The sequence below is a fragment of the Rhodamnia argentea genome, chromosome 5 (genome assembly GCF_020921035.1).
Source record: "Rhodamnia argentea isolate NSW1041297 chromosome 5, ASM2092103v1, whole genome shotgun sequence".
Lineage (NCBI taxonomy): Eukaryota > Viridiplantae > Streptophyta > Magnoliopsida > Myrtales > Myrtaceae > Rhodamnia > Rhodamnia argentea.
In genome coordinates this window covers 28947578-29091756 of record NC_063154.1, presented here as the reverse complement: position 1 = coordinate 29091756, position 144179 = coordinate 28947578, and the positions used below count along the sequence as shown (strand labels likewise).

Sequence of the window (144179 nt, the reverse complement as noted above, 5' to 3'; positions counted from 1 at the left end):
CCAAGTCGAGCTGCCCGGAACCTTGAGTAGCACCAAGCTTGAGAGATCCTTTCCATATCTTCCCAAGAATTTTTTCGGAATTCCCTATTAAGGAAAACTCAAAAGTCATAGGTCCGGGACTCGAATTCAGCAAAATTAGATAAAAAATGCAAGGGAGAAAAGGTAGAGCACTGAGCAAATTTTAAGTTCTGCAACACGGTGATGAAAGATCGGTTTCACCGGGCAACTAAGGATTGAATTCCAGTTATAGTTGCTTCATGAACGAGTGTAAAGCTAGAGAGACCCAACACCTTTGTCCACACTATCCTTAGTCAACCAATCCTCAATTCCAAGTTAAAGAACTCATTTTTCATCTAGAATAATTCAAAATTGAACACTTTTTTCTTCAGGGTTTTTGTTCTTTCTTTCTTTTCGCAAGAATCAAGATGTTGATACAAAGCCAAATGCATAGCAAGATCTCCAGATTGTATGTACACAGCACGAGGGCGAAGGTTCTAAACCAAGACAGAAACTCTCGAGACATTGGAGCTGAATCATAAGAAACAGACTGTTTGGAAACGTGGGACTTACGAGCTTCCCAGATTGAAGGGTGTCGGAGAGAATGAACTTGAAGAAGTGAGGACTATCAAGACGAGGTCCAGTCGCGACATCTAGCTTGGCACCCCCATTTTCCCTCGGCCGCTGGCTACCGCAAGCCATGTACGGTAGTGTCACGGGGCTCACTGAAGGAGGAGGAGGAGGTGGTTGGTGGTGGTTTGTGCGATTTGCCTTTGTTCTTGAGGCGACCTTCTCACAAAAGAACCTTACCGAGATTGATGATGTTATTGTCGCCAAATGATAAAACCATATAATATTAATTCCCTGAAAAGGCACAAATTGGTTACTCCAAACAGAAAATTCCAAACATCAATCCAGTCCGCGGTAAGGAGGCACATGAAGTTATTGTTTAGTCAAATATAGCCTCCATTACTCTATTTCCATAAATCGGGAATTCTCTACAGAAAATCATTACTTGCCCAAGTGTCGTGTAGAGTTATCTTATCGGATTAAACGCCACATCCTCGATCTGGCTTCATTCCCTAAGAAATTCAAAACTTTAGTTATAATCTCAAATCTATCTCTAATTTTTTTTTTTATCTCGAAATATATCCTCAACTTTCACTTGATTCTCAAATCTATAATGGTCGTCCAAGTCACCATTACTTATTCAAGGTGATGGTATTGCCACATCAGACAACATAAATTATAAGGGAAAGAAAAACTAAGAGACAAAAAGAGAAAAATAATTTTTTTGGGTCAAACAAAGAGAAAAAGAATTGCAAAAACACAAAACTAGGTCCATTTATGTAACAAAAAAACAACTTTTAGGAAAATCTTTTTTGAACTTTTGGCGTTTAATTCACAAAAATAAAGTAGTCAAGAAAAACATTTTCAATCAATAAAAAAACACATTCAAAGAGGAAAATATTCCCACTCCCCTTCTCTTCCCCATGTTACTCTGCCCCAGCCCCTACGGCTACGTCCGATTGCTGCCTCTTCAAGAAGACTCCGCAACCCCGCCTTGTCCCATCAATCTCCAACTCAAATTTTACAATCCGATTGCAAAAGCCAAAATCACGTCCCCGTACTCAAATCTGCCTCGATGACCCACCAATTCCGCTCAAATTAGGACGAATTTAGAAGCTTTTAGCTCGAAGTTTGTAAAGCGGGAGGAAAAAACCTCTAAGAATTCAAATTTGGAAGCCGTGAGCTCGTGACGCAGCTTGAGATTCACAACTGAGCTGTGATGAGAGAGAACGACACTAAAAATGGTATGATCGAATATGAAGAGCGACCGTAGCTTACGAGCCAACGGATGAGGGATGAGGCCACCGAACTTGGGCATGCTTGTCCCTCACTTGTGGCCAGTTACCGCCATGGCTAGTGACCAACCGAGGAAGAGGGAAAAAAGAAAATAGAGAAGAAAATAATAAATAATTCAAAATTTATCCCTAGAAAATTAAATTAGATTTTCAATATCAAAGGGCGAAAAATATTTTTAATTCATTTAGAAGTTTTAGTCAAACAATGAAAAATTTGTCATTTTCCATTCTCTCGAAAATATTGTCGAAAAATGTCTCACTTTCGCCTAAACAAACAAGCATAAGAGAGGGAGAGAGGCGGCCACGGCCGCTCATGCTCTAAGCCTCTAGGGGGCCGCGCACGCTCCATGCTCCCGATCGTAGTGAGCACGAAACAGAGCTCTGTCAGCTTGCTCGCGATCGCCATGGTCACCCGGATCACATGATGACGGAGCAGAGCACGCGAGCAAACAGAGATGGGGACAAGCAAGGAAGGAGAGAGAGGGACGACGACGGCCGGGCCATATGGCACTACTCACCTAAAAGAGCTGCGTGCGCTTGCTTTCTCTGCTCAGTCATCATGCTGAGTGGCCACATCAGATTTGAATTATCACCTAAAAGCTCACAAGCTCGATTGACGCTCTGGCCATCCCACTAGAGAATAGTGAACAAAAACAGAGCTCTGTCTCCTTGCTTTCTCTGCTCGGTCATCATGCTTAGTGGCCACAGCCAAGGCGAGTTTCGTGGCTCGGAACTCCATCGCCCACAGCCGCCGTGAGCTTCGTAGCTCGAAATTCCAGCGATCATGGCCACTCTGAGCCCACAGATAGTCCCCATCACAAAAATAAAAAATAAAAAATTAAAGCATCAAATTGTTATCGATGATGAAAATATTTCTTATTGACTAATTATTTTAAGTGATACATGCGAGTATTTTCAAAAAAATATTTTTTCAAATGACGCATTTTTGGCGAAATAAGTGGAGTCCAAAATCCAATGTGGCCATTTCAAATTACTATTAATCCGATAAGTGCTCACGTGGCACCCGTAATCAGAAAATTCTTGCTATTTTAGCATTTAAGAGTGTTAACACTCAAAAATCAGTTCTTAATTTCTCAGCTCTGATTTCTCAATTTCCGAACCGGTACATTCATGTAAATTTGAATATGGCTTAGCAAATAGAGTAAAATGATTGCTTATAACGCTTATAAAAATGAATAAACAAAAAATATTTTTATTATCCGTTAAAATGTTTAGACAAAAACTGTTATCGTCAAATGAAATCATTTTTTATTAACTAATTATGCCAAGTGATCAATTTTAAGAAAATAATTTGCAAATCATCCATTTTTCGTGAAACAAATGAAATGCGGATGTCGGGAAAAGAGTCTTCGGTACAGAATCGAAACTAGCACCAGAAAACAACAAAACACGAACAGACAAGAGTCTTCCTTCGATTGATTCGCCACTGCTGAATAAAGAAGACATGGTCAAGAATCCTGAACTCATATCAATGCTGGGAACTTCCTAGAGTAACACATTTCATGATCACCTCAATCAATGTGAATCTCGTCCTCACCACCATTTTCGAAGATGGAAACTCTGAACACAACAACATCCCTATCAATGAGCTCAAACACGCAGGCATTTCCTACACGCAAATGAGTTTCTCTGGCAAATGCAGCCCAACCAGCAGAAAAGCACACTCGGGTTTGGTGCGTTAATCTTAAGAGCTTCACCGGCCACGATCTATCTGAATACCTAAGAGTTACCATTCCCTCGAATTCTTCAAAATGTTGCTCGGCGAATCGACGAGGAACATGCTGCACATGAGTCAACATTTGAACGATCAATGTATGCTGAAAGAAGGACAATAACGTATGCATGCACTCTTGGTTAAAAAAAAACACACACACATAAGGCCATTTTGGTGAGTTTCGGGAGCTTTAGCCATTTAGGATTAAGAATAGGCATAATCAGACCCGCTTTTAGTCTTAAGAGGCTCATGAAAGCCATCGGTCTTAACCCGCGATGCAAAGCATTTTGAACGAATTACTGCCATATATTGCCACTTTAGGTTAGTACTCGATTCAAGTGACCGTCCATCCTTTCACGTGAAAGTGATGGAGCAGCTTGTCTAGGATATCCAAGTGAATGGATAGTCCTGACCTCCTAATTACAGCCTTTGCTTCTGTTTTTCCTGAATCCACGTCACTCCACCACTGGGATGCCCCACGATCACTCCAAAGAAAATAGCATGTTATATGGTTCCCAATACAAACCAAATCAGCACAAAACCGAGGCAAGATTAGATAGAGATCGTAATTGAACTTCAGATATGACAGTGATGGATTAGGCTCAAGATTGTACCACTCTCTTAAAATGACCCCGGTGTATCACCAGTTTGAAGAAAGGATGCTCCGAATCAAATTCACTGGCTAATTCAGGAGTAGTGAGAGGCCTCCGGAGGAGTAGGATCACAAAATACCAGCTCAGAATGGTTCACTCTGCATTTAGACCGTTTGTTCCTGCCTGGAGTTAAAGCGAGAACTTTTAAGAGACATTATTGGTGTGAATAGTTCTTTAATTGACGATGAAGATCTTTAGCATAGAACAAGTTTCACTTCAAACAATGTAAATCAAGTTTCTACCTGCGCCGCTGAAAATGTAGATTCTGAACACAATATCATCTCTATCAGTTAGCTCGAACACGCAGACATTTCCTACATGCAAGCGAGTTCCTCTCACAAATGCCATCCAACCAGAAGAGAACATCGCCCCACTAGGATAGCTACTAAGCTTCACCGGCCATGTTCTGTCTGAATGCCTGAGAGTCGCAATTTTCTTGATTTGTCGAATGTGCTGCATGATGAAACTACGAGGAACATTCTGCCCAGACACATGTTTGAACAACCCATGCTTTAAAAAAAAAGACTGAGGAAGCATTCCCTTATTCAAGCAAGCAAGCAAAATGTAGATAGATATGGTAATTTTAGTAACTCTTAAATAGTCTTAACAGGACAAAAGACAGAACGTCAAACTCTGTGCTCTTAGAATTAGCATGAGGGGTAGAGGATCTATGCCTTTTTAAACAAATGCGAACGAATAGATCCAAGGAAAACGCTATGTAGTTTCCTGCAGAAATCCAATCAGCTTAAGAAAAAAGCCAAAATAGTAATGAATTAACTCTCGATCTTACCTCTATATCATGTTTAATGTGAGATGGCCGGATCACCACCTTGAAAAAAGGATACTCTGAGTCAAATTTGCTAGCCAATTCAAAACTAGAGAGAGGCCACAAACTTGTAGAACCACCAAAAACTGGCTTAGAATGGCTAGCTCTGCTTCTAGACTCTCCGACCCTATCTATTCTTAAAAAACAATGAAATACTTAGATTACGCCAATTTGAAATTTTCATTAGTTGATTTACTTACCATGAACATATTTAACGCAGAATGGAAGAAACTACCATCATAGAAATCAGATTTAGATAAGTTGACCAAATGAAAAGTTCGCTTCTCTTCACCAAAGAAGTTGTAACTACTTAACCACGATAAGCATGACGGAAATCATAATGTTATCAGTCAACATAAACAAGCTTATCAAAAGTTCTCAAGTACTAAAAAAAGAACTAGCAAAGGAGAGAGCTCTGTAAGAAGAAACAAGACTCACAAAATGACAAGACACACCTTCGAGATCTTGTGATGAGCAGGGACTCGACTGAGAACATGGTGAATGAGGTTTGACCCTCATTTTTTGACGAGGAGCGCAATCCTCCGAAACTTCAACTTCTACCACATACTCTCTCTTTGGCGAGATAAATCCACTCCCGAGGTTCGATATGCCACTCGACGAATAATCGATCTCCGAAGCACTCTTATCGAATATCATCACGTGAAAAGTGGAGTTCCCTTCATATTTGAAAACTACGAGGTGACCATGACCAATGGAGTAATGCTGCATAAATTCTCGCCACCCTTTCCACAACCAAACAATGCCATTGTTTCGCTTTTCTACTCCTATAGTCCAGGTCAAACTGCCCGGAACCTTGAGTAGCACCAAGCTTGAGAGATCCTTTCCATATCTTCCTAAGAATTTTTTCGGAATCCCCTATTAAGGAAAACTCAAGTTATAGCTTATAGGTCCAGGACTCAAATTCATCAAAATCGAAAGTGCAGGGAAAAAAGGAAGAGCACTGGGCAAATTTTAGATTCTGCAACAGGGCGATGAAAGATCGGTTTGAACACAAGCAGGGTGTCACCGGGCAAGTAAGGGTGACTTCCAGTTATAGTTGCTTCATTTGACGAGAGACAAGCTGGAGACCTAACACCTTTCTCCACTCCACAGTATCCTTAGCCAACCAATCCTCAATTCCAAGTTAAAGCGCTGATTTTTATCTAGAATAATTCAAAATTGAACACTTTTTTCTTCGGGGTTGTGGTTCTTTCTTTCTTTTCGCAAGAATCAAAATGTTGATACAAAGCCAAACGCATAGAAAGATCTCCAGATTGGTTGTACACAGCACGAGGGCGACAGTTCTAAACCAAGACAGAAACTGTCGAGACACTGGAGCTGAATCATAAGAAACAGACTGCGAAAATGTTGAACTTACGAGCTTCCCAGATTGAAGGGTGTCAGAGAGAATGATCTTGAAGAAGTGAGGACTCTCAAGACGTGGTCCAGTCGCGATATCTAGCCCGGCACTTCCATCTTCTGTCCGCCGACGCCGACCGCAAGCCATGTACAGTAGTGTCACGGGGGGTCACTGAAGGTGGAGGAGGAGGAGGAGGTGGTGGTGGTTTGTGCGATTTGCCCTTGCGTTCTTGAGCAACCTTGTCATAAAAGAACGGAAAATTTCCCCCTGCGGGTCTGCCTGAACCTTCAGTGCCGAGCAACATTTTTTTAAAATTTTTTTATTATTTTATTTTAATCATTTTTTAATTTCTTTTTTTTTTGTTTTCTTTTAATATTTTGTTATTATTCAATTTTTTTTCATTTAATCATTTTTTAATTTCTTTTTCTCGTCGCTCTGTGGCCCCGTCGCTTCGTTCGTGCGTTCGCTCGCTCGTGCACCATGATGATGCGCCTCGACTCCACGGCCGCGTCGTCTCACTCGCTTGTTTGTTCGTTCGCTCGCTCGTTCTTCTTTTTCTTGTTTTCTCTTAATCATTTTTTTATTATTCAATTTGTTTTCTTTTAATCATTTTTTTAATTTCTTTTTCTCATCGCCTTGCTCGTGCACCATGATGATGCGCCTCAACTCCGCAACCCCGTCGCCTCGCTCACTTGTTTGTTCGTTCGTTCGCTCGTTCTTCTTTTTCTTGTTTTCTCTTAATCATTTTTTTAATTTCTTTTTCTCATCGCTCCGCGGCCCTATCGCCTTGCTCGTTTGTTCACTCGATGACACGCCTCAACTCCACAGTCCCGTTGCCTCGCTCGTTCGTTAGTTCGTTCATTCGCTCGCTCGTTTTTCTTTTTTCTTGTTCTCTTTTAATCATTTTTTTTATCATCCAATTTGTTTTCTTTTAATCATTTTTTAATTTCTTTTTCTCATTGCTCCGCAGCCCCGTCGCCTCGCTCGTTCGTTTGCTCGTTTGTTCATTCATTAGCTCGTTCATTTTTATTTTTATTTTTTTCTTTTAATCATTTTTTCATTATTCAATTTGTTTTCTTTTAATCATTTTTTTAAAGAAATTAAAAATGAGCAAGGCGATGGGGCTGCGGAGTCGAGGTGCGTCATCGTGTTGCACAAGCGAGCGAGGCAATGGGGCCACGGAGCAATGAGAAAAAGAAATTAAGAAAATGATTAAATCAAAACAAATTGAATAAAAAATGATTAAAAGAAAACAAGAAAAAGAAATTAAAAAATAAGTAAAATAAAATAATAAAAAAATTACAAAAATCAAAATGTTGATAGAAAAATCGCCATTGCTCGGCACTTTGAATGCCGAGCGACACGCAAAACACTAAATAATTTTTTTTTCGGATATGACATTCTTTGGAGCCTACGTAGTTAGTTTTTTCTTTTTTTTTTTTTTTTTTTTTTCGGGCCATGTTTTGGTTTGAACGCTGGGAAGGGGGAACGTCGATGACCCCCTATAGAAGCCAACGCCAACACGTACAGCTCGCGACCGGAGTGTTGAGGTCGCTCTTATCGGGAACCTCTACCTCTAGTTCTCTCCCGCTTCGTCCGGAGTATCTACACTTATTTTGTTTGTGCAATTGGATCCTTTATTTCTTTATGGAATCAACTCCTGTAACTCTACCCTATTCTCAATCAAGAGTGGGAGACCGAGAAAGACGCGAGGAGAGGTGAAGGACTCGGTGGTGCCCGCCACCACCGGCGGTCGGTGATGGTCGGAAAATGTAAGTTACCGGTTCTTATGGGAGTCTACCTACTCACATTACTGAGCTAATTATTCAATTAACCTAGTTTGGACTCAATCAAGTCCATAACAAATCGCAACTTATGATTTATGCTTTAATATGTAAAAAATTTTACTTTGGAGTCGGTCGCTAATCTCTTTACGATATGTCGATTAGACACCTCAATAAATTTTACTTTGGAGTCGCCACTAATCTACAAAAAATTTTGCTTTGAATGGTGCAACGCATTGTCCTCTTCGGTGCAAAAACTTCAGGTCTTGAGCATGTCTATTCATAATTTGTCATTCATTCAACTCAATGGCAACAACCTGTCAACCACAGTTCCGGAGTTCTTCGCTAGATTCCCCAATCCGACTACTCTTCGTCCGATTTATTGTGGGTTGCATGGAGAGTTTCCTTTTAAAATCTTTCAAATGCAGACACTTCGGACCCTCGACCTTTGCTGCAACCAACTTCTTCGGGGTCCTTTTGCCCAATTTTCCGCAGGATAGTTCTCTTGATACTCTGTGGTCCTCGCTAAAATCTCGAAGTTCGTCTAGTTTAGAATTGTTAATTGCGGTTTTGAGTGGATTGATCCCGACCTCCATTTCGACATGTCTTTGAGCAATCTTATGGGTTCGGTTTCTTCATTTAGTATGTCCAAGCATCCGACACAGATTATGCTATCCCGCAATGCTCTAACTGGAGAGCTTCTGAGCCTTGTAAAAGTAGATTTGCGGTACAAACTCATTAGACGGAACCATTCCCTTGTCTCTCTTTACACTTGCTTCAATTAAGGCGATAGAAATTTCCAACAATCAGTTTTCTGGTGAGCTGAGTGATTCTCTAAATGTCACTTGCTGTCAACTAAACGCGCTCGATTTGAACAGCAACAATTTAAAGGAACCCATACCAGTGTTTATTTTTGAACTTCAAGGACTTTAACTAACTCTCACTTTCTTCTAATAATTTCAGTGGCTCATTGCACATTGATGTGTTTTAACTAACTCTCACTTTCTTATCTCAATCTTTCCTTCAATTTCTTCAATAAACGGGGAGAACCTTTTCCTAATCTCCCTTTAAGTCTCTCTGTTATTAACCTCCACAGAAACGAGCTCCAGGGGAAAATGTCAGCTCTGCCACGGAGAAGTGTCTATCTGGATTTCTCGAGTAACAATTTCAGTTCAGTTCTTGAAAATGATATTGGCAGACACCTGGGTTCCACAATTTTCTTCTCTCTCCCAAAGAATCATTTCCATGGCCCTGTGCTAGGATCTAGGTAGCACCGACACGCCTAGAAGGCCGTCGCGTCGGTATCGGACACGCGTCGGACACCGACACCCGTCCGACACGCGGTCAACGCGTGTCGGACATCCGACACCTGGTCAACACAGGCGACTCGCCGGCGACACGCGCGTCGTTGAGGAAGGAGAGCAGGCAAAGAACGGAACTGGAGGGCAGAGATCGGCGGAAGAGGGGGAGTCGACTTCGAGGATCAAGAGACAACCAGAAAAGTGAATCGGCGAGAAATAGAAGCAGCCACCGCCGTTGAGGCTGCGGTGGAAGCTGAAAGGGAAGGAGATAGGTGTCTGGAAGGGACCTGCCTCCATTTAGGTCTTCGGTAGAGGTGGCACTCAAAGGAGGCGAGGTAGGCATTGCGAGAAGGCTGACGGAGGAGCGGGGCCAGATCCAAATCTCGATCGAACCCGTCCTCTGCTTAGGAAGAAGTCTCGGCCTGGATGGAGGGAGGGAGAGAGATGATGGAGAAAATGGAGAGAGAAAGCGAAGGAGACGATAAGATACGTGGCTGTGCAAACAGAAAAGGACGTGTCCCATCACATGAGCTGGAACGCAAGAGGCAATAGCCAAGCTGCAGTACACAAAAATATCTAATTTACTCCATTTTGATTTTTTTTCCCCGATTTTTTCTTGATTTTTGATATTTTTTGGCCAAGAGGACTCTATCTTGGTTAACGAGATTACAATTTATCCCAATTTTAATGTAAATTTCATTTAAGTTTTTTTTATTTATATATTTATGTATTTGAATAAATCAATTACAAAATATTAATTTTAAATATATATTTAATATATAACGTGTCCTCAACGTATCGAAATTTCTTATTTTTGAAAAATTACATGTCGGAGTGTCGAGCCATGTCGTGTCCCGTATCGCGTATCGGTGTCGGTGCTATTTAGTCCAGGATCATTTTGCCAAGCGCAGTCTGTACTTGACCTTTCCAACAACAATTTCATGGGAACCATCCCTCAGTGCTTAATGTTGCAGAGACTCAAGGTGTTGAGTTTTGATCGGTGATTTTAAGATTATTGCATGAATATTTACAAACGATTCTAGCGCGATAGATCACCGTATTGTTCGTCGATTTTCTTAGAAATTTTGTTCATGAAAATTATTTTTTTTATCGCACAGTGAGATAAATCTCGTTGATACGAGAAAAACGATTGGTGATAGTCCTATGGGAACGACGTACGCGCTGGATGCGTATAGAAAGAAAATTGTCGAGCCGGATGAACAGTGAAGAAATTGGTCCATTGGTTCGGCGTGCAGTAAAAAAAAAAAAAGAGAAGGGAATAGTTGCGTCAGTAGGCGCAAAAGAAGAATGGAGCAGTGCGTGCATAAGGAGCGTGCGTTGCACGCACCACTTCAATTGTAGGCGCGTGCAAGCCATGCGCCAAAGATTCTGTGCAGGGTCAGCAGTGTGGGCGCGTGCGAGCGGCTATAGCGGAATGTTTTGTTTTCCCAGATTGCATAGTTTTTGGTTCTACCCTCCCTCACGCAAGAATATTCCTGTTTTGCAACTTGGTGACAATTTTGCGATATTTTTTTTAAGCACGTAAATTTCCTGTTTTGCATTAAATTAAAAATACATATAAAAATACGGGTATAATTTGGGATATTAATGCATTTTTTTAGCTATATTTCCCTACATATATATTTTTTGAAAATACAGAATATTGCTTTCATGTAAATGACCACTCATGATTCACAGATAGCATGTATAAAAATGCTTGTAATTTCAGTTCGAAGAAAACTTGAATAATGGTAGGAGATTATGTTATCTTACATTCTGCGTTTGATTATGATCGATGCATGAATTGCATGTATCATGCTATGCCTATATGATTAAGAGATAAATGATCAATGGATCATGTGTCTTGATTATTTTTTCTAGTGGAAGTTCGTAGGTTGATAGAATTCGATGGAATTCTCACCTAGAACTTGAATTTTGTGCGAATTGAACTAAATGCATGATAGTGAGACAATCATAATACGGAAGCTGATTGGGAACATGGTGAACTTTCGTTTCGGTGTCTTTTGTCGAATTATCATTTATTTAAGTTGCTCTTTGCTGCAAAATTAATTATATGTGTTAATGTGAAAGATGTGCTAGTGTTAATTCTGCGCTTATTCTGTCAATATAGAATTGTCATTGACTATGACTTCTGCATCTAAGACCATTATGCCCGACCTCAATAAGGGTGAAAAACTAAACGGTGACAATCATGATATTTGGCACCGAAAAGTTCAAGACATCCTTAAAGAACAAGAGGTTTTGAAAACCCTCAACCACACCATGGATCAACTTGAGCAAGGAAATTCAGCTCAACATAGAAGAGATCTAGAAGCTTATCAAGCTTGGAAAAAGAAAAATAGCATTGCTCGCATCACATTCTTGAGCCGTATGAAGGATGATCTCATGTGCGAGTTTGAAAGACTTGAGAATGCTCAAGATATTTGGACTGTTCCGAAAGAAAAGTTTGGGGGCACGTCTGCTACTAAATTAAGGAGGCTCACTATCAAGTTTAACACCTTTTGAAAGCATCAAAATCAAAATATGAGGCAACACCTTCGGGAGATGTCAAACATGATACGAGAACTCAAGACAACAGGCCATATCCTAACCGATGAGCAGCAAGTTCAAGCCGTTATTAGGTTTCTTCCCGAAAGTTGGGAGCATATGAAAATCAACATGACGCATAATGAGAATATCACAACTTTTGATGATATAGCGCGTCATTTGAAGTTAGAAGATGAGCGCCTAGAGGCTGCTAAATCTTCTACGCATGCTTATGTTGCTCAAACTAGTTCGCGCAAAGCTTCAAGCTTTAAGCGTAAAAGGAACTATAAGTTCAACAACAAAGGGAAGGAGACCGATCGGGCATCCAAAAGAGCCAAAACCCTTCAAGGCAAGAAGCGTCATGGGAAGAAGGATAAGGCCAAAATGATCCGATACAATTGTGGCAAAATGGGTCATTTCGCTCGTGAATGCACCGAGCCAAAGAAGGTAATAGATTACTCCATTACTTTAAGTAATGCTTTTGTTTCTAGCACTGTAATACTTGCTGAATCACATCCTATGTGGACTATAGACTCGGGAGCCACAAACCATGTAGCTAGAGACCGAGGAGCATTTGTGAAGTATCGTCGGATACCACCAAGAAAAAGATGGATATATGTTGGAAATAACTCCAAAATTGAAGTGAAGGGTGTTGGCACATGTAAATTAAATTTACATGGTGGTTGAACTCTGCTCCTACATGATGTCCTCTATGCTCCCGATATTCGGCGAAATTTGGTCTTTGTAGTTGTTCTTCTAGGCTTAGGTTATGTTTTAAATTTTCATGGTGATTGTGTTGACATTAAGTTTGAAACAGCTTATTATGGTTCCGGTTATGTATTGAATGGTTTTATGGTTTTAGACATTAGCAATAATATGTACAATGTTAATGTAAATGATTGTTTTTCTTTAATTGCATCTTCTCAAAATGTGAATATTGATGCAAATATTTGGCATGCTAGACTGGGTCACATTGGGTTAGATAGCATGAAAAGATTAGTTAGAGAAGGCCTTTTAGGGTCACTCGCTAATATCGATTTACCCACATGTGAATGTTGTCTAGCGGGAAAAGCAACTAGAAAACCATTTGATAAAGGAACTAGGGCTGAATTTCCATTGTAATTAGTACATTCCGATATTTGTGGTCCATTAAATGTGACGGCGAGGCATGGAGCCTCATATTTCATCACATTTATAGATGACTTCACAAGCTTCGATTATGTTTTTCTGATCCCCCATAAGTCATAAGCATTAGATTGCTTTCGACGATATATGAGTTTAGTAGAGAACCAGTTAGATAAAACAATAAAAACATTAAGAACTAATTGTGGGCGTAAGTATCTATCTAAGCAATTCAAGGCTCTTTGTGATGAAAAGGGTATCAAAAGGCAATTGACTATTCCTTATACCCCACAACAAAATGGGGTAGCCGAGAGAAGGAATATAATCCTATTAGAAATGGTTAGGTCTATGATGGCACAAGCAAATTTACCGATCTCATTCTGGGGAGATGCATTATTAATCGCCGCATATATACTTAACCATGTGCCTTCTAAGTCGGTCACTTCCACTCTTTATGAATTATGGACCGGTAGAAAATCAAATTTAACCAGACTGCGGCCTTGGAGGTGCGCAAGAAATGTTCATGACTCTTTCCATAAATATGAAAAATTAGGTCCTAGAGGGAAGAAATGTATCTTTATTAGATACTTTGAGCACTCCAAAGGGTATGTGTTCATAGGTGAACAGGCTGATGGAAGTGTGATCGAAATGAAATCATGAGATGTCACGTTCTTAGAGAACGATTTTCCTAGTAGAGGTGAAATCGATAAGGATTTAAGATTATATGAGATGGAAAATACTAATAACGCACCCACTAATGTTGATGAAGAAAATAATGATTTACCTCAACATACTGGACCTAGTGGGAGTGTTGCATCGTCTAATGAACTAAACTCACAAGGACTTCGATTACGTAAAAATAATTGTACAAGCATTCCTTGTCGTCGTTTTGAGATTGAAGTGGAAGCATTTATGGTTGCTTCACCAGACGATGCAGAGCCTAATATAGTTGAAGAGGCTTTGTCATCTCTTGACAAGGAAGAATGGAAAAATGCTTTGGAAGATGAAATGGAGTCTATGAAAGCAAACCATGTCTGGGACTTGGTTGATCTACCACCCGGACGCAAAGCAATTGGAAATAAATGGATTTTCAAGATCAAGTGTAGGGCGGATGGATCCGTTGAAAAGTATAAGGCTTGCATTATGGTGAAAGGCTATACTCAATAAGCGAGTGTAGATTGTGAGGAAATTTTTTCACCAGTTATAAAGTTTGCCTCCATACGCTTTATCCTAGTCGTAGTCGCAAATTTAGACTTAGAATTACTTCAAATGAATCTAAAGACAACATTTCTCAATGGAGAACTAGATGAAGAAATCTATATGAAGCAACCGATAGTTTTCATAGCTAAAGGCCAAGAGCGAAAAGTTTGCAAGCTTCATCGTTCGATATATGGCCTTAAGCAATCATCTAGATAGTGGTACCTTCGTTTTCATCAAGCCATAACTTCTTTTGGGTTTATGATGATTGAAGAAGATCACAGTGTGTATGTCAAACGATATGAGAATAAATTTGTGATTTTATCACTCTATGTGGATGATATTCTATTAGCTGGGAATGATAAGGGTCTAGTTATCATCATAAAAGAATGGTTGTCCTCCACTTTTGAAATGAAGGACATGGGAGAAGCTGCTCATATTTTGGGAGTTAAGATAGAAAGAGATTGTTCACGACACCTTCTTGCTCTATCTCAAGAGTCTTATATTAAAAAGATTCTTGAACGATTCAATATGCAGCATTGTAATCCCATTGATACCCCTATCATATAAGGCGAACGCCCGAGTTCTGATATGTGTCCTAAGACTCCAAAAGAAAAGAAAGAAATGGAAATTGTTCCTTACTCTAGTGCTATCGAGAGTTTAATGTATACTATGATGTGTACTCGACCCGACATATGTCATGCCGTGGGGATAGTGAGTCACTACTAGTCAAATCCTGGCCAAGAACACTGGAAAGCAGTCAAGAGGATCCTAAGATACTTGAAAGGCACAATGGACTATCGAGTTTGTTATCAAGGAGTTGATTTACGCTTAATTGGTTACTCCGATGCTGATTGGGGAGGAGACTTTGATGAGCGCAAGTCGACATCCGGATATGCGTTCTTGCTTAATGAAAGTGCGATTTCTTGGAGTAGCAAGAAATGTACATGCACAACTCTATCTACAATGGAGGCTAAATTTATTGCATGCTTTGCTACAGTACAAGAAGCAAGATGGCTAAAACGTCTCTTTGAATATTTAGTCATAATCACCGATGTTCAAAAATCGGTGATAGTTTATTGTGATAGTCAAGCAGCCATTGCCTATGTGAAAGATCTCAAGTATCATGGTAGGCCAAAGCATATTGACATAAAGAATAACTTCATCGGAGATGTAATAGCGCAAAAGGAAGTAATCCTACAATATATTTCTATGAACAAGATGGTTCTTGATCCATTTACTACGATTGTTCCTAGAGACGTGTTCTTGATGCATAGGATGTCTTTAGGGTTGCGTAGAATATAATATGTAATATTGTCAAGGATTGTTATATTATGTATATGTACTATATACATATTGTACTTATTATTAAAGGAATTGATGTTTCATTGTCAAGTACAATTCATTATAAGACTAGCATAAGCATACATATATTGTTGAAAAGTATGTCACTAGGCAATGATTGGCTCACTCATACGAGCAATCACCTCAAGCGCTGTAATAAGCGAGTTGAGATGAGACAGTATGTATGAAAGATGCTGAAAGAGCAAATTCAGTACATAATATATTTATGTCGCCTTGATTGGAATCAAGATGAGGTCTATGATTTATATATGATGAGACCGAACATGATACTCCTATAATCATGTATGCCTGATGGAAGCCGGATGCGAGTGTTTAATTGGGCGCCGTAGAGAGCGAGCTAATATAGCACTCGGGCTAAACATATGTACATGAAAAGCATATGACTATGTTTAGGTTAAGATCCATGTGGTGGATATATTTGATAAATGACATACGCTCTTGTGAAAAGAGAAATCCACTATAGTATGTAATTCATACTACATGTGCTTTATTCGACCAATAAGGAAGATGAGTATAACTACCCATACTTACTCATCGTTTGAATCCTTGAGGTAATTCATGAATTGATTACCTCAATTTGTATCCTATGTTACTTCTGACTATGTTCTCAAAGTAACGGATCAATATTGCTGCTTTAGCATGTTACCGTCGGTCATGAAAATTAATATGGTTTTATGGGACGTGTCTAGGAAAGCAAATTGTTCGAAATGGAGAGAGACATGAGTGCGAAAGAAGACTATTGTTGTTTTTCATCTATCACATGTATTTATTGGTCGACCAATTATATCGTTTATTGTGTGTATGGATATAATTGTAAATACATGGTGGATTAAAGAATGTCAAGTATAGCCTTTAAGGGATAGATATATTTAGACCAATGTAACAAAATATGTCCGGGGTACTATGAGACATCATTTTTTTTTTTAGGTTGTGGCCGTTATGTATTCCTAACAGGTGCATAACCGAGCTCCCAAGTGCAATGTACTCACTGGTTGCACGACGTATTTGCAAGTACGAATTGATTCCAAAGTAGACGATGTTAATTGCCTTATATTCTTAATAGAGCCCGATGCGTTAAATACGGGCTCTAGACCAATGTGGAATTTTATATGATGGCCTGATGGGTTAAACGCGGGCTTTGGATCCACGTGAAATATTTATATTATAGCCTGAGGCGTTAAACGCGGGCTCTAGAGTACGTGGAATATTTTATTTACAGTCTAAGGCATGAAACGTCAATATGGGAGTAACGTGGAATTTTTGTAAAGGTGTGACAAATTTTGGAGAAAGAATGGAGTATTCTAGAATTTAGTTGTGGAATTTTTTATTGAAGGAAGAATTATTGGAAGTTGCTCACTTAGGACGTGTCTGGAGATACTAGCGCCCTAACCTAGGTTTAGGGACTTTTTTACCGAGAATTATTCTCACCCCATCGTGGGCTTTTTTTTTTCAGACTTTTCACCTCAACAATGAATGACCCACCTCGGAGGTTCGGCATTCCCCAGGATATGGAAACGGTAGTGATAGAGTACCCCGGTTGGGGACGATTAGGTGTACTATAGACACGCGACAACTATTTGGGTGGACACATGAGAGCTCTTTTGGAAGACCTACACGTACATGGCGTGGACATACCGCCACGGGGATTTGACAATGGGTTCGTTGAATGGCTTCAATATTCCCTACGATGGTGTTGGGGAATGGGACACCACTAGTGCTGCACCTTCGGATGGCGTGGTGGTGCACCCCAACGCCGGTCCCGAAGATGTGGAGTCCATCCCAGAGGTCGTGGCGCCGGAAGAGGATGGGGAAGTTGTGGAGCCTTCTGATGCGGAGCAACCGCCCGAGATGGACGAGTACGAGTTGGCAACTATAGATGAGATAGTACCCGATAGCGAGGACGAGGCCTAGGTAGTTAGCCTCCTAACTTTTGCAGAAATAAGGTGTCTCCGGCGCAAAACTTCGCCGGTGCCGTTCATCTTCTCTTTGGAGGCGAGAAGTCATCCCTCGAGCACAAGTTGTGTAACAATCTAAATATAGCATAGTTCTGTGGGGGCTTTATATGAGCCAACTTAATTAGATGAAGCATTTATTTGGAGAAGACATTTGTTCCTGGGATTACAGGACAGCTACCTCTGGGAAGCTGTTCATCTTCTCTAATACAAGTGGCAACAGCCAGCTTAGCTCATCATTACGACGAAGAAAAGTCAATGATATGTAGAAAGCTTGTTAAGAAAAACGCATGGGGAATCGAAGGCATCAAAAGTGGGACGACGTGGGAGTTGATCAAAATTAGACCATGAATAACTAATTGACTTCGATGGGGACTAAGAGGGCTAGCTTACTCACCATTGAGATTCCGACAACTCGTTCAATTCCTTCTATTAGATCTTTCGAGAATATGGATGAATCGGTATGAATCGACAGAGGTCGTAAAGGGGCGAGGAACATAAATGACAAGAAACTTAAAGTTACGGAGATTAGACGCAATCGCGGCTAGCCATGTAAACGCAAGGAAAGATAAATTATAGCAGAGTAAAGATAAATCTAATTATAAAAAGGCGTTGAGTTTTGTAATTGATTGAGGGAGGTTTACAAGAAATATATAGGTTTTTGTAACTATTTACAGATGGTTACATATAATGGTTAAAGACATCGGTTAATGAATTCGAAGGACTAAATAACTCCATCATCGAACTTTTCTAGACAACAGAGCTGGTGCAGGACCATTCTTTCTTTCCTTTCCTAAGACCACCTCAAGGGTAAAAGAAATTACTTTAAGAAATATTCTCAAATCTCCGTTACATTCTTGATCAACTCTACATATTGGTATGAGATAAGGATTGCTTATGACCTTTTATTTTATCGATCCCATGCTGTGGACGAGTTCGATTTATACTTTGTCGAATAAAGACAGCAAACATGCAGAGAGATCGGAATTTTGGAAAATGCAATTTCCCTAACTAATTTTCACTAGTCTCTAAAAAACCTCAGGAAATTTTATCACCATTCGATCACTTGAAGCGAAAAGGTTTGCTTTCTTTGATCCGATTCACTAAACAAAACATAGCAGACCCTAAATTTTTTTGTAGGCATACCAAAGTTTACGCCTAATTCTTAACATTCCTTCTGAAAAGGGAGACTTTGAGTTCAATAGCATCAATTCTAAAAAGCTTGAACATGCGGACATCTCCTTTCTTTAGAGAAGTTCCCGAGCCACGTTGTGTGTAGTGCAGGAGCTTCAGTGGTCATGAGCCGTCCGAACATTTAAGAGTCGCGGCTTGCATGCTTCCATCGATGCGCCCCTTAAGAAAACAGTGTGGCACAGTCTGCGGGGTTCGATTTTTTATCAGCAAATGATCTATGAGTAAGAACACAAAAGGTATGATAATTAACACAAGTTAACCAGACCAAATTATGCACGAGTACTATTATCTCAGGATCTCTTCTTACCACATTTTGCTTCATTTCTTTCTAACATTCATTTCCATGAATACTTCAAAAATCAAGATCTCTATGGACTGCGGACAAGAAAAAATTCAAAGTGTCTTGCTCTCCAGAGGGCCGTTTCTTAAGTACATGAACCTCTGAGAAAGCAAAACAGAATAACAATAAATACACTTTGATGAAAAACAAAAAGTTCAAATTATCCCCATCTGTTAATTTCCAATCAAAAACTCAACTCTAAGTTTTGAGAAAAACCTCATGTATTGAAAAAGGATATGGTGTAATAAAAGCACATACCACAGTCACAGTGAATGCAGTCTGAAGCTTCTCTTCATTCTGCCTCTGACTCACCATCAAAGGAAGTTGCAAGCGCTCCAAATCTTCCTCTTTCATGATCACACAAACAATCCCAGCGCCATGCTTCACAATAAATGCCATAGCCTCAGGTGTTGCCATTTCTGCTGCCATTATAAGATCACCCTCATTCTCCCTGTCCTCATCGTCTACCGCCACTACAATCTGGAATTCAGTTCCAACCATGACATAGACATTTATGGATGAACAATTAAAATGCACTCGACGATGTGATACAAAAAGCATACCAACCTTTCCTTGGCGGATGTCCTCAATTGCTTCTGGAACAGATGCAAAGCCTGTTGTGGGTTGGTCCAAGTCAAATTCATCATCTTCAATGGGGAAAGAAGTGCTTATAGGTGCAGTATCAGCTGCAAGCGCTCCAAACACTACTGCATCAGGCTGCAATTGAATGCCAACTGATTCCTCACCAATCAGAGTCTCGCTCACCGCAAAATCACCAGGATAAGACAAAGTTTCACCTCCGTCAGGTATCACTGCAGCTTTTGCTGCAACAACACCCCTCCCACTGGAAGATAATTTACCACCCAATGAAACCGCAGTTATATCAGATGGAAAACCAATTTGCGAAGAATGGTTTGCCTGGAGCAGCAAATTGGATGATTTCGAGTTCCTGGAAACTCTGCATGAAAAATGGCCACTTAGATTTTAACCATGAGGATTAGCTTCAACAAAAACATCAATCTCGGTACATCCTCAAAGCTACTTAAACTCGGCGCAGCATCCACTCTCTAAAAGTCAGAACTCTAAATGAAGGAACCAAATGTCAATCATTTCAAACAACTAGTTAGGAGCATTCGATGCCTGGAGAAGCACCCAATATAGATGCCCACCAGGGATCTCCCAACTTCTTATATGAGTGCTGATGTACAAATCAGTCGTGGAATTAACAAGGAAAAAGGCAGGAAGATTTTGCAGAGTGAACACAGGCCATCAACTTCACCAATCACTTCAAAAAGCACATCATGCTTTGTTTACTTATGGACAAAGCCAAATCTCCAATTTCCAGACAATGTTCTTTTGAAAGACAAAGACCAACTCATCCCTTGTGTGACAAGGAAAAAAAAAAGCCTTTTTATCAAGTCAAGCAGAGGAAGATGACAAAATTAAGTCAGCTTAGTGGTTTCGATTGTGCACTCACTTCTAAGCTCCCAAAGATGGCTAACCACAAAGCTAGTGACAAACAGAAAATCTCGTCCACCATTCCCGAGTTCACTTCGAATTCTAATGAATTGAGAAACTGATAAGAAAATATTGGATGTGCCCAATTTGAGAATCTACTGCAAACAGACAAATAGAACCTAGGAAAGCCACCAACCCATCACCCAACTCACAAAACCTTCAAAAGCAACAGACCAAACACAAGTTCGAAGCCAAAGTGAACACCAAAAGCACCAGAGACACTCGGCCACAATTAGCCACGACAACTACCATGAAAGGACAATAAGATGCTATTCAAGATGCTATTCATTGGTTTCTCACGCAAGATTTGAGTAGGCATGATGATTGAGCTATAAATTTTGATTGAACTATCGTGTCCCTGGATTTCATGGAAACACGTTGATTGAACATGAACGACGATCAGATAATGTCAACCCTGAATGTACAGTGTTGTAAATCAAGAACTTAAGAGGACTTCTTATGCAGCAAGGGATCAGATACCGAGCGAGCATATCCGCATAGAGCTCGTACTGAGCAATCATCCCGAGGGCCCACTTGTCTTTCAGCTGCCTACAGAGGTTCAAATCCATGTCTTAGACCACCGATCCATCTCTGTAGGGGCGCGTGCACGGAGGATCTGGAGCTGAAAAGTGACTGGATCCATAAAAGTGCCTGAAATCAGCTTGCTGTCGCTTCCCGTCGCCTGATGTGAACAGATTGGAAAATGATTCTGTTCCTACCCGATCAATGAACTGTTGGCAACGGCAGCGATCCCTCTCAAGGATAGGATTGACAATGAACATGTTCTCATGCTGCCGCTTCTCTCCTGTGCAAAAGGCAAATGGCATCATCTACGCTTCCTAGATTGTAGATTAGTTCAGTAGTTGAATTTCAGTCTTTCAAGTCCAAAAGGAGAAACCAAAAAATGTACAGCTCAAGCTTCATGACGTGACTAACATGCAAGCATAAGATGTTCACTCCTGAAGCACCGGCAGCATCTTTCATTCTCTTGTGATCCAGAAAGGAAGCAGTTGTGGGAAGAACCATAGAGTTTTGAATAAGCCCCACTCTGACAACTCGTGGTTCTCTTAATTACTCCTTGTCTACCATAAAGCGAAATGCCTGAAAGAAAATCAGAATAAATTGATCAATTCCACAAAACTGGTCAGAATGAATAAAAATCAAAGGATCCTGCCAAGAACTGCAGTAATGTTTTTCAATAAGAGCAAACAACTACAAAATAGCGACTGCCACAAAGAATATGTAAGAGTATTTCTTAGCTTCAACGATAGCAAGTTTAATCAACTAGAATGGTTTGACGACATCAAACTTTGCACATTACTCTATCAGTTGGCTCACCAAGTCCACAGAATCCCAACATGGCACAAGACTATGCTAGTCAGACTTTCTCACACCTTCCATCTCATAGAAAAACTCAGAACCAAGAATCTATGCTAAAACAGATTTCAGAATAGCTCATTTCCCGGACTATGCTCTTCAAGACCTCCCTAGTGATAAGCTCTCAATATTGCCAAAGGACATCTAGACCAGCTCTTTGAAATTCATTGCTTTTAAACAAATATTTCCCTAGTTAGGACCATATGTATGAATCTCAGTGACATAATATTAGTCGGTCCATGCTCTTTTATCTATCACAGGCATGAAAGATTACCGAGTTATAAATAGAAGCTCCCTATGCCCCTTTGCAGAGAGAACAAGGAGCACACATCGGAAGGTCTTTGCTCATGTCCCTCAGAGAACTTCCAAACAATTGTTAGCCTGAACTTTCATTTGCAGGCCTGAGCAATGCTGGAGGAACTTGCTTCAGAGGCTATTGAGGTGACATTAGATTAAGGCAATCATAAATTGAGTGTTTGTTGGGTGGAGTTAAGCAACTTTGTGGTCCACGGTTGCCAAAAGGAACATAAGGCATTGAAACTGATTGCCCTAGAGAAAAGTACGCCAAAAAGCTTTTCCAGTCCTTTCAAGATGTTCAGTCATGTCACCGATGACAAGCAAGTATTTCTTATGCACACGCTCAGATTCGCCATATGCTCCAAGCAGGAATGTGCTGAGAAGACAAGTGTCATACCATTAAGAAAACTATTTTACATGAGGAACCTATTTGATTTATAGCGAGTCTTTATCAAACTCCAACCAAATGGTATTGAAGCACATGAAACAGTGCAGACTAGTGTGACCAGGACTCTTAGCAACAACCTTTAAATCAACACATCCAGTAAGCACCACAAAAACAAAAACAGTAGGATCACCTGTATGTCAAAGTTACATTCAGATGAGAGAGCTTTGGCAGAATATGCCAGAGGATCAACTTGAAGAGTCCTTACACAATTCAATCCAATATGTAAACGACTGACTTCCTGAAATCAATATCATAAAGATTTGACAAAAAAGTAAGATTGTATCACAACGCAATGACATGCTTTGAGATTTTGACATTTTAGGAAGAAGGCACCGATTGCTCAGTCATTCAGTTGTCTCAACAAATATTTTCATGGGCGGTTGATCCGTGTCAATTCAAAATTCATTCGGAATAGAAATTACTCGATCAACCCCAACTTTCTATACTAAGACTTTAAGCTGTCTATCCTTACTTCTTGTAAATTCTTTTTGTGTTCAGTCGTACGATTCGGGAGGCCACAACCATTCCAATCGTGAAAACTAACGGAATAATACCACTAGAATTCCTAAGATCCACCTTTCTGACGGAAGTCCAGCTCCTATTTAACTCGACTAGTAAATGGTATGTCTACATATGCAGACCCGAAAGATGCAGAGCATATACAAAAATTCTCCTAGATTGACTAATGACATAAATATTCATCTAAACAGCAAAGCCTAAGTTTAATTGGAAAAAGTGAGCAGAGAGATGAGACAAATCGAGCAGAACAGAATCGTACAATCTGACCACATCATTTGCGTATTTCATCCCAAGATTTTACTACAGCAATCCTTCTCCATGAAGCCTTTCCTTTCCTGATCAGCACCAATTCGAAATCTGTAGATGCTAGCACCATCAAGCTTACAGAAAAGCGCCAGTGCCAGAACATCTTCCCCAAAACGAAACTATGTCGTTTCTAATTCCATGGATTTCACGAAATCAACTTCATTTCCTTAATAAGCTCAGGTCAAAATCCAATCGAAGAATAACACTCGAGAAATACACGCCAAATCAATCGGATCAACAGCTACAAGGATTCAAATCGACCGGACACTGCTCCGTGAGCCAGTATCGATCGAGCGACACTGAGGAGAGAGATGCAATGGAGAAAGGAAAACCTGAAAGACTTGGGGGTTGAGATCGTCGCGGAGGAGGCGATGGAGCGACTCGTATCCGCAAACAGAGCCGTCCCGAGCTGCCGCGGCCTCCTCTGTAGCTTGTCCGTTCTGCATCGTCTCTTATGATGCAGAAGCAAAGAGAAAAAAACCAAAGGATGAGAATGGCTGCATTAATTGGGCCTTACTTATTCCGTGCGCGTTTGGTTGTTTATGCCGATAACCTTTGTATGGCTGCATTGAGATCACCCTCCGACTCCCATTCCCCCAAGTCCCACTCGTCTCTGAACAGTGACACATAACTTAGTCTTGGTGTGCTTAGCTTACCCTTAGAAAAGATGTTCATTTTGGGGCACTCTTCCACTTCAATCCTCAACAGGGATGGAAACCTCAAGACGCAACTTGTGGTGGAGGAGAAGCATTCTAGGCTTGGCATTTTTTTGAGCGTCAACCATTTTAGGTTCCCAAACGAAATCACTTTTCCTTCTTCGTTTTCGTCGTCTGCCACTACTTTTTTCATTCTTTCACATTCTATTATAGTCATCTCGGTGAGATGGACCAAACTTGCGATCGCTGAAGCTGTCCCTAGATGTACCAATCCAGAGGAAGTCATCACCACTAGCTCCGTCAAATTCCGAAAGGATATCTCGGCTGGAAATAATGTTGTCAAACTAGGACATTCTTGAACCTCAAGTTTGTCAATACTCCGAAGAATTTTGGACACTAAACAGTCTTTCCTCCATACATGCTTTATGTTGTGTAGCTTGCTTAACTTGAGTTCTCTTAAATGTTCAAGCACCAAACATTTTCCCTCGTCAACAAGCCCTTCATCGGGGAATAGTTCTTCAAAAGCACTACAAAAGAACTCAAGGCTTTGTAGGTTCCGAAATCTTTGTAAGAGGGATATGGGAGGAAAGACGGCATTTTCATCATGAAAACATGCCAATGTTAGTTCTTTTGGCTTGCCAAAGATGTCCTCGAAAAATTTTCCATTACGTATCATCTGAATATCCTTATCGACCAATGAAAGTCTCTCTAAGGTGAAAATACCCTGCGAAATTGCCGATACAATGAGAGAAGTAAATTCAACAAGATTCAGCGGTAAATCATGTGCCGTAAAAGGCAAACCTGTCACGGGATGCACTCATAGTGTTACTAAAACATATGAGGTTCGTTACGTTGTCTAAAAACTATAAGTAAGGGGGTTTCGAGTTTTCGTTAGTATGCGGTGGACGTGGAACATAACGGGGTGAATTAAAGAACAAAGAAGAATGCGGTGAATTAGGGTTCCAATGCTTTTATTTCTGAAATGAAATTAGAGTATGTTTTTTAAAGATTGTACAAAATAAAAAAGAGAAGAAAAGTTCAATGGTGAGAAACGTGAGAACAATGGAGAGGACCATGTGTCAAGTTCTCATTGACCTTCCCAAGTACATTATATTTAATTAGATTAGTTAAGGAATATCTTATGTTATAAACTGATAGGCAAGGGATATCATGTTAGTATCATGATATGATTAATATGCAGTGAACATAAGATTACTAAGTGCTTTAAAGAACAAAGTAGAAACTGAGGGAGAATAGTTGAAGTCATACCTTCTCAAATGAAGAGCGTGTTTCTTGGTCCGAAATGTCCTGATGATCATTTTTCTGAGGCCACTTGTTCATGGTTGCCACAAAAGGAAACATGCTTAGTTTGTCACAATGTGTCACTCGAAATTTCTTCAAGAGTGGCCGGTTCAAAGTAGACAAGTTAGGGCAGAAACGCTTGAGTTGTGGCATAGCATGGAACACCAGAGAGGTTAATTGCGGGAAAAGTGCTTGAGCGGTAGTGGAGTGTGGAGTGTTATCCCCACTTGCGACTATTTCCTTGATTGCACAAAACTCCACTCGAAGTTTCTCCAATTGGTTTAGACTTGTAGCCACCCAATGCGGAAACAGATTTTCAAGGCTCTTACAATTATCAACTTTTACTTTCCGTAAATGTTCAAAAGTGAGAGTATCTCGAGGACTATCCATCCATATTTTGCTTAAATTTTCCATGTGAGAGAGAAATATCGACTCAAGCTTAGGAAATTGTACCCGCCATATTTGGAAAAATGACACCATAAATTTGATGACATTGAATTATGATCTTACTTTCCTCCCACAAATCACAACATTCTAGAACTCGTTAGTGACACAATCAACGAGAGGTTGCTTGATGCTTTCACTTTAATGGACTAATGACTAAGGCCATGTGCGGTGCGACAAAATAAGCTACCTTACGGCCTGTACTACCCGTTAATACTCATGCACAAAAAAGATAGGAGAACATTTCACCGAATTACGATCCAAAGAACGAAATGACGACCACAAATAACACATGAATACTTTTGCAATTTTCTTAAAAAGTTCGCATGACAAGAAATTTGAAGGCGGGTTTCTCACACTAACGAGGATCCCCGGGAAAATGCAACTAGTCTTCGTGAACAAATAAAACATGTTACGCAAAAATAGATTCTAATACCAAAAAAAAAAAAAAATGAAACGATTGTATGAGCTGCTATGAATTGTTCATTTAAGAGCACGTATGGAATTTTCATTTCATTGTGAATTACGTTATTGCAAATTGTCCCTACCGTGACTAGTTTCATACTTCTTTATCTATGATTTCGGTGATTGGGAAGATTTCGGTTTATCCAATTTGTGAATGGGTTTAAAATTATGAAGTTTTAGTTGGTGGTGACACCTATCTACAATTTAAGTTTAATCAATTTGCAATGGGTAACCAATTTCTTATCCTTGACCGATGACAGTGTGTGGCGTGTTGAGGATTTCGGAGGGAAAAACAAATGAAAGAAAAAAAAAGCGGATGTCGCATTGCAACTTCCATTGGTGCTCACATTTGACAAGATGTTTAATTTTATACATCAAAAGCATTGGATAAAGAAAAACAAGACCGACCTCCGGAGTAAAAAGTGAAGGAGTGCGGTGGTCTATCTCCATCAAAGGTTGCCAAGTTAAACTTCTCATCTTGGGACAGTTTGCGATGGTCAACTCTTCTAAACTAGGGCATTCCAGCCGATGATTCTTCCCCGAGAGAAAATTAGTCATATTGGGCAAGCATTCCAGCTTCATCCATTTAAGCTTAGGAAATGTAATCTTCTTCACTGCACTTCCCTGCCCTTCTTCCTCTGCGATCACTCCTTCCATTTGACCACACTCCTTTATTTCCATCATCCGTAGATTGGCAACACACCGAGCCATCGATGGAGTGAAAGCATGTCTCAAGTTGCTACATTTATAAAGGGTGAGGTTCATCATCATATTGAAGCGCGGCGTCCCTTGAAGATGGTTGTTCCATAGTCGCCACAACTTTGGTAGATTGACCAAGTCTAGATGTTGTAAACTAGGAAGCGCCCGAGTGCTTCGCACGCCCTCCAGCCCTTCAAGATTGAATACTTCTTCTAGCGACTCGCAATTGCGCACTTGCAATCTTTTCACTTCATTTAAAATAGGTATCAATCTGGATGGAATAGCGTTAGTAAATGATGGACACTTATCCACCACCCGTGATTCTAATTGCCAAGAAGGCTTGATGGAAATAAGTTCGCCGTGTCATTTTTCAATTAGCTCGGGGAACTCAGATAGCTGCATCGACTTTACTCCGGCAACCGTAGCCTATTAGAAAAGGCATCATTAAATGTAAACTTCTAGTTAGCAAAACGCAACAAGACCATCTAATTGAACAAAATTTGATAACCCATGCATACCATTTCTTTAAACATATTTTGGATGGTGATGTTGAGGTTTTCCTCCCAAAACCACGCTTCTGTTGAGACTTGTACTCTCTCCAACTTTGGCGCCTTTATTGGTCCCTCAGAGAAGAACTTCATGCTTGGACATCCACTCACAATGACATCTTCCAAGAGTGGGAACATCAAAGTGCATTTACTTGAGCTGAAACATCTCAAGCCCGTCAGCCCATCGAGCTCCATATACTTCAATTGATTGAAAACCACCACAAGCCCCTCCTCACCTCCATCGTCACAAATGACTTCAGTCAACATTTTGCATTTACTTATCCTCAATTTCGTGAGTTCCACCAAATTTCCAGCTATTGTTGGTGTGAACATCTTCGATAACCCATCACAAAATGACACATCTAGAGTCTTGAGATGTTGAAAAAATCTGGAAAATGGTGGTATTACTTTTAGCTCGTGCCTGGGGCCTTCTTTGGCTTCCACAATGTTGCTCAGCTCTTCTATATCAGAATTGCGTACAACCAGCTCTTGCAAGCTGGTTAAACTCCGAACAAGACGACATGTGGATATTGTAGATTCCTTCGAGAAATGATGAAGCTCGAGAACTCTAACCTTGTAGAAGAATTCTCCATCATGAGAATGCCCATGCCATAACTCCATCCGTCCACATAAATCCAATTTTAACTCTTGCAGATTTGAGAATGCGCCCTGAGAAATTAGTCAAGTCAGAATCTAAAACCAGCTTAATTAAAAGAGTGTTCGTGTATTGTGGGATAAGTCCTGCATTTTAAGATGTTGAGTCTCATGCAATTCGACGGAAGGAAATGCACCCCATGCAATAGACATTATCACCGATCTTTTACATTTGACTTCTTGTACCCACGTTTGCACTCAAGTAAATCCCTACATTCCCGTTTGCACTCAATTGTAATCACAATCGCAATTTGCCGGCGAAGCAGCAAGAAATTAATTAATAAAAAAATCTTGGGTCGTACCTTTTCTATCAAGAAGAGAGGTTGTTTATGAGGTGGCATCTCATTCTCAAGTTGCGAAGCAAGTATCTCCACTTTGCTACAGCCATCCACCTTCAAGATCTTCAATGCCGGCCAACGTAAAGCATGTGTTCCTGTGTAGATGCACTTCAACTCTGGTAGACGCTTAAGCTTGAGAGAGGCTAACTTAGGGAACGCATCCCTGGGATCTAGTCCGTCGTTCTCGATGAGTTCCACAATGCCACCACATTCATCGATCTTCAACTCCTCAAGTTGCATTAGATCCCCAGCTACTGAGGCTGGAAATAGAGAGGTGAGGCTCTCGCATCCGGAAACGGTAACATAACGGAGACACTGGAATTTGACTTGACTGTGAAGTTCCTTATCCCATACATGCTTTAGCTTTGATAATCCCCATAACTCCAACTTTTTTAACGGGAAACGAGCAATGGGATATCCATCTAGAGGACTCAATGGCTGCAGTTTGAAAACAACTTCAAGCGAATCACATGATCCTACCTCCAAACTTTCCAAGCTCTTGAGCCGTCCAAGAATGTAAGAAGGAACAATGTTCACTAGCTTGTTGCATCCATAAACACTGAGTGACTTTAGTTTGCGGAAAGACTCCGCAGCAACTTGATTGTCCCATATTGTCTCAATGCTATCCATACTCCAGATGCATAATGTCTCCAAGTTAGGAAACGCAACCTGCAGTATTCGCTCACGAAATTAGTGATTCCGTCGGTTCGAAAAGTTCATGAATACATGGGGAAGAAGCGGTGGTCCCGACAATCTTGGTCTATCCATTGTGGCCGCATCCTCATCTTGCAAAGGTCATACCAAGGCTTTTCTGTTTATGTTTTGACATATTATTAGTCTCTCCATGTTTTTTAAGGATTGTTCAAAAGACAACATGAAATATTTGAAAACAAAAAGGACGATATTCCTCAAATTTGTTTGATTTGTCCATATTAGCAAATTTCCTTTTTCATTTTACTAGAAGTAGTTTCAATGTTTCATTTTGGACAAGTTTAACTTCAAAATTAACGTATTATTCCCCATACTTTGTTAGTTAGCTTGTTAGGTTTCTATTAATTTACTCAAATTAAACATGTGCGATATAAATAATATTAGAATTTATTAAGTAATTATCTTTAATTTCTTCAAAATATACGTGAAATATGTCGGGGACATCATAACTTCCGGTTAAAGTCAATATCAATCATTTTTATTCAATATTATATCACTCTAAAAAAATTGAAAAAGTCAAAAAATAAAACAATGAAGAAGGGATTGCTTGGGTCAAAATGAACAAAACTTATTTATATCATTTTACACTTGAAAGAACTCAATATACTTAATTGATTGAATTTTCCTTTTAAGATTCATTTCTTTGTTACCGTGTTGGATGATCCAATTGTTAGATAAAAATTGTAGGCGCGTGCAAGCCATGCGCCAAAGATTATGTGCAGGGTCAGCAGTGTGGGCGCGTGTGGGCGGCTGTAGCGAATTTTTTTTTTTCGTGTTTTGCAACTGGCTGACAATTTCGCGATATTTTTTTTTTTTAGCACGTAAATTTCCCGTTTTTCCTTAAATTAAATATGCGTATGAGGTCCGATCGGCGCGTTCTTGGTACCGACGTGTTCATATTGAAATGCTCTATGTTGTGTTACATTTTTGTACATGTTTGAAGCATTTAAAGGTATAAAAATACGTGTGAAAAATATGCGTATAATTTGGGATATCAGTGCATTTTTAAGCTATATTTCCCTATTTTTTTTAAAGTACAGAATATTGATTTCATGTAAATGACCATTCATGGTTCATAGATAGCATGTATAAGATGCTTGCAATTTCAATTTGAAGCAAACTTGAACAATGGTAAGAGATCCATTGCACGTGGGAAACCTTGAATATCAAGAGAGTAGCATGTTCCGTTTTTGTCACTCGTTCTCGCCCATGAAAAGGAAAAAAAGAAGAAGAGGAATGCTAGCCAAAGAAATCTAGTTGGAAAAAGCTTACAACACAAAGCATGGATTGGACAACAATACCGACATGGACTAAAGGGTTACTAGATTGTATAAGGTACACCGTTGACCGAGCACAGTGAGGGAAAGAAGAGAAGTAAAGAAAGCATGAAGTAAGCACTCTGTGAACGTCCCACGCCCCTTGACGGAAAGAAAGTCTCAACGAGAACCACATTCCTTTTGCATGAGGATGTAGCTAAAAGAAATAAGAATTGAAAGGCTGGCAATTTACAATATGAATTAACTTGTTTTGAAATGATTATCCGACAAATCCATAAATGACATGAATTGATATGAACTTAATACACATAAATTTTATAATAAAAATTCAAAAATATAGTGCTCTCCAATGACATCGCTATATCACAATCTTTTACTATATAGTTATCGGGAGTGACTTTAACCACAGAATCTGAGAGTTGGCACTTGAGCTCCTTGGAGATTAATTATCCAACTTTTGTATGTATAGTGACTCTACTTTATATTCTTCATTTCAATATAAAATCACAATTTGAGGAGTAACTCTACTTTGGCTTATTCAGCTTCTATGGTGCGGTGATCATATGGAAAGCAATCAATTTTAACCAAAGTGGGCCTTGACGATCATGCTTTGTCTCCAATATAACTATTTATTTGTTAGTTTTACTTATTTAGCTGGCTGGCATAACAATTATCCATATGTATAAATCATCTTTTACAATCTCTTAATACTTTGCCGTGATTGATCCAACCCTCATTGATGTGAATTGAAACTAGCCAATTATTTGTAACGCTACGTGGCAACTTGAAATACAGAGCATGTAAACTTGTGAAGTGCTATGCCCATAAAGTTGATGCAATGATTGGATTTTTGTTATATTTAAGATCTTGACGTAGCGTTTGTTACATACCTCTTGATTGAAGAGGGTCGTATTGCGTGATGTGACACGATCCTCACTCCAAGCTTCTCGGGAACCTGTCATCGATTTTTAATTAGATGAAAGGAATGCCATCTTTTGCATTGCAATGATGAATCTAAGAAGATCTTTAACGATTAAACCAGAAAAAAAAATCAATCTTACACTTTCTGCGAGAGAAGCACGTCAAACTTTCCAAACTTGCAACCCATAAATCGGTTAACATCGGGAATACTAGAGTTGTTGATGTGTCTAATCCCAACCCTTCATCCTCTATGATGATCGTCTCCATCTTCTTGCAATCTTGTACATTTAGTTCTCTCAATTGTGCAAGAGATTGAACCATGGATGGGAAAAACAGAAACTCGAGGCTGTTACAGCCAAACACCTTCAATTGCTTTAATTTATGGAATCTCACAATTCCACAAGGATTCTTGTTCCATATGCACCTCAAGCGTGGTAATCCTCTTATATAGATGGTGTCTAGCTCAGAAAGAGCCTTGATATTTGCACTGGTGCCTAGACCGTCGAGGTCAAAAATTTCTTGCACCAAAACGCAATCTTCTACCTTTAAAGTGTGTAGCTCTTGTAGTTTTACCAGCGACCAGGAGTTGATGACCTTTGCGAGAGATTTGCATGAAGAGACCTCAAGAAATTGGAGACTGCTCAGCCCCAATGGAGATTCATCGGTCCATATATCTTCCAGATTAGGAAGTCCAGCCATTGTCAAGGACTCCAAGGATGGGATTGAAACCTGACGGATAGACCCATCAGCATACGTGCTATAGCAGGTTATTACAAATGGTTGCGGAAGAAAATTTACAGACTTTAGGATAATTTTTGCATTTACAAAAATCTATGATAACAAAGGCTAGTTTACAATCAGAATAGGTACTTCACGACCACAAAAACAACTAATGAACTTCATTTTTTTTTATTTGCAATATATTCGTGGACGGTTTAGAGTTTGTCTGCAATTTATTAACAATAAGGGAAACTACAGTCGTCAGGAAATAGCATTCATTCAGTTTGCTAATGACTACGAAGATTAGTGATCCTTAGAGCAAAAGGAAGTACATTCAAGATAAATTCCTTCCTATAAGGTAAACCACTCCCTCTTAGGTTATGTTACTACTTTGATGTTACATTGCTCATTTTGTCGGATGATTGCCAAAAAGTACTACACTATCTCACAATGCACATTACTACCATGACAAAATTATATAGAAACTGTAGAATGACCGTGGTTATGAAAGACATAGGCAACTTACAAACAAAGGACAACATCTCATGGTGTGATCAACAAGGCAAGTTTCAATCACGAGAAGTAAATTATTATGCTATAATTCCTTAATTACAGAAAGGTATGTCTAATTTACTACCCACCTAAGGAAACTTAGCAATCTTGAAAAGTAATTTAGTACTTCATAAGGGAAATTACTGTCATAAAAGTTTAGTTACTACAAGTAACTTCCTTTTGACGCCTTCGCCATCCACCTAAGCCCGCTTGGGCTTTGCCAGACCCAATCAATTTATGCGTGAAATATTGTAATTTATATAATAAGAATAAACCTACGACAGGGCTAATTTCCTTTCGTACTTGATAAATTTATAATGACAACTTAAATTTCTCTCCATGTAAGCTCATGTTTAATAACTTGCGAAACTAATATATTGCACGAGCCTTGAACTCCACCATCAACTTCAACGATAATTGTCACTGTTTGTCCTTAGTTTACTTACTTCTATTACTAACAATAACCAATTTAACAGCTTACCTACTACACTAAAAAATTGTTAAACAATTAATTACAATTTCCACCTATTTGTCACATGTGATTTTTTACAATGAGTTGAAAATTTCCAATATAAATAAAGAAAAATGAGGAAAAAAAAACAATGATCTTGAAAGAGATTATGACAAAAAATAATAATAAGATGGTTGACTTCGTGAAAAGGGCTTTGAAATATATCCCAAGCATATGAAACGATCAAAGAAAAGGCTAATTTTTTTTAATTTCATTGTGCATATGGCCTCCCTATTCAGCTATTTAATTTCAATATGCCCTAATTTATATAACCACATTTTCGAAGTAAGTGTTTACCGATTTAAATCTTCATGGGGGATCTCGTGAACTTTTTCCTTAAAGTCACTCAGTAATGCCTTCGACTACGAGATATTGGCACAAGTTGAAGATGTATGTTCTTTTTTTTTTTTCAATTAGAAGTTGAATATTTATGTTTGTTATGCCCAAAGTGCTTACATATATCTATATCCTTTATATGCTTTGCAAGTATGAATATGCGTGTAATTGTGTGCGTTTATCCTTTTAGGGCTTATGCAATGACTAAGTGCTTATTGAAACACACGATAGGGAAAAGATGTGCATCAATTAGATTAGCATCGTTGCTACTATTTGAAAACCCAAACCCCTTGCCCATTCTTCGTATTGATTTTTACTAAACCATCTAGATATCATATTTTTTCTTGCCGCATGCAAGCTGCAAATAACTCCAGCCCTATCAGAATCTAAATTTACATGGATTTCAATTTATTTGCTGGAGTTCTACGCAATGAAGAGTAACAGAAGATTGCTTTACGCAATTACAGAGAAGGCATGATTAGGATAATGTAATTAGGCAGAAAATGAACCGAAAAAGAAGAAGAAGAAAGAATAATGACAATAATCTATGTCACATCCAATTAGCAAATGAACAAAAGATCATCAAATAACATATTGTTTTGATAGAAAGTTACCTGTTGCCCGTTGAAGAATGCAACTTGAGTGCCAACATGGTCGTTTGATGCACAACTTGAAGGAGCCATCCCGACGGTGCAAAAGTTCTTCATATTCGGCAGATCATGCAAGTTCAAGACATGCAAATTCCGCAACTCAAGTTTGCCGCAATCATCCACTTCTACAATCTCCCGCATTAAGTGACAGCTGACCACTTGGATCTCTTCAAGGTGTGGAAGTTCTCTCAATAATGAAAGAGGAAACAAAACTTCCATCTTGTCACAGTTTTCAACTCGTACTACCTTTAATGCACTGAAGGAATTGGAGGAGATGTGGTTGTTGCATATCTTTTCCAAGTTGATGAGGTTATCGAAAAGTAATGACTCCAACATCTTAAACTCTGTATGTGATGGTAATTGGAGGACGTGATGGACGGAGGGACTATTCTCGACCTGTAGGTGCTTTAATTTCGGAAAGCCTTTCTGCGATAACGCGCAAATACTTTGCTCAATTCCATTTAATCCGTCTAAAATGAGACCGTCAGTTTTGCCTAATAAAGTCTGTATGCATCCTTTCCGAAGAATATCGCTCATTGGATCCAATCGAAGCTCCAACGTGCTCGACAGCTCCAATGTGCTGGACACATTGCGACTTCGCCAGCGTGGCACATTACCTATCCGGATTTGGTACTTGGTTAGTTTCTCGACGTTTAGATCCTCTGGGAGCACACTCGGATCGAGAATGGACACATGCAAAGTGCAGAGATTCTTCAAGTTATTCAACTCAATAAGACCGGCATTAGTGGGTGGAGTTTGCTCCACGGCATTCCAACGATCAAAACTATTCTCCATATACAACTCCTCCAATTTCATCAAGCTCCCAAGCACGCCCGGTTCAATTATCTCAAGTTTTGAGCAATGATTTAAGTCTAACAACCGCAGCTCCACCAATTGTCCAATTTCTTTTGGCAATCGTTGAATTTTGGAGTTTGCAAAGCTGAGAACACATAGCCGTTTTAGTTCGCTGATCATGGCTACATCCTCTAACGAACAATCATTTAGGCACAGAGTGTGTAAGTTCTCCAAGAACTGGAATGGCGAAGGTGAACGAGTGAGCCGCACTTGAGAAAGATGTAAGACCATGAGTTTTCTCATAGAGTTGAAACATGAGCCTGGGACCTTAAGAGATTCATTGTTTGTGAACAACAAAAAGATCCGCATTTCAGGGCAATCTAAGTCTTCAGGAAGCTCCTCCATGTCAACGTAGGGAAAGCATACCGATGTGCAACTTTTGAGCTTGTCCTTCGGCAATTCTATCACCGACTTATCATGATTTTTCAACACCAGAAGAGGGTCATCTCTTGAAGCTACCGAGGCAATGAATCCACGAACCAAGTCGTGTATCTTGAAACCATCAACATCTTCATTGTCTTCTAACAAAAAGGATGAGGCTTTCAGGGTTCGGATCAGTGAGCTCAACCTGTCTCTCACTTCTTCCATGCTGCTATCTTCTCGAAATAACCTCGAACCCACGCCATACCTCACCAAGTTTTCAAGAGAGGGCTTAGAGACACCGTAAACGACACATAGCCGTAACAATGACTTCACCTCCTTGCCATATTCCCCTTTGAAACGATTATAGCTCAACTGCAGCATCTCGTTTATTTTTTCATCGATTCCTTTGTTGGTAGACATCTCAATTTGTCTCAAAACATCCTTCCATTCGCGAAAATCGGCATCTCTAAAAACATTCGCCATTGCAATAATTAGGAAAGGCAAACCTGCACATTTGTTGAGTGCTTCATCCACCAGGGATTTGAACGGATCGTGATGAACTTTGTCGCCCACCGTCCTCTCAAACAATCTTTTTGCCTCTTCCTCCTTCAGCGCATCGAGGCGGAAGTCCCTGTCGCAGCCCATTTCCCTTCGCAAAACATCTTGAAATCTTGACGTCAACAGCAACTTGCATCCTATGACTTTGTTGTCGTGTCCGCAAGGAATGCCTACTGACTTCAAGTCAAGCCCTTTCCACAGGTTGTCCAGTATTATGAGCACCGTCTTCTTCTTCTTCTTCCCCTCATCATTTTCTTGTTTCGTCCTCTCCTCATCTTCTAGCCTCTCGCGCAGAAGCTTCGCTCGCAAGCTGACATTCTCTTCCTGCTTTATGTCACTAAGGCCCAACCCGTACGCGATCTCTTCTTGAATCCTCTTGATGTCTGGATTTTCCGACACGTCGGCCTTAGCGACCAGATCGAACGACCTCTCTTCCCTTATTCTTCTTTCAACCTCTTCCAAAAGGGTGGACTTGCCGGTCCCGCCCATCCCATGAACCCCAACCACGCTGTTGCGGTTATCAGCAAGAGCGGCTATGATTTGACGTTTGATCGAAGCTCTGGATTCGAAGACGCCATCGTCCTTGGCAGAAGGAGCGGAGGCCGCAGTGACATTCCCCGGAGCAGGATCAATGAAGGAGATGTCCCTGAATTCACTGCATTCTCGAGCGAGTCGCTGAAGGAGCTCGATCTTATCCTTGGCCTTTCTGCTGAACTGATAGCGACAATTGGGGTCGGGAAGAGTCCCGTAGCAGCAACTCTTACTCGCTTTTTCGAACTCTCCCAACAGCTCTCCCGCCTCCTTCAAGGCCTTCTCTGCAGTCTCGTGCCAATCGGTGACTAGACTGTAGACCATCCGAATATTGTTTCTGGCCACTTCGACGGCATTGTGGATCCTCTCAGCCTCGTACGCCAGCTTCCCGACTTCCTTCTGAAGATCCTGGGCGTAGCTCTTGGAGGAGATCACGTATCCGAATTGGCGCTTGACAGGAACAACTACCCACTTCAAGACATCCCACCCAATGGAAACAGCAGAATCCATCGACATTTTGCTTTGATTTTCCCTTTTCGAGAAAGAAAGAGCAATCAAACGGGGAGACCGAGAGAGAGAGATAGAATGAAGAGAAAGAGCAGCAGGTAGTGAAGAAGAAGAAGGATGGTTTGGCCGAGGAGAAGAAAGAGCGAAACAGAGCAAGGATGATTGAGAGGCGAAGAAGGGAAGGAGATTTGAGTGCGGAAAAGGACGACGAATCAATGGGTGAGCTTCAGTTCGGGAGATCCAACGATTTAAAATAAAAGAAAGTCCGCTGTCGGTCCCATCTATCCAGCCACCAACGTGGACCGACATCTCCTTCCTTTCCTCCACTGTTAAGTGGCGATGCACTTATATCTAATTCATGTTGACCGTTAGGTGACTACATGTCTCGAGTCTCTTGCCTTTCCATGTATCATATTCCGAACTTTGACAGGTTTATTGACAAAATAAATAAAGTCATCAGGGGCGTTCCCCTTGTAATTAAGTTGATAAGGACCTTTTGCATAGTAACTACCTAATTTATAGAGAATAAGTGTACATACTAGAAAAAAAATTACCATATGAAGTTAGCATTCTCCTCAAGTAGGCAATTATTTTGGCTACAATCTAGGGCCACAGGTGTGGAGGTTAAGCCAGTGAAACATCCCGCAAAACCAGTTAAGCTCGGGCCTTGGCATGTGAAAGTGGCTCTAACCCAAACAAGCTTTGCACGCAACTTGTGGGATTCAAACGGACGATTCCTTAGTTTCGAGCTGAAAATTTCAGCAATACCCCAACTAACCATACCAATCTTGGAGTTAAGCAAGCATGACGTTTTTGCAATGACGAGCAAGTTTAGTTTGCATTCCGTAATACTTCTTAAGAAAATGATTATGTCAACGTAAAAATTACCATACTACGGATATTCGATAATTTTACGAGAGAGATGCTCAATAAGTATAATGTCAAAGTAATAGTAGTATATGATGGGAATTCATTATATTGGACTCGGATATAGTTGAATGTTAGTTGGCTGAATCTCTATGCGTCTATTGGTCTCACATGACAAACATGCCCATCAAAATTGTTAGGTTGGAAAGGTCAATTTACCCCCGATTGTGTAGATGCATCATCGCCGTTTGAAAATATTTTGACTAAGTAAAAACAATAAAGTCATGAGGCACATAATTCTTGTAATTTTTTTTTGGTCGAAATAATTATTGTAATTAGGTCGATAAGATACTCTAGTTAGTAGTGCAAAAACATTCAATTAACCTTTTTTTTTTTTTTGCTTTTCTTTTGGTTAATCTTTATTTGGTTGGATTGATTGATTTTTGTTGATATTGCTATGATAAAACAAAAATAGAACTAAAAATAACATGTTTTTGCCATTAACGAATGTCTTTACGTGTGAAAGTTTTACCATATATGAAAGTCATTCACCCCTATAATAGACACATTTACCAAGTACAAGTAGCACATATTTAGAGTAATACGCAATCTTATCAACATACTAGAAATTGATCGAGTCAGATTGCTTTTCAACGGCAAACATCTAATTTTATGGTTAGACCAGTTCATTATGGAAGCCCCTCTTAAAAGATGCAACAGGAATGGCAGGATCGATCGACATTTTGCCTTGATTTTTTCTTATCGAGAAAGAAAGAGTGATAAAACGGGCAGACAGTGAAGAAGAATAAGAAGGGTGATTTGGCCAAGGAGAAGAAAGAGCGAAACAGAGCAAGAATGATTGAGAGAAGAAGAGGGGAATAAGATTTGAGCGCAGAAAAGGACGACGAATCAACGGGTGAGCTTCAGTTCTGGAGATCCAACGATTTAAAATGAAAGAAAGACCGCAGTGGGTCCCATCTGTCAAGCCACCAACGTGGACTTGCAAACCATATGTTAAACGTCGCCGTGAGTGCGATGATTTTCAAACCACAGTTGAAGGGCCAAACTGTTTTAGTTACATTCATTCAAGAATCTCAGAAATTCAACATGGCATGGCACTTGTTATTTCAAAATCTTATGGCGCTCAAATGATCTTTGAAAAAGTTATATACCAATCATGATTCTCAAGTGAGCATCATACATAAATCATGACACTTAATGATCCAAAAAAGAATATAATGCTTAAGTGATCGCTGTATAAAAATTATGATGTTTGTATCACGCATTTGATTATTTCTCTGCTTGACCGATCACGAGCACCAATATCTAAGTCTCTTTCCTTTCCTCCACTATTAAGTGGTCACGTACTAATATCTAATTAATGTTGACCGTTAGGTGACAATATGTCTTGACTTTACATTTATCATATTCCGAACTTTGAGAGGTTTATTGACAGAAAGCACCTCAAATCATTCCTTTAATTGGAAAAAAAAAAAAACTCAGTTCATAAGGAAATATTGAAGTTGTTTAATTATTTTGCCAACCAAAAGTGTTCGATTAGAATATTTGAAATTGCTCCTTAATCTGTATGTCCATTATGACTATCAAAAAGGTTACGCCTAATTTTTAAAAACAATGTTATGACTAATTAAAGTCATCAGGGACATTCACTTTGTAATTAAGTTGACAAGGACTTTTTGCATAGTAACTACCTAATATATGGAGAATAAGTGCACATACTAGAAAAAAAAAATTACCATATGAAGTTAGCATTCTCCTAAAGTATGCAATTGTTTTCGCTACAATCTAGGGCCACATGTGTGGAGGTTAAGCCAATGAAACATCCTACAAAATCAGTTAAGCTTAGGCCCCTGCGTAGGTGACACTAACCCAAAACGACTTGCACGCAATTTGCGGGATTCAAATGAACGATTCTCCAATTTCGAGCTGAACCGCACCAATCATGGAGTTAAGTAAGCATGACATTTTTTTAGTAACGAGCAATTTTACTTTACATTCTGTAACACTTCTTAAGAAAATGATTATGTCAACGTAAAAATTACCATACTACAGATATTCAATAATTGTACAAGAGAGATGGTCGGTAAGTATAATGTTAAAGTAATAGTAGCATATGATGGGCATTCATCATATTGGCCTCGGATATAGTTGAATGTTAGGTGGCTAAATTTCTATGCATCTATTAGTCTCACATGACAAACATGCCCATCAAAATTGTTGTTTTTTTTTTTTTGTCCAAACAAGATTGTTAGGTTGGAAAGGTCAATTTACCCCCAATTGGGTAGATGCATTATCACCGTTCGAAAGTATTTTGATTGAGTCAAAACAATAAAAGTCATGAGGCACATATTTCTTGTAATTAGCTTGATAAGTATAAACTATAAGCTAGTTAGTAGTGCATAAAATTCAATTTTCTCGTCGTATCTAGGAAAACCAAAAACCCCTTTGTGGTTGGTTAGTACATCCTCTAGTACTTTTTTTATATTTTAAGAGGAGCTTCCATCATCAACTAATCTAACCATAAAATTAGATGTTTGTCGTTGAAAAGCAATCGATTCCGATCAATTTCTAATATGTTGATAAGATTGCGTATTACTCTAAATGTGTGCTACTTGTACTTGGTAAATGTATCTATTATAGGGGTAAGTGATTTTCATGTATGGTAAAACTTTCATATGTTGTAAAGACATTCGTTAATGGCAAAAACATGTTATTTTTAGTGCTATTTTTGTTTTATCATGGCAATATCAACAAAAATCAATCAACCAAACCAAATAAAGATTAACCAAAAGAAAAGCGAAAAAAGATAATAAAATATATTAATTTAGATTATTTTCATTTCACGAAAAATGAATGATTTCTTATAAAAATGAATGAATGAAGAATGCATTTTATCTTTCACGAAAATATCCATATATAAATTATTGTCGACAATAAGAATATTTTTAATTAGCTAATTATTTTAAGCTATATAAGTAATCATATTTTAAAACATATTTTTCAAATTTTTTATTTTCTGTGAAATAAAAAGAGCCCCTAGTTGAAAAACATATTTTAGGGCAGTTTTAATGGTCAAACCAATGGAGGCAGTGGGTTAGGCTCAAATTCCTGCCCGGACAAATAAAATTCAAGAGAGACAGAGAAAATATTGGGTACCCAGGAGGTGCCGCCGCTTTTTTACCCACGTCCACTCACAGAAGGACACGTGTCTATAGGCCCACAATTCAAATTTTTCAGAAAACTCTTCCCCCACTCGCTTTCCTTTTTCCGTAAACACCCCTTTCTCTTTCGTTCAAAAACACAGGCCGAGATCCTCGTGCTTTATGCAACTCGGTCATTTTGTTTCACATTCACTCACGCCTGCGACGACGCCCTGCTGTCTCGTCGACGAACCACGCTGCCCTTTCGCCGTCGCCTCCGATGAATCACCAAGCGAACCAAGAAGAAGCCCTAAAAAAACTAGGAAAAAGCGTCTTCCCAGATCATTGTCGCCGGCACACCTTAGAGATAGAGAGAGACAGGGAAGAGACCCGTGTGCGGTTTTTTCTATTATTTTTTCTAAATGGTTCGTGAAAGAAGAAAACATACGTGAAAGAAGAAAACGCAATAATTCAGAGATCTTTTCTTTAATTGTTGTTGCCCCTGTTCATATGTCCGCTGCGATTCGATTCTGGGTTTATATGGGTGATGGAAGTCCGTCTTTCCTTCACACCAAGATATCGGCCTCGGTGACCGGCCGGCGATGGATTAGTCGACGGACGCCGAGATCTTGGCGCGGGGGAGGAAAGCGGTGGCGTGCTGGAGATCGAGCACCTCGCCGTGGAGCTTGTCTGATTCGGCATCGATGAGGACCAGCTCGTCGGCGGGGTCGTGGGCAAGCAAGACCGAGGAAGAAGAAAGGATCTTGGGGGGTGTCATGGGTGAGGAAGAGAGGAAGGAGAAAGATGGAAGGGTGTTTTTGGCAAAAGGAAAGTGAATTGGGAAGAGTACCCTCAAAAAATTTGAACTATAGGCCCACCAGACACGTGTCCTTCTATGAGTGGACGTGAGTAAAAATGCGGTTGCACCTCCTCTGGGTACCCGACATTTTCTCAGAAGAATGCAGTTGAAGTTCAAAAAGGTTTACTGAATGGTAGCAGGCTACTCCACGTCGTCACTGGGCCAAAATAAAATTTAAAGAAAGATGGCTGTCGCTGTCAGTCGGTAGATCATTGTAGCATGACTATTAGGTGAAAATAAGTCTTGATTTTTTTTGTCTTGTCTTCAAAGGCTGCAATGAAGTCACTTCATTGAAGTGTATGCCAGCTGTGGGCGAGCGCAATAGTCATGACTTTTGTGTGATGTGACCTTAATCCAGACCCCACATGTCCCCCAATTCGTTGCGAACTCTTTTTTTTTTTTTAATCTCAGAAAAATCCACAACTTTAGATTCAATTTCAAATCTATTCTAATTTTTTTCTATCTCAAAAAATACCTTAAACTTTAGTATCAGTTCCGAATTATCCCGAACTTTTTTATCTAAGAAAAAAAATCACCGATTTTTACTCTAATATCAATTCTACCCTATTAGCCCTTTGTCCTAAAATTGCCGTTAGTCATATATAATTTTCTTATTATAGAACGGCTTAATTTTGGAGGACTTCTTTTCTGGGGTGGAATTATAATCTACATGAAAATGTCATGTCCGTCCGTTCGTATTTATCATCCTATTACTTTGCTAATGCGAATTTTTTTATCGATGTAAAATGTCACGTCAAATTGGGATAGGATCACTAAGTATACATTGTAAATTTGTGAATTTTTAGATAAAATAAAATTCGAAATAGATTTGAGATTGCACTTAAAATTTTGGTTTTTTTTAAGAGAAAAATTAAGTTCGAGGCAATGGTAAAGTGAAGATGGACGTACGCATAGTGATACAAAGTATAACTTGGCCCTTGGTGTCGGATGCCGCTTGCACCAGCGCCGACTTGAAGTGTTTTTCACGCTGTGCCTCTGCAGTGCATAGTAATGGTGGGACAGAATCATGACTTTTCTCTAAACCCCAAGCCTTCACCGTAAGGGTCTAACTCCTGATTTCTTGGAATGAGGGGGCTTCAATAACGTGTGATATTTTTAATAAAGGGCGATAGAAAGACGTATATGACGAGTCTTTATACCTAAACATTATTTTTTCTTTTCCCAGTGAGTCACATTTTGTTTATTAAAATATCGAGAATTTTCAGATTCTCTGGTGATAGAAACACTACTTTTTTTTTTATTGATAGCTAGTATCGGACATCCAACAATTTAGAGCCTTAGCAAAGAGCTAGACCACGAGAAATGAAAAAAGAGATTAGTACAGACTACGGAGCTTAGTTTATGACTTAATTATACACCAGTCAATTTCTCGAGTATTGGAATGGATGATTTTCGATATTATTGTCCCTTTAATGGACCGGTCATCATCATCAATGTCCATATCTCCGTCCTTTCTCCCATTACTAATGGACATGCATTGATGATATATCCATCCTTTCATCCTTTTCCACAGCTAATGTACTAATCCTAATCCATCCTTTCTTCTACGGTTAATAGAAAAATATTGATTAGGTACCAATCCTAGACCCGCTCATTGCGCAGGTTAATGAGATTATATTCAAAATATAGAAGCAACGTCATAATTAAGATAATTGTTAGATTAGAATGTCAATTGTAACTGTTGCGTTAGATGTAACTTCAATTAGAATTGATAGATCATAATTTTTATTGAATATTGCTACTCCATACTTGATAAAGTTAATAAGGAAATCGATTGTGAACCATGACATTGCTTCGTAGTCCCTCATTCTAATTCTAGTTATCACAAATGCTTGGGTCTATTTAGAGTTTTTACTTCTAAGATTCATGTTCCAAATGCTGCGGTTTTTTATGCTTTCAAAACCATAAAATTATTCACAAGTAGGTTTATATGTTTTTTCATAATCTATAAAACCTAATTATTCTATTTTTCAAGTTTTTTTAGGGAAAGCAAAACACAGAAAAATGTACCTAAAAAGTCTAAACATATAGAACAAGTTAACTGTAGAAGTCCGACAAAAATGATGATGGAATCTTTTCGGAATCACTCTTGCATATTCCGAGTTCATGACAATCATTCTAAACAACATTGTCAATATGAATATGAATATAAATCTTTTCAGAAGTGTGTTCATGAACAGATACTTTCAGCTCGAGTTGTTCAGATTCATCTACTTACTTAGAGAATTCTCAAGTTTTGTGTGAGGTGTTGTAAGAGCGACCGAGAGGATCATCTCTTGTAACCTCTATTGATTCATTTTAGTAGAATCCAGCCAATCGATTGTCATCGTGGGAGAGTGGACATAGGCCTAACAAGTCGAACCACTATAAATTCAGCGTGCAATCTCTCTTTCTCTAAACTCTTAATATTTTGTTAGACCGCATGCACGTTGTTTCACTGTTCTCATTCTAATTGGACTTGAAACTGTTTAATTCGGCATTAAGTTTCATTTTTATTCAGAAGCACCTATTCACCCCCCTCTAGGTGTTATTGCTAGATACAACAAACACAAGGTGAGCATTCGCATTCCAAATGTATTTAACAACTTCAATAGAAAATGTAAATAATTAACTTCAAGTATGAACAAAGGCACCGTAGGCTAAAACTAACATTTGGAATAATATATGATAAATATATCCTTAGACCCGCGCAACGAACATGCAATAGTAGTGAGTGACCTTGGGTCTCTCAAATAGTTTACAAATTGCATTTTAACTACTACAGCTGCTATTGTTGCTCGTGAGTGAGTGCGTGGTACCCAATGATAGGTTAAAGCTGTCGATGATGCGAGTAGTTGAGATGTGCTTGGGTCTTTCTCTTTTTTCACCTATATGTAAAAAAATGATATCTTAATCCCCATTTTGAATCAATTCGTGTTTTAGAAACGAAGTACTTCCTTTGATTAGTGAAAACGAGACGATGTCCCTTTGACTTGTCCATTATCTGCAATCATCTCAACTACTTGCGTCACCGACCGCTTTCACCTATCCACAAGGGAAATGGATGAAGAAGTTAGTCTATTATGCGAGGTGTTTTCATTGGAACGACTACATGAAAAAAAAAAATGTTACGAAAATTAATTAACTTAAAGTATGAACAATGGGAAAATCCCTTAAAACTAACATTCAGAATAATCCATAAAAAATATATTCTTAGACCCGTGCAATTTATGAATATCTTGCTACTTCTATATTAGCTTCATCTACGAATTATCACTAACTGTATTTTTCAATCAATAGGGAGAAAAGATGGCCACATCCCCGACATACAAGTTTGATAGTTCCACATGAACCTCATCTGGTCCTACTACTCATGAGTGAGTGCGTGGTACCGAATGATATTGTTCCTCATGTGATTCCATTTGTCATAATAGTGAATTGTGAATCTTTTTACTTAGTAGCACATTCGCTATGCTTAAACTTTTCATCGTTTGTCGAGCCCTACTTCGGTTTCTATTCCTTTGTGCCTTTTTAGGTGTTTTTTTTTCCCTATTATGCTTTGAGATTCATTATAATAATAGTCAAAAAGAAAAACGAAAGATTGCCTTGTCCATCGCCCGATTCCAAGGATTAGCTTTTGGTAGAAACAGTTCTGCCAAGTGCCTGGAGGTCCTTTTCCATATACCAAAGAGTATGATTTGCCTTTTCATTGTACCAAAGAGCACAAATATACACTATCAATCATTTACATCAAGCGCTTGTCTGAAAATCAAATGCCGCCATATATAAATTAACAGAACCAATTATAGTTTTCATTACAGATGTAATTAGATTGCAAATGCACAGATGCCAATACTTTTGTCTTGGCCGCATGCCGCCACAAGATTTAATTCACGTATTGCTAGGTGACCCTGTGCGCCAATTCCGATTATGAAGTGACAAAAGGCCTTCCTCCTTTGATACCCACGGAAATAAAGGTAAATCAAGCATCCTGTTTACCATTTTATAGAAGGAAACTCTTTGTCAAAAAGTTAAAGAGTCGCACCTATTTTTCCTGTTTGTGCCTTGTACCAAGGCAAAAGCACATGTGGACCCTTGGAATTTCCAGAGTACTTAAGAAAAATACATAATTTTGATAAGTATAGATAAACGATTGTGATAAATAACATCTGTAATTTCTTTCGTACTATTGGTACTTCCATCGATATTTGTTTGTGGGCACTTGTCTAAACCAAAACTGGGCGACGATTAAAGCTCGAAATGCATATAAAACCTTCAATGACTGATTGCAATACCTAGTCGATAAGACAATGCTAGCATTCAGCAAGAGCGTGGTGGATTAGGACTTCGCACGCTACTCAATGTTGCATATCAAAACACTCGTATTTTATTCGATCTCACGTGGGACTCATAACATTCAAAATTTGCGATTAACCGAGATAAACTAAAATTTATCAGCTGAGCATGATCATTCATACTAGCAATCCAACGGTTCAGAACCTTAACAAAGACCATAAATCACAAGAAAGAAAGAGGAGATGAGTATGAATTATGCAGCTCGATCATCTCACATTAGTTAATTCCTTGGGAAGCTGAAAACTTGGCAGCACACTGCTCCAAGTCGTCACTAGCCAAGCGTGAAATTAAAAAATGACCGCTCTCGATCTTCTCAATTAGGACAACAATTGCGGACTTAAACTGAATTCTTTGCTTGATTTCTTCCCATAATAATATTTCAATTGAAATCCCATCAACCGGGTCAGAGAATATAATAAAAAATAACTACCAGCTGTTAAAGTAATAAAATGATTCGACTTGGATTATCGCTTGTTTAATAAGTAATTTTTATTGTCTATCATTATTCATAAAACAAAATGTAATTAAGAGAACAAATGGAAAAGGACAGGCCACACTCACCCACGCACGTTATACAATCTGTCATCATCGATACAACAAATGTAATCAATAAAGAGACCAAACGGGCAAGACCAGGCCACATTGACGTGACATGTATATCACTAGAATTCTAAAAACCATTCGAAATGGATTTAAGACGTCAAAACTCAACTCTATGTGGGTCTTTATGGATTTGCGTCATATCCATATTCAACCCATTTTGAGTTTAATAAAACGAGCAAAAAAAAACATTGCCACTATAATGGCGAAGATTCCTTTTGGTGCCTCCCAATACTGTCGAATTTAAAGTTGAAGATGCTAATGGGAATATGATTGGCTAGGTTATGCAGTAATTGTCTTATTGTTCATTTAATTGACAGTCACCTTTCCCATTGTCCGAATCTCCGGATCCTTTCCTCCATCCCTAATGGACAAACATTGGTAGGTACTAGTTTCAAACCCCCTCCTTGTGCAGGTCAATGAGATCATAATAAAACGTAAGAAGTAACATTATATTTAAGCTTATTGAACAGGAAAAAAAATTGATGTTTAAGTTTCAAAATGGTATACAGATCAAAACAGATCTCAAAAATAAAATGGCCGTATTTTTTTCTATATATTGGATGGCAATTTCTATTAATATTCTACTTAATGACACAAATAATTCCTGAACTTTGATTCAATGTGTAATGTAGTCCCCGAACTTTAACACATTGTGTAATGTGGTCTATAAACTTTTAGTTTGATCAAGATGGTCCTTGAACTTTTGGAACATGTTCAACTTAATCCTTGAATTAAAAAAAGATGTTCAATATAGTCTTTTTATTTATTCAAGTTCGGGGACTAAATTAAACATGTTTTAAAAAGATCGAGACCATATTAGTTAAGTTAAACTTTCAAGGACCACATTGTATATTGGGTTAAAGTTCAGGAATCATATTGGTCAAATTAAAATTTCAGGGACTATATTACATATTTCATTTAAAATAAATTTAAAAATAAGCTTAAAAGTTTAACAAAAAAAAAAACTCCATATACAATTACCGCCAACTAATATTTTTAATCAATAAATTGACAAGAACCTTAAGTCACCAACATACAAGTTTGCCAGCTCTTTCAAGAGGAGTAAGTGACCTTGGGACACTCAAAGAGTTGGCAAATTGGGGTTCGACTACTCCTGCTATGTATTTTCAATATTTTCAATATTACTATTCACGTGATTCCACTTTCATTGACCATAAAATGTGGATCTACTTATTTAGTAGCACATTTAATTTTCGTCTTGGGTACATGCCTTGCACGAGATTTGATTCACTTATTGTTAGGTGACCATGCGCACCTAGCTGGATTATGATGTTAAAAAAAAAGGTGCTCATCCTCCTTTCATACTAAAAATAAATAAATAAAGGTAAATAAGGCATGAAGACAAAAGATGCCAGTTATATTAGCTGTCACTTGATGTCTTTTTCAAACTCTTCCTCTGCAGGGAATCCTTGGGAAGCACAAAACGATGTGGACTTACAAACAATGGAGCAATACAAAAATTTATTAGGTACTAGCCCTAATGTTGTCTGAGTCGCCATCTTTACTATATAGAGATGGATGATTATTTGCATTTTTGTTTATATTCATTGACTAGGTATCCATCCTTCCTCCACTATTCATAGCCAAACAATTAATAAACAAACATTGATTAGGTAAGCCATCACTTCCTCCGTGTTTAATTTACAAACACTGATTAGGTGCCCGTCCTGAACCCGCTGGTTGTGTTGGTCAATAAAATAACCTATAAAATATATGATAAGTTATAACTAAGCTACTCGCTACGTTAGAATGTTAATTAAAATCAGTAGACTAGAACTGCTAAGGAAATTAAACTTTTTCCTAACATTGCTCCGTGGTCTCTCATTTTGATTGTAGTTATCCTTTTTCTTTTTCATTACTAATAAACCTAAACTATATCTTCGCTCTTAGTTATTGTGGGGGAGAGCAAAACGCAGAAAAATGTACTTAGTGTAAGTGCAGCCGAATAGAACTAGAAGTTGAAAAATGTGATGATGGAACGCGGCATGGAATCTTTTCGGAACCCTCTTGCATGTGCCTATTTTATGATAATAATTTAAAAAAAAAGGTTATTAAAATCCATGTTAATTATTGCCGAGAGCTGCTGTGCCACGTGAATCCCGTTAAAAGTGAATATTTCACAAAGGAAGCTACTATCCCGACGGTCCGATAGTACTGTTAGTTATTTCTAATCACACGATCTCTCAATCAATAAGTATTTTATGTAAAACACGTAGTGATTGTGTGTGAATTTACGGTTTATATTGTACTGTCTCTGATAGTATTATCGGGAACCCATTTCCCTTTCACAAATTACAAAGGCATTTTTCATGTAGGTCCCACATCGTTGGCTAAAAGGCGTACATGGATGGCTTAGTATTTACTAACTAATATGAAGCTTGCCGAGTTTAGCTGCTCCTAAGTTTCATTAACTTACGATCATCTGTAGGAAAATATTTTTTCAAATCACTCATTTTTTGCAAAACAAACAAAGCCTTACTCGTGTCTTAATCCTACTACATAACATTATATGGTTTGATAGAATGATCAGATTAAATGACAGCTGTGGCATAGTATAGCTAGAGCCCGTTATACACTTCTCCTTCTAACTCCTACAAGAGAATGACAAAAAGTAGATGAACATGACATCTGATCCGAATAGTGAGTCTGAACACCCTTCTCATCCACACATACAGGCCATACACACGGCTCCTCTAATTTGTGCATTCCCACTTTGTTTTTCTTTAACTTGTCGCATTACTAACACATAACAAAAGCCCATAAACTCACAAAGTTACCAACACTTGCATCTCATGCCCGAGTTTCTCCTCCTCCACCATCTCCTCTGCTATATACAAACATTGATAAGGTACTAGACCCAGACCCGCTTCTTGTGCGGTTCAATAAAATCACATATGAGATATAGAAGTAAATTTTTATTAAGCTAGTTGTCAGATTAGAAAGTCGACTGTAATTGTTACATTGGATGTGACTAATTACCATTGGAATTGTTAGATAAGTACTCCCGAGGAAATTAAACTTTTTCCTGTTCTTTATTCGCATTTTACACCAGTTTGCTTTCTTGAATACTGCTATTCTATACATGACAAAAATTAGTAAGGAAAATGAATGTGAGTCACAACTGACATTGCTTTGCTGTCGCTCTTTCTGATTCAAGTTAGCACAAATGCTTGGGACCGTTTGGACTCTTTTACTTCTAACACTTATTTTGCAAATATTGCAGTAGCTTTCAAAACTATACAATTTTGATAACTAGATTTATATGCTTTTTCATAAATTATAAAACCTAATTATTTTCATTTTGCAATCTTTTTGAGGAAGGCAAAATGCAGAAAAAAGGTACTTAAAAAGTGTGACAAATAGAACAAGTTAACTATATAAGGCGTAAGGCCAAAAAAAACTATGTAAGGCGACCCTGACAAAAAAAAAAAGGCTAGAGAAGGCGACAAAAACAATAATGCAGCGTCGTATGGGATCTTTTTATAATCCCTCTCGCATATTCCTAGTTCATGACAATAATTTCGAAGAACTTTATTAAAATGAACATAGATCTACGGGAAAAAAAATGAATAAGAAGTGACTTGGACAATAAAGAAATCTTATTGAAAGTGGTATTTCACAAGTTACAAAGTTGTTTCCATCTGGTCCGCAACGTGCTACTGCCGACAATTTCATTGACCAAAGCTCGTGAATCGTTGGCTCAATAATTATAAAAAAGAACACCATAAATGTCAAAAAGTTGTGTACGTCGCTCATTTTAGTATTAAAAGTTTTTGTCGGATCACTTAAGTGTCAAATAAAAAAAACTATTTTTTAAGTGCCTCCGACAAGATATGTCGGCCAAAATTAATACGTGGCATTTATAATCAAATTTCTAATATGAAGTGACGTTTTTTAAAATTAAGTCCATGTGAACTTCTAAATTTAAAAAATACAAAGTAAATTTTAAAAAATTAGATTTAAAAATAAGGTATTTTTTTTACAAATACAATTTTCATTTAAAATAAATTTAAAACTAAGCTTAAAATTTTAAAAGAAAACTCTATATACAGCTACCGCCAACTAATGTTTTTAAGCAATAAATTGATAAGATTGTTACGTCACCAACATAAAAGTTTTTTTTTTTGTTCGAAAGGCCAACATACAAGTTTGCCAGCTCTTTCAAGAGGCGTAAGTGACCTTTGGACTCTCAAATAGTTGGCAAAGTGGGGTTTGACTACTCCAGTGATGTATTTTCAATATTGCTATTCACATGATTCCATTTGTCATTGATCGTGAAATGTGGATCTACTTATTTAGTGGTACATTTACTTTTCGTCTTGGTACATGCCTTGCACGAGATTTGATTCACTTATTGTTAGGTGACCATGTGCACCTAGCTGGATTATGATGTTAAAAAAAGGGGGTCAATCCTCCTTTGATGCCCAAACAAATAAAGGTGAATGAGGCATGAAGACGAAAGAGAAGGACATATTTTTCTAAGAGATCCAAGTGGGCCAGAAACCTAAATGAAGATACCTTGAAATTAAAGTTGGACCGTCATCTCAATTAAGTTTTAATCATAAGCCCGATTCATTTTAGGACCTCCGAAATGTGGGTCAGCCCAATTTATTTTACGTCATCACTAGCACCATAAGAGGTCTCTAATTGATTGTTATGGTTGATAACCAAGCAATTGAACCCTATTACAAAACATTTCGGATAAATTTAGAACTTATCTTAAAATTGAGATACAAATTTTAATTAAGTATATATGGAAACTACTAATATCTTATGAATACTAATATTAATTGTTTCCCTGTTAATTTTAATATCTTTCTAGATTTCCATTAGGTCCATAGTTCATGTAAGATATAATTTACACATGCACCGTGGATGACTAATCTGTAGAGTAATTAAGTTACAAAAATTAACTCCAAAGAATCATGTCACTCATCCAAGCATAATGAAATTCACTGACCACATCAAATTTACTAGAAAATTTACCAAGGATATTGAAAAAATTTCATTGTTCAACTCAAGCAATGGGGATCGGGTCTTTATCGGACTCTTTGGACATGGAGACTCTAGCGATGTCATCCCTATCAATGAGCTCAGACACACAAATGTCTCTCGCATGTAGACGTGTTTCTCTCACAAATTTGGACCAAATTTACTGCAGAGCCATAGAAAACCAACTCAGGATGGGATCCTTAGCTTTCACCGTCCACAGGCTAAGAAGGATGATGGTGAAAAGCCAAGTCAAAAGAAAACTATGAAATTGGTTGCAGTTTAAGGTGCATTAGTTGCTAAGGGGTGGACCTAAGAAAGTTGATCAATCAGCCGAAGTTTGTTGCGGGATCGTCTGCTGTACATCTTCGTTTCGTTCTATTCTGCTGAAGTTACTGGTAAAAGGAGTAGCTTACTGTTCAGATTGATACTTGCTTGGTGTAGGCAAGGGATGAAGTGAATGGGCAGTGAGGGTGGTACTGGGAGAACATGATCATCTTCCTATAAGACATCAAGTATAAATTAGGGGCTCTGCATCTGGTCTTTGCTGGAAGCAATACCCAATCAAGCATCTATAACAATGACTAAATCCCTCAGCAGGATTTCATATATGCTTTCGAGACAGAGCAGGATCTACTGTGCATGGAAACAGAGCATGAACATCAGCAAAATGTCAGATTTTTCTAATGAATGATGTGACTGTACGAGCAATCGGTCGATCGAAGCTTCCCCCAAAATCCACACTTTCAGTCGATGCCATCAGAAGAGAAGATTGACGAAATTCTCTGTTCTAAGAAATAGGCGCCCGAACGTTTTGAATTTAGGGCTTTTGTCATGATTTTGCTCTTGCTCTCGTGCTCCGGTACTCCCTCCATTTCAAAGTCATCTTCTTTTCTAGTTAGGTTTCTCTGTTGTATTCTCATTTGCATATTGAGGATCTTCTTTACTGTGGGGTCGAGAAATGATCTCACTACTCGTTGAATGCATAAATTCATAGCAGCCGCCCGAAAAGAAATGAATCAATTGAGCGCGCTGCTGCTGCTGCTGCAAAATTACAATGCGTGGGCCGTTCATGGCCTATTGCTAGAGATCGATATCAGATGGAATTGAGCACATTGCAAATGGTCAAGGTGAGATAAATTATGAGTTAACTGCTAAAAACGAATAGAATGAATTCAGAAAACTAATATACAGAGAGTTTCGCATGGATTAGTTGTGAACTCTGAGAATCTTGTTAGTAAAAATTTGTCTAATCATTTATCAATCATAGTTTGGAGTACCAAATTTATCTTGGATAACAACGTTGTCTGGACAGGAATGTTTGACAGCAGGAGAAATGATTGCTAGGATACTAGTGAACTGATGGGAACAATAATTCTTTTTGAAGCTTATGAAAAGGGGGCCTGCATGTGTCCGGCAATTGATATAGGAATGCCAAAATTATGTTTTATGCCCTTCCATCAGACAGCAATATTTCCCATCATGTGATTCACACTTTGTAGTTTATCTTCTGAGCAGGGTGACATTGGAGATGGTCAAGATGACCTTGTGAGGGTACACTCGGAATGCCTCACAGGAGACATAACTGGATCTGCTAGATGCGACTGCGGCAACCAGCTTGCATAGGTGATGCAGCAGATAGAAGCGGCTGGTAGGGCCATGCTGGTATACCTCAGAGGGCACGAAGGAAGAGGCGTAGGTTTGTGGAAGCAAATGTCGAACTCGGGTTGGCCATTGACTCTAGAGCGTATGGAATTGGTGCTTAGGTATTTCTTACTTAAGTCAGGAACTATAACGATGTGAGAGAGGTCCTAAATAATTTAGCTTCTGAATGAGGTTGGTTCAGCGTCATTGTCATTATATGCTTTGTGGAATAGAGAAGATCAATTAACTAACATCGTCATCCTAAATTTAAAGGTAGATGAATTTCAGTGACCGTTTCAGAAATTGTACATGATATGTAAGACTATTTGAGGAAGCTGGTGACTAAAGCAGAGCTTCAAATTCTCATCTTAAAAAGACGAGATTTGATTAGTAGAAAGAATCACTCCATCATCAAACTTTTCATAGCATATGGTGCTTAACATATTGGCTAATACCACAGATGTTGCGTGACCTCGGAGTCAGGACGATGAAGCTGATGACGAACAATCCGTCAAAGTATGTGGGGCTTAAAGGTTACAGCTTGGCTATTGCTCGGAGAGTCCCTCTAGTAACTCCAATGACAGAGGAGAACAAGAGATATTTGGAGACAAAACGCTCCAAGATGGGGCACATCTATGGTGCAGAAGTCAATGGCCGCTTCAGCAATCTCATAAGCAAAAACGGCAAGCCGAGTAGTACTGTTTCTTCTGATCTGGCCGTGTTCGACTCATAGGAGATGCTGGATAGTTCGACTGCTGATGATTTCTTTGGGGGGATTCAAGCAAGTTAACTGACAGATGGTATTATTACTTTATTTTTTAAGCCCTAAGGTCGAGAACATTGGGATGCCTGCCGACCATGAGTTCTGAAAATTTTAGGGCAATTCAGGTTTATAATTATTATAATATTCATAATTGTTCTCTTGATGTCATTCATCCATTTTGTAAGGCGAAATGGGGAAAGACTAGCCTCTTATTGGAATTTCCTTTCGTGTTATTGATGGATGGCAGGATTCATGTTTATTCACCTTTCCTTGAATCTGGATGTGTTGATCTCTAGACCATTGAATATTTCATGAAAACAGAGTTGGTGCAGGATTTATCCCTTGTTCATCTTTCCTTGAATCTATTTGTATCGATCTCCAGAGACCATTGCAATTTTCATGAAAACAGAGTTGGTGCAAGACATTATTTCTTTCCTTTTCTGTGACCACCTCAATGGTGACAGATATTACTTGTAGGAATATATTAAAGTCTCTGTTAGATCAACTCTCCGTGCTACGAACGAGTTCGGTTTATACTTTGCGAATTAAGACACGTACTCTGAATTTTCGAAGATGCAATTTCCCCATGTAATGTTCACTAGTCTCCCAAAAACATTAGGAAACACATCACCATTCAATTTCTTGCTTTCTTTGATCAGATTAACTAAACAAAACTTGGCGAAGCAGAGATTTTTCTGTAGGGATAGCGAAGTTCACACCTAAGTCTCGACGTTCCTTCTCAAAATGGAGACTTTGAGTTCTACATTATCAATCTTAACAAGCTCAAAGACGCAGGCATCTCCTTCCTTCAGGGAAGTTCCTTTCTGAAATGCGCACCAACCGGCGGAGAGCTTTCCCGAGCCATGTTGTGGGTAGTACACAAGCTTCACTGGCCATGATCCGTCCGTATATTTAAGAGTTGCAGTTTGTGTTCTTCTATTGATGCGTCCCTTAAAAAAGCTGCCTGGGACGGTCTGCAAGTTGATTTTTGATCAACAAATGTTCTATAAGTAAGAACATAAAAGGCATGATGACAAACTCAAGAAATGTTATCCAGACTACAATTTTATAATCTCATAGGCAAACCGGGACCATGTAGGAAAACGATGGTCCATTACGAGAAGATAATTGATTTCATTCCTGTCCAAATTTTGCACATAAGAACAACATTATCTTGGGATGTTTTCTTACCACACCATTCTTCAATTGATGATGTGCCCGGATAACTACTGTGAAGGAAGGATACTGCAGCTCGTACTTGCCGGCTGCTTCGAGAGCCGTAGTTACCCGCGAAGGTTCAGAAGCAGAGCTAAGAGAAGCCAGCATGGCGGGGCTCACCTTGCCTTTGGAATTTTCCATCCTACCTGAATTAGTCAGGCGGGCAGCATAAGAAAAAATGACACAAAACATATGCATTACTAAGATGCACACACCTTCCGAATCTTGTGGCAAAAGCGTTGCTCCTCGATCAGCTCGGAAGCCTTTTGTTTCGGAGCCCAATCCGAGCACAATTGCATGTGAAGTAGTAGCATCATCGACCAAATTAACGGAATCCGATTTCATCGCTTTGGAGGGCTTGTGATGATATGATTTTAGATGCAATTCATCCTTCTCTTTTCTCTTCGGTGAGAAACCATCTAGACTTCGAAGTCTAACTGAGAGATTACAGTGATCATCAACATCTTCCGTTTTAGGCGGGACAAATTCGACAGTGTCGATTAGCGGATAATCTATTTCCGTTGCGCTTTTGTCAAATATGAGCACGTGAAAACCCGAGTCCCCTACGTATTTGAAGACTAAGAAGTGGCCCTCACAGATGGAGTAATGCTCCGCAAATTCCTTCCATCCCTTTGCCAACCAAACAATATCATCCCATTTTTCCAATTCCACTCTCCAACTTCCACCGTCCGGAACCCTCAAACGCACCGTTTCGGGAAGATTCTTACCATACTTTCTCACAAACCTCTTCGGAATGCCCTAGTTTTGTAACATATTAAGTCATCATAAGTACGTAAACAAGCCATAAGAAAAGAATTCTTAAAGAAAAGAGCTTACAAGCCTTCCAGTTTGAAGTGTGTGAGAGAGTACGATCTTGAAGAAATGAGGTGTCTCCTGTGCAAAACTTCGCCCGCCCTGTTCACCGTCTCTCCGGAGAAGGGAAGTCATCCCTCGAGCACAAGTTGTGCAGTAGGTAGTAACGTCTGAATCTAACCTAGTTCTGTGGCTTTATATGAGCGAACTTAATTCAATGTAGCATTTAATTGGAGAAGACATTTGTTTCTGGGATGACAGCTACCTTTCGGGAAGCTGTTCGCCTTCTCTAATGACGTTAAGGATGGAGAAGAGCTAGCTTATCTCATCATTGCGATGAAGAAAAGTCAATAAACAACTGAACGCTTTTGGAAGCTCGTTAAGGAGAACACATTGGGAATCAAACGCATTAAAAGTGGGACGATTTGGTAGATGGTAGAAATTATATTACGAATAATGCCAAAGAAGCTAAGATTTGTATGTCGCATTAGAAATACAAAGACCGATTTTACTTCGATGTAGCACTAAAAAGAGCAAAAAAAATTATGACAATCAAACGAGTGTTGTATGAAAGTTATGACATTCAAAAAGGTAATTGCTTTTCTTGATGAATCTGGGCAGACTATCCCACGAGGCCAAAGAAAAGATAATCCACTCAAACTCGACTAGTATCCATCACGTTTAAGGTAGTCAACCTATCATATCCTCTGCGGACTAAATATTATTGCTGGGAGAGTCTTACTAGTAATTCCTATAACAAGAATTGGAAATTACAAATTGTATACCTGCTATCAACAGAAGAACTTTAGCCTCTGAAAATTCCTTAGCCATGAGTCCGCATATTTATGGCGATCATACTTAATTTTTTTTCCAGCTAATATTTAGGTAACATTCACAATAGGTAAGTTGAAAAGGTGAAAGACTAGTCCTCTTATGGAACTTCCTCCTTCAATGCCAATGCTGGCTTTGAAAATTCATTCTGATTATTTCAAATAGTGATTACCAGACTTCAATCTGAATCTACTTGTGTATTGATCACTAGAGAGCATCATTGCTTCACAAAGATTGATAAAATATCATTCGAGAATATAAATGAATCAATAGATGTTGTAAAGGGTCTTTTATTAATTTTATACAGGAAAGTAAATGTCAAGAAATTTGAAGGTACGCATATTGGAAGTAATCGGGGCCACCCATGTAAATGCAGGTAAAGATAAATTGCAGAAAAGTAAAGATAAATATAGAAAAAAAATTTGAGCTTCCTAATTAATTGTGGAGATTTTACAATGAATACACTTTTTGTATTTATAAACTATTTAGAGATGGTTACATACGACGGTCACATACAATGGCTATTGAATTTGAAAGAACAAATAGCTTCCTAATCCTATCCGTGGCTACATGAAATTATTCTGCAATCTCCCACTATTAAGCAACACTTATAATCAGAAGATGTGAAATAACCATCTAGCAGTTTGTTCCAATGTCAATTCATCATTACTACCTTCGAGTTCCAACACTAAGTAAAATCTGCAATGGCTATCGACTACTTCGTCGACTAGTGAGGGTTCTCATAGATAAATGATGTTTGGTGTCGATGACTCCATAAGAGCGTTGCCGATTTTTTTGACAAAATTATTTATCAACTCGATTTGTTACTTGTAGATAATAATCAAAAGTTGATCATTTTTTTTATGTTAGCGTATGCCCCTTTTCAAAATTAACTGAATGATTCATCAATCATTCGATTCTTTTTAAATTAGATAATCAAGAGTCATTATATGCACCATTGTCATCACCAAATTTGTGTTTTCCTTATCAAATTATTCTTGAATTTATTTCTCGAAAAGAATACAATTAATTGTGCTATTACTCCATGAATGATGTCATTTGCAATATTTTTTTGCTTATTGAATCTTCTTCGCTCATAATAACTTGGCTTTCTGTTTAATTATATTGTGCCATGTTTTAAGGGTAAGTAAAAAATTTCAATGAACTTATTAATGTCAAACGAGTAAATTTCAAGATCCGTAGCCCTATCTATTATCGTTTTCTTTTATTTTGGAAGGCTTTAAGTATCAGCAAACATAAGGCTTGCCGAGCACAAAATTTGCAACATCTAGTTCAATATTTTCCTCTTGGTCAATTCATCATCAGACTTTCGACCCAAAAAAAAAAAAAAGTATCATCATCTGACTCATAATATTTTTAGTAAAGTCACATGTTATGTAAAGCCTTCATGTGACCTTTTATCTCTGTCTTTAATCATTTGCCCATGTTTAGATACTCTCGTTGTCAATTGAAATAAATCAGCAAAGCATTGGCCCTCGAACTTTTCTCTAAGAATGAATTTGAATCCATCAAAAGCCAAATTCGTAAGTACTTTTGTTGAGAACGACATGAGACATCTATTTCTAACCTTTCTTAAATCGAGCAGATAACTGACTAATTGACTAACTATTATATTAATAAAGTCTAGCCACATCAACGATCGATATTTCAGGTATCATTTTATGAGATTGAGAATGCAATTGTTGTTTCATCTCTGCCCAATTACACACAAATTAGGTGGTAAATATATATACCAAGTGAAATTTGCTTTTGGAAAAGACAGAGAAAATAACATAAGTATTTAAAACTGTTTGTCCATGCTTTCCCACATTGGACTATGAATCGAATAGTGTGTTCGATAGTCGATTGTTCATTTTCGCTCATAAAAATGGCAAAGTCATGCATTTTGAAACCTTTTGAAAATAGCTTGTTATCGACCCATTCAAAATGCAATTTCCTCCAAACATGTATGATAACACTCATGTCTAGTCCCAATTATTGTTGTACTATTACGAAAAACCGTACAGGGTTTAACTGTGGATTTGCCATTTTGGCCCCTAAGTGGTGATGCTGGTTTTGTAGGATTTTTTTTTACGTCAATTGGCATGTTAGGCTGAATAGAAATATTCACATTGGGTGATATATCAATGGCGCCCCTGCCGTTACATTTTCCAGAGCCACTCCCTTTACATTTTTAGTATTCAATAATTGACCAACCTGTCGGCTAGTTTGATTTACCAAATTGTTGCGACCAATTTGGTTTCTTTGACCAACATTAGCCTGCCTATTTCAATTATTTTGACTTTGATTAGAAGATTCAAGCCTTTGCATAATTTTTATAGGGGTTGATTACTCAGACCAACATTATAAATATCAATAAATGGATAAGACTAGGAATGTACCCGCTGATCTTGGCATCGAGAGGGCGTCATTTATGTCGTTGATGATGGTTGACTTGATTACATCGGTTATATGATTCACAAGGTAGTTGGCCATATCATTTTGTTGCTTTTCAAATATTCTTCTCATGGTTTATACCATGTTGACATCTGGCGCACAGCCTCTCTCAATTACTCGTCATTGAGATGCAATTGGAAGATCAACTTCCTCACATTGATTACCTTCTGCCGCTCTCTTAGTGATTGAAGTGTCGGAATGCGCGGTCGTCTCATTACCAGTTTGTAGTAATGGATTGTTGTTGCCAGCAGCATTGTCGGACTCTTGTTGATTATGATTCTTGCATTGTAGTCTCCTTGAATCAACAAAATGTGTCTCACCAAGCATGCCAAAAAGATATTTCACCTACAATGATGAAATATTCTTTGAGAATGTGGAAGGATCCATATGAATCAACAAAGGTTGCGAAGGGTCCTTTGTTGATTTTGGACGGAAAAGTTAATCACAAGAAATTTAAAGGTATGGAGATTTGATGAATCGTGGCCAGCCATGTAAATGTAGGAAAGTAAAGATATATTTAGAACATTGAAATCCGTGACTGATTGTGGGGATTTTATGATATATGGGGTATCTATAACTCTCTATGACAGTTATGTATGATGTTGCATACAAGAGTTACTGAATTTGAAAGAACAAATAACTTTCTAATCCTATTTCCGGTTTGTTTCGCCGGAATTTCTCCGCAACAAAATATCTTTCATCGAAATTTGTTTTTCGGCTTTTAAATGTGATAAAGGGTCTTGTGGCGATCTTGGACAAGAGAAATCTAGATAATCAAAAAATCAACACACAAAATATGCAAAGATTCAAATAAAATTATACAAACATGGTCCCAACTAGAGTTTGACTCGACGGAGAGATTCGACAAGCACAATTCAAAGGAAGTCGATACACATGAATTTGGGAGAAACTATACAATCTATAAGATCAAACCGGAGTTTGATTCAATGGAATTACTTAACAAGCACAACTCCTACCCAAAAATAGCGAACCAAATGCATCCAAAACTATGCCGGAGTTTGACGCAACGATAGAGTTTGAATACGCCTCGATGATACATCAGAGTTTGACTCAATGGTGCAAAATCTAAGATAAAGATCAATGTCGGATTTTGACTTGACGACGAGAATCTGAAAGTTACAACTAAGGAAAGTAAAGTGCATTGTGATAAGTAAAAATAAATTTTGTTGATTTGTTTGGGGGGGCTTTCTATAAACGCTTGATGGTACTTATATTGATTGAGCAATTACCTGCTCTTTGACTAGTGTAGCTTTTGGCATGTCGATAACTTCCACGTTCACCATATCCCATGAATCTATTTGACCAAGCCCTTTTGTAACTACTGACTTCCTTTGTATCGGTTTGTTCCTTTTCTTTTACTGGTCGGATAAATCGTGCCCAAATTCTTCCTTTTGAGCCGAGTCTCTGGGGAATTGTTCCAACGCCCAAGTAACTGCCATGCCTTAGGATTGCTTGTATAGGTTCAATCCTCTTCTTCCTTTGTTCATGTGGGCTATACTCACGTTCTTCGTATCTTCAGAAAGTTGTTTTATCATTCAGATAATTATCAATAACTGTTCTTCCACCATGTATTCCAAGGCAAATATCCACCTTTTCTAGCGCGCTCTTGGAAAATATTCAGATGCTTGGCGGGATCATTCCTTGTTGGCACCAATTTTATAGTTATTTCTATTGAGGTTGATGTCTTGTATTCTGTTATCCAAGAAATTATGAGACAGTTCCGAAAGGCCCCCAGGCCCGGGACAGCACGGGCGTCCGGGGGGGCCACCCCGGCGGGGGTCGCGGGGGCGGCGCCCTCGAGCCGCCAAAGGCGTTTTATGTTCAGTTATAGAATGATTTCTATGGGAAAATTAAATATTTCAGGCTATGTGGGCAATTTTGTAATTTTTTCCATGTAGGGTTTCGCTATATATATTTAGGGCGAAACAAGTCTCTATCATATGGAGAGGGTGTGAGAAAAAGCGATTGTACACTTTTCTACGTTATTAGTGAAACAGATCTCATCTCCCCGTAGACGTAGGTAGGCGGAACATTTCCGCTGCCGAACCACGTAAATTCTTGTGTTGTGCGAATTTCCATTACTTTCTTGCATCGTTGATAGGATCGAATTTAGATATTCGACAATTTCGTCCATCTTTAATAACTCTTGGTACATGTCATTATCCTTCCCTGGTATTAATAGTCCATTTGATGTTTACTCACCGACAATACTTATAGGAATCCTCACGTGTCCTGCACATGACTTCTTCATGTCTCGATGCTATTAGGACACTTGCTCTTCATGTGTCTAGCACATGTATCAATCCCTCTTGCGCGTAGCATGTGTATTGATGGACAGATTATTTTGAGTGTGAATACTTTTACGAGATTTTATTCTACAATCTCCTATTATTAAGTGACACGTATCAATAAGTTGTAAAATAACCACTCGGTTGTTATGTTTCGTCGTCGATTCATCATTATTGCCTTCGAGTTCCAACTTTTGGTCATTGATAACTGACGTTTTGTGTCAATAACTTTGTTGGAGAGTTGTCGATTGTTTAGACCAAACTGATTATCGACTCGGCTTGTCACTTATCTCTAATAACCAAAAGTTGACCATTTTTTAGTGTCCACTATGACCTGTATGATGAACACAAGACTGCTATTTGATGTTTGCAATCTGCAATGGAGAGATCCCAGTAATGAGCAGCGACTTGCATGGAATCCATATATGGAGCGTCCTAATGTGGTGTTCACAGTCACATTAGTCTCACCGAAGGAAAAAGCATCAAGAAACACAAGATTGTCCCGTCTATCACTGCAAAAACTGTGCTTAGTCTCAGAAAAAACTAAAGCAGAGATTCACAATGGAAATTCTGAACTTCTTGAGCACTAAAAATGTACTTGTGATGCTTTCTCTGCTGTTAGAAGAGTAAAATCATTTTGTGCAAGGGTTCTTGAAGATGATGAAATTAAACACGATAGTGCTCAAACACACAGAGGTCTCCTTCCTTAGAGAAGCTTCCTTTACAAAACTACTCTGCCAAAGGCGAGCATCTGGGGACAATTGTTTGGAAGAAGAGAATTGGGTGAAAGCAATTAGATATATGGGTGGACTCAAACTTTTGTAGAGACCCTGCATTGTTCTCTTTCTTCGATTTATAGTTTGTCGAATAAATACACATGTAACCGGAATTTCACTGGTCTCCAGAAAACGTCAGAATGCATCACCATTCAATTACTTGCAGCTTTCGACCCCAAAAAAAAAAAAAAAATTACATGCAGCAGAAAGGCTTGCTTTCTTTGATCTGATTATCTAAACAAAACATAGTTTAAGCAGAGATTTTTCTGATGGCATACCAAAGTTTACCTCTAAGTCTTGACATTCCTTCTGAAAATGGAGACTTTGAATTCAATATCATCATTTCTAACAGGCTTGAACACACAGACATCTCCTTCCTTTTGGAGAAGTTCCTTTCTGAAACGCGCCCCAACCGGTAGAGAGCTTTCCCGAGCCATGTTGTGGGTAGTACAGGAGCTTCACTGGCCATGATCCGTCCAAATGCTTAAGAGTTGCGGTTTGCATGCTTCCATTGATGCATCCCTTAAAAAAACCACCTCGGACATTCTGCTTAGTTCATTTTTTATCAACAAATGAACTATGAATAAGAACATAAAAGGTATGATGACTAACACAAGAAATGTCAATATGATGACACCTTACGAGAACCATTATCTCAGGTTCTTCTCTTACCACATTATGCCCCAATAGATTATGTGACCGGATAACTACTTTGAAGGAAGGATACTGCGGCTTGTACTTGTTGGCTGCTTTGAGAGCCGACGATGCCTGAGATTGTTTAGAAGTAGAGGTACGAGAAGCTAGCATGGCGGGGCTCACCTTGCGTTTGGAATTTTCCATCCTACCCGAATGAGCCAGGCAGAGAGCATAAGAAAAAATGACACAAAGCCTATGCATTACTGATAGGCTAAGTTTCACACATTTCCTGAATCTTGTGGCAAAATCTTGGCTCCTTGATCAGTTCGGAAGCCTTTCAATTTGGAATCGGATCCAAGATTACGGTGACCATCAGCATCTTCCATCTTAGGTGGGACAAATTCGACAAAGGTCTGGGTTCAATTTCTTCTTTGTCGGCGTACGTTAGCGAATAATCTATTTCCGTTGCGCTTTTGTCGAAAATGAGCATGTGAAAATCCAAGTCCCCTACGTATTTGAAGACTAAAAAGTGGCCCTCACAGATAGAGTAACGCTCCGCAAATTCCTTCCATCCCTTTGACAACCAAACCATTTCATCCCATTTTTCCCACACCACTCTCCAACTTTCACCATTTGGAACCCTCAAACGCACCGTTTCGGCAAGATTCCGGCCATACTTTCTCACAAACATCTTCGGAAAATCCTAGTTTCATAACATATAAAGTCATCATAAGTACGTGTTGACAACCGAATTTTTAGTCGGTTTTCCTTTAGTTTTATTTTCTAAAAATTCTCAAAAATTCACAAAAAATCAAAAAAATTAAAAATCAACATTGGAAGCCTTGGCCAAGCCTAAGGAACCAATTTAGAACAAAAAATAATTTTTCATATTTTTCGCATTTTTTTAATATTTTCCGAAAATAGAAAAATCTTTGAAAAATCATAAAAAATGATTTTCGAGGTCACAAAAATACAGAAAAATGTTCAATATTTTTATTTTAATTCCCTTTTAATATTGACCTCAAGAAAAATTGAAAATTGAGTTCAATTTTAGGTGTTCCTTCACAATGCCTAAGGTTGAATTTTCATAAAAAAAATACCAATTGAGTCTTTTTATTTGCAATTTTTGCACATTTTAAGTCTAAACGTTCAATTGTAGTCCCTTTGAGCTTCAATTTGATCAATCGCACCCTAAATCGCGCGAATTGCACGGATTGCACAAAATTCCCAAAATATTTGCAATTTAGTCCCTCAATTGGCCAATTTTTGAAATTACTTTTAATTGGGGGAATTTCTATACACAATTGGACCACCCCTAGGGTTTTTGCACATTCTGAATCGATTGGCATAGGTCTCATGGTCCAATTTGATCGAATTGACACTCAATTAAACATTTCCCTAATTTGGGCATTCATGAAAATTTGGGGTTTTTGTTGAAATTGACATGAACTTTTGGGCAAAACCACTTTTTTAGATAATATTCGGGGTCTTAAGTCCAATTTTGAGGTTTAATTTCAAAAATTCCCAGTAAATTTGGGTTAATTTCGAAAATTACACGTCCGAACCGGTTCGGACCGGTCTGACCGGCGGTCGGACCGGTCCCGTACAGTACATCATCTTCCTCACAGATTCGTGCATTTTTTGCAGGTTTGAACAATGGATTTCAACGACCAAATTGAAGCTCGATTCGAACCTAATCCGACTAATCACATTAGGGCTTTTGTGGTTCAACTCAAGAGGAGTCGATTGCCACCGACGCCGGAACCAATCGTCACCGGAGATGCGCCGGCGATCGAGTCAAAGGTTCAGCGCATACAAAAGTCAACATTTCGTAAAAACGCACAAATTCAAGCTTAATTCGTGACTAACGGAGAACCAAACGGAGCGTGTCTTCATGCTCGTCGCCGTTCGACCTCCGGTGACCAAAAACGCGTGTGATTTAGCACGTGAGAGCCTCGGCCAGCTCACGTCCAACGCACCAATTTTTCGAAAATGAGTATAAAAGGGCCAAGAGAATTCTAGAACGGGAGAGGTTCATTTTGCTCGCACAAGCAACAGAATAGAGAGAGAAAGAGAGAGATTAAGAGAGAGAGGCTCTCGCGAGCGTTGAGGTCACTTCACCGGAGCTCCGACCGTAAGCCACCCGTCCGACCATCTCGGGCGATCTCGAGCTTCGAAACCAAGTCCAGAAGCTCGCATTCACTCCAAGGAAGCGATCGCGCCGCCCGAATCAACCCGCAACGCCCCAAAACGGTAAGTTGAACTTCAAACCTTGCTTCTGTGCATCAATGGCATCATGATGTTCCGAGTGCGATCTTTGAAATTGATGTGTGCGTTTTTGTTCGGGAGCATTTCTGATCATGTATGTATCTTGTTCTGGCTTTGATTTTGCACGAATATCTTCAATCGAGTCCGTCGACTCTAACCTCCACGGCCGAGCACTGTCGAAGCTTGCCTAGACGATTCTAGGCCAAACCAGGTCGATCCGACCTGCGGGTAAGTGTTCCTAACTTGATTCTAATGTGTTTGAAGCTTGAATCGCACCGAAATGCTCAATATCGCTTGATTAAAGTTCGGGACGTCGTGATCGTGTGTGATCCGATTCTCGCGATTCTATGGATGTAATGGCTTGATTTTTGGATATGTTAGTCTAGAGGTTCAAAGTAGTCGAACGCCGTAGGTTTCATGTTATTCCGGCGAGATCTCATCGTTAGATCTCGCCGGAGAGATGTCAGCCGTCCGTTGGTTGTCGTCGCAACGGAGAAGACGGAGTTGACGTGGCATAGTCAATAGGTCAAAGTCCTACGTGTCGAGTCCCCATTGGTCCACCTTGGATCCGAGTCGGCTCGGCCGTTGGCGCGAGCGAGCCGACTCGGACGCGATCCGACGGCTAGGATAATTCGCCTAGTTTGATTTGTGGCCGTCGGATCTGCAATTTTTGTATTTTAGGAAATTAGATATATTAGACAAAAATAGAGTATTTCAGAAACGGTGTCGTCTAGCTCGGGGATATGCGACGTCGTTCTTGGCTGAAGAAGGAGTGGACGGTCCGGATCTAGTCCAGGTTAGATCGTGACCGTCCGTGCGTTTAACAAACACGGCGTCGTTTAAGGAGTATAGTCCAAAACGTTGTCGTTTAAGCTTGAATAGGGACGAACGGCTCGAGTCTAAGCTAGGGTTAATCGTAGCCGTTCAACGTACTAAATGAAGCGTCGTCATTTTGCTTTAGGAGAGAGCAAACGGCCCGGATTGAGTTCTAGATTGCATCGTGGCCGTCCGTTTGATTCAAAGTGATATGGCGCCGTTTAGGGTTAGAGAAGAATACGTCGTCGTTTCACTTAGGCGTGGATCGACGGCTGAGATTGATCCAGGAATTGATCTCGGCCGTCCATCATTTTGTGTATATATTCGGATATTAGGATTTTAATATTGGAAAATACAAAAATAAATAGTATAAATACGTATTTGGTATTGTATAGGTGTAGAGCGGGTCTATGGGCGGTCGGACCGGGTTGACCGGCCGTTGACCGGTTTGACCCGGTCCGGTTTAATAATAAAAAATAAAAAAAATAAAAAAAAATTCCAAAAATTCCAAAAAAATTGTAAAAATACTTAGAAAATTCATAAAAATTCCCAGATTTTCACAAAAAAATTCTAAAAATTCCTAGATCGATTCGGGACTCATAAAGTCTGGATTGAAAATTTTTGAGACTCCGAGGGTCGATTAATTTCGATCCGGAAAATTTCCAATATTTTTGAAAAATAATAAAAAATTCAAAAAAATAGAAAAATTAGAAAAATTCTAAAAAATCACAAAAAATAGGAAATGGCCACATTCAACCGGCCAATCCGAAATTTTGTGATTTTCGGGTCCCGAACCCCAAAAATGACCATTCTACCCTTCCGGGCCTTCCGCCCCAAATTTTCGCCAAATCACCCCAAAACCCGGTTTTTGATTTTTGTGTGGGCCGATAGGGCCATTTTAGACATGTCAAACCTTGATTGATTGACTTGATTGACTTTGATTGTTTTGATTGCATATTAAATTTTTGATTGTGATTGTTAGGAATAGAAAAATCCCCGTCTGCATGAAAACTTAGAACTGTTAGAACCTACCTCACCCGATATCGCATCCGCATGAACTCGTAGGTTAGAAGATCATTCAACATCGATAACCGAAAGGGCGTCAATTTGAATCTTGGCGTAACCAAGTCCCCGGACCCAAAAATTTCTGGTTTTCGCGGAACCGAACGGTTTCTCCCGACCGCTCGGTAAGGTTTTCCGATCGTACCTTCCAATAAACCGATCGGTGGCGACTCCAAATTGCATGTACACATCGCACATGCCACCCGACCACACTAAGGTCGATTTCGATAAAATTTTTACCCGACATCGCGATTCGAGTAATGAGTCTTGGGAGAGACCCGCGATCCCGAAGGATCCCGCCGACAACCGGGGTCCTACCTATAAAAACGGATCGGCTCGTTAACCCTCTCACCACCGGAAAAGATTTGGGGAAATTTCCGGGAGGGTCGCGACAGTACGTAAAGAAGCGGTGCCAGATTATATTTTAGCACGAACCGACTCGAAAGAAAAGGCTAGTGCGTACAAGGCTTCGACCTTCCAAGCCTTGGTACGTCCAAAAGAATTCTTAAAGAAAAGGACTTACAAGCCTTCCAGTGTGAAGTGTGTGAGAGAGTATGATCTTGAAGAAATGAGGTGTCTCCGGTGCAAAACTTCGCCGGCGCTGTTCATTGTCTCTCCAGAGACGGGAAGTCATCCCTCGAGCACAAGTTGTGCAATAGGTAGTAACGTCTGAATCTAACCTAGTTCTGTGGCTTTACATGAGCCAACTTAATTCAATGTAGCATTTAATTGGAGAAGACATTCATTTCTGGGATGAGAGCTACGTTTTGGGAAGCTGTTCGTCTTCTCTAATGACGTGAAGGAGGGAGAAGGGCTAGCTTGTCTCATCACCGCGATGAAGGAAAGTCAATAAACAATTGAATGCTTTCGGAAGCACATTAAGAAGAACACATTGGGAATCGAACGCATTAAAAAAGGGACGATTTGGTAGTTGGCAGAAATTACATTAAGAATGATGCCAAAGAAGCTAAGATTTGTATGTCGAATTAGAAATACAAAAACCGATCTTATTCCGATGTAAAACTAAAAAGAGCAAAAAAGAAAAACGTTATGACAGTCAAAACGAGTATTTGCATGAAAGTTATGACACCCATACTGTTCTTGGGGCCTAAGGAGGTTTAGCTTTGGATGCCGAACTAAAGCAGGGAATTGTTTTTCTTGGTGGATCTCGGCAGGCTATCCTGTGAGGCCAAAAAAGGGATAATCCCCTCAAACTCGACTGGTATTCATCATGTTTAAGGTAGTCAACCTATCATATCCTCTGCGGACTAAATATTACTGCTGGAAGAGTCTTATTACTAGTAATTCCTACAACCAAGAATTGGAAATTACAAATTGTATACCTGCTATCAACCGAAGAACTTTAGCCTTTGAAAATTCCTTATCCGTGAGTCCGCAGCGATCATACTCAATTTTTTTTCCCCGCTAATATTTAGGTAACAATCATGATTATTTTGTTCAATTTCACTCTTCGTTAGGTAAGTTGAAAAGGTGGAAGACTGTCCTCTTATGGAACTTCCTCACTTAACGTCAATGCTGGCTTTTAAAATTCGGTCTTATTGATCACTAGAGAGCATCATTGTTTTAGGAAAAAAAAAGTGATACGAGAATACAGATGAATTGACAAAGGTTGTAAATGGTCATCAATTGATTTTGGACAAGAAAGTAAATGACGAGAAATTTAAAGGGAGGCAATTGGGACCAGCCATGTAAATGCAGGAAAAAGATAAAAAGCGGGAAAATAAAGACAACAATTAAAAAAGAAAGAAAAAAACATTGAGTTCTGTAATTAATTAAAGGGATTCTACAAATGAATATGCTTGTGATATTTATAGCTATCTATAAACAGTTCAAGCTTATATTGTTGTGTCTCTGCCTTCTTACGATGGGTTTGGCCCATTGAGAATATCAGGTCTAGCTCATGATGAATTAGTAAAACTAATTACTCGAGATCATGCTTTTAGTCATATTAGTACAGCAATGCTCTAAGTCTTCCATCAGATTCTAATATTTAGTAGAGTAATTTAGATAGGGAATTACACAAATTGCCTTATTTGTCAATGATTTTTTCAAATCTAACTTGAAATCATTAGATTTTCTCTTTCCTTACCAAATGAAGGAAGTCGTAAGATTTTGAATCGTATTGGCCTTGCAAGCTGCCTAAAGCGGCACATCCAAGGTTCATCTCAATCGATGAACTCTGGTACTCAACTCCAGCTGAAAAATTGAGACTTTTAACACAAGATCGTCTCCATGCTCGCGGCAGGCAGAGCAGAGCACCACACGCTCGTTCGGATATCTCCTCGTCTTCACTTCACCGGTCGCAACTTGTTTGTTTTCCTGAATATGTATCTTGATGAATCCATAAGGAGTACTCTGCCCTATGCATATAATTTCAAACAGCCAATACGAATTTCAGTGATTACTTCGGAGACTGTATAGAGGTTGTAGGACTACCAGAGGAAGCTGGTGACTAGAGCAGAGCATGAAATTATCATCTTAAAGAGATGAGATCTAATCAGTATAAAGAATCACTCCATCACCGAACTTTCCCAGATAACAGAGTTGGTGCAGGACATTCTTTCTTTCCTTTTCTAACCACCTCAAAGGGCGAGAGAAATTACTTGAAGTATTATACTAAAATCTCTGTTACTGACCAACTCTGCATATTGGCGTGAGATAAGGATTGCTTATGACCTTCTGTTTTATCGAACCCATGCTGCGGATGAGTTCGATTTATACATAGTCGAACAAAGACGCAAATATGCAAAGAGATTTGAAATTAGGCACACATGTACCCGAATTATGCAATGTGCCCTGTGTAATGTTCGCTGCTCGCCAGAGAGCATCAGGAAATGCATCACCATTCAATTAGTTGCAGCAGAAAGGTTTGCTTTCTTTGATCTGATTAACTAAACAAAACGTAGCAAACCATAAACTTTCTTTTTTTTTTTTAGGCATGCCAAAGTTTACGCCTAATTCTTAACATTCCTTCTGAAAAGGGAGACTCTAAGGTCATGACCCGTCCGAACATTTAAGAGTTGCGGCTTGCATGCTTCCATTGATGCGCACCTTAAGAAAACAGCCTGGGATAGTCTGCGGAGTTGATTTTTGATCAGCAAATGATCTATGAGTAAGAACACAAAAGGTATGATAACTAACACAAGTAATGTTGACCAGACCAAATTTTGCACATGAGTGCCATTATGTCATGATCTTTTCTTACCACATTTTGCTTCAATAGATTATGTGACCGATTGACTACTGAGAAGAAAGGATTCTGCAGCTTGGACTTGTTGGCTGGTTCGAGAGCGTAGTTGCCCACGAACATTGAGAAGTAGAACTACCAGGAGCCACCATGCCGGGGCTCACCTCGCGTTTGGAATTTTCCGTACTGCCTAAATTAGTCAGGCAGAGAGCATAAGAAAAAGCGATACGAAAGTGTATGCATTACTTATAGGATAACATTCACAGACCTTCCGAATCCTGTCACTGAAGATTTGCTCCTTCATCAGTTTGGACAGTCTGTTAGTTGATCGAAATTGCATCAAGAATAACGTCGGAGGTACGGAGACTGAAATCGATAGAATTAATTCACAAAGTGATGTGCAAAGTAGCTAATGAACTTTTCTCAACAAAATGGTGGGTTCTGGGCAGGCTATGCCGTCAGGCCAAACACCACCTCTAGTCGTTATAGACAGTTAGGGCAAAAGAAAAGATTATTCACTCAAACTCAACAGGTCCAATCCATCATGTTTAAGCTAGTCAATCTTTATTTCCTTTGTCGAGTCCAGATTAGTATTTAACTTAAATTCCTGTAACTAAGAATTGAAAGTTAAACATTGGGTGCCTGCCACAAACTAAACATATTTAGCCTTTAAAAATTCCTTAGTCGTGAGCCCTGCATTTTTAAGGCGATTGAATATAAGTTTTTGCAGCTAATATTTAGGTAAAATGATTATTTCGTCCTTGATTATTTCCGTAAATGATCATTCTGTTTATGGATCTTCCACCTTCATTGTCGATGCTGGCTTTTAATATTCATCCTTGATTATTTCCGTAAATGATCAATAGAGTTTAATCTAAATCTACTTGTGTATCTGTCACTAGAGACCAACACCTATTAGAAAATTGAAGCTTGCGGTGTCATCATATCTCGTTGAGTTGTCATCGAGAAGGACTTGACTACATCTGATTCAAATCGTTTATGACTTAATCGCACTTTTTTAAATTTTAGAGCTTGATTGCACATTAAGCTATCGCTAAGAATTTTTTTATGCAATTTCCTAAAATAAAAAAAGAAAAGAAAAGAAGAGAGTGGATATCGAACGATAAGAGAGTTCAAGGAAAAAGAAACCAAATGAGATGCTCAGGGTGGGCTCTAAGTAGTTATGCTGACGTGGCAAATGCTAGAGGATTTGCTTATTTGGCACATTAATGGTCAATCAATTAGAAATCGGTTGTCATTTTAAAAGTCATTTATGTCTAATTTCATTAAATTATTAGCTAATATGCAAACTACCATTTTCCTTGGAAGGTCTATTGTCAATGAGAAAGAGGGAAATTGGAAATAGAATCACTTACCTTTGACTGTGCCTCAGTAACTTCCAAATCTCCGCACCACTTGTAGCATCCGCCCTTCCCTTCATCGGTGACTAGACAAGTTTAAAAAGATTCAAAAAAGAAAAAAAAAAATAAGAAATCGTGCTTTAGAAGTCAGGCAATTCGAAAGCAAAGGCAAATGACCAAAATAATAATAAAATATTAAGAATATCATTAATTGGATCTCACCAATTTTATGTGCATTTTTTTTATGCTGATAACTTTTGTATGGTCGTATTGAGATCACCACCCCAGTTCTCATCCAATTTGTATCTGAATAGTCTCCCGGATTGTAGTTGTGGCATGCTCAGCATACCATTGGAAAAGATCTTCATTTTCGGGCACTCTTCCACTTCAATCCGAACAGGGGATGGAAACCTCAATATGCAACTGGTGGTGGAGGAGAAGCATTCTAGGCATTGCGGATCTTCGAGTGTCAACACCTTTAGCATCCCAAAAGAAATCACTTTTCCTTCTTCGTTTTCATCGTTTGCCACTACTTCTCTCATTCTTTCACATCCTATTATAGTCATGTGTGTGAGATGCATCAAATTTGCGACCGCTGAAACCGTCACTAGATATACCAATCCGGAGGAACTCTTCACCACTAACTCCGTCAAATTCAGAAAGGATGTCACGGTTGGAAATAATGTTGTCAAACTAGGACAATCGCAAACCTTAAATTTGTTGATGCTTTGAAGCACTTTTGTGATTAAATAGTCTTCTTTCCGGACTCGCTTTAGGTTGTGTAGCTTGCTCAACTTAAGTTCTTTTAAGTTTTCAAGCACTGGATGTTTTCCCTCATCCACAAGTCCTCCATCGGGGAATATATCTTCAAAGGAACTACAGAAAACCTCAAGGCTTTTTAAATTGGGAAATATCTGGAGGAGAAAGTTGGAAGGAAAACCCGCCCTTTCATGATGAAAGCATGCCAATGTTAGTGCTTCTCGCTTGCCAATGTCATCAAAAAGATTTTCATTCTGTATCCTCTGAATATCTTTATCGACTAATAAATGTCTCTCTAAGGTGGGAATGTCCTGCAAATTGTAAATATAATGAGAGCAAGTAAGTTCAACAATGTTCGACAAAATAAATCATTGCAATGTAAGGCATATTAAGTCGGTTTATTCCCATGGCAGGTGGCCTTTTCCTTACAATTCATTAATCTCTAGAGCCTGCATAAAAGTATCAAGCTTCTAAAGTCGTCATACATATACAAACTGCAACCAAATGCTCATATAATTAGATAGAAAAGGCAACAACATCAAAATCCATTTCACCCAGAAAACATCAATAGAAAGATGGTCATCCTGCCGTGATTCGAAAAGAAATTGCTAAATGTGTGTGCCCGCTTCGCGATTTAGTCCGTAGGAAATTCACATCTAATCCATATAAAAACCTTTGAGGTCGATGCGGTCGGTTCAAGAACCATCCCGACCAAATTCATCCTTTACGAGGAATGTCTCATCTTGTCAACAAGGATCTACGGTTCCTTTGAATTTCAAGTGACCGAGATGCCCCGATAGTGCCACTAAAACATTTTGGGTGCCCGCGAATGAAAAGTGTGTATGAGAGCACATAAGACATAGTGGGTGAATTAAAGAATAAAGAAGAAACAGAGGAAGAGCAGTTTTAATAATACCTTCCGAGCCGGAAAGGACAACATATTCATTTTTTCACAATGGGTCACTTGCAATTCCTTCAAGAATGGCCAGTTCAAAGTGAGAAAGTTAGGGCAGAAGCTCTTGAGTTGTGGCATATCATGTAATACCAGAGAAGTCAATACTGGGAAAAGAAATTGAGCAGCAATTGAGTGTGGACTGTCATCTCCACTCGCGCTCGAGACTATTTCCTCAAGCCCACAAGACTCCACTCGAAGTTTCCCAAGTTGGGTTAGACTTGTAGCCACCCAATGTGGAAACAAAATTTCAAGGTTCTTACGGTTCCGAGCTTCCACTTTATGCAAGTATTTAAAAGTGAAAGTTCCTTGAGGGCCGCGAGTCCATATTTTGCTTAATTTGTCCATGTGGGAGAGAACTATTTCCTCAAGCTGAGGAAATTGTACCTGCCATATTGAGAAAAACGGCGCAGTGAATATGATTACACTGACTTATGATCTCAAAGACGAAATTTCCAAACTACCCTAGCTCTCACAAATCATGAGAATTCTACAGCTTGTTAGTTACACATAAGAGGGAGGGTCGTAGATGCTTTCTATTTACAAATAACAGAAAAAACAATAATTAGGCAAAAGAATATGTAAGAAAAAAGGCCCCAAAAAAGGGAAAAAGTGTAGTGACCTGATCAGCTGGTACGTGTTAATTGCCTTTTGAAGCAATGATGCATATCACATCAAACTCCGTAAAGAAATTAGCTTGTTCATTAATTCAATGAAAACAAATTTGAAAATTGCTTTCAGTTCCGCAAGACGGCAACCTCCCTTAAATTCTATCGAATGAAATTTGCAATTCTTTGAAATTTAGAAACGTATCTTGTTTCAATTTATAGTCAATAGTACATGGAACATTGTCTTTTAATTGGCTTACCCGAAATTTGTTACTGGCAACGCTTTCTCCGTCTAAATTTTTGAAAGTTCCTATGACAACTTCTCGGACTCTCCAATTTGCCGATCACAAATAAATGTACTGTTTTACTTCAGTGTGTGCGCATATACAAATATATATATATATATATATATATATATATATTATATCCCCTATTTTCGATAATGCAACAAAGTATATGGTAAGGATTCTTGGATTTATTTGCTTCAAGTTGAAGATGCAATTCATTTTCAGTTGACCTTCTTGGAGAAAACTGATTCTTCATTTGTGATTCATTGATTTATAATTGGTAACCAATTACTGAAGTCGGAAGTCGGTATACAATTATGAAGTTTTAGTCGGTGCTGACACTTTCTTTTCCTTTTTTTTTTTTGGGGCGCGGGGAAAGGGGGAGAGGAGGAGGAGCCCCGGGGGGGGCGCCGGGGTTGGGGGTGGAGAGAAGTTGGTGTGGACACTTAACTACAATATCTTGAAGCCTGCAATACGTAACCAACTTCTTATCCTTGACTTTGCCATGTGTCGAGGATTTTGGAGTTTTATTTGGGTGTGTGGAGGCAACACTAAAACGAAAACAAAGTGGATGTTGCATTTGCACTGGAACTGAAATTGTTTGTTCCATGTGACGAGTGCAACGCGCGCCATTCTATTTCCAAATTCCAATTACTGGTTCCATCCATACTTCGATTTGACAAGATAATTAACCAAAACACCAAAAGCATTGGGTTAAGACAAAGAACGCTAACCTGTGGAGTGAAGAGGGAAGGGGTATCCTGATCAACCTGCATCCAAGAATGCCAAGTCAAACTTCTCATCTCGGGGCAGTGGGCAATGGTCAACACTGTTAAGCTAGGACAATCCAGCGCATGATTCTTTCCCGAGAGGAAACTAGTTAAATTGGGCAAGCATTCCAGCGTCATCATATAGAGCATCGGGAATGTGATCTTCTCCACCACGCTTACATGCCCTTCTTCCTCTGCGATCACTTCTTCCATTTCACCACACTGCTTTATTTCAATCTCGCGTAGATTTGCAAGGCATCGAGCCATCGATGGAGTGAAAGCATATCTCAAGTTGCTGCAATTATAAAGGGTCAGAGAAAATAGAGAATTGAAGCGCATCGTTCCTTGAAGATCTTTGTTCCATAGTTGCCTCAACTTCGGCAGATTGACCAGGCCCAAATCTCGTAGCTCGGGCAGCACCCGAGTGATTTCCACAGGCTCAAGCCCTTCAAGATTGAATATTTCTTCCAAAGACTCGCAATTGTACACTTGCAACCTTGTCATTTTCTCTAAAACAAGCATCAATTTGGATGGAATAGCGTTAACAAATGATGGACAATTATCCACCGCCAGTCTTTCTAATTGCCAAGATGACTTGATGGGATTGAGTTCACTATGCCACTTTCCAATCAGCTCGGGGAACTCAGACAGCCACATAAACTTTACTCTAGCAATCGTAGCCTGTTAGAAATGCATCATTTAAAGGTAAACTTATAGTTAGCAAAAAGTAATTACTCTATAGGTTATTAAGACTATCCAACTGCACAAAATTTGATAATTGATGCATACCATATCTTCAAACATATTTTGGATAGTGGTGTTGAGGTTTTCCTTCCAAAACCACACTTCATGTTGAGGCTTTGGATCTGCTTGTGTTTCTACTTGTATTCTCTCTAGCTTTGGCGCAACTATTGGTCCCTTAGAGAAGGACTGCATGTTGGGACATCCACTCACTATGACATCTTCCAAGAGAGGGAACACCAAAGTGTATTCACTTGAGCTAAAACAACTCAACCTTGTCAACCCATCAAGTTGTATGTGCTTCAACTGATTGAAAGTCACTGCATACCCCTCCTTACCCCCATCGTCACTAATAACTTCTTTCAACATTTTACAGTTTCGTATCCTCAACTCTGTGAGTTCCGCCAAGTTTTTAGCCATGGTCGGTGTGAACATACTTGATAGACCATCACAATGTGACACATCTAGAGTCTTCAGATGTTGAAAGTAACTTGACGAGGATAATAGCTCATGACTTGGGTCTTCTATGGCTTCCACATTTCTGCTCAGCTTCTCTAGATGAGATTCACATAGAACGAGCTTTTCCAAGTTGGTTAAACTCTGAATAAAAAGACACATGGATATTGCATATTCCTCCGAGAGATGACGAAGCTCAAGAACCCTAAGCATGCAAAAGAATTCTTCACCATGAAAATCCCCATGCCATATCTCCATCTGTCCAGATAAATCCAATCTTAGCTCTCGTAGATTTGGGAATGCACCCTGAGAAGATAGTCAAATCAGAGTCTGAAGTCAGCTTAGTTAAATGAGTACTCATGTGTCATGGTACAAGTCCTGCACATCTCGCATAATATCTATAGTTTTTAATATGTTAAGTCGGCGATTCAACGAAAGAAAATGTGCCCTCATGCAATAAACACTATCGTTGATTTTTTATATTTGACTTGTATCCGTATTTGAACTTAATTATATCTGTACATTCCCGTTTCTATAAGAAACATCCGTTGTGAAAATAACGTCTCGATCAATTATAATCACAATTCCAATAAATTCATATATCAATGCAAACAAAAATGTCACGTCTTCCCTTTTTAGCATAACATCAGTCATCTTAATAAGGCTCAAATTAGAAAACACTCTTGTGCCTGGTAAGATCAAACCGCATGCCACGTGTTTTCGATCTTTATGGTACTTAAGAGACTAAACTATCGGAATTAGCCAAAACCATTTTTTTTAAGGGGGATAATGGCTATGCATTCTGTCACTACTAGAAGAACATATGATGTTTCCGTGTTATACTATTTCTGTGGATTCAAAGAGAGTTGTATAGTTTACATCTCCGTATGTGGAATTATTTGTATGATATGCTTGGCTGTGACCATAATCTTCACTTCAAATATTCACAATCGAAGCAAAACAAATAATCCTAAGTCATACCTTTTCGAACAAGAAGAGAGGTTGTTTCTGTAGTGGCATCTCATTCTCAATTTGGGAAGCGAGTATCTCCACTTTGTTACAGCCATGCACCTCCAAAGTCTTCAATGCTGGCCAACCTAAAGCATTTGTTCCTGTGTAGATGCACTTCAACTCTGTCAGATGCTCGAGCTTGAGGGAGGTTAACTTTGGGAAGACAACCCCAAGAACTGGTCCTTCCATCTTGATGAGTTCTATAATGCCACATGCACTGATCTCCAACTCTTCAAGTTGGATAAGATCTGTCGCTACTGAGGCTGGACATAGAGAGGTGAGGCTCTTGCAATTGGAAACAGTAACAGAATGGAGACACTGCAATTTGACTTGATGGTGGAGCTCCTTATCCCATACACTCTTCAACTGTGGCAATTCATGTAACACTAGCTTTTTTAATTGGGAACGAACACCAGGATTCCCATCTAGAGGATTCAGTGACTGAAGTTCAAAAACAACTTCAAGCGAACCACAATAATATACATCCAAACTTTCCATGTTCCGAAGCCGTCCAACAATGCAAGAAGGAACAATGTTCACTAGCTTATCGCATCCCAACACCACAAGTGATTTTACATTGTGGAAAGAATCCGCAGCAGCTTGATTGTCCCATATCATTTCGATATTATGCATGTCATAGATCTCTAATGTCTCCAAGCGAGGGAACGCAACCTATGGTATTCACTCACAAAATTGGTGATCCATTTAAATTACAAATTCAAGAACTTCCAAGATGTTAATGTAAATGAGTTGCCAAGGGGAGAGGGGGAATAATTAAGTTGCATAAAAGGAAAGAAAAAAAGAGAAAAAAAATTAAGCACATGGAGAAGTCAAACCACATGTAATAAAACAAACGCTATTAATGTGAGCTAAGCATATATTTTTTACATTGGGCAAGATGGTAATTTGGATATGCCCATATTTTGTACTGGACATACACCACACGAAAACGAAAAAGAGAGGCTTTACCGTACATGTTTTGACATATAAATGCAGTAAGAAATATTTGAAAACAAAAAGGAGGATATTCCTCAACCTTGGCATATACTTGAATCAAATTATCGAAGATAGTCATAAATACCTCATCATAGGTGGTTAAAAATATCTAAGAAAATTGACGTATCAATCCAATTTTACAGCCTGTTGGGCTGCATAACAATGTTATTTGTGGATGTTAATTCAGAGTGAAACCACTTGTTCACGCTTGCAGTGCCAAGCCAGCCGTACATTCAAAATCGCTGAGACATTTACATTCTTTGTCAAAATCAGAAAGCCGTTCATCTAGCGTGATTTATCAGTTAGTTAGATTAACAACAATACTTAATTTAGGATATTTTCTTTTGGATGTTGCTAACTGATAACAGACGCAGATCATTAATTAACTGATTATTCTTTCTCTCATTACTAGGTAATTAGCAGCATCCTCATGCATTGTGCGGGTGTGGATTTTTTGTTTTCTGAAATATAGGTATTTGTACTTTAGTATAAATGATTAGAATCGTATGAATCTCCCTCTCTTTTTTTTAAAAAAATTAAAAAGAGGTTAAATTCTTAGTTACTGTTATGTAAAACGTAGAGACTCGATAATAGTATAAAATCCTTATTGTCGTAGTTAAGGGACATTGTATACATAACTGATAATATTATGCTAATGTTGAGTATGGGGCCCAAAAATAGTTTTCCTTGCAAGGAGGATGATCAACATCTTGTAATTGAAAGTCTACAGTGATATTCATTAAGGACTTTTCGGGGAGCACTTCATAACAATATAATTAATTAAGTTTTTCAATGACATTCTCATTCGATGACGACCTGACAACAGTATAACGTTCAGAAAATTGGCCATACTGTTTGTCACAACAATAGTTGGCCAGAAAATTTTGAATGTTTGGTCAAAGTTCATAACTTATAAAGAAATGAAATTTATTACCTGGGTGATTAAAAATTGTAGTTTAAGTTACAAAATCCATTACTATTTAGTTACAATGACTGAATTCAACCCCGTAATTTGAGAATTAACAACTGAACTCCTTGAAGATTGGGTATCCGACTTTTATATCTGTAGTGATTTTCTTTAAATTCTCTCAATTCAACTTACAAGGCAATTTGGATTGTAACTTTACTTTGACTTATCCAGAATGCAATCAATTTTAACCAAACTTGACTTCGTAAGTAATTTAGTAAGTTTTTGCTTTTGTTATGCTTTGCCTGCTGTATAAGTATTTATTTGCTTAGCGTAATTAGTAATTACGTGGGCCTGACAATGATTTATACGCCTATATCTTTCTTTGTAATTTTTTTCAATAGTTCGTGTGATTGATCCAACTCTTGCTTTCTTGGGATTGGCGTGAATGGAAACTTGCTAATTGTTTGTAGTGGCATATGGGAACTTGCAATGCTCAGCATGCAAACTTCCGCAATACAATTAGCACATACAAGTGATGCCAAGTATTTTACTCCGACAGTTCTTGTCATATTTAATATTTTGACCTAACTAGAATTACGTACCTCATGATTGAAGAGGGCAGTGGCGCGTGATTTAACATAATCCTGATTCCTAGCCTCTCGTGAACCTGCCATCAATTTTTTACACGATGGAAAGAATGTCATTATTTGTATTTCAAAAGATGCCAAGAAGATCTTCATTGATGAAAATAACAAATCAATCTTACACTTTTTGCGAGAGAAGCACGTCAAACTTTCCAAAGATAATCGCAAATAAGTCAACATCGGGAATGCTAGAATTCCTGATGTTTCCGTTTCCAACCCTTCTTCCTCCATAATGATCGCCTCCATCTTCTTGCAATACACCACTTCTAGTTCTCTCAATTGTGCTAGAGATTTTACCATTGATGCCAAAAACAGAAACCTGAGGCTGTGACAGCCAATCACCTTTAGCTTTGTTAAACAATGGAATCTCACTATTCCACAAGGATTCTTGTTCCATATGCACCTCAAGCTCGGCAAGTCCCGTAACTCCAAGGTGGTTAGCTCGGAGGGAGTCTCAACATTTCCGCTGGCGCTTGGTCCATCAAGGTCAAAAACTTCTTGCACCGAAATGCAATCTGCGATAGTCAAAGTGTGTAGCTTATGTGAATTTACCAGCGACCTGAAGTTGAAAACCTTCGAGAGAGATTTGCACTCCAACAGCTCAAGAGATTGAAGATTGCTCAGTTCCACTGCAGATTCTTCGCTCCATATAGTTTCCAGATTGGGAAGTCCAGACATAGTTAAGGTCTGCAAGGATGGGATTGAAACCTGGCGGAAAAACCCATCAACGATAACATTAGGAAAGACAAGCTGGATTTTATACGTGCTATTAGCAGGTTGTTCATGACTTTCGCATTTACAAAAATATTTGATAAACAAAAGCTACTTTACGATCCTGAAAGACAACCACTCGGTTTTACTTTTTATTTACAGCATAAGAAGGGATGTTGTTACAGTTAGATTTTGTTTGCGATTTAGTAACGACAACGGAAATTAATGAACCATAAAGCAAAAAGTAGTTTCAAAGTAAATTACTTCTTAAAAGTTGCACTAGGCCTGCTAGGAACTAATTTACTGTCTCACAGGGGAAGATTACTACCAAGAAGTAATTTAGCGGTTTCAAAGAGTAATTTAATGCTTCACAAGGAAAAATAACTATCATAATAGTCTAATTACTCAAGTAACTTCCTCCTGTCACCCCTGGACCCTCCGAACTAATTTATGCATGAAATATCATATTTTTATCCAACGATGTCCAATAAGATATTGTATCTTATCCAATGACATGACGATGTTCTCATTACTTATTATATATGGTCATATCTTCTCACGATGGGAATAATCAGTATTTCTTTATGGCTATGTATTTCCTCCTATCATCAGTATTAACTTTTTCGGGGCATGGATCGTCTCCCACGATCCTTACAACAACATGTAAAGTTGCTCGAAATCCCCATCTGTGCAACAAATTTAACTTCTCTGTGGTTTGTTCATTGGACTATTAGAAAATGCAAAACAAGATAATTGGTTCTAAGATTAAAGGAAACTAATTATAATCAACGAAAAGATGTAAAACAAAAGATATATGACTATCGTTATCATCGCCATCATCCTTGTAATCTTTTCATTGCTATTTTTGTTTTCATCGTATTGTTCTTTTCCTTGCATCAAAAGGAGGTAATGATCTAACAAAAATTAATGCTGACATGTAATAGAAACGTTAAGAAGAACAACAATAACAGTTTTGTGAAAGACTGCTTATGAAACATTGTTTAGTACACTTTATTCTGAATATTTCAATTTTCAAGGTACATATTGCATATGACATGAAGATAATCAATGCATTGGAAGCTATAGAGTTTCCTTAATTAGTTTCTCAACAACTGCTCCCGGGGCCCTGAGGCACTCTTTAACAAAATTCTAATATTAATTGTATTAATAACAATAGTAACAATGCCTTTACTCAACTTTGCTATATTCATTTAGCAACTTTTACTAATTTTAATCTGCGGACAAAAGAGTAATTTGAATTTAAAGAAAATCTCATGTTGGCGTGCTTATCTTTTAGACAATAACAAAGTTTTAGCTAACTGAATCTAGTGGAATCCATTTCACAAGTCTATGAAATTACTTTATCATTGAATACTCTATTGCCAAAATTCCTTTCAGTTTTGCTTCATGAACCCTATTTACATAAGTACACTTGCAGAATGTATGTAAAAAGTAACTCATTACCTATCCCAAACTAAGTTTATGTGGAATTCATACAATCAGTTGGATTTCTACAAAATGAAGAGAAACAGAAGATTGGTTTATCTAATGGACAACGAAGGCACGAATGGATAAGGTAAATTGGAACCGAATGAACTGAAAATAACAATATGAATATGCATTATGATCTATGTTACATCTAATTGGCAATTAATAAATACTATATTCTTTTGATAGAAAGTTACCTGTTGCCCGTTGAAAAATACAGCTTGAGTGGCAGCTTGGTTTTCTGATGAACTACTCAAAGGAGCACCCCGGCGGATAAAAAGTTTTTTATACCTGGCAAGTCACGCAACTCCAATGCACGCAAATTACGCAACTCAACTTTGCCACCTTCATCAGCTTCTCCAATCTCCCGCATCAAGTCGCACTCGATAACTCCGATATCTTCAAGCTGTGGAAGTTCTCTCGTAATGAACAAGGAAACAAAACTTCCATTTTGAAACAACGCTTGACTCGTACTTTTTCAATGTACGGAAGGACGTGGACGAGATATGGCTGTGGCATATCTTCTCCATGTTGATCGATCTTCGAGAACTAATGACTCCAACCTCTTAAAAGCAAGTGGAGGAAGGCCATTGGAGGATGTAATGGACGGAGGGACCATTCTCGACATGTAGATGCTTCAATTTTGGAAAACCTTCTAGGGATAACTCGCAAATACTTTTAGGTTTGTTCAATCCATCCAAATTCAGATCATCAGTTTTGTCCAAGATAGTTCGTACACATCCTTTGTGGAGAATATCATTCGTTGGATTCAACTTGAGCTTCAATGCCGTTGATGTTTTGTACTCGCTTGACGAGTGCCATGTACCGCCTATCCGGATTCCGTATTTGGTTAATTTTTGTAGGTTTAAATCCTTGGGCAAGACATTCGGATCAGGAATTGATACGTGTAGAGAGTAGAGATTCTTCATGTTATTCAACTCAATAAGGCAGGCATTACTTGGTGGAGTTTGCTCCATGGCATTCCATTGATCAAAGCTATTCTCCACATATAACTCCTCCAATTTGATCAAGCTTCCTAGCACACCTGGTTCGATTACCTGAAGCCTCGAGCAATGGTTCAAGTCTAATAGCCTCAGCTCTACCAATTGCCCGATTTCTTTCGGCAATCGATGAATTTTGGAGTTCGCAAAGCTGAGAATTTGTAGCCCTTTTAGGTTGCCAAGACTGGCTACATCCTCTACCGAACAGTCATCCGGACATAAAGTGTGTAAGTTCTCCAAGAGTTGAAACGACAATGGCGAATGAATGAGATGTATCCCCGTGAGATTTAGGACCGTGAGTTTCCTCATAGAATTGAAATATGAATCCGGAACATCAAGAGGTTTATTGTTCGTCAACAACAAAAACATCTGCATTTCGGGGCAATCTATTTCTTCAGGAAGCTCCTCCATGTCAACGTAGGGAAAGCATGTTGCCCTACAACTTTTGAGCTTGTCCTTCGACCACTCTGTTATCAACCTATCTTTCTCTTTCAACACAAGAAAAGGGTTATCTCTGGAAGCAACCGAGGCAACAAACTCACGAACCAAGTCATGTATTTTGAAACCATGAACATCTCTATCCTCTAACAAGAGGGAGGAGTCTTGAAGAGTGCGGATGGATGATGCCAAACTTTCTCTAGCTTCTTCCATGCTCTTGTCTTCTCGAAATAACCCCAAACCCACGCCATATCTCACCAAGTTTTCAAGAGATGGCTTAGAGACGCCACACACAACACAGAGCCGTAACAGTGACTTCACATCCTCGCCTTTTAAATGGTCGTAACTCAATTGCAACATCTTATTTGCTTTCTCACCAATTCCCTCGTTTTTAGATAGCTTGAGTTGTTTTAAAACATTCTTCCATCCCGATAAATTAGCGTGTTTAAGAAGTTTGGCCATTTGGACAATTAGGAAAGGCAAACCTGCACATTTTTGGAGTGCTTCCTCCACCAAGGGTTTGAACTCTTCATCGCGAACTTTGTCTCCGACATAACTCTCAAACAATCTTCTTGCCTCCTCCTCCTGCAGCTCCTCAAGAAGTAAGGGGTCGTCGCAGCCCATTTCTGCTTGCAAGACATCTCGAAATCTCGACGTCAACAGCAACTGGCATCCTATGACTTTGTTATCATGACCGCAAGGAATGCCAACTGATTTCAAGTCCAGCGGCTCCCACAAGTTGTCCAGTATTATGAGCACCTTCTTCTTCTTCTTCTTCTTCCTCTCCTCATCATTTTCTTGTTTCGTCCTCTCCTCATCTTCCAACCTCTCGTGCAGAAGCTTCGCTCGCAAGCTGACATTCTCTTCCTTCTTTATGTCACTAAGGCCCAACCCGTGTGCGATCTCTCCTTGAATCCTCTTGATGTCTGGATTTTCCGACACGTCGGCCTTAGCGACCAGATCGAATGACCTATCTTCCCTTATTCTTCTTTCAACCTCTTCCAAAAGGGTGGACTTGCCGATCCCGCCCATCCCATAAACCCCAACCACGCTGTTGCGGTTATCAGCAAGAGCGGCCATGATTTTACGTTTGATCGAAGCTCTGGATTCGAAGACGACATCGTCCTTGGTAGAAGGAGCGGAGACGGCAGTGACATTCCCCGGAGCAGGATCAATGGAGGAGATGTCCCTGAATTCACTGCATTCTCGAGCGAGTCGCTGAAGGAGCTCGATCTTATCCTTGGCCTTTCTGCTGAACTGATAGCGACAATGGGGGTCGGGAAGAGTCCCGTAGCAGCAACTCTTACTCGCTTTTTCGAACTCTTCCAACAGCTCTCTCGCCTCCTTCAAGGCCTTCTCTGCACTCTCGTGCCAATCGGTGACTAGACTGTAGACCGTCCGAATATTGTTTCTGGCCACTTCGACGGCATTGTGGATCCTCTCAGCCTCGTACGCCAGCTTCCCGACTTCCTTCTGAAGATCCTGGGCGTAGCTCTTGGAGGAGATCACGTATCCGAATTGGCGCTTGACAGGAACAACTACCCACTTCAAGACATCCCACCCAATGGAAACAACAGAATCCATCGACATTTTTGCTTGATTTTTTTTTTTCCGAGAAAGAAAGAGCGATAAAATGGGGAGACCGAGACCGAGAGCGAGAGAGAGAGAGAGAGAGAGAGAGAGAGAGAATGATGGACAAGAGCAGCAGGTAGTGAAGAAGAAGAAGAAGAAGAAGATGGATTGGCCGAGGAGAAGACAGAGCAAAACAGAGCAAGAACGATTGAGAGACGAAGAAGGCAACGAGATTTGATTGCAAAAAAGGATGACGAATCGAATCAATGGGTAAGCCTAGTGAAGTGCATCGGAGTTCCAGCGATTGAAATTCAATGAGGTTTTGTGAAGTGTATGCCAGCTGGGGCGAGTCCAAATAATCACCAATTTCGGCTGCTGGGCTTTTTCATGAAGCATCTTTATAAAAGGTAAGGCTTGAGATGGAGATGGGAACGTGCACTATCTAATGTTTATTCGAATTAATGCATCTTCTGGTCCTGAGCAACATGCATAGCTCTTTTTTCTAGTCTTACAGCTCCATCATATAAAAAACTAAATGTCGACGACATTTTTACATGGATGGTTGAATCATGGGAGTGGGTTAGTAATGCACGGCTGCTATTTCGGAAATAATAACTTTACTAAGAAGGTCATAGAACGCGAAAGTGTAGATTAAGAGCCACACAAGGGCACAGAATGTTTCAAAAGCCGACATGACTCGCTGGTGTGTCCAGTCAGCATTAGAATCCTAAACGGGCGTCGTCTATTAGCTTTCCCCCAAGTAAGTGTTGGCATGAGCAGGAATCCCTTAATTTGTAAGGGATTTTATTTTTTCTTCTAATTTGTAGTGGTTTCTTTTTTTCTAATTTATAGAGGCTTGACTTGTTAAAAAAAAAAAAAGATGAAGAGATAGGGTGAGGTGTTTGATTGAGTATGAAAGTATATTGCCAAACCTCGTTAAATTATATGTTCTTTATCTGCTTTCCAACAATAAGAACACTATCACCAAATTCAATGAGAAACTCCAATTTGAAACCATAAGAGCCATTCAACCGAAAATTGCTCCCCAAGTCGGGTTGCCCCCAAAATTAGCAGCTCAATCTTGCAAATGGAGAGCGGAGAGCTCCTCTGCCTTCGGCTCCAGGAGAAATTACAGGGACTCAAGAGACACTATCCGAGTGTTGGACGAAATTTTCTAAAGAAATAACAGCAATTCATACGCCCGAGAGCCGACGATTCAGGCGCTCCGGAGACGGAAACATGAGTGTAACGATGGAGGAGCGATGAGTGAAGATGTCGTAGAGATCATATAGGAGAACATGAACGTGAACGGGACCCATGGATGATACTACAATAGAAACCGTGGAGTAATAATGCGAGGTGGAGATTAGCTGAGATTTTGGGAACAGGGATTGTCATCGGCTTAAATTTTGGGGCTCACATCACCCGACCGCGGATAATCATCCTTTGTCTTTTGTTTTGTTTTGTGTTTTCTTTCTGCCTCTATTTGACTAATTCCTTCATTGTTACTTTCGTTAGTAATCTTGATCTCTTGCATGTGACTTGAAATGCAAGATCCTTTAGTTTTCAGATTGTTTAACCAATTTAGCTTGTCATTAGTCTATTGGTATATTTCCACATTAGAGCAAAAATATCTCGTGTGTGATGTCCCATATGCTAAGTCATTTACGAATAATCAGCACCTTCGGCTCTTTAACTTTTTTTTGCAAGGCGTCTTTATTAAAGGTGGACTCGAGATGGAGATGAGACACCCCACTATTTTATGTCTATTCCATCTTTGTGGAATTCTCTCTCATTCTTTATCGTTTCTCGTGAAATTTTCAAGTCGCGTAGAATTTGAATTGCAAGATCCCTTAATTTTCATGTTACTTTACGATAATAACCAACTTGGCTTTAACATTAATCTATTGGTTCATTTCGACGTTGTATCAAAAATACCTAGCGTGTGAAGCTCCTCATGCTAAGTCATTTACGAACTATCAACGCTTTCGTCTCTTTAGCTTTTTAATTTTTTTTTATAAAGCAGCTTTATTAAAGACGGACTCAAGAGGGAGATAGATGAGACACCCCATTATCTAATGTCTATTCTATTAGGCAACGTGCATAGCTTTTTTCTCCAGTGACAGAGCTCTATCCGACGAAAGAATACATGTGGACGATATTTTTGCATGAATGGTTCAATCATGGGTTTCTCGTAAGAATGTATGGCTGCTTTCTTGGAAAGAATAACTTTAATAAGGATGTCATAGAAAACGATAGTATAGGATAACTTTGTGCTTTGAGTTGCGCAATGAACAAGTATTATCAACTAGTGGTGGTGGCCACAGTTCGGAACCGCCGGTTCCGGTTCGTGGCCACCTTTGAACCGGAACCGAAACCTTAAGGGGCGGTTCCGGTTCTGGTTCCGGTTCCGAACCGGCGGTTTCGGGTCGGTTCAAGGGCTTGTTCCGGTTCAGCCCATTTTTAAATTTAATTTTAAATTTATGAATTACAAAATAAAAAAAATAAATTATGAAATTATGAAATAATAAATTATCAAATATAAATTATAATTCAGTTGTACATTATAATCAAATTTGGGGGGAGAAAAAGGGGAGAGAAAAGGGGCTTGAACTTAATGAATTATCATTAGGCGCCTACATATATTCTTGGGAATAGAAAAATCAAAGCTCATGTAGTTCTTTTACATTTGATAACCTCAATTTATCTCAATCATCAGTACCTATTTCGGTACCCGTAACGGTGATATCCCCACCATCATCGAAGAAATCGACTTCATTATTGCTATCCATATCTTGTTGTCGGTCGCATCTATCAAGCCACCAGCGTGGACCAATGTCTAAGTCTCCTTCCTTTCCTCCATTGGGAAGTGGTCGTGCACTAATATCCAATTAGCGTTGACCGTTAGGCGACAACATGTCTTGACTTTTCATGTCTCATAATCCGAACTTTCGCAGGTTTTTGTAAGCAAAATAATCAAAGTCATCAGGGGCGTTTTGTAATAATGTTGATGAGGACCTTTTGCATAGCAACTACCTAATATATGGAGAATAAGTGCACATACTAGAAAAAAAAATTACCATATGAAGGGTGTGTTTTTCAAAAAATAAACATTGATATCACTCATAAAAATGAATGAATGCAAAATGTTTACATCACCGTAAAAATAATTAGGCATAAAATGTTATCAATAATAAAAATATTTTCCGTTGACTAATTTTTCTAAAAGATACAAGCATTTATTTTTTGGAAAAAAATTTCAAATTTTTTATATTTCGTGAAACAAACACACTCGAAGTTAAGCATTCTCCTAGAGTAGGCAATTGTTTTCACTACAATCTAGGGCTACGGGTGTGGAGGCTAAGCCAGTGAAATATCTTGCCAAACCAGCTAAGCTCGGGCCTTAGCCTGTATAGGTGGCTTTAACCCAAAATAGCTTGCACGCAACTTGAGGGATTTAAACGGAGGATTCCCTAGTTTTCAGCTGAAAATTTCACGATGCCCCAACCAACTGCACCAATCCTAGAGTTAAGCAAGCATGATATTTTTTTAGTAACGAGCAAGTTTAGTCTACATTTCGTAACACTTCCTAAGAAATGATAATGCCAACGTAAAAATTATCGTGCTACGGATGTTCACTAATTGTATGAGAGAGATGCTCAATAAGTATAATGTTAAAGCAATAGTAGTATATGATGGGTATTCATCATATTGGCCTCGGATATAGTTGAATGTTAGTACATCCTCAAGTACTTTTTCTATATTTTAAGAGGGGCATTCATCATCAACTGATCTAAACATAAAATTAGATGTTTGTCGTTAAAAAGCAGTCCATACCAATCCATTTCTAATATATTGATAAGATTGCGTGTACGCTAAGTATATGCTACTTGTACTTGGTAAATGTAATATTATAAGGTTAAATGACTCATATATGGTAAAACTTTCATATGTTGTAAAGACATTCGCTAATGGCAAAAACATGTTATTTTTAGTTCTCTTTTCATTTTATCATAACAATATCAACAAAAATCAATCAATCCAACCAAATAAAGATTAATCGAAAGAAAAGAAAAAAAGATTATAATATATATATATATATATATATATATTCATTTAGGCTGCTTTTGTTTTATGAAAAATGAATGATTTGACAAATATTTTCCTAAAGATGATCACTCATATCGCTTATAAAAATGAATGAATAAAATATATATTTTATCTTTCGCAAAAATATTCATATATAAATTGTCTTCGACAATAAAAGTATTTGCAATTAGCTAATTATTTTAAGCCATATAAATAATCATATTTTAAAAAATGTTTTTCGAGCCTATCATTTTTTGCGAAATAACAAGAGCCCCAGGTTAAAAAAACATATTTTGGGGTAGTTTTAATGGTCAAACCAATGAAGCGGCTTAGATTCCTGCCTTGACAATTAAACTTCAAGAGAACAATACACCGCAAAAGGACACAGAAAGTTCCAAAAGTTACATATGACGCTTAATTTAGTGCCAAAAATTTCTTATAGATCACTTAAGTGCCAACTTAAAAAAAATAATAATAATAAAGTGCCACCTCTATGTTGGTCGTTGGAAATTTCGACGTGGCTCTTTTCAATTAAATCCTTAAGCCGACGTGACTCGCCCATGTGTCCAGTCAGCATCAAATCCCTAAACGACGTCATCTACTAGCTTTCCCCCATATAAGTTTGGGCGTGAGCAGGAATCCCATAATTGGTAGGGGATTTTATTTTTCCTCCTGATTGTAGAAGATTCTTTTTTTCCTAATTTGTAGAGGATTGACTTGTAGAAGAAGTTCATCTGATGGTATATATATGGGTCTATACATATATGATGAAATAAAAGTAGAAAACAAAAAAGAGAGAGAGAAAGGGTGAGGTGATTGACTGAGGATGTAGGCATATTGTCGAAACTCTTTAAATTCTATATTCTTTATGATCTCTATCTGCTTTCCAACAATCAGAACCCTATCAATAAATTGAAAGAGAAACTCCAATTTAAAACCATAACAGTCATCCAACCGAAAATTGCCACCCATTTTGGTTTGTCCCTAAAACTAACAGCTCTCTTGCAAATGGAAGGCAAAGAGCATCTCCGCCTTCGGCTCCAGGAGAAATTGCAGGGACTCAAGAGACACTATCCGAGCGTTGGACGAAATTTTATAAAAGTAACTATCAACGCTTTCGTCTCTTTAGCTTTTTATTTTTTATGAAGCAGCTTTATTAAAGACGGACTTATGTCTAGTCTATGAGGCAACGTGCATAGCTTTTTTCTCCCGTGACAGACAGAGCTCTATCAGACGAAAGAATACATGTGGACGACACTTTCGCATGAATGGTTCAATCATGGGATTCTGGTAAGAATGCGTGGCTGCTTTCTTGGATGGAATAACTTTAATACGGATGTCATAGAAAACGAAAGTGTAGAACAACTTTGTGCTTTGAGTTGCGTAAGGAACAAGTTTTATCAAGTCCAAATTTTTCTGATCACTTGTGTGCTTTTTTCCAGGCCTTGCCCTTTGATTCGACTGCTTAGCCTGTAAGTGTTCCTATTTATCATCTAGAGATTTCATTCATGTCATAAATTACATAATCTTTGATTTTCTTCTTCTAATGCCACAATCAGTGGGAAACTTCTCTCTTAATTGACTTTACATTTCAGACTAACATACAATTCTATATTAGAAGTTTAAGGAAACACTCAATATAATGGTCGTGTAATAAACAAACATGAGGTGAGTTCAAGGCTTGACTTCTCATGTTTTGTCTTTGAAATTTTCACAGATTTGTTGATCAAAGGCCCTTCCAGTAATCCCTTTAAATCAAAATGAAAAACAAAAAACAAAAAACAAAAAACAAAAAACAAAAAACAACCTCAGTTTGTAACGAGCATTTGAAATTGTTTTTTTTTTTTTACCAACCACAATGGTTAGATTAAACAAAAACATCCAAACTTAATATTCCCACGTTCTCGTTCTATAACAGCATTCTTCCAAATTGAGGAAATATGGATACTTTTTTAAGATAAAATCATGGAATTTTGTTAACCAGATCGATATGCGACCCGACTAAAAAATTTGTCCAAGTATTTCAAGTCATCGTGACACGGATTAATGTGGTTTTTCAATAAGACCTTCTGCTGCGAAGCCTTGGCCCATTTTGAATCTGAATGTCAGGTCCAAAAGCTCTTTTGAAGCCTGACCCCTCCCTCCTTCCAACCGTAATGGCATGGAATCATGCCCATACTCCTTGCCATCTGTGGATCACCTTAAGCACAAGTTCAAGTGAAATGCATTTGCGGAAGGTGGAGATGCCCAAAATTGACATAGGAAAGGGATAAGGTGTTGTTTCTAGAATATTACCTCTGAATAAATTTAACTTCAAATCGCGGAATAAAAAAATCAAGACAAACAAAATATAGATTCAGAATCTGAATAATATTCAATATGTGATTTCGGAGGTAAATATGCAATTTTCTGTCAAGTGCAAAGTAAAGATTTTTTTTTTTTTTTTTTGGTCCAAACAAGAACTTTTCATTGAAATAACTCAAGAAGGAAGGCCCGAGGGATGGGCATCAGTACATAATAGCTCCCACAATGCAAAGGGAGGGGAGGAAACCCAGTTTAAAGGTAAGGTATTTTTCCTATGATTTTTAGCCACCCAGTCAGCAACGGAGTTTGATTCTCTAGGGCAATAGGACACTTGGGCATTTGGGTAATTCATCAAGATATCTTTGCACTTAAGGATTGGCACATGGGCTTCCCACGTGTGCTGGTGGGGAGTGGAGATAGCTTCCACTAAGACCAAGCAGTCAGTCTCAAACTCAAAAGTACAATCTCCAGGAGAGAGAAGCTCAGTTAAGTCTTCATCTTCAAAGTAAAGACTTTAGAGATACAGAAATTGCACACGACGGTTATAGTAGTTTAGCTTAAATCAAGTTTACATCCACTCTCCCACGTTAACAGCCGATTGGCTGAATTTCACTCGATAAAACAATGAATTACGTTATTGCAACTTGTCCCTACCAAAAAAAAAAAAAATCACGTTGACAGTCGATTGACCTTTTTTGGCCGCACGTCTTCTCAAAGCTGCTATCTCTAGGCTAATGTACAGATGAGTCCAGCAAAATGGGAAGGACCTTAGGCAATGAATGTGAACGATGGAGCTCGATTTCGTTTCCGTTTCCGATCGAGAGAACCTTGATTTTGAAAGAGGAATGAGACTTTGAATCTCCATCTCAATTTTAAATAGACAGGTAAAAAAGAAGTATGCAATTTACAGTGGGTATGGCATCAAATGGCCCAGACTTGCGGAGACTACGGAGGCTAAGTGTCAAAGGGATGCTCCCAGACAGTTTGTGGTGGCTACCTCCACAGGGAGAGGATGTCTATTGTTACCGTGTTGAGCCACGACGAAATGGATTGCCAAAGATTAGCGACCGATGTTTATATTGCATCCTACATTTTCTGCAAAGACGTTAAGAGGAACATTTGAAGTTGAAGTATGGGTCGGCTGTGCCAAAGGATCAAATGCTATCAAGCAAGGCGCGTTGCCCCTCGAAATGATCGGATGTACGCTCGAGGATCGTCACAAAAAGCTGAGGTTACTGCAGGACCATCTAATGGGTGTTTCAATTTCTTTTCACATTGCCTAAAAGATTCTGGTAAATGAGCAACTTACTGTTCTCACGGATGCTTGTCATGGGTGAAACGGGTGAAACAGGGAGCGAAGCCTGGTATTGTGAGAGGTGCTGCAAATGTTGAGAATAATTTGAGGACATAAGCTATTATAAATTTATAAAGACATGTAATTTAAGATTCAAAGAGAGCTTAATTTTTCAGGAAACTTGTTAAATCCGAATCTTTTCAACATGACTATGTCAAGCGAAGCGAATTACTGTCTTGTTAATATTCTTTTCAATGATCCGTTATTCTCTCAAGATTGGGCCTTGTACATGAAGATTTGGTGGGCTCAAAGGGCCTTCCCGAGCCTAACAGGTCCATTCCCATTATCTTTTATTACTTCGTATTTGCTAATGACCCATAATTTACATGGATGACTTTCTTTTGATACCTTTTTCGGACTTCAGTTCAAGAAATTGAACTAACGTTTGGACCCCCCCCAAAAAAAAAAAAGCTAACGTTTTAATACTATATGTACCAAGCTCGTCGTTTGAGCGATCAACCAATAAAAAGCTTAGTAATTTGAATTCTAATATGTTCTTCAATCTCTTTTAGGTGGTGGGTGGATTTAGGGTTGAGCAAGATAGAGTTTTGTCGAGATAAACCGATGGAGCATTACTTATTGAATGCTTTAATAGTCTATGAACCGCAATGTGGAGCTTTCGGAGAGATGAGCACCATGCATGATGGATGAAGTTGATGACGTTTTCGGCTAATGGGAAGAACTTTAGCTATTGACGATATTCATAGAGAGGTTAGTGCGCGATATTATCCAAATTTCCTCGAGATTTCTCGCTTATACTTACATAAAATCAACACTAATGTCATGCTCGTTATGGAAATGTTGCAGATGGGGGTGTCTCTGAAATTGACGAGCTTCCTCCAACGATAAGGACTTGTTACCTCGCCATGTACAACACCAGCAATGAAATTCCAACATCATTCCCTACTTGCACAAATTTGTACATGTGACGCCCGGGAAATTTGGACTATGTAAATTTGTCCGAATTCAATAAAAAGAAGAAATTGAATTTTAGTCGGTGCAAATTTTTGGATCACAAGGACATAAGTGATGATTTTTGGACGAGTCCCGAAATGTTGTTCGATTTCGATTGGACCTCGAAATCGTGGTCACCGCGACTTAGGATTTTAATCGTCGCGCCTAAGCCTTTTTCCCGGACCGACCCTAGCCCGTAGAAATCCAAATTTTACTCTCAATCGGTTGAGCCAAAAATCCGATTAGTCCCGATTTGTCAAATTACGAAACCGTCCTTGGATATTATTCATGTGAGACAAAAATCATTATTTGGATGAGATGTGTGGGCCCCACTTTCAGTCAAATTTGGTCAAATCTTCAGCAGCCCACGTGACCTCTCTCTCCTCCCTCTTCTCTCTCTCTCCCGTTGCTCTCTCTCCCTCCTCTGTTTTGCGCGAGAACAGCCCCCCACCGTGTGCAACTCCTCCTCCCTTGGCTGTTTTGCGCCACCACCACCTCCAGCCACTTCCTCCGACCACCAACCTCCTCCGCCACCTCACCGCCTCCACCTCCGGCCGCCGCAGACCCGCTGGAAAGCCCAGAACAGCCCCGGCGCCGGACTGCTCTGTTTTGCGTCCGAGGAGTGCCCGAGTTGCTCCGGCCGTCCCGAGCCCCTTCCGACCACCACCCACCACCACACCATCTTCCCCTCGACTTCCAGACACCATCCCACCGCCGCGCGCCGCCCCGGAAGTCGCGAACAGCCCCGGAACAGCCCGCTCAGTCCTCTTGCCCTGTTTTGCGTCGATTTGCTGTTCGCCGTCCTCCGCCGCGATTCGGTCGTACCCACTGGCCGCCGACCACCCAAAACCATCCTCCTCCACCTCTAGTTGTCCCACGAAGTCGCCGGAAGTCGGCCGCCGCCCGTAGAGCCCGATTTGAGCCCCGATCGGACCTCCCCTGTTCTGCAGTTTTTCTCTGTTTTCTGCACCGGTTTCTGCACCGTTGCTGTTCGGCCACCTCCGGCCACCGTCCGCCGCCCCCACCTGGTCCTGAAGGTCGTCCTCGACCTGTAGGTGAGTCCCCCAGCCTTCCCTAGCCTCGCCTCAGCCCGCGAGATCGTTTTTCCTCCAAATTCAGCCCGGTTTCCCCTGTTTTTATCTCTGTCGGTTCTGTTTTTCAGCTTCCGTCGCTCGCCGGACCTCCAATCGGTGAGCCGCCACCGTTTGCAGCAATTTCACCGCCGAACTCGTCACTGTTTTTCGGCCGTGAACAGTGCCGCCGGTGAACAGTATTTCCGGCGTGAACAGTGTTTTTCCGCGTGAATAGTGATTTTCGGCACCGGTCTCAAAGTTCGTGCCGAGGAATTTTCAAGGATCGCCAATAATCGTCGCGGGCGGGGCCGAGTTCGTGTCACCGCCGCTCAAGTTGAGATCGCCCGAGCTAGTTAAAACTGTGAGTTGACCCTAATCCTTGGTTAGGGCGCTAATTGCGCCTAGAATTAGTTAGTTAGTCGGTATGACATTTAGGTAGATTTGATTATGGTCGGATTAGTTAGAAACCCGGTTTAGGGTAAATGGCCATAATCGATTAAATTAGAATTGTCTGTGGCTAATTGATGATAGGCGAACTTGACCGTATGTTGTGATTTGATCGCGAGCGAGCGATAGGTTAAGGACGAGCGATCGATTGGCAATTTTAAATCAAACCGGCTAATTAATGACTACGGCACGAAATTGAGCCTTTATGTGGCCTAATCGAATTGGTTTATTCGTGTTGAATTGATGACTTTGTTTGGGCGGATCGCCGCGTTGAAATGTTGATTTGAGTATCCTGGATGCTCGTTGAGTGAATTGGCGTGCGCATATGCATATGACCGTGTGCAAGGTCAAAGACATATTTTAGCATGAAAATGGCCTTGGGGCCGAGTCTTTGAGCACGTTTGTGTGAGCATCCGGCCTAAATCAAAGAGAATAAATTGATTGATGTGTCGAGTGTGCTGTATGGTCATATGAAGGAACGATGATGGGTTTTCCTGGCAAGTTCGTCTTGTACACGTAGTACACACCGTACCATTTTTATGGAACCACACGACTTGCCAGAAGCACGATAATTCATGCCCCGTATGGTACGTACGGTTTTAAGGGATTATCGGATGCCGGTCGCAGCTTGTGATGGACCGAAGCCCCGTATAGGGATGCCTACTTGCCGTGCCGTGCAGGGTGCACCGGATACACCGCTTGTAGTAGCCGTTGCCGAGAGGGAAAAGGAACGTAGCCCGGTCCTGCCGGAAGAATGCGGGATCGCATTAGTTGTGAGAGTCGATCACGCCGGTCGCGTGGATCCTCATCACCGTGGCGCCAAGAGCGCGATCATCGTTAATAATTGGACGTGTGTGGTGTCCAGTGCATACTTGTGAGTGTGATGCGTGTTCGGTTAGTTGTCCGATGTGGCTATTGAGTGGAGTCAAGCATTGCATTATGTGTGGCTCAAGGCTGGTAAGTATGCATGTGGGTGATTATTGCCATGTGATATGACGGCTGGATATATGTCTATATCGTGATTTTTATAATCCTCGTTAACCGAGCTTAGGCTTGATTCACCGAGATTTATATCTCACCCCGTTGTGGGAACCACTTTCGGGTCCCAAGTGATGGAGCTTTGCGGGTACCGAGGCCAAGTTATGAGGGTAGTCTTTTGGAGTAGATGAGAAGTTAACCTTATTGACCCGGTAACATTTGAGGTCTTAGTGAGCTGCCCCGAAGTATGGGGTTGTATATATTTCTGTAGCTCAAGAGGATTAAGACTCATCTACCGTCTTGTAACTGTGGATGTTACTTTTGACTATTTTCCTTGGTATGTATTTCCTGCTATGCTATCCCGCTGTTTTATTTGTCCGGGAGAATTGCACGTTTCGCATGCGCCGTAATTTCGTAGGTCGATGGCTTACCCGGGACGCTATCATTCATGACCTGAGGCGAGTAAAGTAGGGATGTCGCGAGCTCGAGAGTCGGGGCGTGACAGTACATATCACCCCTCACTAAGTTAGTCCATTGCTGTTGAATTTGTAATTGCAATCTTCTGCTTCAAATTCTCCTTCTGGGTCATCAACCTCTATATAGCTATAATTTTGTTGCGAGATCACATCATGGCTATAATTTTTCAGCTTTTACCGGCATTTCACATGTCATTGTCGCTGCGCGGATTGCTATCCAAAACGCTGCAAGAAATGCGACCCCGAGTACCGCCGCTCATTTGATGGATCAGCACCATTGTCAAAACGAGAATCCAAAGTATGAAACACTTTGCCTATTTTGCAAGGCAACGTGTCGCACACATGGTGAAACTAGAGTTAACAGTTAATGAAAGTTCCATTCTATCCATAATTCCCAGAAGTACACTCTGTATGCTTTCGTCTGCGATGTTTGAGGAATGATGGACGAAGCAAGACAGTAATAACAACCGATAGCTCAATAGCCAGGAAGCCTCATCTCATGGTAATTTCCCCATATATTACGGAAGCAGTGCCCGAAAGCTTCGGATTTCAGGGGCTTTGTCCACAGACGAAGCCCCAAAGCGAAACTGTATCGGCCTACCAATCTTCAATTTGGACTTGGTTCGCAGCCTCTCGTCCCCTCAAAAGCGAAGCCCTATCTCCTGATTTTGCACATATCTTTTACTTCATGTTAGTAGCGAATTGCTCTGTATCGTCCATCAAATTCTAATATATGCTGGAGAAAGATTGCCCAAAAGCGATCTTGATCCACATTCACATTTGAGTATACCGTCCATTCTTTCACTATAATAGCGATCAGAGCCGCTTGAAGAGAATATTTTCTAGATGAACTTGCTTATTGTGATCCCTATGAAAATACCGTTCCTTTGCATGAGTCAATTATGTCCCGGGAAAGTACCAAGTAGTCATTTTTGGAAGGCTATTTATACTTTAACTAGAAAACATTAGGAACCTAATTTATACTTAATCTAGAGTCTTTTGCATATTTCATGGAAACAGAGTTGGCTTGGCGCAGGACATTCTCTCTTTCCTTTTCTGTGACCACCTCAACGGTGACAGATACTACTTGAAGGAATATACTGAAAATCTCTGTTAGATCAACTCTCCACGCTACGTATGAGTTCGATTCACACTATGTCGGATCAAGACACGTGTACCAGGAATTTTAGAAGACGCAGCTTCACTAGTCTCCAGAAAAACATCAGGAAATACATCACCATTCCATTACTTGCAGCAGAAAGATTCGCTTTCTTCGATCTGATTAACTAGACAAAACATAGTGAAGCAGAGATTTTTCTGCAGGCATACCAAAGTTTACGCCTGAGTGTCGACATTCTTTCTGAAAATGGAGACTTTGAGTTCAATATCATCATTTCTAACAAGCTCGAACAGACAGATATCTCCTTTCTTTACAGAAGTTCCTCTCTGAAATGTGGCCCAACCAGCAGAGAGCTTTCCCGAGCCATGCTGTGGGTAGTACAGGAGCTTCACTGGCCATGATCCGTCTAAATTGATGCGTCCCTTCAAAAAACCGCCTGGAGCAGTCCGCAGAGTTGGTTTTTTATCAACAAATGTTCTTTAAGTAAGAACATAAAACGTATGATGATTGATGACTGACCCAAGAAATGTTAACCAGACCATATTTTTATAATCTCGTAGGAAAACCCGAATCACATAGGAATACGATGGTCCCTTACAAGGAGGTAATAAATTTCATTCCTGTACAAATTTTGCAAGTAAGAACTGTTATCTCGGGATCTTTTCTTACCGCATCATGCTTTAGATTATTTGACCGGACAACTACTGTGAAGGAAGGATACTGCAGCTCATATTTGTTGGCTTCTTTGAGAGCCGTAGTTACCCGCGAACGTTTAGAAGTGAAGGTACAAGAAGCCAGCATGGAAGGGCACACCTTATGTTTTCAAGTTTCCATCCGATTTGAATCAGTCAGGCAGAGAACGTAAGAAAAAAACGAGGCAAAGCACATGCATTACTAATGGGCTAAGATTCACACACCTTTTTAATCGTGTGCTAAAAGCTTCCGTTCTTGATCGGTTTGGAAGCCTTTCGATTTGGAACCTAGTCCGAGATTACAGTGATCATTAACATCTCCCATTTTAGGCAGGGCAAATTCGACGGTGTCGAGGTTCGATTTCTTGCCGTAATTAGCATTCATTAGCGAATAATGTATCTCCGTTGCGCTTTTGTCAAATATGAGCACGTGAAAATCCAAGTCCCCGACGTACTTGAAGACTAGGAAGTGGCCCTCACAAATTGAGAAATGCTCCGCAAATTCCTTCCATCCCTTTGATAACCAATCCATATCATCCCATTTTTCCAATTCCACACTCCAACTTCCACCGTTCGGAACCCTCAAACGCACCGTTTCGGGAAGATACTTGCCATAGTTTCTCATAAACATTGTCGGAATACCCTAGTTTCTCATAAACAAGCGGTGCTGGATCTGTTTTAACACGAACCGACTCGAAAGAAAAGGCTAGCGCGTAGAACGCGTCAGCCTTCCAAGCCTTGGTACATCCGAAAGAACGCTTAGGGAAAAGAACTTACAAAGCGAAGTGTGTGAGAGAGTATGATCTTGAAGAAATGAGGTGTCTCCGGTGCAAAACTTCGCCGGTTCTGTTCATCATCTCTTGGGAGACAAGACGTCATCCCCGGAGCACAAGTTGTGTAACAATCTAAAGAAGACATTCGTTCCTGGGATTGCGGGACAACTACCTCTGGGAAGCTGTTCATGCTCAGTAATACGAGTGGCAACAACCAGATTAGCTCATCATTACGACGAAGAAAAGTCATTGATAGACAGAAAGCTCGTTAAGAAGAACGCATGGGGAATCGAAGGCATCAAAAGTGGGACGACGTGGGAGTTGATCGAAATTAGACCAAGAATAACTAGTTGACTTCGATGGGGACTAAGTGGGCTAGCTTACTCAACACTCTGAGATTCCAATAACTTGTTCAATTCCTTCTATTAGATCCTTCGAGAATATGGATGAATCGGTATGAATCGACATAGGTCGTAAAGGGGGCAGGAACGTAAATGACAAGAAACTTAAAGATACGGAGATTAGACGCAATCGTGGCTAGCCATGTAAATGCAAGGAAAGATAAATCGTAGCAAAGTAAAGATAAATAAAATTATAAAAAGACGTTGAGTTCTTTAATTGATTGAGAGAAGTTTACAAGAAATGTAGGGTTTTTGTAACTATTTACAGATGGTTACATATAATGGTTAAAGACATCGGTTAATGAATTCGAAGGACTAAATAACTCGCTAATCCTATTTGGGGTTACAAGAAATCATTCTATAATTTCCTACTATTAAGCAACAAAATGCGTATAAACTTTTTTGTCGTTGGTGTATTAAATGCTCATATTGAACCTCGATCTACCTATATTGATGGGCCTAAAAGCATTGTTGTGTCCCTACCTTCTTAAGATGAGTTTGGCCCATCGAGAATATCAAGTCTAGCTCATGACAAATTAGTAGGCTGATTATTCGAGATCACTCTTTTCGTCATATTAGTACGACCATGCTCTGAATTGTCCATCAGATTCTAATATTTAGCAGAGTAATGTAGATAGGGAATTAGAAAAATTGCCTTATTTGTAAATGACTGTAGATCTAAATTTAAGTCAAGTAGTCATTTTTTTAAGAAGGATTTAGATTCAAACTTGAGCTCCGGAAATTGAGACTTTGAACACTACTACATTGTCTCCATCAACGGCGGCAAATGCTCGCCCACTGGTAGAGGAGAGCGCCACATGCTCGTTTGGATAGCTCCTTATCTTCACCGGCCACGATCTTTCTAAATCTTTAAGAGGTCGCAACTTGTTTGTTTTCCCGAATATGTATCGTGATGAACCCGCGAATAGTACTCTACCCCATGCATATTCTCGAGCAGCCAGAATGAATTTGAGTGATTGTTTCGGAGATTGTATAGAGTTTGTAGGACAACCAGAGGCAGCTGAGGACTAGAGCATAGCATGAAATTATCATCTTAAGGAGATGAGATCCAATTAGTATAAAGAATCACTCCATCATCGAACTTTTCTAGACAACAGAGTAGGTGCAGGACCATTCTTTCTTTCCTTTCCTAAGACCACCTCAAGGGTAAAAGAAATTACTTTAAGAAATATTCTCAAATCTACGTTACATTCTTGATCAACTCTACATATTGGTATGAGATAAGGATTGCTTATGACCTTTTATTTTATCGATCCCATGCTGTGGACGAGTTCGATTTATACTTTGTCGAATAAAGACAGCAAGCATGCAGAGAGATCGGAATTTTGGAAAATGCAATTTCCACGACTAATTTTCACTAGTCTCTAAAAAACCTCAGGAAATTTTATCACCATTCGATCACTTGAAGCAGAAAGGTTTGCTTTCTTTGATCTGATTCACTAAACAAAACATAGCAGACCATAAATTTTTTTGTAGGCATACCAAAGTTTACGCCTAATTCTTAACATTCCTTCCGAAAAGGGAGACTTTGAGTTCAATAGCATCAATTCTAAAAAGCTTGAACATGCGGACATCTCCTTTCTTTAGAGAAGTTCCCGAGCCACGTTGTGTGTAGTGCAGGAGCTTCAGTGGTCATGAGCCATCCGAACATTTAAGAGTCGCGGCTCGCATGCTTCCATCGATGTGCCCCTTAAGAAAACAGCGTGGCACAGTCTGCGGGGTTCGATTTTTTATCAGCAAATGATCTATGAGTAAGAACACAAAAGGTATGATAATTAACACAAGTTAACCAGACCAAATTCTGCACGAGTACTATCATCTCAGGATCTCTTCTTACCACATTTTGCTTCATTTCTTTCTAACATTCATTTCCAAGAATACTTCAAAAATCAAGATCTCTACGGACTGCGGACAAGAAACAATTCGAAGTGTCTTGCTCTCCAGAGGGCCGTTTCTTAAGTACATGAACCTCTGAGAAAGCAAAACAGAATAACAATAAATACACTTTGATGAAAAACAAAAAGTTCAAATTATCCCCATCTGTTAATTTCCAATCAAAAACTCAACTCTAAGTTTTGAGAAAAACCTCATGTATTGAAAAAGGATATGGTGTAATAAAAGCACATACCACAGTCACAGTGAATGCAGTCCGAAGCTTCTCTTCATTCTGCCTCTGATTCACCATCAAAGGAAGTTGCAAGCGCTCCAAATCTTCCTCTTTCATGCTCACACAAACAATCCCAGCGCCATGCTTCACAATAAATACCATAGCCTCAGGTGTTGCCATTTCTGCTGCCATTATAAGATCACCCTCATTCTCCCTGTCCTCATCGTCTACCGCCACTACAATCTGGAATTCAGTTCCAACCATGACATAGACATTTATGGATGAACAATTAAAATGCACTCGACGATGTGATACAAAAAGCATACCAACCTTTCCTTGGCGGATGTCCTTAATTGCTTCTGGAACAGATGCAAAGCCTGTCGTGGGTTGGTCCAAGTCAAATTCATCATCTTCAATGGGGAAAGAAGTGCTTATAGGTGCAGTATCAGCTGCAAGCGCTCCAAACACTACTCCATCAGGCTGCAATTGAATGCCAACTGATTCCGCACCAATCAGAGTCTCGCTCACAGCAAAATCACTAGGATAAGACAAAGTTTCACCTCCGTCAGGTATCGCTGCAGCTTTTGCTGCAACTACACCCCTCCCACTGGAAGATAATTTACCACCCAATGAAACCGCGGTTATATCAGATGGAAAACCAATTTGCGAAGAATGGTTTGCCTGGAGCAGCAAATTTGATGATTTCGAGTTCCTGGAAACTCTGCATGAAAAATGGCCACTTAGATTTTAACCATGAGGATTAGCTTCAACAAAAACATCAATCTCGGTACATCCTCAAAGCTACTTAAACTCGGCGCAGCATCCACTCTCTAAAAGTCAGAACTCTAAATGAAGGAACCAAATGTCAATCATTTCAAACAACTAGTTAGGAGCATTCGATGCCTAGAGAAGCACCCAATATAGATGCCCACCAGAGATCTCCCAACTTCTTATATGAGTGCTGATGTACAAATCAGTCGTGGGATTTAACAAGGAAAAAGGCAGGAAGATTTTGCAGAGTGAACACAGGCCATCAACTTCACCAATCACTTCAAAAAGCACATCATGCTTTGTTTACTTATGGACAAAGCCAAATCTCCAATTTCCAGACAATGTTCTTTTGAAAGACAAAGACCAACTCATCCCTTGAGTGACAAGGAAAAAAACAAGCCTTTTTATCAAGTCAAGCAGAGGAAGATGACAAAATTAAGTCAGCTTAGTGGTTTCGATTGTGCACTCACTTCTAAGCTCCGAAAGATGGCTAACCACAAAGCTAGTGACAAACAGAAAATCTCGTCCACCATTCCCGAGTTCACTTCAAATTCTAATGAATTGAGAAACTGATAAGAAAATATTGGATGTGCCCAATTTGAGAATCTACTGCAAACAGACAAATAGAACCAAGGAACGCCACCAACCCATCACCCAACTCACAAAACCTTCAAAAGCAACAGACCAAACACGAGTTCGAAGCCAAAGTGAACACCAAAAGCACCAGAGACACTCGGCCACAATTAGCCACGACAACTACCGTGAAAGGACAATAAGATGCTATTCAAGATGCTATTCATTGGTTTCTCACGCAAGATTTGAGTAGGCATGATGATTGAGCTATAAATTTTGATTGAACTATCGTGTCCCTGGATTTCATGGAAACAGGTTGATTGAACATGAACGACGATCAGATAATGTCAACCCTGAATGTACAGTGTTGTAAATCAAGAACTCAAGAGGACTTCTTATGCAGCAAGGGATCAGATACCGAGCGAGCATATCCGCATAGAGCTCGTACTGAGCAATCATCCCGAGCCCCCACTTGTCTTTCAGCTGCCTACAGAGGTTCAAATCCATGTCTTAGACCACCGATCCATCTCTGCAGGGGCGCGTGCACGGAGGATCTGGAGCTGAAAAGTGACTGGATCCATAAAAGTGCCCGAAATCAGCTTGCTGTCGCTTCCCGTCGCCTGATGTGAACAGATTGGAAAATGATTCTGTTCCTGCCCGATCAATGAACTGTTGGCAACGGCAGCGATCCCTCTCAAGGATAGGATTGACAATGAACATGTTCTCATGCTGCCGCTTCTCTCCTGTGCAAAAGGCAAATGGCATCATCCACGCTTCCTAGATTGTAGATTAGTTCAGTAGTTGAATTTCAGTCTTTCAAGTCCAAAAGGAGAAACCAAAAAATGTACAGCTCAAGCTTCATGACGTGACTAACATGCAAGCATAAGATGTTCACTCCTGAAGCACCAGCAGCATCTTTCATTCTCTTGTGATCCAGAAAGGAAGCAGTTGTGGGAAGAACCATAGAGTTTTGAATAAGCCCAACTCTGACAACTCGTGGTTCTCTTAATTACTCCTTGTCTACCATAAAGCGAAATGCCTGAAAGAAAATCAGAATAAATTGATCAATTCCACAAAACTGGTCAGAATGAATAAAAATCAAAGGATCCTGCCAAGAACTGCAGTAATGTTTTTCAATAAGAGCAAACAACTACAAAATAGCGACTGCCACAAAGATTATGTAAGAGTATTTCTTAGCTTCAACGATAGCAAGTTTAATCAACTAGAATGGTTTGACGACATCAAACTTTGCACATTACTCTATCAGTTGGCTCACCAACTCCACAGAATCCCAACATGGCACAAGACTATGCTAGTCAGACTTTCTCACACCTTCCATCTCATAGAAAAACTCAGAACCAAGAATCTATGCTAAAACAGATTTCAGAATAGCTCATTTCCCGGACTATGCTCTTCAAGACCTCCCTAGTGATAAGTTCTCAATATTGCCAAAGGACATCTGGACCAGATCTTTGAAATTCATTGCTTTTAAACAAATATTTCCCTAGTTAGGACCATATGTATGAATCTCAGTGACATAATATTAGTCGGTCCACGCTCTTTTATCTATCACAGGCATGAAAGATTACCAAGTTATAAATAGAAGCTCCCTATGCCCCTTTGCAGAGAGAACAAGGAGCACACATCGGAAGGTCTTTGCTCATGTCCCTCAGAGAACTTCCAAACAATTGTTAGCCTGAACTTTCATTTGCAGGCCTGAGCAATGCTGAAGGAACTTGCTTCAAAGGCTATTGAGGTGACATTACATTAAGGCAATCATAAATTGAGTGTTTGTTGGGTGGAGTTAAGCAACTCTGTGGTCCACGGTTGCCAAAAGGAACATAAGGCATTGAAACTGATTGCCCTAGAGAAAAGTACGCCAAAAAGCTTTTCCAGTCCTTTTAGGATGTTCAGTCATGTCACCGATGACAAGCAAGTATTTCTTATGCACACGCTCAGATTCGCCATATGCTCCAAGCAGGAATGTGCTGAGAAGACAAGTGTCATACCATTAAGAAAACTATTTTACATGAGGAACCTATTTGATTTATAGTGAGTCTTTATCAAACTCCAACCAAATGGTATTGAAGCACATGAAACAGTGCAGACTAGTGTGACCAGGACTCTTAGCAACAACCTTTAAATCAACACATCCAGTAAGCACCACAAAAACAGAAACAATAGGATCACCTGTATGTCAAAGTTACATTCAGATAAGAGAGCTTTGGCAGAATCCGCCAGAGGATCAACTTGAAGAGTCCTTACACAATTCAATCCAATATGTAAACGACTGACTTCCTGAAATCAATATCATAAAGATTTGACAAAAAAGTAAGATTGTATCACAACGGAATGACATGCTTTGAGATTTTGACATTTTAGGAAGAAGGCACCGATTGCTCAGTCATTTCAGTTGTCTCAACAAATATTTTCATGGGCGGTTGATCCATGTCTATTCAAAATTCATTTGGAATAGAAATTACTCGATCAACCCCAACTTTCTATACTAAGACTTTAAGCTGTCTATCCTTACTTCTTGTAATTCTTTTTGTGTTCAGTCGTACGATTCGGGGAGGCCACAACCATTCCAATCGTGAAATCTAACGGAATAATACCACTAGAATTCCTAAGATCCACCTTTCTGACGGAAGTCCAGCTCCTATTTAACTCGACTAGCAAATGGTATGTCTACATATGCAGACCCGAAAGATGCAGAGCATATACAAACATTCTCCTAGATTGACTAATGACATCAATATTCATGTAAACAGCAAAGCCTAAGTTTAATTGGAAAAAGTGAGCAGAGAGACGAGACAAATCGAGCAGAACAGAATCGTACAATCTGACCACATCATTTGCGTATTTCATCCCAAGATTTTACTACAGCAATCCTTCTCCATGAAGCCTTTCCTTTCCTGATCAGCACCAATTCGAAATCTGTAGATGCTAGCACCATCAAGCTTACAGAAAAGCACCAGTGCCAGAACATCTTCCCCAAAATGAAACTATGTCCTTTCTAATTCCATGGATTTCACGAAATCGACTTCGTTTCCTTAATAAGCTCAGGTCAAAATCCAATCGAAGAATAACACTCGAGAAATACACGCCAAGTCAATCGGATCAATAGCGACAAGGATTCAAATCGACCGGATACTGCTCCGCGAGCCAGTATCGATCGAGCGACACTGAGGAGAGAGATGCAATTGAGAAGGGAAAACCTGAAAGACTTGGGGCTTGAGATCGTGGCGGAGGAGGCGATGGAGCGACTCGTATCCGCAAACAGAGGCGTCCCGAGCTGCCGCGGCCTCCTCTGTAGATTGTCCGTTCTGCATCGTCTCCATGGGCGAGCTGGAGAGGCGTGCGTTGGTTGAATTTGAAGAGAGAGAGAGAGAGAGAGAGAGAGAGAGAGAGAGAGAGAGCGTGTGCTTCAAGAACATGAACATGAAGATGAAGAAATTCAGAATCTTATGATGCAGAAGCAAAGAGAAAAACCAAAGGATGAGAATGGCTGCATTAATTGGGCCTTACTTTTTTTTTTTGGTCCAATAATTGGGCCTTACTTATTCCGTGCGCTTTTGGTTGTTTATGCCGATAACCTTTGTATGGCAGCATTGAGATCACCCTCCGAGTCCCATTCCCCCCAGCCGGACCAGCCCCACTTGTATCTGAACAGTGATGCATGACTTAGTCTTGGTGTGCTTAGCTTACCCTTAGAAAAGATGTTCATTTTGGGGCACTCTTCCACTTCAATCTCTATCAAGGATGGAAACCTCAAGACGCAACTTGTGGTGGAGGAGAAGCATTCTAGGCTTGGCATATTTTGGAGTCTCAAAATTCCGAGTTTCCCAAACGAAATCACTTTTCCTTCTCCGTTTTCATCGTCTGCCACTACTTCTTTCATTCTTTCACATCCTATTATAGTCATCCGAGTGAGATGCACCAAACTTGCAATTCTTGAAGTCCCTAGATGTACCAATCCGGAGGAATTCATCACCACTAGCTCAGTCAAATTCCGAAAGGGTATCTCATTTGGAAATAATGTTGTCAAACTAGGACATTCCCGAACCTCAAGTTTGTTAATACTCCAAAGATTTTTGGACACTAAACGGTCTTTCCTCCATACATGCTTTATGTTGTGTAGCTTGCTTAACTTGAGTTCTCTTAAGTGTTCAAGCACCAAACTTTTTTCCTCATCAACAAGCCCTTCATCAGGGAATAATTCTTCAAAAGCACTACAAAAGAACTCAAGGCTTTGTAGGTTCCGAAATCTCTGTAAGAGGGAGGATATGGGAGGAAAGACAACATTTTCGTCATGAAAACATGCCAATGTTAGTGCTTTTGGCTTGCCAAAGATGTCCTCGAAAAATTTTCCATTCCGTATCATCCGAATATCCTTATCGACCAATGAAAGTCTCTCTAAGGTGAAAATGCCCTGCGAAATTGCCGATACAATGAGAGAAGTAAATTCAACAAGATTCAGCAGTAAATCATGTGCCGTAAAAGGCAACCCTCTCACGGGATGCACTCATAGTGTTACTAAAACATATGAGGTTCATTACGTTGTCTAAAAACTATAAGTAAGGGGGCTGCGAGTTTTCGTTAGTATGCAGTGAACATGGAACACAACAGGGTGAATTAAAGAACAAAGAAGAATACGGTGAATTAGGGTTCCAATGCTTTTATTTCTGAAATGAAATTAGAGTATGTTTTTTAAAGATTGTACAAAATAAAAAAGAGAAGAAAAGTTCAACGGTGAGAAACGTGAGAACAATGGAGAGGACCATGTGTCAAGTTCTCACTGACCTTCCCAAGTACATTATATTTAATTAGATTAGTTAAGGAATATCTTATGTTTTAAAAAAATCTGCAATTATTTTGTAATTTTAGATAATGGAATATCTCATAAGTGTCCCCAAACAAAAAGTATACTATGATATTAGAAATATCTTGTATTATCGACAAACCGATAGGCAAGGGATACCACATTAGTATCATGATACGATTAATATACAGTGAACATAAGATTAGTAAGTGCTTTAAAGAACAAAGTTGAAACTAAGGGAGAAGAGTTGTAGTCATACCTTCTCAAATGAAGAGTGTATTTCTTGGTTTGAAATGTCCTGATGATCATCTCTCCGAGGCCACTTGTTCATGGTTTCCACCAAAGGAAACATGTTCGGTTTGTCACAATGTGTCACTCGCAACTCCTCCAAGAATGGCCAGTTCAAAGTAGGCAAATCGGGGCAAAAACTCTCGAGTCGTGGCATATCATGGAATACCGGAGAAGTCAATTGCGGGAAAAGTACTTGAGCAGTAGTGGAGTGTGGATTGTTATCCCCACTTGTGACTATTTCCTTGATTGCACAAAACTCCACTCGAAGTTTCTCCAATTGGTTTAGACTTGCAGCCACCCAATGCGGAAACAGATTTTCAAGGCTCTTACAATTCTCAACCTTCACTTCCCGTAAATGTTCAAAATTGAGAGTATCTCGAGGACTGTCCGTCCATATTTTGCTTAAATTTTCCATGTGAGAGAGAAATATCAACTCAAGCTTAGGAAATTGTACCTGCCATATTTGGAAAAATGACACCATAAATTTGATGACATTGAATTATGAACTTACTTTCCTCCCACAAATCACAACATTCTAGAACTTGTTAGTGACACAATCAAGGAGGGGTTGCTTGATGCTTTCATTTTAATGGACTGATGACTATGGCTGCGTGCGGTGCGACAAAATAAGCTACCTTACAGCCGGTACCACCCGTTAATACTCATGCACAAAAAAGATAGGAGAACATTTCACCGAATTACGATCCAAAGAACAAAATGACGACCTCAAATAACGCATGAATACTTTCGCAATTTTCTTAAAAATTTCGTGTGACAAGAAATTTGAAGGCGGGTTTCTCACACTAACGAGGATCCTCGGGAAAATGCAACTAGTCTTCGTGAACAAATAAAACATGTTACGCAAAAATAGATTCTAATACAAAAAAAAAAAAATGAAACGATTGTATGAGCTGCTATGAATTGTTCACTTAAGAGTCCGTATGGAATTTTCATTTTGGTCGTGAACTACGTTATTGCAACTTGTCCCTTCCAACAAATCGGGTGACTAGTCTCATACTCTTTATCTTTGATTTCAGTGATTGGGAAGATTTCAGTTTATCCAATTTGTGAATGGGTTTAAAATTATGAAGTTTTAGTTAGTGGTGGCACCTATCTACAATTTAAGTTTAATCAATTTGCAATGGGTAACCAATTTCTTATCCTTGACAGATGACATTGTGTGGCGTGTGGGGGATTTCGGAGGCAAAAACAAATGAAAGAAAAAAAGCGGATGTCGCATTGCAACTTCCATTGGTGCTTCCATTTGACAAGATGTTTAATCTAAACATCAAAAGCATTCGATAAAGAAAGTGAAGACTGACCTGCGAAGTAAAAAGTGAAGGAGTGCGGTGGTCTATCTCCATCAAAGGTTGCCTAGTTAAACTTCTCATCTTGGGACAGTAGGCGATGCTCAGCTCTTTTAATTTGGGGCATTCCAGCTGGTGATTCTTCCCCGAGAGAAAATTAGTCATATTGGGCAAACATTCCAGCTTCATCCGATAAAGATTCGGGAATGTAATCTTCTCCACTGCGCTTCCTTGCCCTTCTTCCTCTGCAATCGCTTCTTCCATTTGATCACACTCCTTTATTTCCATCCGCCATAGATTGGCAACACACCGAGCCATCGATGGAGTGAAAGCATGTCTCAAGTTGCTGCATTTATAAAGGGTGAGGCTAATTATCATATCGAAGCGCAGCGTCCCTTGGAGGTGGTTGTTCCATATTCGCCGCAACTTTGGTAGATTGGCCAAGTCTAGATGTCGTAAGAAAGGCAGCAACCGAGTGCTTCGCACGCCCTCTAGCCCTTCAAGATTGAATACTTCTTCTAGCGACTCGCAATCGCGCACTCGCAATCTTTGCACTTCATTTAAAACAGGTATCAATCTGGATGGAATAGCATTAGTAAATGATCGACATTTATCCACCACCAGTGATTCTAATTGCCAAGAGGGCTTGATGGGAATAAGTTCGCCGTGCCATTTTTCAATTAGCTCAGGGAACTCAGATAGCCGCATCGACCTTACTCCGACAACCGTAGCCTATTAGAAAAAGCATCATTAAATGTAAACTTCTAGTTAGCAAAACGCAACAAGACCATCTAATTGCACAGAATTTGATAACCGATGCATACCATTTCTTTAAACATATTTTGGATGGTGATGTTGAGGTTTTCCTCCCAAAACCATGCTTCTGTTGAGACGTGTACTCTCTCCAACTTTGGCGTATTTATTGGTCCCTCAGAGAAGAACTTCATGCTGGGACATCCACTCACAATGACATCTTCCAAGAGTGGAAACATTAAAGCGTATTTACTTGAGCTGAAACATCTCAACCCCGTCAACCCATCAAGCTCCATATACTTCAATTGATTGAAAACCACCACAAGCCCCTCCTCACCTCCATCGTCACAAATGACTTCTGTCAACATTTTGCATTTACTTATCCTCAATTTCGTGAGTCCCACCAAATTTCCAGCTATTGTCGGTGTGAACATCTTTGATAACCCATCACAAAATGACACATCTAGAGTCTTGAGATGTTGAAAAAATCTGGAAAATGGTGGTATTACTTTTAACTCGTGCCTTGGGCCTTCTTTGGCTTCCACAATGTCGCTCAGCTCTTCTATATCAGAATTGCGTACAACCAGCTCTTGCAAGTTGGTTAAACTCCGAACAAGACGACATGTGGACATTGCAAATTCCTTCGAGAAATGACGAAGCTCGAGAACTCTAACCTTGCAAAAGGATTCTCCATCATGAGAATGCCCATGCCATATCTCCATCCCTCCATATAAATCTAATTTTAACTCTTGCAGATTTGAGAATGCGCCCTGAGAAATTAGTCAAGTCAGAATCTAAAACCAGCTTAGTTAAAAGTGTTCGTGTACTGTGGTATAAGTCCTGCATTTTAAGATGTTGAGTCTCATGCAATTCGACGGAAGGAAATGCACCCCATGCAATAGACATTATCACCGATCTTTTACATTTGACTTGTTGTACCCACGTTTGCACTCAAGTAAATCCCTACATTCCCGTTTGCACTCAATTGTAATCACAATCGCAATTTGCCGGCGAAGCAGCAACAAATTAATTAATAAAAAAATCTTGGGTCGTACCTTTTCTATCAAGAAGAGAGGTTGTTTATGAAGTGGCATCTCATTCTCAGGTTGCGAAGCAAGTATCTCCACTTTGTTACAGCCATCCATCTTCAAGGTCTTCAATGCCGGCCAACGTAGAGCATGTGTTCCTGTGTAGATGCACTTCAACTCTGGTAGATGGTTAAGCTCGAGGGAGGTTAACTTAGGGAACACATCCCTGGGAACTAGTCCTTCCTTCTCGATGAGTTCCACAATGCCACCACATCCATCGATCTTCAACTCCTCAAGTTGCATTAGATCTCGAGCTAATGAAGCTGGAAACAGAGAGGTGAGGCTCTCGCATCTGGAAACGGTAATGGAATGAAGACACTGGAATTTGACTTGACTGTGAAGTTCCTTATCCCATACATGCTTTAGCTTTGATAATCCCCATAACTTCAACTTTTTTAATGGAAAACGAGCAATGGGATGTCCATCTAGAGGACTCAATGGTTGCAGTTTGAAAACAACTTCAAGCGAATCACATGATCCTACCTCCAAACTTTCCAAGCTCTTGAGCCTTCCAAGAATGTAAGAAGGAACAATGTTCACTAGCTTGTTGCATTCATAAACACTGAGCGATTTTAGTCTGCAGAAAGACTCCGCAGCAACTTGATTGTCCCATATTGTCTCAATGCTATCCATACTCGAGATGTATAATGTCTCCAAGCTAGGAAACGCAACCTGCCATATTCGCTCACGAAATTAGTGATTCTGTCAGTTCAAAAAGTTCATGAATACATGGGGAAGAAGCGGTGGTCCTGACAATCCTGGTCTATCCATTGTGGCGGCATCCTCATCTTGCAAAGGTCATACCAAAGCTTTTCTGTTTATGTTTTGACATATTATTAGTCTCTCCATGTTTTTTAAGGACAGTTCAAAAGACAACGTGAAATATTTAAAAACAAAAAGGAAGATATTCCTCAAATTTGTTGGATTTGTCCATATTAGCAAATTTCCTTATTCATTTTACTAGAAGTAGTTTCAATGTTTCATTTTGGACAAGTTTAACTTCAAAACTAGTGTATTATTCCTCATACTACGTTAGTTAGCCTGTTAGGTTTCTATTAATTTACTCAAATTAAACATGTGCGATATAAACAATATTACAATTTATTAAGTAATAATCTTTAATTTCTCCAAAGTATACGTGAAATATGTCAAGGACATCATAACTTCCGGTTAAAGTCAATATCAATCATTTTTATTCAATATTATATCACTCTAAAAAAATTGAAAAAATCAAAAAATAAAACAATGAAGAAGTGATTGCTTGGGTCAAAACGAACAAAACTTATTTATATCATTTTACACTTGAAAGAACTCAATATACTTAATTGATTGAATTTTCCTTTTAAGATTCATTGCTTTGTTACCGTGTTGGATGATCCAATTGTTAGATAAAAATTGTAGGCGCGTGCAAGCCATGCGCCAAAGATTATGTGCAGGGTCAGCAGTGTGGGCGCGTGAGAGCGGCTGTAGTGAATTTTTTTTTCCCCACATTGCATATTTTTTGGTTCTGCCCTCCCTCACGCGAGAATATTCCTCTTTTGCAACTGGCTGACAATTTCGCGATTTTTTTTTAGCATGTAAATTTCCTGTTTTGCCTTAAATTAAATATGCGTATGAGGTCCGATCGGCACGTTCTTGGTACTGACGTGTTCATATTGAAATGCTCTATGTTGTGGTACATTTTTGTACATGTTTGAAGCATTTAAAGGTATAAAAATACGTGTGAAAAATACACGTATAATTTGGGATATTATTGTATTTTTAAGCTATGTTTCCCTATGTTTTTTGAAAATACAGAATATTGATTTCTTGTAAATGACCACCCATGGTTCATAGATAGCATGTATGAGATGCTTGCAATAACAATGGTAGGAGATCCATTGCACGTGGGAAACCTCGGATATCAAGAGAGTAGCATGTTCTGTTTTGTCACTCATTACTGCCCATGAAAAGGAAAAAAAGATGAAGAGGAATGCTAGCCAAAGAAATCGAGTTGGAAAAAGCTTACAACACAAAGCATGGATTCGACAACGATACCGACCTGGACTAAAGGGTTACTGGATTGTATAAGGTATACCGTTAATCGAGTGCAGTGAGGGAAAGAAGAGAAGTAAACAAAGCATGAAGTAAGCACTCTGTGAACGTCCCACGCCCCTTTACGGAAAGAAAGTCTCAACCGGAACCACATTCTTTTTGTATGAGGATGTAGCTAAAAGAAATAAGAATTGAAAGGCTGGCAATTTACAATATGAATTAACTTGTTTTGAAATGATTATCCGACAAATCCATAAATGACATGAATTGATATGAACTTAATACACATAAATTTTATAATAAAAATTCAAAAATATAGTGCTCTCCAATGACATCGCTATATCACAATCTTTTACTATATAGTTATCGGGAGTGACTTTAACCACGTAATCCGAGAGTTGGCACTTGAGCTCCTTGGAGATTAATTATCCAACTTTTGTATGTATAGTGGCTCTACTTTATATTCTTCATTTCAATTCAAAATCACAATTTGAGGAGTAACTCTACTTCGGCTTATTCAGCTTCTATGGTGCGGTGATCATATGGAAAGCAATCAATTTTAACCAAAGTGGGCCTTGACGATCATGCTTTGTCTCCAATATAACTATTTATTTTTTAGTTTTACTTATTTAGCTTGCTGGCATAACAATTATCCATATGTATATATCATCTTTTACAATCTCTTAATACTTTGCCGTGATTGATCCAACCCTCATTGATGTGAATTGAAACTAGCCAATTATTTGTAACGCTACGTGGCAACTTGAAATACAGAGCATGTAAACTTGTGAATTGCTATGCCCATAAAGTTGACGCAATGATTGGATTTTTGTTATATTTAAGATCTTGACGTAGCGTTTGTTACGTACCTCTTGATTGAAGAGGGTAGTATTGCGTGATTTGACACGATCCTCACTCCAAGCTTCTCGGGAACCTGTCATCGATTTTTAATTAGATGAAAGGAATGCCATCTTTTGCATTGCAATGATGAATTAATCTAAGAAGATCTTTAACGATTAAACCAGAAAAAAAAATCAATCTTACACTTTCTGCGAGAGAAGCACGTCAAACTTTCCAACGTTCAACCCATAAATCGGTTAACATCGGGAATACTAGAGTTGTTGATGTGTCTAATCCCAACCCTTCATCCTCTATGATGATCGTCTCCATCTTCTTGCAATCTTGTACATTTAGTTTTCTCAATTGTGCGAGAGATTGAACCATGGATGGGAAAAACAGAAACTCGAGGTTGTTACAGCCAAACACCGTCAATTGCTTTAATTTATGGAATCTCACAATTCCACAAGGATTCTTGTTCCATATGCACCTCAAGCGTGGTAATCCTCTTATATAGATGGTGTCTAGCTCAGAAAGAGTCTCGATATTTGCACTGGTGCCTAGTCCGTCGAGGTCAAAAATTTCTTGTACCGCAACGCAATCTTCTACATTTAAAGTGCGTAGCGTTTGTAGTTTTACTAGTGACCTGGAGTTGATGACCTTTGAGAGAGATTTGCATGAAGAGACCTCAAGAGATTGGAGACTGCTCAGCCCCAACGGAGATTCATCGGTCCATATATCTTCCAGATTGGGAAGTCCAACCATTGTCAAGGACTCCAAGGATGGGATTGAAACCTGACGGATAGACCCATCAGCATACGTGCTATAGCAGGTTATTACAAATGGTTGCGGAAGAAAATTTACGGACTTTAGGATGATTTTTACATTTACAAAAATCTATGATAAACAAAGGCTAATTTAAAAATCAGAAAAGGTATTTTACGACCCCAAAAACAACTAATGAACTTCATTTTTACAATAAATTCGTGGATGGTATTACAATTGGATATTGTTTGCAATTTATTAACAATAAGGGAAACTACAGTCATCAAGAAATAGCATTCATTCAGTTTGCTAATGACTACGAAGATTAGTGATCCTTAGAGCAAAAGGAAGTACATTCAAGGTAAATTCCTTCCTATATGGTAAACGACTCCCTCTTAGGTTATGTTACTACTTTGATGTTACATTGCTCATTTTGTCGGATGATTGCCAAAAAGTACTACATTATCTCACAATGCACATTACTACCCTGAAAAAATTATATAGAAACTGTAGAATCACCGTGATTATGAAAGACATAGGCAACTCACAAACAAAGGGCAACATCTCATGGAGTGATCAACAAGGCAAGTTTCAATCACGAGAAGTAAATTATAATGCTATAATTCCTTAATTACAGAAAGGTATGTCTAATTTGCTACCTACCTAAGGAAACTTAGCAATCTTGAAAAGTAATTTAGTACTTCATAAGGGAAATTACTCTCATAAAAGTTTAGTTACTGCAAGTAACTTCCTTTTGACGCCTTCGCCATCCACCTAAGCCCGCTTGGGCTTTTCCGGACCCAATCAATTTATGCGTGAAATATTGTAATTTATATAATAAGAATAAATCTATGACGGAGCTAATTTCCTTTCATACTCGAAAAATCTATAATGGCAACTTAAATTTCTCTCCACGTAAGCTCATGTTTAACAACTTGCGAAACTAATATATTGCACGAGTCTCGAACTCCACCATCAACTTCAATGATAATTGTCACTGTTTATCCTTAGTTTACTTACTTCTCTTACTAACAATAACCGATTTAACAGCTTACCCACTACACTAAAAAATTGTTCAACAATTAATTAATTTCCACCTATTTTTTACATGTGATTTTTTTACAATGAGTTGAAAATTTCCAATATAAATAAAGAAAAATGAGGAAAAAAACGCAATGAAGATTTATGTTTGTTATGCCGAAAGTGCTTACATATATCTATATCTGTAATATGCTTTGCATGTATGAACATCCATGTAATTGTGTACATTTATACTTGTAGGACTTATGTAAAGACTAAGTGCTTATTGAAACACACGATAGGGAAAAGACGTGCATCAATTAGATTAGCATCGTTGCTACTATTTGAAAACCCAATCCCCTTGCCATTCTTCGCATTGATTTTTACCCAAGTCATCTAAATATCAGATTTTTTTTTTTTACTTGCCGCATGTAAGCTGAAAATTACTCAAGTCCTATCACAATCTAAATTTACATGGATTTCATTCTATTAGCTGGACTTCTACGCAATGAAGAGTAACAGAAGATTGCTTCATGCAACTACAGAGAAGGCATGACTGGGATAAGGTAACTAGGCAGAAAACGAACCGAAAAAAAAAAGAGTAAGGATAATAATCTATGTCACACCTAATTAGCAAATGAACAAAAGATCAACACATACCAGATTGTTTTGATAGAAAGTTACCTGTTGCCCGTTGAAGAATGCAATTTGAGGGCCAACTTGGTCATTTGATGTACTACATGAAGGAGCCGTCCCGTCGGTGACAAAAATTTTTATATTTGGCAAGTCACGCAATTCCAATACCCGCAAATTTGGCAACTCAACTTTTCCACTATCATCAATTTCTACAATCTCCCGCATTAAGTGGCACTCGACAACTCGCATCTCTTCAAGCTGTGGAAGTTCTCTCAACAATGAAAGAGGAAACAAAACTCCCATCTTGTTGCAGTTTTCAACTCGTACTACCTTTAATGCACTGAAGGAATTGGAGGAGATGTGGCTATTGCATATCTTTTCCAAGTTGATGAGGTTATCGAGAAGTAACGACTCCAACATCTTAAACTCCGTATGTGATGGAGATTGGAGGACGTCTTGGACGGAGGAACTATTCTTGACTTGTAGGTGCTTTAATTTCGAAAAACCTTTTTGGGATAACACGCAAATAGTCTGCTCAATTCCGTTTAATCCATCTAAGAAGAGATCGTCGGTTTTCCCTAATAAAGTTTGTATGCATCCTTTCTGAAGAATATCGCTTATTGGATCCAACGTAAGCTCCAATATGCTCGATCCATTGCGAGTTCGCCACCATGGCACATCACCTATCCGGATTTGGTACTTGGTTAGTTTCTCAACATTTAGATCCTCCGGGAGCACACTCGGATCGAGAATGGACACATGCAAAGTATAGAGATTCTTCAATTTGTTCAACTCAATGAGCCTGGCATTAGTTGGAGGAATTTGCTCTATGGCATTCCAACGATCAAAGCTATTCTTCATATACAACTCCTCCAAATTCGTCAAGCTTTCGAGCACACCCGGTTCAATTATCTCAAGTCGTGAGCAATTGTCTAAGTCTAGCAACTTCAGCTGTACCAATTGTCCGATTTCTTTTGGCAATCGTTGAATATTGGAGTTGACAAAGCTAAGAATATGCAGCCTTTTTAGCTCGCCAATCATGGCTACATCATCTAACGAACAACCATCTAGACAGAGAGTGTATAAGTCCTCCAAGGACTGAAATGGCGAAGGTGAACGACTGAGACGCACCCGAGAAAGATGCAAGACCACGAGTTTTCTCATGGAGTTGAAATAAGAATCCGGGACTTTAAGAGTTTCATTGTTTGTGAACAACAAAAAGATCCGCATTTCGGGGCAATCTAACCCTTCAGGAAGCTCCTTCATGTCGATGTAGGGAAAGCATATTGCCCTACAACTTTTGAGCTTGTCCTTTGACCATTCTACTAACAACTTATCTTTTTCTTTCAAAACGAGAAGAGGATGATCTCTTGAAGCGACCGAGGCAACAAACTCACTAACCAAGTCGTGTATCTTGAAACCATAAGCATTTTCATCCTCTAACAGAAGGGAGGAGTCTTGAAGAGCACGAATCCCTGATCTCAAACTCTCTCTAGCTTCTTCGATGTTGTCATCTTCTTGAAAGAGCCCCCAACCCACAGCGTACCTCACCAAGTTTTCGAAAGAGGGCTTAGAGGTGCCATAAGCAACACAGAGCGCTAACAATGACTTCTCCGAGTCTTTTAAGTTGTGATAACTCAATTGCAACCTCTCATTTATCACCTCACCGATTCCTTCGTTTTTAGACAACTTAATTTGCTTCAAAGCATTCTTACAGTCAGATAACTCAGCACGTTTAAAAACTTTCGCCATATGGACAATAAGGAAAGGCAAACCTGCACATTTGTGGAGGGCTTCATCCACCAAGGATTTGAACCCGTCATCATGAACTTTGTCTCCCACCAGCCTCTCAAACAAACTTTTTGCCTCTTCCTCCTTCAGCTCACCAAGGGGGAAGTACTTGTCGCAGCCCATTTCAGTTCGCAAAACATCACGTTCTCTTGACGTCAACAACAACTTGCACCCTATGACCTTGTTGTCATGTCCGCAAGGAATACCGACTGATTTCAAGTCCAACCCCTTCCACAGGTTATCCAGTATTATGAGCACCTTCTTGTTCTTCCTCTCCTCGTCTTTCAACCTCTCGTGCAGAAGTTTCGCTCGCCCGCTGGTAGTCTCTTTGTTCTTAATGTCAATAAGGCCCAAGGCGTCCGCAATCTCTCCTTGAATGGTCTTGATGTCTGGATTTTGCGACACGTCGGCCTTAGCGACCCAATCAAACGACTTCTCTTCGCTTATTTGCCTTTCAGCATCCACCAAAAGGGTGGACTTGCCAACCCCGCCCATCCCGGAAACCCCGACCGCACTGTTGTTTTTATCAGCAAGAGCGTCCATGATGTCCCTTATGATCTGAGCTCTGGATTCGAAGACACCATCGTCCTTAATAGCAGTAGAGGCAGAAGAAGCAGAGGCCGTCGCAGTGGTCGACTGCATGATTTCTTTGCCCTCTCTCCTGTCCGGAGTTGGAGCAGTGACATTCCCCGGAGCAGGAAGGCTGAAGGAGATGTCATTCAGTTCCTTGAATTTACTGCATTTTCGAGTTAGTTGCCGGAGGGCCTCCATCTTTTCCTTGGCCTTCCTGCTGAACTGATAGCGACAAACGGGGTCGGGAAGAGTCCCGCGGCAGCAACTCTTGCTCGCCCCTTCAAATTTGCCCGACAGGTCTTTCGCCTCTTCCAAGGCCATCTCAGCACTTGCCTGCCACTCCGTGAAGCCACTGTTGAAAATCCGAAGATTGTTTCTGGCCACTTCCGCAAGAATGTGGACCCTCTGAGACTCGTTTGCCAGCTTCTGGACTTCCTCCTGAAGACCGTTGGCGTAGCTCTTGGAGGAGATCACATATCCGAATTGACGCTTGATGGGAACAACTACCCACTTCAAGACATCCCACGCAATAGAAACAGCAGAATCGATCGACATGTCTCCTTTATTTTTCCTTTTTCTTTGTTCGAGAAAGAAGCAGGTAGAGAAGAAGAAGAAGAAGAAGAAGAAGAAGAAGAAGACGAGGAGGAGGATAAAACAGGGCGAATGATGAAAAGAGCAGCAGGTAGAGAAGGAGAAGAAGAGGAGGAAGAAGAATGGTTGGGCCGAGGAGAAGAAAGAGCGAAACAGAGCAAGAATGATTGAGAGACGAAGAAGGCAACGAGATATTGAGTGCAAAGAAGGATGACGAATCATTGGGTGATCCAACTATTTAAATATATTCGGACCAAAAAAAAAAAAACTATTTAAATATAGAAAAAAGTCCGCTGTCAGTCTTCTCAGTCAAGCCAACAATGTGGACTTACAAACAGTTGAGTAACGGAAATGGATGACTCATTTCCTTAGTCGTACGTACCTATATAACTTTAATATCGTTGAGTCCTTCTTTTTTCAATCATTTGCTTGAGTGTCATAATTTTCAATAGATAAATAAAGTCTTAATTTTTTTTTTTACAAATATTTACTAAAGTGCAGGAATTTTGACGTGACATGGCACTTGTAGTTTTAAAATGTTATGATCCAACCCAAAAACAAATGGTATCAAACTCATTTGAGCTTTGAAAAAGGTTGTCACTCAAACAATTAGAGAAAAAGTTACGACCTTCAACTGAGCACCATACATAAATTATGGCACTTAGTGATCGAAAAAAATTATTGCACTCATATCCAAATATAAATTGTTGCAGATAATAAAAATATTTGTAATTAGATAATTATTTCGAGGGATATAAGTAATCATTTTTTGAAAAATATTTTCCAATTATTCATTTTTGTCGAAACAAACGGAGTGTTAGAACGAAAAAATATTTTGCTTTGAAGGTAGTACCGTAGTTGGTTGGGTTTAGATTCGTGCTCGGAAAAAAAATATAGAAAAATTAAAATTCATGAGAACAATACCATTGAAATTCAAAAAGCTTTGGTGAAGGGTATGCCAGCAGGGGCGAGTCCAACAGTTATGACCTTTAACGTTAGAAATTCTGACTTTAACCATACATCCCAAGATCTATCTCTATCAATACTCTAAGGTTTAACTTGGCAAAATCTACTTACTCTTTCGAGCTCCACACGCCGTTATCATCGTATTATTGATAATTCAATAATCACAATGTTCAAATAATATCATCGTATTATTGATAATTCAATAATCACATAAGATCGTCATTCTCCTAAAATAAGTACATTTCTTTTACATTAATCTATCGGTCTATGTCCACGTTGTCTCAAAAAATATCTTGCGTGTGATGGTCCTCATGCTAAGCCATTTACCAATAATCAAACGCTTTCGTCTCTTTAGTTTAGTTTAGTTTAGTTTAGTTTAGTTTTTTTTTAATGAAAGCATCTTTATTATGGATGGACTCAAGAGGGAGATAGACGAGACACCCCACTATCTTTTGTCTGTTCCAATTCTTTTTTTAGTGACAAAAGAATACATGTGGACCATATTTTTGCATGAATGGTTCAATCATGGGATTCTGGTAAGAATGCATGGCTGCTTTCTTGGAAATAATAACTTTAATAAGGATGTCATGGAAAAACGAAAGTATAGAATAACTTTGTCCTTTGAGTTAAGTCCAAATCTTTCTGATCACTTGTGTGCTTTTTTCCAGGCCCTGCCCTTTGGTTTCCACTTTATTTTACCACAATAATCATATTGGCTTCTTATTAAATTTATTGGTTTATCTCCACATTGTAGCAAAAATATCTTATGTGTGATGCTCCACATGCTAAACCATTTACAAATAATCATCATTTTCCATTCTTTACCTTTGTCATAAACCATCTTTACTAAAGGTGGAGTCGAGATGGAGATTGGACACCTCCTCTATTTTATGTCTATTCCAATTATCGCATCTTCGTGGATAGCTCCTTTTTTAAGTGGCAGATCTCTATCAGACAAAAGAATACAAGTGGAGCATATTTTTGCATGAATTAACTTTCTTTTTCTTTGTCAAAGAATGAACGGTTCAATCATGGGATTCTGGTAATAATGCATGGCTGCTTTCTTAGAAAGAATAACTTTAATAAGGATGCCATAGAAAATTAAAGTATAGAATAACTTTGTTCTTTGAGTTGCGTAAGGAACAAGTATTATCAAATCCAAATCTTTCTGGTCACTTGTGTTCTTCTTTGCAAGCCATGCCCTTTGATTCAACTGCTTAGCCTGCTAATATTCCTATTTATCATATAAAGATTTCATTCATATCGTAAATTAGACATTGTTTGATTTTCTTCTTCTGATGCCATAATTAATTTGAAACTTCTCCCTTTATTGACATAACAGTAATGATAACATATACTTCTAAATTATGAATTAAGAAAACTCAATACAACGGAAAATGGTCATCTAACATATAACAATTTCTGACAATCTTCTAATTATTGACATATTAAACTTGGGCGAACTCAGACCCTTATATCTAATTAAAATTGACCAGTAGTTGAGAATAAGCCTTGACTTTTCATGTAGTATCTTTTAAATTTTTGTAGATATGTTGACCAGAATCCCTCGAATCAACCTTTTCAATGTTTAATTTTCTTGCCAACCATAACGGTTAGATTAGAGTGCCTCCACAATCCGTATATTAGTTATGACTATTTGAAAAAGGTTACTACTAATTTCTAACAAAAAGATATGTTTTGATTAGAGAAAAACATCCAAACTTAATATTCCCACGTTCTCATTCTTTAAAAGCATTCTTCAAATTGAGGAAATATGGATACTTTTTAAGATAAAACCGCAGAATTTCGTTAACTAGATCGATATGAGACCCGACTAAAAATGCATCCAAATATTTCAAGTCATCGCGGAATGGGTTAATGTGGCTTTTCAAGAAGCCTGACCCCTCCCTCCTTCCTACCGTAATGGCATGGAATCATGCCCATACTGCCATCTTTGGATCACCTTAAGCACAAGTTCAAGTGAAATGCATTTGTGGAAGGCGGAGATGCCCAAATTGACAGAGGAAAGGGACAAGATGTTGTTTCCAGCAATATCACCTAGATAGGTGAATAGGTGATTTTGAATAAATTTGACTTTAAATCGCGGACTTAAAAAAGCCAAGTCAAACAAAATACAGATTCAGAAGCTAAATAATATTCAGTATGTGATTTTGAACTTAAATATGCAATTTTCTATCAAGTGCAGTGTAAAGAGTTTAGAGATAGAGAAATTGCACATGATGATTATAATGGCTCGGCTTTGATCAAGCGCACATCCACTCTCCTACGCTGACAGTTAATTGGCTGAATTTCACTAGATGAAACAATGAAAGGTTACAAGTAATTGTACTCTCACAGGACCTCTCAAGGAATACAGTGTTTTGCTCTCGTGGACAAATAATGAATTTGAATCACTCAAGCACTATGAAATTGTTGGTACCGATCGCGCACAACAAGCAGCACCATGAATCTCCACTCCATCAACTTCAAACTAGCCGTTACAAAGATCCTCCAAGGATCGCTCTTCAATCACCGATTGGACGTCATCAATCTTGATTAGAAGAGTCTATAACTAGAGAGATTTGGTAGCCATTGGTGCAGAATTCGGACCCCTCAGATTTAGTCACTTATACAACTAAATCTTCAATTTCCATAAATGGAGTTCTTCAAATATGGAAGTTGTCTTTCCTTTTAGAAGGTAATATTTAACTGTAGATATTCTACTACTCATGTTGTAGAATAATCTAGTCAATCAAAGATTATATACTTCCATAAATAACTTAGTTATATCGGAAATTGCCAAACGCGAGTATTCGAAATCTAAAAATGAAGTATCGCAGAATCATAACAATCTTTAGAAACATATGCAGCCTCTTAAATTTGGATATATTAGTACACTGAATATGAACTTGATAATGTCGCACATAAGTCTTCTTCAAAGACGATAGTGGAATCTTCAAAAATGATATCCCGCTCAATCTGAATAATGCGATTCAACTTCTTCGGAAGCAAATATGCAGATGACTTTATCTTGAGTCCGAACATCAATTTGGATCAATATAAGCTTCTCCATTTATGTGTTACACCTGTGATAAAACACTTAGAGCATTTACGAGATTCTATAAGATATATGACAGTTTTGTCGGAATCAAAATATTTAAAATGAGGTTTTCTCAATACAAGGTTCATGCAATTGAAAAAAGAAAAAAATGAATCAAACCACAATTAGACGGAGCTCGATTCACGACCGGGACGGGGCCTACTACGTGATCCAGACGTGCCCTGCCCTGGTTCGTTACAGGCATGCAGGCTACCTTGTTTGCGACAGAACCTAACTGGATCCATGACTGAAACATTCTTTACTCGCCATTCCTCTCAATTGATTGTTACCACACTTTTCTGTTCCTCACTTTTCGATTACTTTTCTATCATGTCGCTATGCGACTAGTCCATATCGCTAGATATACCATAATGCCCTTGCAGGGGAGTGAAATTGAATGATGGGGCGCTGTCATTTTGCAACTACATGTCAGTCTAGGCTAATCCCATTTAATAAAACGTGGGCGCCATGCTGATGTTCAATTGAATTCGTGCAGAATGTACACAATTTAACTAAATTGCATGCTTAGTTTAAATTAGCGGTTGCATTTTTGTACAATGGTATGTCATCGTAATATCTCTAAAGCATTCTGATTGAATAATATTAGACGAGAAGATGAGTCCCCTTTATATTAATAAACTATGAGGAGAATATGACCAATGGAGTAAAACTTTGCGAATTATCGCCACCCTTTCAAAAGCGAAACGATGGCATTGTTACGCATTTCTTACGCATTTCTAGTTCCATAGTCCAGGTTGAATGGCCTCAAACATTAAGAAGCACTAGAGTTTGAGAGATCCTTTCCGCATTTTCTCGAATTAATTCTCTATCATAAAAAAACTAAAGCTACAACTCCAAGACAATAACTCATCATAGTCGAATCGAAGTGCAGAAAGAAAAGGAAGAAAAGTAAGAAATGTTAAATTCTGACTTTTAATGATGGTTGCTTCCTTTGACCGGGTAAACCTAAAGAATTCAAAATGTCCTTTACACTATGATTACTAAAGTGATGATGTACCACATTTTATTTCTTCTGGAGTTCGCTATAAGGCTTGGTAGGACAAAATTGTCATCCTAAATCCAACGGCTGACATCAATTTATCTTGATCTCACGATGGAGATGTTTCGACATTTTCTTTTATTTGACGGCTGAGATCATGCCCATAACTTTGCCTCCCAAAGAAGTTCGGCACGGTAGAGAAGCCCATTACTTTGTCATATTGACTTTTGTCAGTTAAATCTGTTTATCCGTGACATTATTCCTCTTATTTAGAATAGTAATGTCCAGAGGATATTGTGGAAACCTAAACCATGCACTGTAAACTTTATCACGAATGGTTTAGGACATTCGATGGCGAGTTGTATGACGATATTCGAGAAAGTACACGACTAGTCTTGTAGTCCATCTTCTAATTTATGTCCTTATTTAGTGGATTAGCTATCAAATCATATTTTTGTGTCATTAGCTATCACATTCAGGTTGGTGAAAGAAAAAAGCGCTACCGAAGTTAGTTATATCACCACATAAATTTTTTAAGGAATGTGCAATTAAATCATGTATTAGTATGTATTAATTCGAATGGTGTAGATGTAATCAAACCCTTAAAAAAAGCAAGTCAAACCGTAATTTTTTTTAAAAAATATTATCAAATTCTGTCCATCACGTTCTCCATTTTGAGTGACAAAAATTCAATGCAGCCATTTCAAATCTCTTAATAACTTGAGATTGATGAGGCACCAAGTAACTGCTTATGTAGCAGCCAAAATAGCTACTTGTTTTTTTGGGTGGGTTTCGACGTGAAGTAAAAACATGCCTTCTTGGGTCCACGACAAGGGCCTGCTTCCTCTAGCTTTCATGTGTTAACGGCACACTAGTCAGCACAAGGACGAAGGACCAAGCAACCCCTTGCTGGTGGTGACGAGCAGGGCGCCACCACCGCAGGATACAAGAGCATTGGGCTCTACCGATCAAGTTACAAGCTCAATTCAGACCTTGTTGATTAATCCAGTTGATAGTGCGGGAGCATCCGATTTTATGGAACTATCCACAAGTTTCAACATGGTTCTATCGATAAGTCAAGCAACATCGATGTTCATTTCAGCATGGTTCCATCCGATTTTATGGAACTTTTCTCAAGTTCTAGCAAGGACTCAAGAATTGTATATGTGCGCGTGTGTATATATGCACGCCAAACTTATGAGATGGACGTCCTGTTATTAAAAGATAAGTAGTCCAATTTACTTAGGCGATACTCCCTGGATGAGCTGAAGTTACCAAAAAAAAAACTACGTAGCATGATCCTGTTGATTATACGAAACATGTGGTGTAACTGATATGTCTGGATATAAATTTTCTGCAAAGATGTTAGAGGAAGATTTGAAGTAGAAGTATGGGTCGGCTGTGCCAAGGATTAACTGATATCAAGCAAGGCGCATTGCCCTCGATATGATCAGGGGTACGTTCGAGGATCGTCACAAAAAGCTGAGGTTATTGCAGCACCATCTAATGGATGTTTCAATTTCTTTTCACATTGCCTAAAAGCTTCCGGTGAATGAGCAGCTTAGTGTTCTCATGGATGCTTGTCATAGGGGAAAAAGGGATGGAGCGAAAGGTAGCGCTCCCGGCATTGTGAGAGGTGCTGCAGGTGTTGAGAATAATTTGAGGACAGAAGCTATTATAGAGCCGCAAAAGGATACAGAAAGTTTCAAAAGTTACATATGATGCTTAATTTAGTGCCAAAAATTTCGACGTGAGTCTTTTCAATTAAATTCTTAAGCCAACGTGACTCGCCCATGTGTCCAGTCAGCATCATATTCCTAAACGACGTCATATACTAGCTTTCTCCCATATAAGTGTTGGCGTGAGCAGAAATCCCCTGATTGTTAGGGAATTTTATTTTTCCTCCTGATTGTAGAAGATTCTTTTTTTCCTAATTTGTAGAGGATTGACTTGTAGAAGAAGTTCGTCTTATGGTATATATATGGGCCTATACATATATGATGAAATAAGAAGTAAAAAATAAAAAAGAGAGAGAGAAAGGGTGAGGTGATTGACTGAGGATGTAGGCATATTGTCGGAACTCTTTAAATTTTATATTCTTTATGATCTCTATCTGCTTTCCAACAATCAGAACCCTATCAACAAATTGAAAGGGAAACTCCAATTTGAAAACCATAACAGCCATTCAACCGAAAATTGCCCCCCATTTTGGTTTGTCCCTAAAACTAGCAGCTCTCTTGCAAATGGAAGGCAAAGAGCTTCTCCGCCTTCGGCTCTAGGAGAAATTGCAGGGACGCAAGGGACACCATCCGAGCGTTGGACGAAATTTTATATAAGTAACTATCAACGCTTTCGTCTCTTTAGCTTTTTATTTTTTATGAAGCAGCTTTATTAAAGACGGACTTATGTCTAGTCTATGAGGCAACGTGCATAGCTTTTTTCTCCCGTGACAGACAGAGCTTCTATCAGACGAAAGAACGCATGTGGACGATACTTTCGCGTGAACGGTTCAATCATGGGATTCTGGCAAGAATGCGTGGCTGCTCTCTTGGAAAGAATAGAATAACTTTAATAAGGATGTCATGGAAAACGAAAGTGTCGAATGACTTTGTGCTTTGAGTTGCGTAAGGAACAAGTCCAAATCTTTCTGATCACTTGTGTGCTTTTTTCCAGGCCTTGCCCTTTGATTCGACTGCTTAGCCTGTAAGTGTTCCTATTTATCATGTACAGATTTCATTCGTCATAAATTACATAATCTTTGATTTTCTTCTTCTAATGCCACAATCAATGGGAAACTTCTCTCTTAATTGACTTTACATTTCAGACTAACATAAAATTCCATATTAGAAGTTAAGAAGGCGCTCAATACAAGGGTCGTGTAATACACAAACATGTGAGAATAGCAATCTGTGATAATCTTCTACTTATTGACATATTATAATTGGGCTAACTTAGACCCTTAAGGCTTGACTTCTCATGTTTTGTCTTTGAAATTTTGAGTGATTTGTTGATCAAAAGCCCCTCCAGTCATCCCTTTAAATCAAAATGAAAAAAAAAAAAAAGCCTCAGTTTGTAACGAGCATTTGAAATTGTTTAATTTTTTTACCAACCACAATGGTTAGATTAAACAAAAACATCCAAACTTAATATTCCCACGTTCTCGTTCTTTAACAGCATTCTTCCAAATTGAAGAAATATGGATACTTTTTAAAGATAAAGTCATACAATTTTGTTAACCAGATCGATATGCGACCCGACTAAAAAATTTGTCCAAGTATGTCAAGTCCTCGTGGCACGGGTTAATGTGGTTTTTCAATAAGACCTTCTGCTGCGAAGCCTTGGCCCATTTTGAATTTGAATGTCAGGTCCAAAAGCTCTTTTGAAGCCTAACCCCTCGCTCCTTTCAACCGTGACGACATGGAATCAAGCCCATACTCCTTGCCATCTGTGGATCACCTTAAGCACAAGTTCGAGTGAAATGCATTTGCGGAAGGTGGAGATGCCCAAAATTGACATAGGAAAGGGATAAGGTGTTGTTTCTAGCAATATCACCTCTGAATAAATTTGACTTCAAATCGCGGAATCAAAAAAATCAAGACAAACAAAATACGGATTCAAAATCTGAATAATATTCAATATGTGATTCCAGAGGTAAATATGCAATTTTCTGTCAAGTGCAAAGTAAAGACTTTAGAGATACAGAAATTGCACACAATGGTTATAGAGTTTGGCTTAGATCAACTTTATGCTCCCACATTGACAGTCAATTGGCTGAATTTCACTAGATAAAACAATGAATTAACAATGAATTACGTTATTGCAAGTTGTCCCTACCAAAAAAATCACGTTGACAATCGGTTGACCTTTTTTGGCCACACGTCTTCTCAAAGCTACTATCTCCAGGCTAATGTGAGTACGGAAAAATGGGAAGGACCTTAGGCAATGAATGTGAACGATGGAGCTCGATTTTGTTTCCGTTTCTGATCGAGAGAACCTTGATTTTGAAAGAGGAATGAGACTTTGAATCTCCATCTCAATTTTAAACAAACAGGTTTAAAAAAAAAAGTATGCAATTTACAGTGGGTGTGGCATCAAATGGCCCGGGACTGCGGAGACTATGGAGGCTAAGTGTCAAAGGGATGCTCCCAAACAGTTTATGGTGGCTTGCTCCACAAGGAGAGGATGTCTATCGTTACCGTGTTGAGCCACGACAAAATGGATTGCCAACGATTAGCGACCGATGTTTATATTGCATCCTAAATTTTCTGCAAAGACGTTAAGAGGAACATTTGAAGTTGCAGTACGGGTCGGCTGTGCCAAAGGATCAAATGCTATCAAGCAAGGCGCATGCCCCCTCGATATGATTAGATGTACGTTCGGGATCGTCACAAAAAGCTGAGGTTATTGCAGGACCATCTAATGGGTGTTTCAATTTCTTTTCACGTTGCTTGAAAGCTTCCGGTAAATGAGCAGCTTATTGTTCTCACGGATGCTTGTCATAGCCGAAACAGGGACCGAGCGAATGGTAGCGAGCCTGGTATTGTGAGAGGTGCTGCAAGTGTTGAGAACAATTTGAGGACAGAAGCTATTATAAATTTATAACAACGCGTAATTTAAGATTCAAAGAGAGCTTAATTTTTCGGGAAACTTGTTAGACCTGAATCTTTTCAACATGAATATGTCAAGCGAAGCAGATTACCGTCATATTAATATTCTCTTCAATGATCCGTTAATTCTCTCAAGATTGGGCCTTGTAATTGAAAGATTTGATGGGCTCGGAGGGCCTTCCCGAGCCCAGCAGGTCCATTCCTATTATCTTTTATTACTTCGTATTTTCTAATGACCCATAATTTGCAAGGGTGACTATCTTTTGATACCTTTTTCGGACTTCAATTCAAGAAATTGAACTAACCTTTGGACCCACAAAAAAAAAACCTAACGTTTTAATACTATATGTACCAAGCCCGTCCTTTGGGCGATCAACCAATAAAAAGCTTAGTAATTTCAATTCTAATATGTTCTTCAATCTCTTTTAGGTGGTGGGTGGATTTAGGGTTGAGCAATATAGAGTTTTGTCGAGATAAACTGATGTAGCATTACTTATTGAATGCTTTAATGGTCTATGAACCGCAATGTGGAGCTTTCGGAGAGATGAGCACCATGCATGATGGACGAAGTTGATGACGTTTTCGGCTAATGGAAAGAACTTCAGCTATTGACGACATTCATAGAAAGGTTAGTGCGCGATATTATCCTAATTTCCTCGAGATTTCGCGCTTACACTTACATAAAATCGACACTAATGTCATGCTTGTTATGGAAATGTTGTAGATGGGGCTGTCTCCGAAATCGACGAGCTTCCTCGAACGATAAGGACTTGTTTCCTCGTCATGTACAACACCAGCAATGAAATTCCAACATCATTCCCTACTTGCACAAATTTGTACATATCACCCTTCACTAAGTTAGTCCATTGCTGTTGAATTTGCAATTCCAATCTTCTGCTTCAAATTCTCCTTCTGGGTCATCAACCTCTATATAGCGATAATTTGGTTGCGAGAACATATCATGGCTATAATTTTTCAGCTTTTGCCGGCATTTCACATGTCTTTGTCGCTGCGCTAAGCGCTGCAAGAAATGCGACCCCGAGTACCGCGGCTCATTTGATGGATCAGCACCATTGTCTAAACGAGAATCCAAAGTATGAAACACTTTGCCTATTTTGCAAGGCAACGGGTCGTACACATGGTGAAACTAGAGTTAACAGCTAATGAAAGTTCCATTCTATCCATAATTCCCAGAAGTACACTCTGTATGCTTTCGTCTGCGATGTTTGAGGAATGATGGACGAAGCAGGACAGTAATAACAACCGATAGCTCACTAGCTAGGAAGCCTCATCTCATGGGAATTTCCCCATATATTAAGGAAGCAGTGTTCGAAAGCTTCGGATTTCAGGGGCTTTGTCCATGGACGAAGCCCCAAAGCGAAACTGTATCGATCTACCAATCTTCAATTTGGACTTGGTTCGCAGCCTCTCGTCCACTCAAAAGCGAAGCCCTATCTCCTGATTTTGCACGTATCTTTACTTCATATTAGTAGCGAATTGCTCTTTATCGTCCATCAAATTCTAATATATGCTGGAGAAAGATTGTCCAAAAGCGATCTTAATCCACATTCACATTTGAGTATACCGTCCATTCTTTCACTAGAATAGCGATCGGAGCCGCTTGAAGAGAATATTTTCTAGATGAACGTTGCTTATTATGATCCCTACGAAAATACCGTTCCTTTGCAGGAGTCAATTATGTCCCCGAGAAAGTACCAACTAGTCATTTTTGGAAGGCTATCTATACTTCAACTAGAAAACATTAGGGACCTAATTTATACTTAATCTAGAGTCTTTTGCATATTTCATGGAAACAGAGTTGGCTTGGTGCAGGACATTCTCTCTTTCCTTTTCTGTGACCACCTCAATGGTGACAGATACTACTTGAAGGAATATACTAAAATCTCTGTTAGATCAACTCTCCACGCTACGTATGAGCTCGATTCACACTTTGTCGGATCAAGACAAGTGTACCAGGAATTTCGGAAGACGCAACTTCACTAGTCTCCAGAAAAACATCAGGAAATACATCACCATTCCATTACTTGCAGCAGAAAGATTTGCTTTCTTTGATCTGATTAACTAGACAAAACATAGTGAAGCAGAGATTTTTCTGCAGGCATACCAAAGTTTACGCCTGAGTCTCGACATTCTTTCTGAAAATGGAGACTTTGAGTTCAATATCATCATTTCTAACAAGCTCGAACACACATATATCTCCTTTCTTTACGGAAGTTCCTCTCTGAAATGTGGCCCAACCAGCAGACAGCTTTCCCGAGCCATGCTGTGGGTAGTACAGGAGCTTCACTGGCCATGATCTGTCTAAATGCTTAAAAGTTGCCATTTGCATGCTCCCATTGATGCGTCCCTTAAAAAAACCGCCTGGAACAGTCCGCAAAGTTGGTTTTTTATCAACAAATGTTCTTTAAGTAAGAACATAAAACGTATGATGATTGATGACTAACCCAAGAAATGTTAACCAGACCATATTTTTGTAATCTCATAGGAATACGATGGTCCCTTACAAGGAGGTAATAAATTTCATTCCTGTCCAAATTTTGCAAGTAACAACGATTATCTCGGGATCTTTTCTTACCGCATCATGCTTTAGATTATTTGACCGGATGACTACTGTGAAGAAAGGGTACTGCAGCTCGTATTTGTTGGCTTCTTTGAGAGCCGTAGTTACCCGCCAACGTTTAGAAGCGAAGGTACAAGAAGCCAGCATGGCAGGGCACACCTTACGTTTGGAACTTTCCATCCGACCTGAATCGATCAGGGCGGGAACGTAAGAAAAAAATGAGACAAAGCACATGCATTGCTAATAGGCTAAGATTCACACACCTTTTTAATCGTGTGCTAAAAGCTTCGGTTCTTGATCGGTTTGAAGCCTTTCGATTTGGAACCTAGTCCGAGATTACAGTGATCATTAACATCTCCCATTTTAGGCGGGACAAATTCGACAGTGTCGAGGTTCGATTTCTTGCCGTCATTAGCATTCATTAGCGAATAATCTATCTCCGTTGCGCTTTTGTCAAATATGAGCACGTGAAAATCCAAGTCCCCAACGTACTTGAAGACTAGGAAGTGGCCCTCACAAATTGAGAAATGCTCCGCAAATTCCTTCCATCCCTTGGATAACCAATCCATATCATCCCATTTTTCCAATTCCACACTCCAACTTCCACAGTTCGGAACCCTCAAACGCACCGTTTCGGGAAGATACTTGCCATAGTTTCTCATAAACATCGTTGGAATACCATAGTTTCTCATAAACAAGCGGTGCTGGATCTGTTTTAACACAAACCGACTCGAAAGAAAAGGCTAGCGCGTAGAACGCGTCAGCCTTCCAAGCCTTGGTACATCCAAAAGAACGCTTAGAGAAAAGAACTTACAGTGCGAAGTGTGTGAGAGAGTATGATCTTGAAGAAATGAGGTGTCTCCGGTGCAAAACTTCGCCGGTGCTGTTCATCATCTCTTGGGAGACAAGACGTCATCCCCGGAGCACAAGTTGTGCAACAATCTAAAGAAGACATTCGTTCCTGGGATTGCGGGACAACTACCTCAGGGAAGCTGTTGATGCTCAGTAATACGAGTGACAACAACCAGATTAGCTCATCATTACGACAAAGAAAAGTCATTGATATACGTAAAGCTCGTTAAGAAGAACACATGGGGAATCGAAGGCATCAAAAGTGGGACGACGTGGGAGTTGACCGAAATTAGACCAAGAATAACTAGTTGACTTCGATGGGGACTAAGTGGGCTAGCTTACTCAACACTGAGATTCCGATAACTTGTTCAATTCCTTCTATTAGATCCTTCGAGAATATGGATAAATCGGTATGAATCGATAGAGGTCGTAAAGGGGGAAGGAACGTAAATGACAAGAAACTTAAAGATACGGAGATTAGACACAATCGTGGCTAGCCATGTAAATGCAAGGAAAGATAAATCGTAGCAAAGTAAAGATAAATAAAATTATAAAAAGACGTTAAGTTCTATAATTGATTGAGAGAAGTTTACAAGAAATGTATAGGTTTTTGTAACTATTTACGGATGGTTACACATAATGGTTAAAGACATCGGTTAATGAATTTGAAGGACTAAATAACTCGCTAATCCTATTTGGGGTTACAAGAAATCATTCTATAATTTCCTACTATTAAGCAACAAAATGCGTATAAACTTTTTTGTCGTTGGTGTATTAAATGCTCATATTGAACCTCGATCTACCTATATTGATGGGCCTAAAAGCATTGTTGTGTCCTCGCCTTCTTAAGATGAGTTTGGCCCATCGAGAATATCAAGTCTAGCTCATGACAAATTAGTAGGCTGATTATTCGAGATCACTCTTTTCGTCATATTAGTACAGCCATGCTCTGAATTGTCCATCAGATTCTAATATTTAGCAGAGTAACGTAGATAGGGAATTAGAAAAATTGCCTTATTTGTAAATGACTGTAGATCTAGATTTAAGTCAAGTAGTCATTTTTTTAAGAAGGATTTAGATTCAAACTCGAGCTCCGGAAATTTAGACTTTGAACACTACTACATTGTCTCCATCAACGGCGGCAAATGCTCGCCAATTGGTAGAGGAGAGCGCCACATGATCGTTTGGATAGCTCCTTATCTCCACCGGCCACGATCTTTCTAAATCTTTAAGAGGTCGCAACTTGTTTGTTTTCCTGAATATGTATCTTGATGAACCCGCGAACAGTACTCTACCCCATGCATATTCTCAGGGCAACGGAATGAATTTGAGTGATTGTTTCGAAGATTGTATAGAGTTTGTAGGACAACCAGAGGCAGCCGAGGACTAGAGCATAGCATGAAATTATCATCTTAAGGAGATGAGATCCAATTAGTATAAAGAATCACTCCATCATCGAACTTTTCTAGACAACAGAGTTGGTGCGGGACCATTCTTTCTTTCCTTTCCTAAGACCACCTCAAGGGTAAAAGAAATTACTTTAAGAAATATTCTCAAATCTACGTTACATTCTTGATCAACTCTACATATTGGTATGAGATAAGGATTGCTTATGACCTTTTATTTTATCGATCCCATGCTGTGGACGAGTTCGATTTATACTTTGTCGAATAAAGACAGCAAACATGCAGAGAGATCGGAATTTTGGAAAATGCAATTTCCCTGACTAATTTTCACTAGTCTCTAAAAAACCTCAGGAAATTTTATCACCATTCGATCACTTGAAGCAGAAAGGTTTGCTTTCTTTGATCTGATTCACTAAACAAAACATAGCAGGCCATAATTTTTTTTGTAGGCATGCCAAAGTTTACGCCTAATTCTTAACATTCCTTCCGAAAAGGGAGACTTTGAGTTCAATAGCATCAATTCTAAAAGCTTGAACACGCGGACATCTCCTTTCTTTAGAGAAGTTCCCGAGCCACGTTGTGTGTAGTGCAGGAGCTTCAGTGGTCATGAGCCGTCCGAACATTTAAGAGTCGCGGCTTGCATGCTTCCATCGATGCGCCCCTTAAGAAAACAGCGTGGCACAGTCTGCGGGGTTCGATTTTTTATCAGCAAATGATCTATGAGTAAGAACACAAAAGGTATGATAATTAACACAAGTTAACCAGACCAAATTCTGCACGAGTACTATTATCTCAGGATCTCTTCTTACCACATTTTGCTTCATTTCTTTCTAACATTCATTTCCAAGAATACTTCAAAAATCAAGATCTCTACGGACTGCGGACAAGAAACAATTCGAAGTGTCTTGCTCTCCAGAGGGCCGTTTCTTAAGTACATGAACCTCTGAGAAAGCAAAACAGAATAACAATAAATACACTTTGATGAAAAACAAAAAGTTCAAATTATCCCCATCTGTTAATTTCCAATCAAAAACTCAACTCTAAGTTTTGAGAAAAACCTCATGTATTGAAAAAGGATATGGTGTAATAAAAGCACATACCACAGTCACAGTGAATGCAGTCCGAAGCTTCTCTTCATTCTGCCTCTGATTCACCATCAAAGGAAGTTGCAAGCGCTCCAAATCTTCCTCTTTCATGATCACACAAACAATCCCAGCGCCATGCTTCACAATAAATGCCATAGCCTCAGGTGTTGCCATTTCTGCTGCCATTATAAGATCACCCTCATTCTCCCTGTCCTCATCGTCTACCGCCACTAGAATCTGGAATTCAGTTCCAACCATGACATAGACATTTATGGATGAACAATTAAAATGCACTCGACGATGTGATACAAAAAGCATACCAACCTTTCCTTGGCGGATGTCCTCAATTGCTTCTGGAACAGATGCAAAGCCTGTCGTGGGTTGGTCCAAGTCAAATTCATCATCTTCAAGGGGGAAAGAAGTACTTATAGGTGCAGTATCAGCTGCAAGCGCTCCAAACACTACTGCATCAGGCTGCAATTGAATGCCAACTGATTCCTCACCAATCAGAGTCTCGCTCACCGCAAAATCACCAGGATAAGACAAAGTTTCACCTCCGTCGGGTATCACTGCAGCTTTTGCTGCAACAACACCCCTCCCACTGGAAGATAATTTACCACCCAATGAAACTGCGGTTATATCAGATGGAAAACCAATTTGCGAAGAATGGTTTGCCTGGAGCAGCAAATTGGATGATTTCAAGTTCCTGGAAACTCTGCATGTAAAATGGCCACTTAGATTTTAACCATGAGGATTAGCTTCGACAAAAACATCAATCTCGGTGCATCCTCAAAGCTACTTAAACTCGGCGCAGCATCCACTCTCTAAAAGTCAGAACTCTAAATGAAGGAACCAAATGTCAATCATTTCAAACAACTAGTTAGGAGCATTCGATGCCAGGAGAAGCACCCAATATAGATGCCCACCAGAGATCTCCCAACTTCTTATATGAGTGCTGATGTACAAATCAGTCGTGGGAATTAACAAGGAAAAAGGCAGGAAGATTTTGCAGAGTGAACACAGGCCATCAACTTCACCAATCACTTCAAAAAGCACATCATGCTTTGTTTACTTATGGACAAAGCCAAATCTCCAATTTCCAGACAATGTTCTTTTGAAAGACAAAGACCAACTCATCCCTTGTTTGACAAGGAAAAAAAAAGCCTTTTTATCAAGTCAAGCAGAGGAAGATGACAAAATTAAGTCAGCTTAGTGGTTTCGATTGTGCACTCACTTCTAAGCTCCCAAAGATGGCTAACCACGAAGCTAGTGACAAACAGAAAATCTCGTCCACCATTCCCGAGTTCACTTCGAATTCTAATGAATTGAGAAACTGATAAGAAAATATTGGATGTGCCCAATTTGAGAATCTACTGCAAACAGACAAATAGAACCAAGGAATGCCACCAACCCATCACCCAACTCACAAAACCTTCAAAAGCAACAGACCAAACACAAGTTCGAAGCCAAAGTGAACACCAAAAGCACCAGAGACACTCGGCCACAATTAGCCGCGACAACTACCGTGAAAGGACAATAAGATGCTATTCAAGATGCTATTCATTGGTTTCTCACGCAAGATTTGAGTAGGCATGATGATTGAGCTATAAATTTTGATTGAACTATCGTGTCCCTGGATTTCATGGAAACACGTTGATTGAACATGAACGACGATCAGATAATGTCAACCCTGAATGTACAGTGTTGTAAATCCAGAACTTAAGAGGACTTCTTATGCAGCAAGGGATCAGATACCGAGCGAGCATATCCGCATAGAGCTCGTACTGAGCAATTATCCCGAGCCCCCACTTGTCTTTCAGCTGCCTACAGAGGTTCAAATCCATGTCTTAGACCACCGATCCATCTCTGTAGGGGCGCGTGCACGGAGGATCTGGAGCTGAAAAGTGACTGGATCCATAAAAGTGCCCGAAATCAGCTTGCCGTCGCTTCCCGTCGCCTGATGTGAACAGATTGGAAAATGATTCTGTTCCTACCCGATCAATGAACTGTTGGCAACGGCAGCGATCCCTCTCAAGGATAGGATTGACAATGAACATGTTCTCATGCCGCCGCTTCTCTCCTGTGCAAAAGGCAAATGGCATCATCCACGCTTCCTAGATTGTAGATTAGTTCACTAGTTGAATTTCAGTCTTTCAAGTCCAAAAGGAGAAACCAAAAAATGTACAGCTCAAGCTTCATGACGTGACTAACATGCAAGCATAAGATGTTCACTCCTGAAGCACCGGCAGCATCTTTCATTCTCTTGTGATCCAGAAAGGAAGCAGTTGTGGGAAGAACCATAGAGTTTTGAATAAGCCCAACTCTGACAACTCGTGGTTCTCTTAATTACTCCTTGTCTACCATAAAGCGAAATGCCTGAAAGAAAATCAGAATAAATTGATCAATTCCACAAAACTGGTCAGAATGAATAAAAATCAAAGGATCCTGCCAAGAACTGCAGTAATGTTTTTCAATAAGAGCAAACAACTACAAAATAGCGACTGCCACAAAGAATATGTAAGAGTATTTCTTAGCTTCAACGATAGCAAGTTTAATCAACTAGAATGGTTTGACGACATCAAACTTTGCACATTACTCTATCAGTTGGCTCACCAACTCCACAGAATCCCAACATGGCACAAGACTATGCTAGTCAGACTTTCTCACACCTTCCATCTCATAGAAAAACTCAGAACCAAGAATCTATGCTAAAACAGATTTCAGAATAGCTCATTTCCCGGACTATGCTCTTCAAGACCTCCCTAGTGATAAGTTCTCAATATTGCCAAAGGACATCTGGACCAGATCTTTGAGATTCATTGCTTTTAAACAAATATTTCCCTAGTTAGGACCATATGTATGAATCTCAGTGACATAATATTAGTCGGTCCACGCTCTTTTATCTGTCACAGGCATGAAAGATTACCGAGTTATAAATAGAAGCTCCCTATGCCCCTTTGCAGAGAGAACAAGGAGCACACATCGGAAGGTCTTTGCTCATGTCCCTCAGAGAACTTCCAAACAATTGTTAGCCTGAGCTTTCATTTGCAGGCCTGAGCAATGCTGGAGGAACTTGCTTCAGAGGCTATTGAGGTGACATTACATTAAGGCAATCATAAATTGAGTGTTTGTTGGGTGGAGTTAAGCAACTTTGTGGTCCACGGTTGCCAAAAGGAACATAAGGCATTGAAACTGATTGCCCTAGAGAAAAGTACGCCAAAAAGCTTTTCCAGTCCTTTCAGGATGTTCAGTCATGTCACCGATGACAAGCAAGTATTTCTTATGCACACGCTCAGATTCGCCATATGCTCCAAGCAGGAATGTGCTGAGAAGACAAGTGTCATACCATTAAGAAAACTATTTTACATGAGGAACCTATTTGATTTATAGCGAGTCTTTATCAAACTCCAACCAAATGGTATTGAAGCACATGAAACAGTGCAGACTAGTGTGACCAGGACTCTTAGCAACAACCTTTAAATCAACACATCCAGTAAGCACCACAAAAACAGAAACAGTAGGATCACCTGTATGTCAAAGTTACATTCAGATGAGAGAGCTTTGGCAGAATCCGCCAGAGGATCAACTTGAAGAGTCCTTACACAATTCAATCCAATATGTAAACGACTGACTTCCTGAAATCAATATCATAAAGATTTGACAAAAAAGTAAGATTGTATCACAACGGAATGACATGCTTTGAGATTTTGACATTTTAGGAAGAAGGCACAGATTGCTCAGTCATTTCAGTTGTCTCAACAAATATTTTCATGGGCGGTTGATCCGTGTCAATTCAAAATTCATTCGGAATAGAAATTACTCGATCAACCCCAACTTTCTATACTAAGACTTTAAGCTGTCTATCCTTACTTCTTGTAATTCTTTTTGTGTTCAGTCGTACGATTCGGGAGGCCACAACCATTCCAATCGTGAAAACTAACGGAATAATACCACTAGAATTCCTAAGATCCACCTTTCTGACGGAAGTCCAGCTCCTATTTAACTCGACTAGTAAATGGTATGTCTACATATGCAGACCCGAAAGATGCAGAGCATATACAAACATTCTCCTAGATTGACTAATGACATAAATATTCATCTAAACAGCAAAGCCTAAGTTTAATTGGAAAAAGTGAGCAGAAGACGAGACAAATCGAGCAGAACAGAATCGTACAATCTGACCACATCATTTGCGTATTTCATCCCAAGATTTTACTACAGCAATCCTTCTCCATGAAGCCTTTCCTTTCCTGATCAGCACCAATTCGAAATCTGTAGATGCTAGCACCATCAAGCTTACAGAAAAGCACCAGTGCCAGAACATCTTCCCCAAAACGAAACTATGTCGTTTCTAATTCCATGGACTTCACGAAATCAACTTTGTTTCCTTAATAAGCTCAGGTCAAAATCCAATCGAAGAATAACACTCGAGAAATACACGCCAAGTCAATCGGATCAATAGCGACAAGGATTCAAATCGACCGGATACTGCTCCGCGAGCCAGTATCGATCGAGCGACACTGAGGAGAGAGATGCAATTGAGAAGGGAAAACCTGAAAGACTTGGGGCTTGAGATCGTGGCGGAGGAGGCGATGGAGCGACTCGTATCCGCAAATCGAGCCTTTCCGAGCTGCCGCAGCCTCCTCTGTAGATTGTCCGTTCTGCATCGTCTCCATGGGCGAGCTGGAGAGGCGTGCGTTGGTTGAATTTGAAGAGAGAGAGAGAGAGAGAGAGAGAGAGATCGTGTGCTTTAAGAACATGAACATGAAGAAATTCAGAATCTTATGATGCAGAAGCAAAGAGAAAAACCAAAGGATGAGAATGGCTGCATTAATTGGGCCTTACTTATTCCGTGTACGTTTGGTTGTTTATGCCGATAACCTTTGTATGGCCATATTGAGATCACCCTCCGACTCCCATTCCCCCTGGTACCACTTGCATCTGAACAGTGACGCATAACGTAGTGTCGGTGTGCATAGCTTACCCTTAGAAAAGATGTTCATTTTGGGGCACTCTTCCACTTCAATCCACGACAAGGATGGAAACCTCAAGACGCAACTTGTGGTGGAGGAGAAGCATTCTAGGCTCGGCAGATTTTGGAGTATCAACCATTCTAGTTTCCCAAAAGAAATCACTTTTCCTTTTTCGTTTTCATCGTCTGCCACTACTTCTTTCATTCTTTCACATTCTATTACCGTCATCTTAGTTAGATGCACCAAACTTGCGATCGTTGAAGTGTCCCCTAGATGTACCAATCCAGAGGAATTCATCACCACTAGCTCCGTCAAATTCCGAAAGAATACCTCGGCTGGAAATAATGTTGTCAAACTAGGACATTCCCGCACCTCAAGTTTGTCAATATGCTGAAGAATTTTGGACACTAAACGGTCTTTCCTCCATACATGCTTTATGTTGTGTAGCTTGCTTAACTTGACTTCTCTTAAATGTTCAAGCACCAAACATTTTCCCTCGTCAACAAGCCCTTCATCGGGGAATAATTCTTCAAAAGCACTACAAAAGAACTCAAGGCTTTGTAGGTTCTGAAATCTCTGTAAGAGGGAGGATATGGGAGGAAAGACGGCATTTTCATCATGAAAACATGCCAATGTTAGTGCTTTTGGCTTGCCAAAGATGTCCTCGAAAAATTTTCCATTATGTATCATCTGAATATCCTTATCGACCAATGAAAGTCTCTCTAAAGTGAAAATGCCCTGCGAAATTGCCGATACAATGAGAGAAGTAAATTCAACAAGATTCAGCAGTAAATCGTGTGCCGTAAAAGGCAAACCTGTTACGGGATTCACTTATAGTGTTACTAAAACATATGAGGTTCGTTACATTGTCTAAAAACTATAAGTAAGGGGGCTGCGAGTTTTTGTTAGTATGCAGTGGACGTGGAACATAACGGGGTGAATTAAAGAATAAAGAAGAATACGGTGAATTAGGGTTCCAATGCTTTTATTTCTGAAATGAAATTAGAGTATGTTTTTTAAAGATTGTACAAAATAAAAAAGAGAAGAAAAGTTCAATGGTGAGAAACGTGAGAACAATGGAGAGGACCATGAGTCAAGTTCTCATTGACCTTCCCAAGTACATTATATTTAATTAGATTAGTTAAGGAATATCTTATGTTCTAAAAAAATCTGCAATTATTTTGTAATTTTAGATAATGGAATATTTCATAAGTGTCCCCAAACGAAAAGTATACTTATGATATTAGAAGTATTTGGTATTATCGATAAACCGATAGCCAAGGGATATCATGTTAGTATCATGATACGATTAATATACAATGAACATAAGATTAGTAAGTACTTTAAAGAACAAAGTAGAAACCGAGGGAGAAGAGTTGTAGTCATACCTTCTCAAATGAAGAGTGTGTTTCTTGGTTTGAAATGTCCAGATGATCATCTCTCCGAGGCCACTTGTTCATGGTTGCCACCAAAGGAAACATGTTTAGTTTGTCACAATGTGTCACTCGCAATTCCTTCGAGAATGGCCAGTTCAAAGTAGGCAAATTAGGGCAGAAGCTCTTGAGTTGTGGCATATCATGGAACACCAGAGAGATCAATTGCGGGAAAAGTATTTCAGCAGTAGTGAAGTGTGGAGTGCCATCCCCACTTGCGACTATTTCCTTGATGGCACAAAACTCCACTCGAATTTTCTCCAATCGGTTTAGACTTGTAGCCACCCAATGCAGAAACAGATTTTCAAGGCTCCTACAATTCTCAACCTTCACTTTCCGTAAATGTTCAAAATTGAGACTATCTCGAGGACTGTCCGTCCATATTTTGCTTAAATTTTCCATGTGAGAGAGAAATATCGACTCAAGCTTAGGAAATTGTACCTGCCATATTTGGAAAAATGACACCATAAATTTGATGACATTGAATTATGAACTTACTTCCTCCCACAAATCACAACATTCTAGAACTTGTTAGTGACACAATCAAGGAGAGGTTGCTTGATGCTTTCATTCTAATGGACTGATGACTAAGGCCGCGTGCGGTGTGACAAAATAAGCTACCTTACGGCCTGTACCACCCGTTAATACTCATGCACAAAAAAGATAGGAGAACATTTCACCGAATTACGATCCAAAGAACGAAATGACGACCTCAAATAACACATGAATACTTTCGCAATTTTCTTAAAAATTTCGCATGACAAGAAATTTGAAGGCGGGTTTCTCACACTAACGAGGATCCCTAGGAAAATGCAACTAGTCTTCGTGAATAAATAAAATATGTTATGCAAAAATAGATTCTAATACAAAAAAAAAAAAAATGAAACGATTGTATGAGTTGCTATGAATTGTTCACTTAAGAGTCCGTATGGAATTTTCATTTTGGTCGTGAATTACGTTATTGCAACTTGTCCCTTCCAACAAATCGGGTGACTAGTCTCATACTCTTTATCTTTGATTTCAGTGATTGGGAAGATTTCAGTTTATCCAATTTGTGAATGGGTTTAAAATTATGAAGTTTTAGTTGGTGGTGACACCTATCTACAATTTAAGTTTAATCAATTTGCAATGGGTAACCAATTTCTTTTCCTTGATCGATGACATTGTGTGGCGTGTTGAGGATTTCGGAGGCAAAAACAAATGAAAGAAAAAAAGCGGATGTCGCATTGCAACTTCCATTGGTGCTCACATTTGACAAGATGTTTAATTTTAAACATCAAAAGCATTGGATAAAGAAAGTGAAGACCGACCTGCGAAGTAAAAAGTGAAGGAGTGCGGTGGTCTATCTCCATCAAAGGTTACCTAGTTAAACTTCTCATCTTGGGACGATGGGCGATGCTCAACTGTTGACGCCTAAATTTTGATTAATCTATTTTTTGCATAAAAATTATAAAAAATCATCTCACATATTTATTTTTAGCGTACATTGCATTGGCATATAATCGGGCAAACAGAACACTTAATTTAGCATGCGTCTAGACTAGGCACGGGATGGAAAAATACACCGAGAAGATTTGAAACTTCAAGGACTGTATTGCAAATACTTAAAATTTCAGGGACTGTATTGCAAATACTTGGAACTTCGGGATCGTATGTGCAAATACCAAAAGAAGATGAAGAAGGGAAGATGATGAAGGGAAGATAATGAAAAGAAGATGAAGAAGGGAAGATGATGAAGGGAAGATAATGAAGGGAAGATGAAAATGGAAGGTGAAGAAATGAAGATGAAGAAGGGAAGATGAAAATGGAAGGTGAAGAAATGAAGATGAAGAAGAGAAGATGAAGATGGAAGGTGAAGAAATGAAGGTGAAG

The 144179-nt window shown here is 39.3% G+C and overlaps 6 protein-coding genes, 2 long non-coding RNA genes and 3 pseudogenes across 8 annotated transcripts; 1 reads left to right on the top strand and 10 right to left on the bottom strand.

The window, feature by feature from the left end:
* Nucleotides 1-699, bottom strand: part of LOC125315129 — a 3305-nt pseudogene extending 2606 nt beyond the window's left edge.
* Nucleotides 700-3394: 2695 nt separating this feature from the next.
* Nucleotides 3395-6583, bottom strand: LOC125315316 (B3 domain-containing transcription factor VRN1-like). The gene is made up of 6 exons (XM_048279767.1): nt 6455-6583; nt 5532-5952; nt 5041-5207; nt 4493-4730; nt 4330-4373; nt 3395-3664 (listed from the first exon to the last, which is right to left on the bottom strand). The coding sequence occupies exons 1-6, from the start codon at nt 6581-6583 to the stop codon at nt 3395-3397; spliced, it is 1269 nt and encodes a 422-aa protein (XP_048135724.1).
* A 12708-nt stretch (nt 6584-19291) lies between these two features.
* LOC115731469 lies at nt 19292-24149 on the bottom strand (annotated as a pseudogene).
* A 3483-nt stretch (nt 24150-27632) lies between these two features.
* Nucleotides 27633-37310, bottom strand: LOC125315315 (disease resistance protein At4g27190-like). Its single transcript, XM_048279766.1, has 4 exons — nt 34452-37310; nt 28774-29478; nt 27788-28486; nt 27633-27695 (listed from the first exon to the last, which is right to left on the bottom strand). The coding sequence occupies exons 1-4, from the start codon at nt 37308-37310 to the stop codon at nt 27633-27635; spliced, it is 4326 nt and encodes a 1441-aa protein (XP_048135723.1).
* Nucleotides 37311-55283: 17973 nt separating this feature from the next.
* Nucleotides 55284-61187, bottom strand: LOC125315314 (B3 domain-containing transcription factor VRN1-like). The gene is made up of 5 exons (XM_048279765.1): nt 61134-61187; nt 60942-61013; nt 55998-56541; nt 55756-55928; nt 55284-55538 (listed from the first exon to the last, which is right to left on the bottom strand). Exons 1-5 carry the CDS (start codon nt 61185-61187, stop codon nt 55284-55286), a joined length of 1098 nt encoding a protein of 365 aa, XP_048135722.1.
* Nucleotides 61188-63336: 2149 nt separating this feature from the next.
* Nucleotides 63337-71261, bottom strand: LOC125315146. The gene is made up of 3 exons (XR_007198499.1): nt 71227-71261; nt 70977-71148; nt 63337-63514 (listed from the first exon to the last, which is right to left on the bottom strand). It is a non-coding gene; the product is annotated as an uncharacterized LOC125315146 (long non-coding RNA).
* Nucleotides 71262-72865: 1604 nt separating this feature from the next.
* LOC125315313 lies at nt 72866-85681 on the bottom strand. The gene is made up of 12 exons (XM_048279764.1): nt 85062-85681; nt 83227-84971; nt 82985-83051; nt 82850-82943; nt 80576-81161; nt 80412-80476; nt 77874-78575; nt 76485-77198; nt 75660-76376; nt 73995-74417; nt 73141-73389; nt 72866-73012 (listed from the first exon to the last, which is right to left on the bottom strand). The coding sequence occupies exons 1-12, from the start codon at nt 85679-85681 to the stop codon at nt 72866-72868; spliced, it is 6129 nt and encodes a 2042-aa protein (XP_048135721.1).
* Nucleotides 85682-90333: 4652 nt separating this feature from the next.
* LOC115731040 lies at nt 90334-98859 on the top strand. Its single transcript, XR_004014210.1, has 3 exons — nt 90334-90345; nt 91485-91493; nt 98547-98859. It is a non-coding gene; the product is annotated as an uncharacterized LOC115731040 (long non-coding RNA).
* Nucleotides 98860-108871: 10012 nt separating this feature from the next.
* LOC125315312 lies at nt 108872-110924 on the bottom strand. Its single transcript, XM_048279763.1, has 2 exons — nt 110232-110924; nt 108872-109363 (listed from the first exon to the last, which is right to left on the bottom strand). The coding sequence occupies exons 1-2, from the start codon at nt 110922-110924 to the stop codon at nt 108872-108874; spliced, it is 1185 nt and encodes a 394-aa protein (XP_048135720.1).
* Nucleotides 110925-110992: 68 nt separating this feature from the next.
* LOC125315139 (probable disease resistance protein At4g27220) lies at nt 110993-120306 on the bottom strand. The gene is made up of 3 exons (XM_048279318.1): nt 117398-120306; nt 112025-112729; nt 110993-111739 (listed from the first exon to the last, which is right to left on the bottom strand). Exons 1-3 carry the CDS (start codon nt 120266-120268, stop codon nt 111008-111010), a joined length of 4308 nt encoding a protein of 1435 aa, XP_048135275.1. The 5' UTR covers nt 120269-120306; the 3' UTR covers nt 110993-111007.
* A 15995-nt stretch (nt 120307-136301) lies between these two features.
* Nucleotides 136302-140577, bottom strand: LOC125315311 (annotated as a pseudogene).
* Nucleotides 140578-144179: the final 3602 nt, after the last annotated feature.

Bases quoted from the DNA above. Each gene is read 5' to 3' on its own strand.
- LOC125315312 (XM_048279763.1), bottom strand. From the start codon at position 110,924: ATGCGGCTATCTGAGTTCCCTGAGCTAATTGAAAAATGGCACGGCGAA. The intron at 109,364-110,231 runs GTCAGTCTTCAC...CAAATATGGCAG, and splicing joins CTTCACTTTTTACTTCGCAG to GTACAATTTCCTAAGCTTGA.
- LOC125315313 (XM_048279764.1), bottom strand. From the start codon at position 85,681: ATGTCGATGGATTCTGTTGTTTCCATTGGGTGGGATGTCTTGAAGTGG. The intron at 83,052-83,226 runs GCTTTTAAGAGG...CACAGCTTGAAG, and splicing joins CCAATGGCCTTCCTCCACTT to ATATCGGAGTTATCGAGTGC. The intron at 82,944-82,984 runs GTTGCGTAATTT...GTGACTTGCCAG, and splicing joins GATGAAGGTGGCAAAGTTGA to GTATAAAAAACTTTTTATCC.
- LOC125315314 (XM_048279765.1), bottom strand. From the start codon at position 61,187: ATGGTGAACGTGGAAGTTATCGACATGCCAAAAGCTACACTAGTCAAA. The intron at 61,014-61,133 runs GTAATTGCTCAA...TGTAACTTTCAG, and splicing joins CTACACTAGTCAAAGAGCAG to ATTCTCGTCGTCAAGTCAAA. The intron at 55,539-55,755 runs GTAAGAAAACAT...ATCAACTTGCAG, and splicing joins ATCAATTGAAGAATGGTGTG to ACCGTCCCAGGCAGCTTTTT.
- LOC125315315 (XM_048279766.1), bottom strand. From the start codon at position 37,310: ATGTCGATGGATTCTGCTGTTTCCATTGGGTGGGATGTCTTGAAGTGG. The intron at 29,479-34,451 runs GTAACTTTCTAT...CGAATACTGCAG, and splicing joins CATTCTTCAACGGGCAACAG to GTTGCGTTTCCTAACTTGGA. The intron at 28,487-28,773 runs GTACGACCCAAG...CTAATTTCTCAG, and splicing joins CTCTCTTCTTGATAGAAAAG to GGCGCATTCTCAAATCTGCA.
- LOC125315139 (XM_048279318.1), bottom strand. From the start codon at position 120,268: ATGTCGATCGATTCTGCTGTTTCTATTGCGTGGGATGTCTTGAAGTGG. The intron at 112,730-117,397 runs GTAACTTTCTAT...CGAATATGGCAG, and splicing joins CATTCTTCAACGGGCAACAG to GTTGCGTTTCCTAGCTTGGA. The intron at 111,740-112,024 runs GTACGACCCAAG...CTAATTTCTCAG, and splicing joins CTCTCTTCTTGATAGAAAAG to GGCGCATTCTCAAATCTGCA.
- LOC125315316 (XM_048279767.1), bottom strand. From the start codon at position 6,583: ATGGCTTGCGGTCGGCGTCGGCGGACAGAAGATGGAAGTGCCGGGCTA. The intron at 5,208-5,531 runs GTGTGTCTTGTC...TTTTAAGAATAG, and splicing joins CTCATCACAAGATCTCGAAG to ATAGGGTCGGAGAGTCTAGA. The intron at 3,665-4,329 runs GTATTTTGTGAT...ACTCATGTGCAG, and splicing joins GAGTGAACCATTCTGAGCTG to CATGTTCCTCGTCGATTCGC.